At 43.2% G+C, this 144,179-nt stretch overlaps 6 protein-coding genes across 6 annotated transcripts; 1 reads left to right on the top strand and 5 right to left on the bottom strand.

Annotated features, from left to right (window-relative positions):
• Positions 1-5,534: 5,534 nt before the first annotated feature.
• Positions 5,535-7,286, bottom strand: s100a1 (S100 calcium binding protein A1; the record flags this gene model as incomplete). Its single annotated transcript, XM_079276089.1, has 3 exons — positions 7,274-7,286; positions 6,376-6,538; positions 5,535-5,723 (listed from the first exon to the last, which is right to left on the bottom strand). The coding sequence occupies exons 2-3, from the start codon at positions 6,514-6,516 to the stop codon at positions 5,535-5,537; spliced, it is 330 nt and encodes a 109-aa protein (XP_079132215.1). The 5' UTR covers positions 6,517-6,538; positions 7,274-7,286.
• A 2,315-nt stretch (positions 7,287-9,601) lies between these two features.
• On the bottom strand, positions 9,602-12,896 carry tlr18 (toll-like receptor 18; the record flags this gene model as incomplete). The annotated part of the gene is made up of 3 exons (XM_079276090.1): positions 9,602-10,057; positions 10,182-11,364; positions 11,911-12,896. The coding sequence occupies 3 exons, from the start codon at positions 12,894-12,896 to the stop codon at positions 9,602-9,604; spliced, it is 2,625 nt and encodes an 874-aa protein (XP_079132216.1).
• An 11,339-nt stretch (positions 12,897-24,235) lies between these two features.
• LOC306781668 (semaphorin-7A) lies at positions 24,236-57,631 on the bottom strand. The gene is made up of 14 exons (XM_079274614.1): positions 57,408-57,631; positions 51,320-51,459; positions 49,620-49,682; positions 45,785-45,880; positions 45,321-45,426; positions 42,758-42,865; positions 41,709-41,848; positions 40,485-40,663; positions 39,649-39,757; positions 39,210-39,420; positions 29,357-29,472; positions 28,768-28,940; positions 28,258-28,313; positions 24,236-27,707 (listed from the first exon to the last, which is right to left on the bottom strand). Exons 1-14 carry the CDS (start codon positions 57,484-57,486, stop codon positions 27,361-27,363), a joined length of 1,923 nt encoding a protein of 640 aa, XP_079130740.1. The 5' UTR covers positions 57,487-57,631; the 3' UTR covers positions 24,236-27,360.
• Positions 57,632-64,597: 6,966 nt separating this feature from the next.
• On the bottom strand, positions 64,598-66,430 carry lingo4b (leucine rich repeat and Ig domain containing 4b; the record flags this gene model as incomplete). Its single annotated transcript, XM_079274554.1, has 1 exon — positions 64,598-66,430. The coding sequence occupies exon 1, from the start codon at positions 66,407-66,409 to the stop codon at positions 64,598-64,600; it is 1,812 nt and encodes a 603-aa protein (XP_079130680.1). The 5' UTR covers positions 66,410-66,430.
• Positions 66,431-101,056: 34,626 nt separating this feature from the next.
• On the top strand, positions 101,057-125,750 carry LOC306782647 (uncharacterized protein). The gene is made up of 17 exons (XM_079276091.1): positions 101,057-101,166; positions 102,443-102,566; positions 105,072-105,194; positions 106,723-106,875; positions 110,996-111,214; positions 112,210-112,375; positions 113,294-113,402; positions 113,598-113,691; positions 114,310-114,388; positions 115,897-116,058; positions 117,572-117,696; positions 117,830-117,952; positions 118,856-119,008; positions 120,985-121,212; positions 123,833-123,998; positions 124,489-124,591; positions 125,534-125,750. The coding sequence occupies exons 2-17, from the start codon at positions 102,444-102,446 to the stop codon at positions 125,631-125,633; spliced, it is 2,226 nt and encodes a 741-aa protein (XP_079132217.1). The 5' UTR covers positions 101,057-101,166; position 102,443; the 3' UTR covers positions 125,634-125,750.
• Positions 125,751-131,843: 6,093 nt separating this feature from the next.
• Positions 131,844-141,199, bottom strand: onecutl (one cut domain, family member, like; the record flags this gene model as incomplete). The annotated part of the gene is made up of 2 exons (XM_079275039.1): positions 131,844-132,154; positions 140,155-141,199. 2 exons carry the CDS (start codon positions 141,197-141,199, stop codon positions 131,844-131,846), a joined length of 1,356 nt encoding a protein of 451 aa, XP_079131165.1.
• Between the last annotated feature and the right edge of the window lie 2,980 nt (positions 141,200-144,179).

A 144,179-nucleotide genomic window follows, 5' to 3' on the forward strand; every position in this document is an offset into this window, starting at 1 on the left:
CCCAACCCAGGACTTAAAGTCGGGCCAGGTCCAAACTATATCCAGTGTATACTCTGTGCGCTAATACGTCTAATACCTGAGCGGACCAGCCATCAGCTTCATAGTGTCATGACCATGTGAAGTGCAGGTGAGATGACATGTGTTGCTGCTCTTTTCGCTCTCAACTTGTCAGTTCCTGTCCATAACGTTTTCAATCAGGTCTAATTGTCCTCGGGTTTGGATCTCTATTCATATCGAATTACAAGCCTACCAGGACAATACATTTCATCTAAATCTGTGAGATCATCCACTGTTGTCTTGTGGACCCTCTGAGACTTTGACTGGAAAATTGACTGAATAAAAATTGGTCTCTTGTAATAATTCCCATAATAGATTGAGCTGACAGCCTTTTCCAGTGAACAGGGAGCAGCTCCACAGGGCCGACGTGTTGGAGGGAGCTGAGGAACCCAAAAAGGGAGGATGAAGCCGTAAAACCACAGAACAAGGTTTTACTTCAGTTCAAACAAAAGAAGAAAGGTAATACGAGATGACCCGTCTGTCAATGGCTAACTGGATCGGAGACAAACACGCCGCCCTCCGACACGGGCTTCACCTGTGAGCAAACACATGGATGTGCACATAGAGAGGCTTTTGCACACAAATACATTACCAGAAGAGAGAAATGACCACTCCTCAATGCCGTCGTCCAATTAGGTCGGTTTAACAACCTTCCACTCCTTAAAGGAACAGTCTTTCTCTGCACTTTCCCGTGTTTCAATCACATTGGTCCAAAGCATCATATTCAATCGATAAATGTTGTAAACAGCATCTCCTTCACCAAATTGGAAAGACTCGGTGTTATCGTATGTTTGTAGGTAATCGGCCACAAGATTGCTTTCACACATAGGACTCTTTGGATACAGCTTTATTACACCGTGATGTCAGAGTACACACACACTCGTGCATGCCTGTGTAAACACTTTCTAACGAACCGTCGCTCCAAACAGGAAAGTCAGGATATTGAATCTCTCGGTGACTCTCACTGTTAATAAGATCCATACTGCACATTTCCTCTACAACCTCAGTCGTAAAACACACCGCCGGCCTGCTAACGCGCCAACATCACGTTTGGCTGGTACCGCACCTGATGCCAGCTCTGTCCAATTTAAAGACGGGAGAAACAAACAGCGAGTGGATTCAAATCAATTCTCATTGTGGTATAGTTTGCAGAGGTCTGAACTGTATAAAATGTTGACTTGATCTGTTTCATGGAAGGAATTTAACCAAAAACACAAACTCTAATTCCTGCAAGGCTATGAGATACTCAGAAGCAAAATGACTCTTTTGAAGTCAGATTTGCATGCATGCGAAGCTGTGGATACTTTCCTCGTTTCATCCCTGTGCTATCCTCCAGAACCACCAGAGGTCCTTATCCCTGCCTCCCCAGCTGAGCTGAGTCTCTGCAGCTGCCTGCGATCAGGACTCGCACAGCTCCGATCACTCAGCTCGTCAGCATGTGGGAGTATAGCTCACCCGTGGGAGTATAGCTCACCCGTGGGAGTATAGCTCACCCGTGGGAGTATAGCTCACCCGTGGGAGTATAGCTCACCCTTGGCCACAGATTTCCTGCCAGAGTTATTGTTCTTGGCTTCTCTTCAGCTCATGGAGCGGTTTGCTGTATTTCCGGTAGCTGCTGCCCAGTAAAAGTCAAAACTTTGGCGATATACTAATTGTCTCCAGTCTGTTTTAGCAAAATAGGAAATTCAACACGCCATGGAATTACATCCATGTGAATTATGTGTGGGTGCTGCTGCCAAATGTTTTACTTTTCATCTTTTGTTTGATTTGCTGTAAAAACACGAGGGTTAATGTCGTCCACATCCATCCGTCCATGCAAAACTCATCCAAACCACAGAGTGAAGTCACATAATGACAGTGGATCTGTGAGGGCGGATGGTCATTGTGAGGTCTGTGTCTGAGGCTGGTCCAATTGGAGCGCTGCACCTTTAAGGACACCAAGTTGTTTGTTTTTATTTTTTTCAGAGTGAAGATTATGAACACTTCAGTTTGACTATTTATAAGGTGACAAAAATGATTATTTAAAATGTTTTCAAACATCTCTTTGTGATGGGAGCTACAATATCAAGAAGATTGTTGTTGGAAAGTTTGCTGATAATATTGTGGAGGTGACATTAGACTCATGACCTTATTGTTTCCTGACTGCATCAATAATGATTGTTGAATAAACCCAATTCCATGTCCGGGGGCAAAATGCCTTTTTTTCATCACTGGGTACTTTTCAGATCAAAAAGTTGATCCAGATTTAAAATAATGTGAGCCGATAAATTCACGCTGTTCTTGTTTGCGCCGTTACCTTTTTAACTTGTGTGCAGAAGTACGCACATGAACAACATGTCTGTTTAGCAACATTGGTAAACATCAAGATGAAGGATTCCACTGTGTGCAGTGCCAGACACTATTAACGCGTTATGAAGCTGCTGATTGGTTGATTCAACGTTCCACCTTCTGAGGCCTCATCTCTCTTATCTCCATTCCACAAATGCTGCTTTGCATTTCACGGTCTGAGGAGTTTCTGCATAAATGGCTGTCAGACAAGCTGCCGTTACATAATTGAACAAGACTTTGTGAGAGCCCCGTATTGAGTTCCTCCAGACTGCATTGTGTGCGGTCCTTTTTCTTTTTTTTGCGGGCTGCCTTCAACCTTGGATGCTCATTCGCCGTGTGCGCGTGTTAATGAATACAAAGGATGTGAGGCTGTGCAGTACCTCTCTGCCTGCTGGGACTTTATCTTTTTAGATATTTTTAGAGTGAAATTTCAGGATCCTCGGTGTCTCTGAGGAGAGCTTTCAGAAATGTAACATTTCTCTCTCATGTCTCTCTCGATATCTCCGGGAGAAGAAGAAACTCAAACCTTAGAACCTTGTATTTATGGATTTTAATGAAAACTACAATGCATCACCATCTACACTGGCCTTGATGTTTTCTGTCGTAGCAATCCGGTTTGGTTTTCGAGTGTTGGATGAGAAGAGGCTATTATTCTCTTCCACATGATACTACAGTCAGCAGCCCATTACCGTAGCTTAGCATAACGACTGGAAACAAGGAAGCCTTGCTCTGTCCAAAGGCCAACCAACACCTCTACTGATCACCAATTAACAGGTTCTATCCATAGACTGTATATAAGAAGTGGACGTATTATCAACAGACCATGAAGCATCCCCTGCTTTATGGTCTGTGTGACTCTAAATGGACCATAATGTACTAAATGAACATCATGCTGTATTGAAAAAGACTTGAAACTGGAGATTGAGACATAAACTCATGTTTACAATGTTTACTGAGGGAATAAATCAAGAGAGAAGTAGAGTCATTTTCTATAGACTTCTATACAACCAGAGGAGTCGCCCCCTGGTGGACACTAGAGAGAATGCAGGTTTTAACATACTTAAAAGACGCATCGGCTTCATTCGGCAGAACCAGAACTTGACGCCTGGTTACATCTTGTTTGCTTATTTCATACAAAAAAACAAAAGTGTAAAAACTACAAGTTGTGGTTTTAAGAAGGGTTACACACAGGCCCGCCCGTCAAAGTGACCTTATTCTTCCTGTGAGGTGAACGACCGTAATGTGTCTGAGGAATGAGAGCCGACGTCTCGGTGCCTCTGAATGCACAGAAAGCCTTTTCACTCCAGCAGCAAACAGAAGGAGCACAGCTGCTGGGTGAGCAGTCGGACTGAGAGGAGGGTGTGTGAAGCCTCTTCCTCCTGCTCGCTGCTCTTCATTCCCTCTTCGAGTACTTGAAGACGACTCTGCTTCGTGGCATTTAAACCTGCTGAGTGAAGTCTTTTGCAAGCTTCTTTGATTTGTCTGTAAAAATAAGTTTCAAGACATTATTGAGGATCGGCTTGGATCCTAAAGAAGGGGAAACGGGTGAATTGGTTTTGTTTTATCTATTGTACTGTTTGATCAGGGTTTGTTTTGCTTTGTTCAGCGTTCTGTCGTTTCATTGCCTTCCTTTTGCTTTGTCTCGTCGCTCAAAGCACTTTTTGAAGACGCTATATAAATACATAAAGTTATGATTCACACTTTCTCTTGGTGACTGGGCTGCCAAGCTTCTTAAATCCTGAGCAGTGCAGTAAAATGCCTCTCCTGTCAAAGCGCCCTGGCCACTTCAACCCAGATGAAAAACACAAGTCTGGAAGTCTGTCGGGTGAAATAGTCAAAGGAGCTAAAGTGTGTTCATTTAGGAACATCACTCAAAGTGAGAAGATTGTGAAAAGGACTAACATCCGAAGTTGAACTATTTTGGTAAAGATTTAGTATTTAGAACACAACCCTTTGGGACATGCATGTCCCAGCCAAGCTGCTGTTTCATAATTAATTGCACTTTATAACTTTGTATGGGCCCATAGTTTCTCCAGACTGCGTTTAAACTTAAAAGCTTGTGTTGACAGAATGTAGCCTCTGCCAGTCTGTCACATGTCAGGGAAGCAGTTTAAGGTCGACTGGCCGCGCTGTGATGACATGGTTTTTTGGAGAGACAGGTCAACATCCTCAGGCTTAAGCACAGAGCGCTGACGTTTCTCCAATTATCTTCAGATAAACCAAATGTTTGAGAATACTGTTGGAGGGCTTTAACGGGATCTTTTGGTTTGAATACTTTTTGTTCTGGGGAAACTGAAGATATTTTACCAGGATATCTGCTGTAATAGTGTAATAGTCACAGAAACATTTAGTGTTGCTGAAAGTTGAATTTTAACGTGCAAAATTACTACAGCCGTAAAATAACCGTTTGAGTTTTTCCATACAATACAAATTGCATAACTTTCACAGGCAGCTCCATATTTTGCATCTCATTTCACAGGAAATGTGTCATTGAATCCCTCTGTGGGGAGGAAAGGTCAAACCAGGAGTCATTTAGTACCCGCTGGATGAATGTAATGCAACCTTGTCTGTACAAATTTGAATAGTTTTCATAAAAGCCCAGTGTGCTGAGTCAGTGTTTTACCTGCTAGTCAAAGTGCCGTTGCAATATCCTCTCTGAAAGGAACGGCCATATTGTGTCTGAGTGAAGGCGCGTCTGAGCCGCCAGGACAGACGTCATTTATCGTGCCAGCGTTTCCCTTTCAGAATAAAACAGACCAGAGCAGCTGGACGAGCGGCACTCTGTTGGATTGAGGAGGAATGAGATGACGTCAGGCCCTTGACAGCCGGCCGTCATGAAACACCCCCATCAGACACTGGGTGGTGCTCAACGTTGCCAGTGAGCTTATGAACACCGTTCCACATGTGATCTGGTTTTGCATTACTCAGGTTTCACATCAATAATTGTCATAGATGATTACAGAAGTCTGTTCCTGATTGATTAATCAGTCCAGCTTGCATCTTAAAAGACGAGACATTCAAGAACAGGATGACATCTTTATTGAGATGGACCAAAAAAAAGCAGTCATTTGCGCCAATTTATCTTCAGAGTCATTACAAGGTGCTGAGATTAAGCAGAATCCCGAACAAATGACTTAAGTATAGAAATATTAGACTTTCTTAGAACCAGGCTGCTCCTTGTTTTTCACATTGCTCTCGTGGCAGCCTACAAAGAACTCGTTGCAGGAGACGGTCAGCGCAGCGACCAGAACGACAAACTCCTGGAAGTCCACTTGACCGTCCTTGTTCTCATCCAGGTCGGTCAAAATCGCATCAACCACACCGGGGTCCTTGCTGGCCTGAAGCAGAAGTGTTGGGATGAAAATTGTACAAAAGAGAGAATTTGGTTTTTACAAGACCAAATCCTGATGGCACCTCCCACGTCCAAGCCTCAAGCTGAAGTTAGTGATTTTAGGGGGGGGGGGGGGGGGGGGGAGAGATCCCATGGGCCCTTTCCATCCCCGAGCAGAGCTTTTATCTGACCGGGGATTGTCAAAGTTGGAATGACCCGAGGCTGGTTCTGTAACACCAGTAGCCTGACTGTGCCTTGTATCTGTAAATCCATGGCGCTGTCCTTGGTGCTGAAGTAGCAGCAGGCTTTGTCACTGAGACTTTCCCTCCGAGAGTCGCCCTTCTGTCAGTTTCATCTTTGATCTAGAATATTCTCTCCCCCCCCCCCGCTTTAACAAATCTATAGACCTTCCCAAAATGCTACAGACCACGTTCCATTGTTCAGTTCTTAAGCAACACATATGGTAATTGTAGCATTCCATTTTTTCTTCCAAATACAATTCTCCCTCCGGTATAAACTAAATTCTAGACCCGTTCTACAAGTCATGTACAAACACATCAAGCAATATAAAAAAGAAAAATCATCACGGCATCGTATTGAAGTCAGAAGTTCCAGTGTATAGCGAGCAAAACCTTCGTTACAGCCAATAAGATACTCACTGCTATGAAATCGGCGAGTTCCCCGTTTAACAGGTTCTTCAGCTCCACTTTGCTCAGCTTGTACTTGTCCCCTTCTTTTCCCGAGTAGGAGTGGAACACTGAGATGAGGCCCTCCATCGCGCATTGCAGTTGGGAATTCATTTTGTAGTCTTACAATTAATGCCTTGAAGGACAAATACAGAAAGTCACCATTTCACGGTTTTATTACAGATGAGTTGAAGTCATGAGGAAAATGGCATTTTAGCAAATTGTGGATTGTGGGTGGGCGGGGGAGGTCATTTCACCTCCACACACAATGACCCAGTGGAGCACAAAGGGACAGACCTCCTGCATGCAGGGCAGCTTACACATAAACTAGTCAGAGCTTCTTGAGTTACCTTACATGAACTACCTGAATGATTAAGGGTGTGTTATATTTCATCATCTGAATGTCTGCTGATTCGTATCCATACTTCTGATGAGCCTCATGAGAAAAGACGTGCTCTCATAAATAATACAGGGCTGTCTGTCTGCGTGAGAGTGCGTGAATAAACTCCCTCTCTGCGGTTCGAGAAACACAAGTGAGTGCTCCATCTTCTCGCTTAGCCTCCATGATTGCCGTTAATCAGTCACTCCCGCTGCGATCGGGGAGCTCATTAAAAACCTTTGAAACGTCAAATGCAAACGCGGGTGTTAATTAACCGAGACAGAGACTGAAGCACGAGCATTTTGGGGAAATTGTCAACAACCAGACTGCAGATGCCACTCCACAAGAAACTAATAAACGAAATGTAAAAACTAATCATTAAAAAAAATGTTTACCACGTTTTAGTTGGCAGAATTCATTTTGAGCGCTCGTCTCGCAGATCTAACTTTTAGGAGTTGAATCGCAAAGAACCGCCAACAAGCGGGAACTCACCTGAACGCTGACAGCTGCTGGTGGAAGTGGCTTCAGCGCTCATCAGTTATAAGGACTCCTCTCACCTGTGTGCAAATGAGTCCCAATCAGATAAGCCCCTCCCCCCCGGACCGCTGCAGCGGCACCCGGTGAGCCACCGGGCCATGAAAGGCAACCACAGCAGGCGCTTCATCCTATTTTCACCGTGTCATCACCAGAGAAGCACAGCTGTGGATAATAACGCGGATTATGACCATTTAAGGGTACGAAGTCAGCGCCTTAAACTGCTGACACACGGACTGACCCAAATCATACATTACTAAGAAACAACCGCTGGAGTGTTCAATTATTTCTGATTTGAATCAGTTATTTAATTATAGTCACCTGGCAATAACCCCCCACAGACATCGTTATTAGTTTAAGTATTTCTACATTGGGTAAAATAAAAATATCAAATGTTCTCCGATACAAATATCACAATCCACATTGCTAGAACAATATTTGCCATTGTTTGATTTAGTTTTCTGTCATTTCAACTGAACTATACATGTATAATAAACACTGTTACGTCAATGTATACTAATTAGAATAAACCCAATGTCATTCAAACAAAGTGCCACTATGATAGGAATTAGAAGCAGGCATCTGAAGTCCTCTTTTCACAGAAAGCAAAGCGTCGGGGTTGATTTACATCAGTATCTCCAGATCACCAATGTAAAGGCTTTATGGATATTTGCATGCTTCTAGTTAAACATTAGCCCCATGTCTCAAAACCAAAGTGCATTTGACACAGTAATGCAAATAAGAAGAAGGACTCAGTATTACAGTGTGAGATCATCGGAGGCTCAGATGCTTCTCAGCGTTCCTTTAGGGACAGAAACGTAAAACATGTGCACAACGCAATATTGTAATTTAAGGATGGAAGGACTGGCATTATCTTGACCCAATATAATGTTTCCAAATTTCACATTTGGCTACATTATTAATGAAAACCTGAAACTCTTTCAGATCAGAGCCAGATGTTCTGTTCTCTGTTTGAGGAAGAGTAAAGATGAAACCATTTCTTTGACTTGATTAACTGAGAGCGACTGGATGTGTGAGCGTGAACCTCTCATCTCTCTTTTGTGTGGGAAACCAAAGTAACAGTCTCAGTAACAGATTACTGCTTTTAACAACCAACCGCAGAGATCCACAAGGAGCGGACGTGAGACAGTCAACATAACCACACAGCCGTGACTAAAACAGTTTATTCCATTACACCGTGCACGGAAACAGGAAACATGTGTAGCTGGTATTGCACAACAACTTTCCCCCCGACAGATATGTGGCAGATTTAGAGTAGATGTATACAAAGTATATAAAGTATATAAAGTATACAAAATAATGAGTTCAAGGGTGTCGTCTACTGGCCATTTGACTTCACACGTAAACCTGTAAAAGTGCCTTTGTTACATAACACCGACTCAAGTGAAAGTGAAAAGGAGAGTGATAGGAAATAAGTCATTTGGAAAAACTTTGGAGACACATTCATCATCAAGTGTGAGCTCTACTCACCTCATCCACACTACACCAAGTAAAAAAAGACATTTGACAGCAATGGAATTGGCGATAATAAATGTAATAGTTAAATACGGGAGAAGTCAACTTGAAACACGAAGGATCTATAGAGACCTCAAAATGATCATCAGTGTAAACTCTTATACCTGAAATACAATGTGCCATTTACAATTGTTTTAGACTGTCACTTGTATTAACTTTTGCCAAGTGACCAATTATCACTGAGCATTGCCCATCTTCAAGAGCTAGCATGGAGTGTAAATCAAAAGATTTTACAAGTCGCTCAAATTTTAAATACGAGGAAATTGGCGAATGCGACAAGTTCTCCTAAAGAAGTACGAATGAGAAGTACGAATCTGTCCGTCCTTGCACGAGGCCCATTGTGAAGTGTTGTATGTCCTGTGTGGCCTTTGACATGGCCCTGCAGCGCTCATGATCTCATACCTCTGAGGGCCAAGAGTGTAACAGAGCACGGCCCTTTCACATTGTGGCTCCTGTCACCACATCGTCCCGGCACCAGCGCTTGTTACCCTGAGTGCGACATGGGAGATCTCGTCTGTGGCCTTTCAGTGGCTGTCAGCTGGCCACCCGGCGCTGAGACGCTCAGAGGGAGAGCGGAGCGGAGGGCACCCAGCTCGAGCCCTCTGGGATAACATGACAGAATGCCATCGGGCAGACTGGGGATCGTGTTGTTGTCATAATGAGACGTTGGCTGTTGCACACAAAAGGCTGCCTGGGTTCAGGCCTTTACTGAGACAACACTGTATCATTTATATTTGTCTGACCTTTTGGTCAAAATGCAACCACAGGGATTTGTCTCTGAGTCGACAGCTCATTGTTTTTCCATTTAATAATGTCATTCTTGGGTTCTGCATTAGATTCAGCTACTCCTGGTTTCCCATCTTCCATGGGTGTCAAAATCACAGAAACGTTTCCCACAGATGATGTTCTGCTCTCAACACTGTGCGCCCTCCTCCGGGTCAGTGTTGGCTTGCCCAGGATGCCTTTCAGCTGCGCCCAGAAGAACGCCTGCTGGCTGACCTGCTGGGGCCACTCCAGGTACGTCTTAGTGCTCAGCATCTTCTTCAGCTTGCAGTACTTGCTGGGCAAGGAGCTGGGATCCATGGGCTCCTTCAGCACTAGTATGACGTCGCCGAAGGTCTTTCCCACTGCTCTCTGCTGAGTGAAGTACAGCTCGTAGTTGCACCACTCGCTGTTAACAAAGTGTTGGGAGAGAACAAATATGACCTGAGGATGGAGACAAAGAAAAAGAAAGAAAACATGGATTACAATTGCTTCGTAATGTTGCGTTTTATTCTGTATTTTTGTCTTCTGACATGTACAAGTTCCTTACAAAACTACACGTTGGTACCTTACGACTGCTTTCAATGTTGTCTATGATGTTATCGATGATCCACCTTCCTGGCATGAAGTCCCTCTCGTGGATACACAGACGATAGGAGTTCCCATTGCTCTCCAAACAAGGCAAGAGCTGGTTCCTCACCCAGTCTGCATCAGAGTGGCTGTACGATATGAAGGCATGATAAGTAAAAGTCCCACGTTCCCCAGCCGCTGTTTCCTTGTGAGCTCTGTACTTGGCCCTGATGATCTGATAGGTGGCTTTAGTGTACCACGGGAGATCAAACATATAGCATATCAGCATCAATGTCAAGATCACCGCTGCCGTGGTGGCGACACAGATGACGATAACTAGTCTGATATCACACGCCACTTGACCCGGGATGAATTTGGATATGACTGTGTTGCGCAAGGCTTCTGGGTGGTAACACCTGTAGTTCCAAGGCCAGTCCGTGAGGTTAACCTTTCCTCTGGACATTGTGTCCTGGACGAAAGCGTGGAGCTCACAGGTGCAGTGGTAAGGATTGTTCCCTGCCCTCAAGCGAGACAGTTGAGGCATGTGCTGGAAGGATGCCCTGCTCATGAGACCAAAGGAATTCCCGTCTAAAGCTAGGAACTGCAGGGAGGGACTTTCCCACATGGATGGGATGAACTTGATTTTATTCCCACTCAACAGGAGCTCTTTGAGGTTGGTGGCTTTCTCAAAGTACGTAATGTCCAGCAGGTCCAGTTCGCAGTAGGACAGGTCCAAGTAGTGTAATGTAGTGGGCAGACATTGGAGGGCTTCACTCACGAACAGGTTGTGGTGAGCGATAAACCGAGTGATATTCTTTTGCCAAACACAGTCCCGACTGCTGTCGGCAGATCCCAGTTTGTTGTTGCTTAAATCCAACACCTGCAGCTGCTGGAACTCCCTCGTTAGCGATGACACGACTTTCAAACTGGTCAGGGCATTGGTGCTCAGTTTGAAGGTGTGCAGATTTGGCATGGTGCTCCTGTAATCGCACCGCTGGTTGAAGATGAACTCGTTCTCCAGTCGATTGTTGGAGACATCCAGGAACTCCACGCCTTCCATCTCAACCCAGGCATCGCAAGGCACAAAGTTGAAGTACACGTGCTGCATAGACAGTTCCTTGATTTTGTTGAACCAGGTGAAGCGCCAGTCAAATCGCAGCACATCTGGATTGCTGATATACCTGCAAGAAACAGAGATTGATAGTGTTCTGTAAATGCACAACAAAAGCAAACTTCTAATGATCATTTTCAGCTTTTGTGATAATTGAAAATCCGAAAACATATTGCCTTTGCGTACCAAATGTGGTGTTTTGTTTTAACAGTTAATTGTGGAAATATTAGAATTCAGCTATAAATGTAGTGCTGCCAATGTGCTATCAACCAAATGGTTATTTTTAGGAATTAGATTAGAAATGGTTCAGTTCTGGAAGCTTGCTCTGGAGGAGCTTGCAGTTCATGCAATTGGTTAAATTGTCAAAAAGACTTCCAGTTTCACATTTTTTACTTTGTGGTTTTAAAGATCTGACATATTTTGGGTTTCACTTGAATTATAGTTGTCATTTGTGTGATCGCAAGATCATGAATTCCTGGAGGGAATATACACTCAGTAAACACCGTTTACATTTTAACTTTCAAAATGTACACTTATACTAAAAAAATACAAATTCACAGCCAATGAATTATATTCCACGCGGCACATGATGCCCCCCAAATGAGAAGATACTCACCAAAGATCCAACTTATCCAGTGCCAGGTCTGTGATGCTGGAACCGGCTCCGCTGTCAACAAATGTGGGTGAACGGGCAAAGTCGATGTACTGAAGTCTCAGCCTTTTGATCGGCGTGACTTGTAAGTTTATCAAAGCCATCCTGAGGAGATTCTCATTGAATTTACCTCTGTGGAAGATGAGCTGCTGGGCTGTGATGTATTTTAAACCCTGGAAGATGTCCTCCTCTTCCAAGTAGTACATGAACTCAAAGAGGTTGCGGAATTGGATGACACTGAAGGTCTTGTTGGCGAGGTCACGTAGCATGTGAGGGAGAGCATTTGGCCGTTGATCCATGGCCATATCAAAGCCCATCTGCTTTGTTTGGATGACTTCTAAACTTCCAGGCTCGTAGTAACTTAGATTGGCGGAACATTTAATTGCAAAACCTTGTAACCTGATGTTCTTCAGGGGCTGAAAATCTGATTTCTTTAGCCCCATCACCAAAGGGCCACCCATGGACAGAACTTGGAGCTTATCAAATTTGGAGAAGCTTTCTGCTAAAGTTGCATGTTTGTAAAGGTTATTGGACATGTAGAGCTCCTTCAGATTCAAAAGAGGAGTCAGAGCTGTGGCAGGAATGTCCTGCAGGGAGTTATTGAAGATGTCGAGATGCTCCAGTAGTGCGTTGTTTTTAAAGGCATCATTGTCAATGTGTGAAATGTTATTGTACCGCAGCTTAAGGATGCGAAGCTGAGGGAGGCGGAGGAAGTCGTCAGCATGGACAGCTTGAAGTTTGTTGGAGGAGAGATCTACGTCTTCCAGTGTGGATGGAAATTGTCTCCACGGGACGCTGTCCAGCTGTCTTCCCTGACAGTCTGCTGCGCGGCCAAAGATGTCAATGCGACAGGGTCCTCCGTCAGTGTGGGTGGTGCGGGCTGAGGGTGGAGTTGGGTATGCGAGTGCTCCAAGAAGGAGAGCACTAAAATGAAGCAATTCCCAAATCATCAGACAGACTAGTAAAAAACAAGAAAAGGAGAGATGAAATGCTGGCGTTATATTCTTTACTCCACAGAAAAAGTTGCAGAATTTCGACCCAAATAGTTGTTTTGGAAGCAGGGGTTTGCTTGTTGTCACTAAATACCGGTACTGGCCCATTTACTTTGTGTGGGAGTCTCCACCTTTCTCCCAGTATTTCTCAGAATACTACTTTTAACTTTGTGTGCTCTTTTCTATTCTTCTATTCTTTATTTCTGTCAGTTTTCTTTACTTTTATTTCTTCCTCCTCGTCTCTGTGCCTTTATATGCTTGTTTATTTTTCATCCTCTTTTCTTGCTCCTCCTTAGCTGTAATTCAGCTCGACTCATCACAACACTGCTCCTCTTCACAATAACAATTTACATAAATAGCTGCTGGTCAGAGTGCTTCTGTCGAACCATAACCATGTTCCAAAGAAAGTGTGCATGTCATATGCAAAGTTACTTTTTGTTTATATTTGGGAAAGCAAGTGATCAACAGCCGCTTCAGCAGCAAAAGGCATATCCGACAATAGGCCGTGATAAAAACAAGCCTCGCGGTCTGTTGCAGGCCACATGTGTGCCTTTGTCGTGTCTCCATCTAAAGTCGTGGATTTTTTCAAACAATATAGAGGACATTCACACTTTTAAAGAAACCCCCAAAAAGCAGGCCTACAAATAGCATTGAGAGACAGCAGAGACATCAAGATGAAAGATGTATGACGTCACAAGATCATCTACAAGATCTTTGAGCAAATGTTCTGTCATTTCCCATTAAATCATAAATGTGCCATCGCAGAATAAACGGACGTTCAGTTCTTTCTGCAGGGTACGTGAACCTCGCTAGACCCACAACAGACTTCACACATCACTCTCCCTTCAGTCATTATGTGCTCTCAGGCGTCACATCTGCAGTGGAAAAGACAGACTCATCCATATAAAATAGAGCTTTTCATTGCTCCCCCCCTCACACAACAGCACTCGTTGCAGTACGAACTGCACAGTACTTACCCGCTCACCAATAGTTTCCTGCTTCAGGCTGTTAATGCAGATTCCTTCAAATCCGCTCTTCTAAGCCTATTTATAGTGCTGGTCCAAGGCGACGCACTGTGTTGGCCCTCACATGGAGGAGCCGTCAAGCTTTATAGCCCCCGTTAAACAAACAGTGTTAGTTTCATGGAGTCCAGGAGTGACGCGGCTTGAATCAACATTTATATCTGTGCGGATGTGGGTAGTATCAAATTATATTGTTTCCTTATTTATTTGAGGTAATCTTTGTTTTTTTCTGGTGGTTGTCCAAGCTGTCAGAGTGGGCGATCAATAAATATGATTTAATTTTGGTTTGATTCACGATGGGAACGGAATTAAAATGACTTTGCAGAAGCCAAAGATACAATTAAACTGAGTGGAAGATATTGTGTGTAGCTTTTCCAGAGCAATAAATCACAACATAATAAGATGTGTACAGTATTCTGTTACCACATGAAAACCCACATCAGATGTATATTCATTACAGACACGTGAGCAACAAGGAACGGGATGGATTGTGAGGTTGGCGGATCTATTCGTGTCCCAACAGGTGTTCTTTTGATATGCAGCCAATCGTTCCTCGTGGGTCAACACTCACATGAATGAGTCATTGTTAACAGGTTCCTCTGGATGAATACAGGATGGCACATACTAAATAATACGCTTAGAATGAATTACTGTCACCCTGTGTTTACTGTGTGGTCATCGCCTTCCTTCCTCGACATATAAACATTGTCTGGGTGAGAAAAACAGCAGCGGTGATGCTGCTCCAATGAGGAAACAGGAGACACTCCTCGGCTATCTAATCTGGCCAACAGTGGACAGCTGTTCCTGGAAATTGACAGATTTCATGAACATCAATAATATTGACTGAGTGAAACTCAGCTCATGAAATAAACTGTTGTAAAATGATTTTGTAATATCCGGCAACAACAAAGCTTTGGGAATCCATACAATCGTGTCCCAGACTATTTAAAAAACGTTTTTTCAGGTTGAAATGGCAACTTTTAAATGTTACTTGTATCTCCAATCTTTTCCAGTTGGTGAGTAGACACGGGTCGAAGTAGTCCCTGCTGATCATTAAGTATGACATTTGTGAGATTGTCAGAAAGTTGATGCAGTCTCTTGTCTTTGTGATCGAGGTCCACTGTTTTCAGACAGAATGTCTCTCTCACAAATGTCAACTTCTTTTTCACGTGCGGCCCAGAATGTGTTTACCGATCAGACGGAGCATGCTGCAGTTGGTGGCTGCTTTGCCGAGAAGAAGAAGAAGAAGAAGAAGAAGAAGAAGAAGAAGAAGAAGAAGAAGAAGAAGAAGAAGAAGAAGAAGAAGACAAAAACAACAAAGTAGAAGTTTTTTCATGAGGGATTGAGGAAGGAAATCCTTTTACCTACATTTATTTAATTTGTCTTTACAGGAATACAAAAACAGCCAAATGCCGTTGAACTCCTGGAAAACATTATGGTGCAATAATGCATAATAATACCAACTGGAATGGAGTTTGGATCCAGAAATGTGCATGCGTGGCCTCCAGCTGGTTTGACATTAAACCTTTCCGGCAGGAGGTTGTGTCGGGAATGGATGTGGAGGATTCACTGGCTGACTCATGTGTGTGCCGTTTCCTTCTCCGTGCTGTGTGCAGCCTTATCTGTCAAAGGAATGTGCACTATGTAGGCAAAGCTGCAGGCTGTCCTCTGTTTCAACCTCCCCAGCTTCAGAGGTAAGGGCATGTTGCAATCACATCAGCGTCAACACACATTTAGGGTTTTAAGATGTCTGGGGCATACGATCTATGAGACCTACACATGCGGCTTATTGTGTATGCTCACAATACATGTGGCCCTTTTCCCAGTCAACACGTTTCACATGCAGGTTGGCCCGCTGCCGGGTTGATACAGTACGAGGTGGGGAGACAACTGGGAAATCACCCAAGAGCACGAGAAGAGGGAAAATATTGTTTTTCTCTGCATCTGAGAGATATCTCTCTCAGACATCCTGTCATGTCTAAAAGCTATAGACTGACACTGGCTGGCAACAACGACATCATCAATGGACCAGCTGAGTTGGTGTTGCAACACAAGGATGCAAATTGACACTTAATCTCGCTGAGTCACTTGTCTGGAGATAAGTCAAAAGGAAGAGAAAAACAAGAAGTGGCCATGTTTGAGTGTGACAGCAGGTCTCATTGTTTGATACTCCCCGTCCTGCACAATGGAATCAGTGACGGGGAAAACTAAACCGTTGTGAAAGAACAAGCTTAAACCTCTCAACCCAAAATGTTGACTCTAGATTGACAGTTAGATTAAAAAACAAGATCGAAACCTTTTTTATGCCATGCATACTGATGCATACTGAAATCCTGGCACCTACATTACCCACAATGCAACAAATCCACCGACAGTTAAGTGAGAGGGTTGGATGTGTTATGCTGAAGCCCCCAGAAAGAGTGCAGAGGTTTGAAGCTTATTTGTCTAAAAAAAATAATGAAATAATAATAATTCTGAGGTAAATCAACCTCTTAATTAGCCCCTTTGAAAATCAGCATGTCCTCAAAGTTGTAAAATGCATAAACAGTGAAATGTGTCTGTGCTGCTGCTATCCAGCGCCATAGTGCCAAATGTGTACGACTGGAAAAAGAAGTTTTCTTTGATGTAATGGTCCTGACTGAACTGATCGTGATGTCTGGATCTGGACGAATACAAGAAAAGACAAACTCCTCTTCTAACTTCAACATGTGTACTTACTTTACTGTATTCACAGCTCACAGGAGGACTAAGGGATTTCTGCAGGCAGTCATACTCTCATACTGTATTGTGGGGCCATGTGCTTCATTGTGAGCTGGTAGTCCTGCACCAAAGGAACAACCAGGCTATGAAAGAATCAATAAATGGCTCCATTATTGATTAAACTATGATATCTCTCTATTATGCCATGGATGGCGTCATCTGAGTGAGCTCAGAGCTCCATTAGCATGTGTGATATTTACCCAGCAGTCGATAGCCGGTGGCAAACAGCTCTTTCATTGACATTGCCCACTGCCTCTGTCTGACAGCAGCCTTGTTCCTTACTGTGGTTCAATGACGCGCCATGTTTATGTATTACGCACGAACACAGCTGCACTGCAACTCGCGCTGCGCTCCACATGTTTCTGTGTGTGGGTTGTTCATGTGATTTACAGCCGGTGGTATTCAGCCGTACGGATACAGGTGCTGTTGGTGTTTGTTGTACCTGGTTTTGACACCATCTCTGAGATTTCTGCTGCCACGCCCATGTGATGACGCACAGTTACAGTAATTTCTGCTGCTCAAAGCATGGATGTTGAAACAGAGACAGTCTTCCATTAGTCCGGATAAACTGCAGGATAGGATGTCAGCAGTTTTTATTGGAAGTATTATTTTTATAAATTTTTGAATTATCCATAGCAAGCAAACCACAATCTTTTCAACAGGCTATTCGTGGTTATTTTGTCAAATCACACGGTAGCACAGACAGGAAGAATGACAGCACATGAGGTTGCTTTCTTACCAACTTTAACTTTAACGGTGGTTAGAATGTTTGGTACGGTTGCTAAAGTGCTTACTCGCTTGCTTTGCCTGCAAAGCGTTAAGGTATGTGATTCAGCCCTAGCCTGGAGCAATGCTTTCAAATGCGTATTGGGTCATGTTGAGAGAGTTGGTTCATAATTAATGGGAGGCCAGGGTCAAACCAATGGAACAGACTGCAGGGAGGAACATATTGGTGTGTGGCGTGGCCCCCTGTCAGTCTACCAGCTATGTCACTGAAAAGGTCCTTGATAAGTCCTGGTATGAAATGAGTGGGAACCCTGAATGTATTTCACCAGACTCAAAGTACCCACTGTGAGAAAGCTGCATTACACACATGGGGAATCTTGATATTCATTTCAATGTAATGTTTTAATTGTTCATAGTATTTTGTTAAAATCTACTTTGCAGTTTCACAGATAAAAAAGAGAAGAAAATGGTCTTGATGAGTTGTGTATTTACTCAATCACAGGGCTATGGCCTCAAAATCTACAAGAAGGTTGTCTCTGCAAAAACTTAAGTCTTTAATTCACAAAAATCTAAATTGTATCCAGAAAGGCCTCCAAAAGGAAACAATGCTTCGTACAGAACGAAGTGTAGCCTCCTGTGTGTGCGTTGACTCCACCGACATACTACAGTCCTGTGCTTGGTGCTGTGGAACATAATGACTGATACCAGAACAAGTGGAGCCACGGGCATTCATGACTAACTGATAATGTCAAACTATGTCAGACTACAAACCAAACAAACATGCGGATGCTTTCAAACTCAAGGAAATAATTCACGGGTCAAAATGGTAGTCGGGTTTCACAGCTAGCCGCTAGTTGTCTCTCTAGAGACAACAACGTACTGAATGTGACGAGGAAGCTCCCAAGCATGTGCGGTTAAAGCTGCATTGCAATACTCCAAGAAGTGCAAGAATATAAAGACAGATGGAAAGCTGGTTTGCCATTTGAGGGTTCAACATGACCTTTTGAAATGACTGAAGTCACAGCATGAATATAAGTAGCGAAGGACTGAGATAAATGGCACTGAGCAACATTAAATAACTTGAAACAGATGTAAGACGAGAAAACATCAGCGGGGATCCGGTGACTTCAGTAGACAAACCACCGGAGCCTCGGCCTCACTCTCAATAAAACCCAGAGTTTATCACTCAATGGTTTAATGTCACCAAGAGCATGTACAATTTCTATTCCCCACAGTGCTGTTGAGGAAAGGCCACAGACGTGATCAGCCAGGTCCTAACAGCTGCACTAACCTGCTGGAAATCAGCCAATTTACTGCTGGAGATTCACAGGTGCCAAGAATTAAGCCGACTGATTGCCTGAGGAGCCGGTTATCTTAAAAGATAAGACTGGTGGTCGTTTATGTTTCATTTTTTTATCAACAAATCCCATTATAAGACAACCCAACACATTATATATAATATAATTAGTGCTGGGCAACGATTACAATTTGTAATCGCATGGATTTTTTGCGATTAATCGCGATTAATCGCATTGTTATGGCAAAGTTCAATGATGAATAAAAAAGTCGTGTATTGTGCACTTTTATTTTAAAGTACTGCTATATGAACAAAAGGGCAACAACATTTGGTTTGCAAAAACTGCGTTCCCGCGTTCCCGCTAAATGAACGCGTTAACTTGCCCAGCACTAAATATAACGTAAGATTAGAAGAAGCTGATGGGAAAGCGATTCATTTTACGGGTATTTGGGCATTAAAAAATGATCTTGGACTTATTTAAATTCTGATCTGATGATGACGCTGCATCAAGACTCGATAATTATTGCATTCTGTCGGGGAGCATGGATGTCTGTACCAAATGTACTGGCAATCTATCCACTATTTGTCAAGTGATTCATTCTAGAACAATCTGAACTGACAACTGCTGATCAAGCAACCGATGCCCAACGTTGCCAGAGCCACACAGTGCCCTTTAGCAATACATACAAAGGTTCTTATGATATCTTACTGTACGAGCTTCTTTTGTGCATTTTCTTATGAATGTCCAGCAACACAGGTCAAATTCCCTTCATATTATACATACAGTATTTTCAAAATAAAAGTCTGTCTTTTTGGGCAAAAATTGGTTGAGGCAACAAAAGTACTTAGTTAGGTTTAACGACCGTGGTTTGGGTTAAATAACTATGAATGTGGCAATACTTGAGTATGGGAACTTATATGACAAATAAGTTAACGTTTGGGGTGAAATAAATTGACATCGACCTCTGGTTTCCCCAAGCAGAATGCGTCACTCTTTATATTTTCTGGTTCATGATTATTACACACATTTATTTCTGTCAAACCCCATTTACTCCAGTGGAGCTTCTACGTGACAACTGATACGACTGCGGTTGAACTGCAGACTTCAGGTGAGTCTTGTGTGAAAAGGAAACTCATAACTTGCCAAGCCTGAAAATGTTTGGTGAACAAACTAATTCTGGACTTCCACCAACGAGACACAAGGAGTTAAATCTGAAGTTGTTGTGTTTTTCAAAACACAACATTAAGTTTTACAGGTAGAAGCCGTTTCCCCGTCTAAAGCAAGAGAACGGTAGCAATAACAACTGATAACGCTCATTTGATTGGCTGATAACATCTGAGATGGGTGTGTGCTCTGTGACAGATTTCTGGTCAGCGATGACTAATGAGTCTTTCTTTACTCAACATCTGACGTCTCTATTTACCCAATGCCAATGCTTTACCCTCGTTAAATCTAAAAACTTCAGAACTGACGTTTGACTTCACAAATAATGTGAGATGTTTGGGTGTTAATCCACTGAAAATAGTCCTCAATATGAAGAACGCAGCAGATTAAAACTGCAACAACAACCACAAACATTTGTATCTTAAGAGTTAAAACTAAAACTTTGAAACAGACATGACAGAACAAACTTCAACTTCACTCACCTTGAGATGGGCGGTGAGATACAACTGCCAGTTTAACACACAGCACAGGTTGAAATGTCATGTTAGAAAGTCAGACGCTTGGTGAGAAGTGACGGGAAGTTACTCAACACTGGGTGATTTATAGCCTTTTGGCAACTTGGCAGCCTCTCAGTAATCTGTCTGAGTGTGTGTGTGTGTGTGTGTGTGTGTGTACGTGTGTATGTGTGTGTGTGTTGCCCAGGAATGTGTCAGACTTCTGAGAAGGAAGAACACATTCCTGTCACTACATTCATAAGTGTTGATGACATTATCGGGTTAGGGTTAATTGGGAGCGGGGCACTGGCACAAGGGGTTCGGGTTAGACTTGGATAGACTTCTTAGAATATGGATATCTGCATTTAAGCCAATAAAGTAAAAAGGGAATTCATTTTTGGTGCTTGAAATGTAAACAGTCAAACAACATGTCTGACAGGTGAGTGTAAAATGAATTATAGCTGGGGGACAGTGGGGGGAAAAATAGAATAAAGGAAAAGAACATACAAATATATTTGACAATGATCCAGTTATTACATCACACCATAATGTTTGTCAATCCTAACTGTCCCTAACGTCCCTAAATGGGGTTTGAGCATTTCATATCCTAGAAAGGTTGGCAGGTATTCTCCACATGATCTCACTGTAGAAACTATGAACCTTTTGGACTGTCGCTAAACACTGAATGAAGGTATCCACGCTGTGCCGGGTAGGATACACAGGCTTTAGGAGAGCTGGCAGAGACGCGAGTGAACATTATACGTTGATGGTATGGAAGTTGCCTTTGTCTCTGCAAACTTCAGCAATGCGGAAAAATTAAAGAAAAATGCGGAAAAGAACTCACCCAGTTTTTGCTGAAAGTGCTTTTACAATGTCTGCACCCTCATCTTGGTGTGAGCTAGAGAAACATTTTAAACTGGATTATGTAATTGTCCAGGACACCCTTGAGATTCAAAATGTAAATGGGATTATTCTCGCTGAATAAAGGTTAGATAAAATAATAGAAAAATCAATAAATTGCGAGAGAGTCTGTGTTTCGGTTCGATCTGTTTTATGACGAACGTACATTAATGCCAGTTACTGATAACAATCCTACTAACTACACACTTTATTGAACGCGTATTTTTATCATCTAAACTTCATTTTTTTGTGTAAGTTGACATGTATACTATAATCACAAAATGTATTTTGAAAAGACACAATGCATGTTACGAGAGGAACATGTACATTTCCTGCGTTCATGGGCTTTTATTTTGAAAAGCTACTATGCGTAACCTACGGAAACTGACACGCCGCCCTCTTTTACATCCAATACTGCTGCTAGAGGGCAACCTGGAGCATCATAGTTGACGAAGCGGTGGTATTTGACCAGGGAGTGAAAATGTGCTGCTTTATTGATAATATGATCAAGAAGAACCAGAACCAGCCAGAACCTGCTGTCAGCAGTTTTCATACTTTTCTCAGGCAGATTGTTTTGAGACATGACATCTGGAAACAATTATTATGGAATATTGATTGATTTGTTTTTGCCACTGATAAGATTGACATGTCAACTTCTTCATTGTTTGTGTGTGTGTGTGCTCCTGATAACTGCAGAACAATGGATGTGCCAAACCAATTGACAAGAAAGGAGGATTTATATTGAATGGCTTCTGCTTATTTCAGCCAGACCATATGAATAGAGTCGATAGGCAGCAATTTGTTTGGAAACAGTGAGCTAACGGAGTGAGACGGAGACGCCTACTCAGGGTCTTCCTGAAAGCAAGGCTTTGTTCGTGAGTCAGAAGCTCGGGAATTGATTGACTTCTGCAAAAGGCTGCTTTTACTGAAGGAGAGTGCTCTTCTCATCTCAGCAAGAAAATAAACATATTTCCCAAAATGTGAAACCATCTAGCTAGCAAAAGTTGTTAACTCAACACTGAGTTATCTTCAGAACGGTTAGAAATTTACACTGCTAACAAAACACTGTAGAATGTTGTTTTTTGTTATCTTCTTAAAGAAATTCCCATATTTACGACATTCAGACTTTAAAGCAGGCGGCAACCTCCAATCATGAAAACGGAGGCCAATGCCCAAGAGCTGCATTCTCTCTAGTGTCCACCAGGGGGCGACTCCTCTGGTTGTATAGAAGTCTATAGAAAATGACTCTACTTCTCTCTTGATTCATTCCCTCAGTAAACATTGTAAACATGAGTTTATGTCTCAATCTCTAGTTTCAAGTCTTCTTCAATACAGCATGATGTTCATTTAGTACATTATGCTCCATTTAGAGTCACACAGACCATAAAGCAGGGGATGCTTTAGGGCGGGGCTTACTGCGATTGACAGGTCACTCTTATAGCGTTGTCAGGTCTGTGAGTGGACTGTTTGTATTAAAACACTTTCAGAGTGTGTTTCAAGTTCATGAAAGATAATTGTAACAGTTTGGTCGACTAAAAATATTCAGCATTCGGTTGTACTGATCTCCACCCTCTTGTGTCACTTCTGGTTGCAAAAAAACAGGATGGCGACATCAAAATGCCAAAATCAAGGCGGTCCACAAACCAATGGGTGACGTCACAGTGTCCCCTTCTTCTACACAGTCTACAGTTCAAAGTTATTTTTACACTGCTATAGTCAACAAGGTCCTCTTATGGCAAGGATGGCTGGTATTTGCAATTGTGGAGCTAAATTGTGCACTGGTGTAATCTTCACCACATCTCTCTCACGTCATTAACGTATTGTTTTAAAAAGCCGGTGTCGATCATTATGGTAACAATAGAAGGTGAAGTGTTTTTGGACAAAATGCAGTGTAGTATGACATTTCCTCCTCCTTGACAAAGCTAACTAGCATGCATTTATGTAATCAGGTTCCCAAATACTAGGCTTTTGGTGCGTTCAGTTCACTCAATAGTCTCACTAAATACTGTTTAACCAACATAATTGGATAATTGGAAAGCCGGCTTTCTCTCTCGAGTCCTATCACGGAGCCGGCTGGCTGCTGTAACATCATCTCTGAATATTGGAGCAGACAGGTTTGACAACCATGCCCCATTGTTGATGCATGGACAAGATGCTGGTTCTGGACTCATGAAATACCACGGATCAGGGAGAGGGACGCTACAATAACACGACAATCAGCTTAAAGTTTTAAGAATAACTAGACTGGATTAATGACTCATGTCGGTTGATTTTAGATGCTGAATGGGCGGTATTATGTCCCTTTTTACATATTTTGCCAATACACGAAATATTGGCCAGCAGATGGTGATGATGCAACCTGCCTGTCTTGACAGGAACCTCCAACTGCATGTCAACCATTTTGTGATGCAGATTTACACCATATTCTGCTTATTTTATGCTCTTATCTCAACAACTGTAATCTGAAAAGCTGACTGAAGCCCCTTAACAGATTTAAATTTTAAAAGCCCTTTATTCACCAATTCGATAGATTTAAATTTAAATTGATGTATTTCAGATTCTTGTTAATTACTCAAGTATCTAATTGGTTTACCCCATAAAGTATGGGATTAATTAAAGAGTATAATTATGGATTTGACTGCATTCATGGTTCTTGAAAGGGTTTTCTGCATGGATTCATTGCTTTTATAAGGGGGATAATATTTACAGGTGCCATTTAATTTGTAAGAAAAAGAAAGCTCCTAAACTATGTCACTACACCTTTATATCATCCAATCCATGAATTATCATTTAAAAGCCCATTCAAAACCTTGATTGCATCATTGTTGATGTTTAAGGAATTGAAAGCAAAATTCAATGATTCAGTTTCATAGTTCTTTCAAATAAACACAGTAAATAATGTCTTTATACTTATATTTTATTAATTTTCACCGCACATGTTCAGGGAAACACATGTCAATATGGGTTTGTTACATGAATATCTATTGCACGATAGATATGTCTTCTTTAAAAATACACGTCATGAGATGGCATTCGACTGGCATTGCACCAATATAAATCTTTTTTTTTAAACAAGTTTGGCATGTTACTTTTAAAATGAGATATATATCGAGACACAGAATCGCGGGCACACATCATGTACAGTACTTGACACTCAAAAGCCCCAGAGCAAACAGAAACACGGCCCCGCTTCGCTCCACGCTGATTGGCTGACAGCAGATAGCCAATTACATCGGCCTCCTGAAGGCAAATCAAGAGCTTTCTGTGAAGGAGATGAGCCTTTATCGGCCTGGCTGACCCTGACGCATGTGATTGAGTGATAACTGAACATCCACATCAAAGCAAGGGCTTGAACACAGAGGAGATGTGGACAGTTGGTATAAATGTTATAAATCTTAATTCCGACGCAATAGCTTGAAAGATGTTGATTAGTTGAGCATGATGACTGGGAGTGCTGAGTGATGACAGCTTGATTTTACCAACAACTATCTGACCCCATTTAAACTCGAGGTTACTCTTCCGGTGAGAAAACTCCACACTGTAGACATCTGCCAAATAAACACCGTCACGTTAGGCAACGTAAAGTACCCGGTTAATGGAATACTTTGTCCCAAGAAAAGGAACTTTTTAGAGGAATTGTATAAGAACGAAGAATCAAAAAACGGAGCAAAGTCCCGATGATTCATGAAACATAATTTTGGTTCACAAATGTCTGCAGAAACCTAAAATGCCCAAAGAAATTCTGCCGACTGCGTTGGGTCTGTAGTATGGACTTGGGACACAGGAAGCTTATGATACCACGTTAAAGGATTAGCATAGGCTTCTCCTCTCATTGTGGCGATAACAGCTTTCTGAGTCCAATCACACATAAACATACGCAGCAGTTATAGTTCATGTATGAAGGAGGTTATACAGGAAAACACCTTTAGCCCATCGGTGCATGTTGAGATAGTTTCCTGCCAATGGTCTCCGACAGCGTCGTCCGCAGCCTTCACGGAACGCTTACTAGCACGTGGCTGGTGTTGATCTCCAACTGAGACTCAAAGAGGATTAACATGCATGTCGGGGGTTTGTGAGTTTGCTTGTGGGAAAGACCCACGAGCAGATCCCCGAGCAGCAACACAAACCCAGCTGAGTGAAAAACACGCGACCCTTCCTTGAGATTGTCACAGCTGAGAACATGCTCGCTGCTCCTCTCCCCGACGGTGTGAACTGAATTATTGAATACGTTGGATGAGGAGTTGGCTGCTTTGTCTAATTGGCTGTTAATGACATTTCTGCCACAGTGGACGGCTCGGCACGGCCAGGTTCATGTAACACTGCTGAATGATAATTCTCAAAGCTCGGGAGAACATGCTAATTCATCACCGCACAAGCCTGCTTCTTCAGTCAGCTGATCAGCATTCACAAGGTTCAGCATGAGCTTGTTGGGCATTTCAGTGCTCTTCAACTCCAGCTACATTCACAACCCTTCCTGGTCTTAACACAGTGTGCACGTTAAAGCCGCTGCTCTCGTCGCTGGCTGTTGTTGCTGCTGGACATCATTGAAGCGTCTTGTTGGAATCTGTCAAGCCTTTTTGTTTCACAGCATAGAGACACAAAAGTACAGAAACAAACAACCAGTTCCTCGTCTCTTTGCACCGGCGTCTTTGGGGAAAGAGGTACAGCGGTAAATGGTTACATATCACGTTCTAACTATGGCATGAAAACCCAAACAATCAACACAAAATGTTACACAAGTAGGCAGCAATGGTAGAAATCAGCATCTGCAGAGCAATAAAATACAGAACGCACTTCACGCATCTAAGTACAAGACTTTTTTTTTTCCTCCAAGCAAACAATGATGCAAGCCTAATATGCGGTTCCATTTAGCTTCGTCTGCTCTTATGATAATGTAAGTGTGTGTTTATTGAAATTGCGAGAGCGCAACACCTTGTTCACATCTTTACGCATTGCCGGGTTGAATTGGATGCCATTGGCAGCAGACGAGCTCCTCGTTGTTGCTCTCTGCTCTGTTTCCTCAACACTAATGGACGCCTGGGACTCGGAATTAGCAAAAAACAAACGTCCGTGCTGTTTCACGTAACTTGCAACCATCATCTGTCCACAATAAATTACCCAGATTTAACACTTTGCCATTGATTGATAGTTATATTTAATTATTTAACGGTTTTATGTTGACGCTCCTGTTTTTAATCCAACGGAGCTGTGGCGTGTGTAAAAATATTAATAATAAAACGACGGACAAAGCTGTGAACAAGGCGTAATAACGACGTTTGATGCCATCTGATTAAAAAGATGCAAGAAACTGCCGCGTCTGAGGAGGAGGTGCTGAGACACAGTGATGTTCGAAGATGAGCTCTTGCCCACCCGCCTGCTTCCTGTCAAAAAGCTGCCACTTCCTCCCAGCGACTGTTGTTAAGACTCGCGTGCACTAATTACAGCGCCAAGTCCGCCCGAGGCTGCAGTATTCTGCCTCGACTGCAAAATTGTGCTTTGGAGTTTTTGTCCCCCGAAGTGTTAAGGCTTTTTAAATCTCAATACCAGACAATGTTCTAGCACTAATGAGCTATACTAATGAAGTTTAACGAGATGAATGACGAGATGTAAGAGCGGTATTAAAGGTTTATATATTCACAGATAAGCACAGTCAAGTCAATTTGAAAATAAGTAGAGGAATGGTGAAAATAATTGGCCCAACTCATACAATATGTTTTGAGTCAGAGAGGAAAGGTTCGCAAAGCACCTAATTCTGGTTAATCGAACTCGCAAGACGTGTCAATTCATGGACAGTAACTCTGAGTCACTTTAGTCAGATTTTCAAGGTAGCTGCTGATATGTTGCTTTATGCAAGAAAAAAAAATACAGAATTTTATCTCTCAATTACATTTTCTTGACTCTTTCTCTAAAAATCAATGTGGAAAAAGGTGAATTTTCACCGTCCAACCCAACCATGTAATTCGATGCTCTGCGAACCGAACCTGCTGACAGATGCTCCTCGTCTTTCTCGCATCGGGAGCCAGTAAGGATGAGGGGTTAGCATTAGCGGTAGCTGCGGTTAATGGAGCCACAGGGTGGCCATGGCGAGCAGGAGCGACGGCCCCAAGGTGGAGGCCAGGGAGGCGGCCAGGAGCCTGCCGTTGTTCACCAGCCTGAAGGAGATGATCTCCACCTTGAACCCGTCCTCGGTGGCCATGCAGCGGAAGACGCCGTCCCTCAGGGGCGTGTCCACGGCCGGTCCCAGGACGCAGAAGTCCCTGGAGAAGAGGCAGGGATAGTTCTTGATGCAGTTGTCTTTCTCCCAGCGGTAGGTGGCGTGGAAGGAGCGCACGGGGCAAGGGAGAAAGATGGAGGTGTTGGACTGCACCATCACTTCTCTGGGGGAAGTGCGACGCTGCTTCAGAGCTGGAGGGACAAAGACATTTGATTTTTGTTGAATGCCAAAATAATCCTTTCGTATTGGGATCGTGAATATTGATTGTACTTCTGATCGTCATTTGTGTTACGTATTTATTATCCTATAACAGATTAGACTAAATATGATAAAAGCATATTGTGTGAAACTTTGTTGTTTTGTATCATTCCTTTGCTCCAAGATATTAACGAAAGATCAGAACACCGAGCTAGTACTCCTTAATATCAACAGATAGACCTTGTCACAGGACCTGTGGCATCGTGGACACAGCTGGAAATAAGAGCAGTGTTGAAATCAGACAGCCGTCCCTCCAGAGGGGAGTAATTGTCATGATTGGTTGAGGTTATAACTGGGTTTGAGCTTTAAAACAGTGCAGGCCATGATGTAAAAATACAAAAAAAGAAGAATTCTCCCTGTGGGTTTTTGGACTCTGCTCAATTATATGATAATCATCTTTTTACTGAAGCTGCTCAGAAAAGGTTCCTATTTTGGTTGAATTGAGATACACAGAGAGAGTGGGAGGAGCAGATAAGGGCTCACCAGCAGCTTCCCCACAAACCGAGGAGTTTGACTGGTCCAAGTTCTGAATGAGTGTCCTGTAACAATAACAGAGGAGACAAATTAGCAGCATTAAATAGTCCCACAAATGGCTTAAGAGCCGCCACATCAACCCACTGTCACTCGCAAATTAAAACATGCACAGACAAATCATTGAACAATGTCAGGGAGGCAAAAGAGGAAGGAGTCAGCGGCTCATTACGGCTCATTTGCATATTTTCTCCAGAAATTGGAAATGCACAAGATATATTAAATCCAAAGCAATTTACTAACCAAGCCAAACACGAACCGCAATTTCTGAATAGTAAAAGCAAGTTTCATCCCCTCGCAGTCAATAACAAGGCGGTATTTATTTAAATGCAGGTTTTGGCTTTAGATCGGGTGCCACTGTTGCAGCGCATTGTTTTTTTACACGAGCGCCCTCTCTCCTCTCGTCAACTCGTGCAAAAACAGACGACGGCTCTGCAGCAGCGACATCACATCTAATCGTACCCAGTGGTGGTGTTGTATCCGGGCGGGATGGGGATGCACCTCCTCCTGGCCCGGTCCCAGCCGCAGTACGGATCCCGGGAAAGGATGCACTCCCTGCATGTGTCGCCATAGCGACTGCAGTCAGCCAGCGGCAGTCGCTGGACCTCCATCGCTGTGCCGACGTACAGGTGCCCCTGAGGGGGAGGAGATGCAATAGACTGAGTCACCAGTATTACTGGAATAAATCAGCCAGTCTACTGACTTGACAAGGTTTATGACACAATAATTACAAGCACTCAGTCTTCTGAAAATGTGTATTCTCTTTAGGGTAGCAGAGCGTCTGATGCAGCAAGGGACAGTAAGAAACCTACATTTAAACCCCAAATGAGGAATACCGATACAGATGACATGCCTGGATTTGGGCATTGCACGTTTCAGCAAACCACTGATACACTGAATGTGGAATTATTGCATCAAAACATAACCTAGTTTTATTTAAGATAGAATGATATGATAAAAGTGAAAATAAAAATCACAAATCACATGTCATTTAGTTTGTAGTGGAACCAGGAACACAACTGACCCCCCCCCCGAACACTGTTCCTCATACCTTCTGGGAGTCGATGGCCATGTTTAGAACGGGGCCCTCATTGTGAAACAGAGAGTACTGAGATATGACGAAGACGCCCTCGCTGCTGTGAAGAACTTTGAGAACTTTGCCTTGGTCTGTGGAAGGAAGGAGGAGACATTGTAAATGGAGTGTAGGGATGCATCAACCCATCTGCACATACAGAAGAAGACCTCCTCGGTGTTGTAGAACTTCTGTTTTTCTCCCTTTTCTTTGTGGCCCCTGTTGTGCTTTCCAAAGTGTTTTATAAATACAAGCATTTGACTTGGACGGCTTCCACTCCTGAGGTAGGCTGGAGGGCCATCGGCAAAATGGCAGGCTTGAGTTTTTGAGATTTTATTTTGAACTAGAAAATGCATTTCCTGCTGAAAATGCGTTGGAATGCTGAAAGCTGAAATGAATCTCAAAAACATTGCTGAAAATAGATATCCAATTTAAAACAAATTGCAAAAAGCTGAATAATCCAAAAAGATTATAAATATGAAGTTATGTCACACCTCTCCTGAAAGAGCTGAACATTTTGATATTCAAACGGTTTCTGTAGCTTAAAAGAATTCCAGCAGTAGTGATATTTGTTGTAGTAGTAGTAGAAGTATTATTCGCAGTATAAGTATGAGTAGCATTTGAATAAGTACTAGTTGTAGCAGTCGTGATATTTGTAGTAGCAGTAGTAGTAGAAGTTGTCGTCGAAGTATTTGTAATTAGAAGAAGTAGTAGAAGTAGTAGTATCAGCAGTCGTACTAATAGCTGTAGTTGTATTAGTACTGGTTATTAGTACTGGTAGTAGCAGGAATAGCAGTATTAGCAGTTGTGGTATCAGTAATAATAGTAGTGGTAGTGGTAGTAATAGCAGTCGTGGTAGTAATAATATTTATGGTAGCAGTAATAGCAGTAGCAGTAGTAGTAATAGTAGCAACAGCAAAAGTTGTAGTAGTAGTGGTAATACTAGAAATATTAGCAGTAGTAGTAGTTGTCGCAGTATTAGTAAGAGCATTCATTATTTCAACAAAAAAAGCCTAATTTTGAGCGAAACGTTTAAATACAGTTAATCCAAGAGGCTTTTATTTTGAAAGGGTGGGACTGGGTGGGGGAGGGAGGGGGAGAGGAGACATAATCATCATGTTTGACACATAAACAGAGGTTATTAAATGACAGGCTCATCACAAGCAGTTCAGTTAGGATTCATTCTGTGGGGCTTTTATTTTGAAATGGGGTGTGTGTGTGTGTGTGGGGGGGGGTAGAGGAGGGGGGAAAGATCTCTAAAGATCCCTAAGACCTGAATGACTGTATGAGAGACACAGAGAGAGAGAGAGAGGGAGAGGAGTGTATGTGCGCGTGTGTCTGTAAGTCTGTGTGTTTATCAACATCACTAATTGACTCAATCGTGAAGACCTGTGTGCCTGAAGCCATTTCATGGAGATAAAACAGGGAAACACCTCTCAAACAAATCATCAAAACTCCCATAACTGTATATCCTATTGCTCCGATATTAATAATTGAGAGGGAGGATGACTTGAGAAACAGATCTTGTAAAAATTGTGTCTGTAGTGTAAAAAATGTGGCTTAACTGGCGATCTAGAAATGGGGTACCGTGTTCTGTGGAAGATGTTTTTGAAGCAAAATTTAACATTGGTCTCTATTAGTGGTGTCACGGATCGATCCATGATCCGTTCGGATCACCCCTCACAGTTCGGATCACCCCTCACGGTTCGGATCACTCGTGAACCGCGGATCAATCGAGTATTTTTTATTTTTTTTTTACAGTGTAATCATCATAGTGTGTAAAGTTCTACTGTTGCTGTTCCTTTTCAAGTCACAAGTCCCCGAATATCAATGTAGAGTGTCAGTGAACAGATATAAAGCAGTAGTGTGTTCACATGAACGGAGCAGCTTAGAAGCATTTAACGGTGACGTCATGGCGAGCGGAGGAACGTCAGAAGCCGCGGCGTCATTTCAGTCGCAAGTTTGGGAACATTTTGTCTTCCCTGTAACGTATAATGATGGATGAGGGTGGTGGACAAAGCGTTACGGTATGTAGGCGTTATTTAAAGAGAAAGACACGCGACAACGGCAAAACATCGGCATGTCCACACATATGAAGAGCCACCATCCCGTCTGTCAGCGACGGGGACACTCCGGTGTAGAAAACAAAGGATTTCTAAATCTGGTTAAAATGCTTGAGCCACGCTACGAAATCCACTCACGCACCCACTTCAGTGTGAAGCTGTTCCAGACCTCTATGAGAAGGAAAAGACTGCAGAGACTGCTTTCACCACGGCGGAGTGATTCTTAGTCCGGTGCTGTAGACACGCCCCCTCTGAGAGAGTCACACAGACACACACCTGGGGCAGGTGCTGTAGACACGCCCCCTCTGTGAGAGTCACACACACACACACCTGGTTCAGGTGCTGACAGAAGTATCAGAGTGAAGCGAGACAGGCCCAATAATATTCCAGTCACCACAGAAAGGTCGACCCTCTCCCCAGACAATGGAGATATTCTCATCTTTTTGAAAATAATGTCACAGTAATGTAACATTATTGTGTATTTGAATGGCCTGACAGGAAGTAAACATAGACCCAAGTTGTTGCTGAGCAGTTCAGTTCAGTGTAAACAGTGGAAGCTAGCTCACTGGCTGTTTCTTTCTTTCAGTATTGATGAAAGGACGAGGATATCAACATACCTCATGTTGCACTTAAACTTAACAGAATTCTTGAATGTATTATTTTTATTTATTTATTTCATTTTGTTTCAAATTGGACATCTTCAATATTTTTGTTTTCATGTAAGACTGCAGCCCAAAGTTCTTTGCGTTAAGTGTTCTTGAAGTTCTTTCATCAATAAATGGAAAGCAAAGTTATATTTGTTTCCTCCCCTTTTCTTTGTTGATCCGAAAAATGATCCGAACTGTGACTCCTGAACCGTGATCCGAACCGAACCGTGAGGTTTGTGATCCGTGACACCCCTAGTCTCTATGGAGCAGAAAGTTGGTTTTCCTCTCAATTAACGGCTTAACAGCATTCCAACAATTATACGAGCACTAGGAGAATTCAGCATACAGAACTGCAGAGCAGACTATCTAATGGCCTCTGCTAGTTGCTTACAAATAAAGGAATATTATATTTTTGAGTATAGAGCCTAACAGTAAGGTGGATGCAGTTGTATCAGCCTAATGCACACACTACAGGTGTTTAAAGTCCAGATTGTCATCATTTACAGGCCACAATGTTAAATCCAAGATGTTGCCTGGCATTGCAATTATGTTTACCTGGTCTGTGTGTCATTGATACAATGCTCCGATTGTTTTTTGAGAATAACAAAAGGTATGGTTCCCAAAAAGATGACACACTTTTAGGCGAGCCAGGAAGTTGGCATCCACTGGATCCCTCCCTGTACAAGACAATGGATTTTTACCAGGAAGTAAAACGCCTATAACGTTTTTAACAAACTACACCCTTGTTGCATGAGTATACACAAGGAAGCGAACAAGTCGGCGTGATGACATTCTTTTGTTTCATTTAGCTTTTATTTTGAAATGGGGTATGGGGGAGAAGGGGAGAGGAGACAGAATCATAATGTTAGATAAACATAAACCGGTTATTAAATGACAGGTTCATCACAAGCATTTCAGTTAGGATTCATTCTGTGGGGCTTTTATTTTAAAATGGTGTGTGTGTGTGGGGGGGGGGGGGGGTGGAGGAGGAGGGGGAAAGACCTCTAAAGATCCCTAAGACCTGAATGAGTGTATGAGAGACACACAGAGAGAGAGAGGGGGCAAACTTTCTCATTTGGAGATTGTCCGATGTTTTATCTTTTACAGCTTACATGACTGTTGTCCTGCTCTGCCATGTCTTTCCTCGTCTCTCCCTCTTGTGTCGCGGTGTGTGTAAATGTCACTCGAATCAGGAAACTTATCAGAATACTCATGTCTGATTGGCCGAGCTGCAACATGTAACAGCTGCAACAAATCATGTGTGTGCGGCTTTTATTTTGAAATGGTGTGTGTGTGTGTGTGTGTGTGTGTGTGTGGAGGAGGGGGGAAAGACCTCTGAAGATCCCTAAGACCTGAATGACTGTATGAGAGACACAGAGAGAGAGAGAGAGAGAGAGGAGTGTATGTGCGTGTGTGTCTGTGAGTCTGTGTGTTTATCAACATCACTAATTGACTCAATCGCAAACACCTGTGTGCCTGAAGCCATTTGAAAATATTCTCCATAGAGATCCCATTGAAAATAAAAAGATTAATAATTCAAAAAGTTTAAAGGTTAGAAATATAAAAGGTCATAGCACCCCTCTGGTGAAAGAGCTGAACATTTTAATAGTTGAACGGTGTCTGTAGCTTAAAAAATGAAGGAGAAGAGGTGCGACGAAAGAAATAGAAGTTGAATAAAGAAACAGGATAACAATAGTTGGAATGCTTAACAGCATTCCAACAATAAAGAAACAGGATAACAATAGTTGGAATGCTTAACAGCATTCCAACAACAACCACTTGTGAAGGAGAGAGAAATAACCTCAACCTTCATGGAGCCAATACCGAACAGAGTTTGAGCTCTGCTGTAAAAGTCAAGTCTACATCAGTTTAAGTGTAGTATTACAAATACATTTAAGTATATTTGGAATATATTTTGCCAGTTTACCTTGCCATGAGATGAGCTCTACAGTCTGTGCTTCAGATGGGGAACTGAGGTCATTAACATGCTCTTGTGAAAGCCAACAGACTCCATTGAAAAAACTATTTGGTTCTTCTCTTCCACGTTGTACTCTGTGGGTCAGTAGTGCGGTCTTGCTTGCGGCTTGATTTTGAAAATGAATAATTATGGAATCCTAATTGTAGCTTCGAGCCCTCACCGCGTCACATAGTCGGCTGAGTGCAGCGTTACTCTCGCAGCCTGTCTCCAGCCTCGTGCTCTGCTCACTATGGCTTCTATTGCCTACCTTTTCTGGTGCAGTGTGATGATTTATCATCGGACTGAAAGCCAATGAAAATGCTCTTCTGCTCTTACTATTTGCATTCTGTAACTCATCGCCGCTTTCCTCTCCAAATAAAGACTTGACAGATTGAAAGGCTCCCTGCAGAAAGACGTTCTAACCTGATATTCTTGTCACGTCTAAGATGATTCTTTACCTTCCCCGCTGTGAAAATGTGATTACAGTGCTGCCTTTTTATCTCCATTTCCTGCATGCTCCCTCCATGAGGCACTCTCACAATGGTAATTATGCCGGCAGGTTCTGGCTGTCACTTGGACCTCCTTTGTCCTGAAACTGTCTCGTCTCTTTTTCATAAACTTCTAATCTGTTTCTTCTTGTCGTCAAAGATACCGTTCCCCATTTCATCCATTTTATTCTCATGTGATTCTTTTAATCCTGTCCACAGCTATTTCCAGCTCTTTTATCAAAGCTGTGCATCAGTGCAAAGACAGCTGCACGACATTCTGCAGAGGCAAAGCGTGACAATGCTGAACTCGTGCGGCTTTTGCTGAGATAATCAGTTTTTTTGTAGTTTTATTTATCCAGGCAGAGTTTGCTGAGTGCACATATTCTGTTACAGCAAACACACATTCCCTGGTACCTCTTTAACATCTATACAGTCGCACACACTCCTTATCTTAAAGCTTTGACTGCTGGCATAAAGATTCAAACTCGCCGTCTTGTTAAAAAGGTCCGTCTCCCTTCTCTCTAAGTTGCAACGTCTACACATTAACGCTGAGTTACCGTCACTCCCTTTAAAAACAAACCTTTTGATTCGCCTCTCTCTCTTTAAGCTACTGCCACCTCGAGTGTCGCAGTGTGTGAAAACAAAATTGCTTCTGATCTCAAACACTAAGTCAAGTTGAAACAAGTGTATGGCTCTCTGGCCTCACCCCCATCCCCGAGGGGCTCTTCCTGCTGTATCGCCTCCATGTCTGAAAATAAATAGTCTTCACATCTTCTGCTGGTCAATCTGTCATGGAGCTACTGGAGGAAAAGAAATCTTTCACTGCTGCCTGTTCTTTTGTTCCAGGTCCAACATTCGCCAGCCTTCAGGGACTAACTGAGCTCTACTAACCTGTCATACATCCTTCGTCACTCTTTCGGGTCCGGACACAACACAGATGCCTTCTGCTTGTTGGATTTCAGTGGTGCAGTCTAGATTGTGCAATGTGTGCAGCATTGTTTGCTCACGCTTCGAATGAGTGATTTCACCCAAACTTAAGTTCATCGTTCCCTAACCCTCCGTTATTTCATGCAGATATTTTAACAATAATTGTTAGTATCATTATTCATTTCATTTCATTTATATGTATTTATTTATTAATGTATCTATTTATTGATGTATGTAAGTAAACAAAAAAAGGGTTTAAAAAAAAGCCTAAAAAGTCTGAGAATGTTTTTCGGCGTTTCACAGAGATGTCCAATGTCAGTGTGATCTCTGGTTATTGGGTTACTCTGCATCTCTTCTAGATAAAAAGGAATCATTTTCCCTGGCCTTGAATTAGTCTAAACTATCTGAATCATTGCCAGCGTTTTTGAATACAGTGCTGTATTTCCAGCTGTATTTCCAGCTGCAGGTATCACCGGGACACCGTCACTTCTGACCAACAGGGACTCCAATGAAACTGAGAAGACCCGCATGACAATACCTAAACTACCAACCGTTAGCTGAGGCATCAAACCCCATGCAGTCTGTTTGGAGGACATGAATCAGAGAAAGGACATTTCACCAAAAACCAAGATGCTACAAAATCATCTGAGTTCCTCTTGAGTGCTGTTGAAAGAAATCAGGTCATGAAACAGCTTTCTGTCAGTCTGACTGTCCGACGTTGAGTGTTATGAGAATGGGAATGCTGTGTTATTGAAGTAGCTGGTTATTATCTGCATAGATTCTGCTGAATTATTTGCTCTCTGGTGATCAGAAGAAAGAGGAATTAACTGCAGCGTTCTGTCAGCTCGCATCTTACAGGGGAAGTCCCCCGAGACTCGTTAGAAAGGGATTAAAACACAGAGTGTGCAGTTAGATATTGAGCTAATTGGGACTCTGCATGGCACCGTCCTGTCGGTTTGTTCGAGGTCAACATTTTAAAGCGAATTCCTTTAGCCTCCAAACAACATCGTCACTTCGCCAGACAACCGTGACGAGAATAAACACCATGTGTGGGAAATTAGATGAGTAATGTCCTCTGCTTTTATTACGGCCACCAACAAGGCGCCCTACTGCGTGGCACCCACGGTCTCGTCTCTCTACTTGAGTTAAAGCCGAGTGTTCGCTTTGATCAGCCGAATCTGTAGCGGCACCGATAGGAATTTAGAGACTTTCTGCGTGTTTGTCTGCACTGATACCGTGCATGTTTACTCTCACTCTGCACAGGTCTCCCTTGAGAAGAGATTGATCTGAATGAGACTACCTGTTCGTTTAAACGAGGTCCAACTCACCTCGTTTAGATTCTACATGCAGGTTCACCAGAAACTCCTTCAGCTCAGACTCTGGTGCTCGGACACACTACCACTTTAGTGCACAGGGGCCGCCGGAATCAACACCAAATGAAAGTTCCTTTAGCAGCTATAAGGTGGTCTCGATGTGGTTGTTAAGTCTGCATCAGAGAGACATTGAATCACAGTGTTCTCACCAGACCAACTGAACCGGACCCAACAGGAAACATGCACCACAGTTCATTTAAAGTGCACTTCATAGATCTCTGTCTGCAACGAGGGAGCCTCGCTGAGGGTGACCTCATCCCCTTCAAAGATGTTTAGTGTTTGAACTCGACGTTTGCCGCGAGGCTACCTCACTCACATGTTTGTGTCTCTGAGCTCGACTTCGTGAAGGATATTCATTGGAATTTCCATCGCCAGGGAAGACTAAACCTGGTTTAAGCTGCTCCAATGCAACCATCCATCAGGAAGAGCTGTCTGTGTGTCTGTCTGTGTGTGTGTCTGTCTGTCTGTCTGTGTGTCTGTCTGTGTGTGTGTCTGTGTGTCTGTCTGCCCCACTCACCAAAGATTGGATTATTTCGAGGAGGGAGCTTCTCTCCATGGCTGTACAGACACATGGGCATGTTTGGAATTCATTGTGCAGACTGATGAGCGTGACATTTTCACAACCCTGTGAAGATTAATCGTTGGTGGCCTGACCGTGATGCAATGTTGAACAGGAGAAAAAAAGGAATACATCGTGCTTCGTAAGAATTTACACATGACATCCATTGCACTTCCACCCTGAGAGGGATCCCTCCACATAATCTCTCTCTGAGGTTTCTTCCTTTTTTCCATTGTTCACGGACTTTTTTCCTCTCCCGATACGAGGGCCCACGGACAGAGGACGTCGTATGTTGTACAGATTGTAAAGCCCTCCGAGGCAAATTTGGCATTTTTGATGTTGGGCTATACAAATGAAATGGAACTGAATTGAATTGTAAACTATAACATTGTACTCTGTCCCTCCAAAAAGGGAGAAAAAGGATATATATATATATATATATCATCATCATCAGTTTCATATATATATATATATATATATATATCAGTCTGTCTGTGTGTCCTTCACTCGATCTACTTCACACTCGGTGGGTGTTTAGCCGAGGACCCCATGGAGTGCTCTGTCGAACGCGTGGCAATTTAGACATGTAACACGTTTAATATTAATAAACGCTGGATAAAGAAGCGCACAGCGCTCTGTGGAGCAGCAGGGTGCGGCGCTTCACAGCTCTGTGTACCTGAGAACTTTGTCGGCAGCGGAGCTTTACAGCTCTTTTTGTTTCCAATGCAGCTCGTCCGGGACCGGGAGCCGAGCAAGAGGCCCGTTCCTGATGGCTGCGATCGGCCACTGCACGAATATTTAGAATACACTCGACTAGGTTCGTCGAATATGAAACACTGTGACTCTGAGCAGGCTAGATTCACCCCATACACCCTGGTCCTCTGGCGTCAGACCCTGTGAGACTCACTCTGCTCTGGTTTCTGTTCAGGCCACCGCAGAGACCCTCGGCTGCTCACGGCCCTCCATCCTCTCCTCCTTGTTTCTGACTCAGTTAGTGACGTGACAGCGAGAGGCCAATCTCACTTCTTTCACACTACGTTGTTGGTTTTTGTGTGTGTGTGTGGCACACGTCCACTGCAGGAGAAAAGTGTGCTGAGGAAGATGACACTTGCTCATCTTTTTGGGTGAACTTCAGCTCGGTGAGACATTGACGCACGCATGAGCGTATAACTTGTGATGGTTGCCATGGTAATCTCCCCGAGGCACAATGCAATTTTGTGAGCAACTGCTATCGGCAACAGCAGCGGCTCAGCATTGCTGCTCTGATCAAAGAGAAAAGAGTCGTGTGAAGGCGAGGAAGCGTTTGAATGGATTCTCCACACAATACATTTTGACTTTGCGTCATTTTTTATTCTATTCAAATTAAAATAAGAACTCAAACATACCTTTCAGCTCTACGTTTTATTGTTTTTTGCATTAATTAAATGTCTATGTTGTTATTTAGTATTCTTGTTTTTCATTTTGCTCTCCCACAGTGTACCTCGCTGTACAGTTGGACTCACTCGTCCTGATATGAGAGCAAATGTTGCTGTCCAAGTTCTTAAAAAATTTAAAAGAAAATCTATTCATTATTCTTATTGCCAGAAAAACTGACCACCAGAAACCAAGCAGGTCCGGTCACATGAGATAATGAACACAAAACGGTGTCAGGATGTTTTCGCGACATCTTTTCTTTCAGACCCATTACCAGCAGCAGCTGTTTTCAGCTTTGATAAACCAACTGGACGTTACATGCTCAGCACCAAAGAGCAGAATGACAAAGTTACACACACACACACACACACACACACACACACACACACACACACACACACACACCTGTTCCGAGGTACAGCACACTGTAGTGCTCGTCGTTGACCGCCAGGACGATGTCCGCCACAGCGTGGGTGATTTGGTCGTCCGTGGGCAGGTCGAGCGGCGCCACGCCGACGGGCCGGATCACGTCCTCGATTTCCGGGTGGTATCTGATCACCCCAAGGTTTTTGATGTCGTTGTGACCTCCGGACGTTGAGTTTTTTCGGACAACACACTGAGGAGAGAAGTGATGTCATCGTTTCAGACCAGGCTGGGCACTTGAACACACAATCTGCCCTTGAACAAAGAGTTCCAGATTGCTTCTCTTTTGTCAACTCGTGCCTTTCAAAAATAGCACTTCAATCTTTTCACCAGAAATGAATGGCTGACTCATGTAATTGCATGTGTTTTTTCTCAGTGTGTCAAAAAGAAAAGAAGGAGAAATCTGGTCATGTTCTCTTACCATCCCAGGGCGACTGCCGATGAATGTACTGCTGTAACCCTTCAGTTTGGATGTGGAGAAAGCCTGGTCAATGTCTTCGATGGAGTAGGCACAGACCACTGTTTTGCCCCTGAACAAAGGCAGAGCGAAGAGTAATTACGCGAACCACAAAAGCCAGACGAGTGGTTGTGAGGAACACGCAGGAGAGCACAGCTAGACATTCACAGACAACTCAGTCCTCTAGAATAGAACATGTCAATAATCCACGGCTCGCTTTAGGGCAGTGGACACTTGAGAGTAAAACATCATATTCTCTTTGGATATTCTGAATTAGGCTTCATTCCGAATTTTCTGATTAAGACGTGTGATACGCCGGTGTGGGTGTGTATTTTGTGTGTATTTTGTGTGTATTTTGTGTGTCGGTAGGTGCTGCTGGTATGTGCTGTATACTGCTGTGTGGGTGGATGAGTGTCAGTTACTGTGATATTGTGTAGCTTCGTTTTATACATCAGTTTCTTGTCATTCTATTGAAGAATGTTCTGGAAGATTTCTGTATACAAGTAAGATATTACATCTGACTATTAAGTCAATATTGAGGTTATGTTTGCTCTCCTTATATACTGTACACTGGCACTACGGGACGTTACTCCTTTGAATTCCTTAATACTTCAATTATACATCTTGTGTTGCATTATGTTATTGTATTCATGTTATGAATCATGCTTCTACGGACGGTACTTATTCAGAACGTGCATGGGGGTCTTCGGCATGGCCATTCATCTTGTAAACAGCATGTTCATCTTTGTCTTCGGGTAACCTACCCACAATGCTGTTCTCTGTTCTGTGCTCCAGCTCACCATGCGTTGGAGAACAGGCCGTATAGGACCCCGGCCCTCTTGTCCTGCGCGGTCAGCACCACCGCCTGCTTCATGTTGTTGTACTGCTGCTGAGTGTTTCCCGCGCCGCACATCACCCGGGCCTTCATGAAGGTGGTCCATGAGTCCGCCAGCAGGGCTTTGATGCCCCCTTCATCCACCTGGAAACAACACAACAGGTTTCACTATCCGGTTTCACTTTGTGTCTCCTGTCAAGTTGTGACATTGCCACTTTATCCAGGATACCTAGAGTCCCTTCCCCCCCTCATAGACCCTTTTACAGTTGGCAAACAATGTTGAGCTACGACATTGTTGCTCGATAACGCGTCTACATTTTTGGGGCAAAATGCCACCTCTGTTGCCAACATGCGTGAGCATATTTTGATGCCGTCGGCAGTAAAAGGGTCCATAGAAATACATTTTAGGAGGAAAGATGTTGATGTTTTATGTTTATGATCGTTCAATACACTGATTGGTCCAAAATCCAACCTCCTAAAACTGAAGCTAAAGCTAACTAAGGATGTATATGTTTAGTGTTTGACAAAATATTGGCATTTTGTTTCATCTTTTATGTATGTGTGGATTCATTTTCTAGATTGACTCAGATGGTAAGTCGTCACACAGGGCAGCAGGTGTTTCGTATTTGACGGCTGATTGGAAACCAGCTGCTTTGACATCACTGATTGGAGAACAGTTAATAAATGCAGCAACATGCTTGCAATGTTTCCACCCAGAGCAATGCAGCAGCAGCTGCTCTGTATTGTACAGAAGTCTTAGAAATCCAACCGTTTTGCATTCTGTGCAGATTCACTGCTCGGGGTATAAAACCAGAAACATGTTGAGAAAATGTAAAGTGGACAGTAGAAGATAAACTAAATGATCGTAGCACTACACCACCTTGCGTCATGTTGCATGCTCACTCAGCACATTTGGGATTTGTTCGTATTCTGAAGCGTTCTCTCCTTGAGTTCTTTGCAATTCACTCAAACCAGTGGTTTTCTTTTGAAACAGTATTTACACCAAATCTGCTCGTCTCTACCAATTAACCAAATGAAACGATCTGTAAAGGGCAAAGCACTCTTTGATTGCGTGCTCACAATTCAGATATATGTAATGGAGAAGCAGCAAAGGTAGAACAAGATTTTGTGTGTGGACCTGGATTTGTGCACATCTCCCAAAACACGGGCGTGAAAGTGTGATTTTTACCGTGCAGATTCGGCCGATGCGGGCCTTGTAAGGCTCCTCGTCCACTCTGGCTGTCTTGTTGAACTCACTGAAGAAGAAGTAGATCTCCTCCTTGTACTTTATCGTAGACGGGATTATGGCTGCACCCGCAAACTGTGGATCTGGTGATGAAATTTAAACATGTCCGTTGAGATATCTTCACTGCGTTTCTTCTTCGAGTGTCTTATTTCATGATTACGTCAACTTTTCATGCCGGGACAGTTCACCCCAAAAAATCCAAAATGTGTATTTTGCATCTTACTTGTAGGGTTATTTAAACATGAATGGTATCCTCCCCTACTGAGCAGGAACGTTAGCTAGCTCAGTGGTGCTAAGTGAGCTAGCTCAGTGGTGCTAAGTGAGCTAGCTCAGTGGTGCTAAGTGAGCTAGCTCAGTGGTGCTAAGTGAGCTAGCTCAGTGGTGCTAAGTGAGCTAGCTCAGTGGTGCTAAGTGAGCTAGCTCAGTGGTGCTAAGTGAGCTAGCAATATCGTGTATGCATGCTTCCTTTTGTGCTGTGATACAGTTGATGGGTGTAGAAAGAAAATAATTTAGACGTCAAACTGCTCACAACAAGGTTTGTGAATTGTGAAGCAACCAGGTCATGATTTCTGGAGAGAGACACTGATTTTGAGTCTTTCAAAATGTATTTTTCTGCAGTGCCATCTAGTCTCTCTATATTGGAAAGAAAGCCGCCATCTTTACGGCGAATTTCTCCTAAACTAGACAACTCACAGCAAAATATTTTATATTGATAAATAGCACTGCAGGTTGGTGGAAAAAGATGTATTTTCGAATTGGGGGTGAAGTGTCTCTGTGTGATAATCAACAGGCTGCTTTCAGTTTCTGTATCGCATTTTTGTGCCGTATATATTGTGACGCAAACCACAAACACGGTGACAGTGAATACTAATCCATGTTGTTTCTCCCCATGGAATGATAGTGGGTGATTTACAGAGAGTACCGCCCACCATCTCCATATTCATGAATCTAGACCGCCACGGTTTCCGCGTGACTCCCTTCCTCCTACTCACTCAGCAGCCAAATGTTCTCTGTCTTCAGGAGTTTCTGGGAGCCAAACGTACGGCGGATCGAGCCGGCGTGACCTGCCACCGACGACATGGCGGAGTACAGGCTCCCGTCTGAGACGGCGAGGAAGAAAGACGGAGAGAAGGGAGGGTAAAAAAAGAAAAGGGTACAAAGGTTAGACAGGGAGGCAGGGAGATTGGAGTGGCACAGGGGGGGGATTGACTGAAGCTGGAGGAGAGGAAGATACAGAGAGAAGGCATTAAGCACGGAGAGGGAAGAGTAAAGGCAGAAAAAGGAGGCCCAGGAGGACGAAGGCAGAATTAAACAACAGGGGAGGAGAGGCAGAGCAAGAGCAAAGAAGACATCAAGGCGGAATAGCTGACTGCACTGATAAGCAGCCACCAATCACCATGTTCTTCTAACCCCACTTAGAGCGCTGTCTCCATAGCAATGCAGAAGGGGAGCGTTTGAAACGGCGGCAGCAGCAGCAGCAGCAGCATCTTCATTAGGACTGATCGTTATTAAAATGCTGCTCGACTAAAGCACAGGGTCGGCTCGTTGCCTCAAAAAATCGATCCCCATTTTGGAAGAGCGCCGTCCTGCAGCGCCAACTAACCTCTCACTAATCTCTCAGCGTCTCCACAAACAATCCATCTCGATTACATGTTGTCCGTCCCTCATCGTGCGCTGTGTACATCGGAAGATCGTTTTTCATTTAGAAACATCTCTGTTGAGATAATGTGGCTCGGCACTGCTCGATATCACACAATCAGGAGTTATTTTTCCCCATGGAGATGTGCAAGGCACTACATTTCTACCTTGTGTAATTGGTGAATTGCACCCCTAACAATTGCTTTTCGTTTCATTCAATTCAGTTGGATTTGCAAAACACAACTGTGACACCACCCATTGGTTTGTGGACATCGATTTTGAATCCTCGAGTTCTGCATTTTAGCTGCCCCTATCTTGGTTTCCGGCTGTCGCCATCTTGTTTTATTGCAACACAAGAGAGGGAGAGCTAAGTACTACCGAATGCTGAAGAAGACATTTTTAGGTGACCAAAATGGGACAAATCATTTTCATGAAATAAAAACGCACTATGAAAGGGTTAACGTTGTAAGATGGACGCGCGGAGCATAGCCAGATCGGACGCTGTGGTAGTGATCTGTCAATCACCGTGTAGCCCCGCCCTAAAGCATCCCCTGCTTTATGGTCTATTTGACTCTAAATGGAGCATCATTTACTAAATGAACATCCTGCTGTAGTTAAGAAGACTTGAAACTAGAGATTGAGACATAAACTTAGCAACCGGATTTACCGACAGCAGGTAAAATGTGCAGGCAGATGTTAGAGTGGGAATATATGCTGGTTTGTTGTATAAACCAGCATATATTAGTGTCTACCTGTGTCATAATTATGCCCATATAAATGGAAAGTTACACTTTGTTAAGTATGCTTTTCACATTTCAAATGCTTTTTCAAAGCTGGAAGGCACTTCCAAAAAGTGAAAGCATATTTGTTCACAGACTTTAGAGGCCATCAGACTTAAACTGTCTCTGCCAGAAGCGTAATATTTTGGGTGGCCAGTTATGGCTGCATGATCAAGGACCTCGTTGTTGCGGTGAATCACACTTTCTCAAAACACCTTTTTATTGCCTCTTTTATTCTGCCATTGATTGCCTGCTGACTCCTCACTCACTATTCTCAACCGCCCCCAAACCTCTAGTGACTGCAAGTGGTATTGCAGCTAAGTGCATCGGCGCAGAGCAGCTCGGTAGCTTTCTATTAAATGAGGCTCCTTTTGTTGAAAACGTATTAAAAAGCTACTCACGTAGATTTAAAAATGATAAATTATTGTCCGGAGTTTAATTCTTTGGAGAATATTGTGACGTATACGAATTGAAAACCCACCTCAACATTTAATCTTAACACAGGAGAAAGAAAACTAGCAGAATGATGTTTCTCATTGCAGATATTGACCGATTAGCACGGCACACTATAATAAGGCAACACATTAGATCTTGTTAAAGGTAAAATACATATGTGTCAGCCAAGTACGACATGATTTTATAAAATCTACTAACACACCGATCTTGTAGAGGATTGGCTCTTTGAACGAGTGTGAGGTACTTCAGATGAAAGCATCTACTCATGTGCACGTTATGAATAGAGAGCGAGAATAAGAGACGGATCGCTGCCGAGCCCGAGACTCACAAGTGTCGCTTTGCTGCTCCCGACTGAAATGAGCAAAGTTAATACAAAGAGCCGAAGACGGCTTTGTTCCAAAATAAGATATTTGAAAAAGTGACACCTTTTTTTTTATGGTCACACCCACTCTTACAGAGTGGAATAATGGCAAAGTACCGATATGGGTAAAGAGTCATTCGGTGTGCTTTGGTTTTTACTTGGTGAGGTACCAAACCAACTATAGCTCGCTGTCTTCCTTTGTTGATGCTAAACCATGAAGAATCTATAATCACGTGTTTGTAAGATGATATTCTTCTGCGTCACAGAGTGAATCATGAACTCCTGCTGGCAGACGTGTCATTTATTTTCTGCGTTTGTCACCTGCAGGCAAGCTGATGGACTTCTGGGACGGGTAAGGTGGTGAGATGTCAGAGAAGGGCCCAATCTGCCCGTTGCCCTGAACGTCAATCAGCACCGTGTCATTTACCTGGCGGGAGAGAGAGGAGACCTTTGAGCCTGGGGCAAGTCTGACCTTTTAAACCGTGTTTATTCCCAGCATGCATCATTATGCAGTAAACATCTTACACTTTATTATCCCAAGACCCGACACTCAGCGTTATCAGAACATGTTTAGAACATGTTAACTTAACCATGGGGGCACTTATTCATCACTGAAAACATCCTCGGTGGCAATAAACAACTCCCGGCCTTCATCTCACCAGCACAAAGAAATAAGTGAGCAAATCAATAAATGCGAATTACAATTGATCTTGAGACTATTTAGACTTGAAGAGTAATAATATAGAGTAAAGCATTTCAAGAAATGTGTCTGAAGAAACTCTTACCAGCATCCAGCACCTGGGGCTTCCAGCATTGGTTCCACATACTATTATTGTGTCGTTGACTTTCTGAATGACGGTGATGAAATTATCACACTCCAGCTGTGAGAGAAGGAGGCAGCGACGGAGGGGGACAAAGGCAGAAAATGAGGCAGAAGCAAGAGGGGAAGGGGAGAAAAATACAGATTGGGAGAGGGATTAACTATACAGAGAGGCAAAAGAGATTGGAGACAGTGGAGGATGTGTGAAAAAGTGATTCGGCAGAACAAAAGGGAGAGAGAAGACAAGATAAGACCAAGGGACTGAGAAAAACAAACAGAGGAAGAGAGGAAGGTGGAGTAGAGAGATAGAGAAACAAAGAACGAGTCTACAACATCAAACATCAAACAGATTACGAGAGCAGAAAGAGGATTTCTCAGTGAGAGAGAGAGAGAGATTCAAGAAATATTGGAGGTGATCCATGCTCTGAACATTTTTGGCAGCCAGCACACAGGGGGCTTAGCCCTGCAGTACAGCGCCGCTATGCTCCACATGCATCACTTATTCATTAAGTACAGAAAATGGACTTCTATCTCAAAGGCATTACAGGATGGTGGATGGAAATGAATACTGAGTACAACCTTCAGGGGTAAATTCAGATTTTAGGTGGTGCTCATGTTGGGTCACGTATGTTTTCGTGTTTTTTTTCAAGAAAGCAATCAAATAACTAATTCTGATGAAAACAAGTAAAAAGTGGAGATGGAGGAAGTACATCACTAAGTCCAAAAAGCAGGGCCAAGCATGTGTAAGTGTGTGTAGGTGGATGTGTAGGAGTGTGGGTGGGCTGGGTAATCTGTGTGTGAGTGTGCACATTTTCTACATTGTGTGCTTATGTTCTTGAGAGAAATACTTTGAGTTTGGGTAAGTTTGTGAAGTGATTTCAAGAGGCCCACACTAAAATCTAGGACTGAGGTTGTAGACGTAGCAGCTGATGTCAACCTCAAACCAATGTCTTCTTCAGTAGCGTCAGGTTGGATCAGGCTGAAGGTGGTCTCACATTCTTGTGATGCGCCATATTGTTTTACTGCACTGCTTGGCTTGAATACCAACCTAATGCCCCTGAGAATTACATCCATATTTTATCATTCCGCACCTCACGATTTATGTCCAAAGCCAACATTCGGTGCCAGTGCAGGAAGTAGCGTGTCCTTTACGTAGTGTAGCTATACCTACGGAAACGTATGCGCTATAATTAGTATTTTATCCACGTAATCATGGCGACATAGTGTAAAGAGCAAAAAGATCTCCATAGGCAGGGAGTCAGCGTGGATGGGACTTTCACCAAGGAGGCCGATGTTCGTGTCCCATGTCAACCAGAGGTCAATGTTGACTTCGTACATGTGTAACCCAAACCTTTCCTCAACCTAACTGAGTCGTTTTGTTGCCTTAGCACTGCAGGGCCTTGCACTGGCGCACCGATTGCTCGTGTTGCTGGATATTAGTAGTAAAACCACGATGTAGTTAAAAACGTTGGCATGGACGCTTTGTCATTGAAGGTATTTTGGGGTTTTGCCGGTATCTGCGTTCTTCTCCGGCTATCAGGTTGAGACCACACTGGCAAACAGCTTTGCTTTAATAAAAGCATCCAAAGTCCAGTGTTTTTGGACTGAAGTGAACTTGACTACTTCTCTCAGACTTGACAAAGATCATCTAGAGCCAAGGCACCTTCATAGCCGAGGGGTTACACTGAATGCCACCTTACCCCAACGTCCTGCGTTCACTTCCAGCCTTGGGACCTTTGTTGCATGTCACATCCCTCTCTCCCCATTTCAGTCCATCCAGACAAGACAAATATTCTCTCCATCGTGTTGTTAGTCTTCCCCCAGGACTCTTACCAGTAGAAAACATCTAAAGGGAGGCGTCAAGGAGGCGTGTGTGCTCTGGACAAACTGAGGTGGACTTGAGAATACAGTCTGTCCACTGAATTACTGTTAATCTATCGCAATCCAGGGGTTATATTTTCCAGTGTGGCTGTCTATCACTGAAGGATGTTGCTGTCCGTCCTTCATTCCCCTTCCCAGAGCCATTGTCTTCATTGGGATAAGATTTACTGCGTCGCTCATCTCGTTTTCCACCACCTGCCGCTGCCAGACTGTCTGGAAGCGTTGGCTCTGTTTCCGCATGAAGACAGTGCCCTCTTTGCTTTGTGCCATAACTGAAGTAACACTTGTACTTTATTTAAACTCCCAACTTTGATGGATTTCAGCTGACACCAGATATGGTTGGAAATATTGAAACTGGTAGAATTCTTAGCGAATTGAAATGCAAAAGTGCTCTTGTCCTGGTGGTGATAACATGCTCACGGTCGCCGCAGTAGACTCCAGTTGACATGCTGCCTTCGCAGAAAACACATCATGCGTTTTGAAATAGGACTATCACTCCATTGTCGAACCTGAATCAAGTTTACAATCCAGGCAGAGATTGCTGGGCGGGAGACTGAAGGGCTTCGAGGTCTGACGCAGCTGCAGCAAATCAGATATGAACATAATTGGCAACTTTCACAGCACCGAGCAGAACAACAGCGCTCTAGTGCAAGGTGTCACTTCTTTTCTGTTCTCAGCACAGTAAGTCTATTGAAATTCAAATAATCATTTCTCAAGACAAGTCACGGTGATTAATGTTAACCGCCGAGCCAGATTCACAGGAGGCAGAAGCGCCAACACGCGTCTGGAAGCCGGGAGCAAATCTGGCAAGAATACACACTGATTATCTGTTATAAAGGATCTGATTCTGATACATTATAACATCCTTGACCTGCATTATTGACCTCCCAGCTACACCCTGGTCTTTTCCCTGTGGACTTGCCCCTGATATACTCCAACACACATGTGGACAGTGGACACATACACGTGGTTCTGGACATTATTTGGACATGATCCCTTGTGGACATGACCCTCGTGGCTATACAGATGCTGAAACTTTAATTTGCCCTTAAAGGGGACATATTGTGCTAATTTTCAGGTTCATACTTGTAATTTGGGTTTCTACTAGAACAGGTTTACATGCTTTAATCTTCAAAGAACCCATTTGTTACTCATACTGTCAGTTTTTATAGCTGTATTCACCCTCTGTCTGAACGCTTCGTGTTAGCGGCGGCCTCTTTAAGACCTCCTCCTGGAAACGCCCAGTCTGCTCTGATTGGCTTGTCAGAAAAAAAATTGTATGTTCTAATGAGCCTGCATGTGAGAAATTGAATGGGAAATCAGTTTTAGTGATTGAAAATGACTGAATGTCTAAATGAATGTGGAAATTATGAATTGATGTAAAATGGTAAAATGAATTTCTTTATTTTCTTTGACGAGCAGCAATGTTTCCTTCTGCTGAAGATTATTCCGGAGCCTCGGAGCGTTTCACATTAAGTTGACGCTTCCTCACGCCGTTGGATTCATGTCAGGTCGAATGTATTAATCTGTCGGCGTTCGCTCAGTCTCTCCATGGAATCTCATGGAATTATGCAGAAGCAATTATTGGCAGCTCACTCATCTGTGTTTGTTTTGAGGTGAAGTTCTCTCCTGTCACTTTATCCCATCTATATACATTACCATTACTTATGCATTCATTTTTATCCGCCTTAACTGTTTTTATTTGAATTATTTGGTCTCTTAGGTCCTAGAAAAAACATGAACCTGAGTAACTGAATTAGAACTCGAGCATGGCAGCACCAACCTCACAGTGGTGCAACCGCAAATGATCACGAAGAGGGTGATGGGAAACATGATGACATCGATGATAGTACACTAATGGGGGAGGAGAGGGCCTTGTAGATGTGACGCGGGTGCTGACGGTGAGGATGAGTTCCTACCTCGAGGGGTGCAGCCTTTGCCTTGCAGGTATCAATTGCAGTCTGGTCGGATGCCACTGGGATCTGTGGGAGGAAGGGCTGTTTAGTTTGTGCCAACTTCTTTCACACTGCCCTGTTTCAGCAAGAAAAAGCACGACCTCGCCGTAGCTGATGATACACAATCCTCACAGAAAACAGACTTTCTTAGCGGACACCTCGATGTGATGTTCACTGCATTCAATCATTTATTATCGCATTCAATGTGTCCTTTATGTCCTTGTTGTATACCCTGTGTACAACCTGCCTCGTGTACTTGGCATTTCTCAGATGCATTCACATTTCTTTTCAAAATCGCCATAAAGAACGGCCATGAATGAGGCGGACTGAACTTATCCTTCAGAGTAAACTGCTGAAAAGTGATGTGCACCTCAGTCAATCCAGCCTTGTTTCTCCATTGCAAAGTACATAACTGAGTTGAGTGACCCTATAATATTAAACACTGAGCCAGCAATCGTTCCCATTAGAGCATCGTCATATGTGGATGAAACACGGAGCTTACAGTCTCTTCATTTGTCAGGCTGGTCAGTGCTGACACACTGTGTAATCTTCAACCTATATTTGGACGTAATTCGTTTAGTGAATGCTGTTTTCTTCTGATCTCACTCCCTCTGCCCTCAGCTGCTGAAGTGGGTCAGCGGCAGGCCGGCCGCCTCGTCTCTGGCTCTGCCCTCTCTGGCTCCCCGTGTCCCTGTTCACAGCAGGAGGCCGACTATATTTTGCCGTTGTCCAGCAGAGACTGGCAAACAGTGTTTTTTAATAACCCTCGCAAAGTTCAAAAGCACACCTACCCACGCCTCACAAATTCACACATTTGTTTACTCGGTACACAAACGGAGATGCAGAAAGTTCTGTTTTGTTTACACGCTGTAACGATTCTGTTTACCTCTGGGGATGTCAATCAAGCGCACGCTGTACACGCCCACACAGTCCTGTGAGGAGGTTCAACCTTCAGGTCCCTGCTGCTTATTGCACTCCACGGGCGTGACTTGAACAACACAACAATCTGGACTTCTCACCTGCAGACATTTTGCATCAAAACTATTCGAACTGAATTTGGAAAGCTGTTGTGAAGCCTAAACTACTTTTAAGGTTTGCTATTTTCTTTCAGCAAAATTTTAATTTTAGTTCCTTCTGATAAACAATTATGCACTGCATATGTCCAGGGCTTTTATTGTGAATGTAATGAAAAGAAGGAGTAGATCTGGTCTGTGCTGCCTTGTCAAGATTTAAACGAGTAATAAAGTTTGCGTCTTGGTTCGGACTACGGAGCCTCCCGTTGTTGTTGTACAATGTTGTGTACAAATTGAATATGATTGGTTATTTCCTTTGTTAGCTGTGTGAATGCTCAGAAAAATCACAGCAAGTAAAATTGCTTTTTTGCTGCATAATATGTATGTTCTGTATGAAATGACTAACAAAAAGCCCCCCGTGTGGAAAGGCTTTAAGTTGAATGTACGAACAGCACTTCCAAACATTGCTTTGCTGCCAAAGTGGTTTTAAAAGTGGACTGACTCAAAGACAGTGGTTCGTATTTCAGCTGGTGTTGTGACCTCTCTACTTGGCAGCAGAGTGGTTGCCCGTTACAAAAGACTGTCTGGAGCTGAGAGAGTGAATCCCCGTCTGCGCACCAGACAGCAAACACAGCTGAAAGTGCAGCATACCTCCAGGTCGCGGACCCCTCTGTTGGTGAACGTCACCACATAGATCATGGCCTGGCCGCCCACGTACAGCGTGTCGCTCCCTTCCTGGTGGTACATGCTGATGTAGTTCTCAGGTTTGTTGAAGTGGAACCTGGAGGCCTCTGTGGATCACAACAATGTATGTCAGAGAGATGAGCTGGCAGCCGAGGGCTTTGCTTGAGGATGTTGTTGTTTTAATCGTTCAAATGTTTTTGTTTGTGCAATGAAAATGTGCCCTGTGGTAATGAAGTGTGATTAATATCAATGAACTCAGACAAAAAACAACAACAGCAACCATTTTGGATTTCAATAACATCACACTACTTCTGCTGTTACTAACTATTACTACTACTATGTCAATTCATATCGACATTTTCCCAATCCAGTTAAAAATGCACTTTGTTAAATGACAGGAAATCAGTCCAATCAACAGCTGAAGCAAATAAACAACAACGACACGGTGCTGCAATAAAAACAGAAGCATAAAGTACAGGTCAAAAGCAGTCATAACATGTCAATGCATAATAGCAAAATTTAGATGTTGGGAAGTTATTTAAAGTGGTGATCCAGATTTAATCAAAGTCTAGAAGCCCTGGTGGCAAAGAGCCAAACCTCAGGATTTGAATCTACATGTGATCTACCGTCGATATAAAAGAGCCTGCTCGACTGCTCCTGGACGTGAACTGGTTTGATGATTGAACAACAACCCGACGCTGCTGCCCTTTGTGGTTTTAGATTAAACACGGAGCCTTTACAGACACCTGGCTTGGGTGTTAGAGGAAAAGGGCATGTGGTGGGAGCATGAATATCACTACAGTGATCCTGTGGGCAAATGCCATCAGAGACGCTTGGTTGACTCACTCTCGGGACACCTCCAGAAGACTCAGCAGTACAATATGGCATTTCTGATTCATCCATCCAATCAGACTCACACTGCCACTGGGTTAGCTTTTGAAAATAGATGAAATCACGGCTACTATTCAGAAAGATGTTGGTCAGATGCAGAATATGTACTAAAAGTCATCGTGAAGATATCGAACAGTTCTTCAAAAAGATCTGTCATGTCTGATAATGAATGCTAATATTCACAGATGGATTTATAAAACATCAAAGTTTCAATAATAGGCCTGCCTGCCTTCTCCTTTCATTCCGTCTCTGCTCCAGAACTACGTTCCTCCATTTGTTCTGCAGAGAGACATTTCAGTCAATTCCAGCCTGAAGAGCTTAAAAGCTTTGAAGCAAACCAACCGGCTACCTGTTCGAGCTTCTGACCATATAGAACAGAACAGTTCTACAAATGATACGGTGAAGAATCTGAGCGCCAGAAAACAAGCTTTCATTTTCCCCTTTCATCTTCAGCAAAAACACATCATGAGATCAACATGTAATCCACAATTAATGATGCATTTTTCTGTCTGTGTCTCAATGTAAATAGAGACACTAATAATGACAAGAGGTGATTACACGGTCACAGTTATTGTTACATTGTATTTGTCGTGATTTTCTTCTCATCCCTGAAACACAAGAAGACAGTGAAGCCGGGATGAAGCGGCGGTGATCGCTGGTACGGGTTGCTAGCCAACCAACCAAGTTTCTATGGAAACAGTGGCCCCGCGGTGGCCCCTCGAATCGAATTGATGTTTCTTGTACTTCACGAGGAAGTAGAGAATGCACGAGGACGGCTTAGATAAGAACATACATGGTGATGTCACTCTGTGACGGTCTGGAGAGGGACGCTCTGCATGCAGCCCCGTCTCCTGAGATTCATTCACACAAACAAACTGCATCGTGAATTACCTTTCGACGTATGAAAACGTATTTTGTCGTGCGTTCAGCTTTCTTTTGACCGATCACAATTAACTTTCATATCATTCTGCAGGATTCCACATGGGGAGGTGGTGGGGAGGTGGTGGGTCGGACAACAGACACAGAGCGACTGCTGTTTGCATCACATGTGAACCAAGTACTGTTGTTGCCTGAACCTAACAAAGTGCTTCTGTTTCATCGTCATTTCAAGCCAAGCCATGATGTTTTTTGCATGAGTTGCGTTTTTTTGTTTTGTTTTTGTTTCAATTTACAATTTACATATTTCAAACTGTTTAAAACAGCAACTGTAATCCTGGAGAACATATGTTTTGTAACTGAGAGTGCAGTTTAGTTGTATGGAAACTGCTAAATTGTGTTTGCTCGGCTGCTGGAGGACTTGTGCAAAACTTAAATACATGCTCAGTCGTGTTTGGGGTGAAAGAAGAAGCTAGCACAGCAACCTGCTGAAGATACTCTTGTGGTGTTGTTGATGACTACCAGCACAAGGGAGCAATGTTTTGAGTGGGTCATGAGTGGGTCCCCATTTAATTAGTTCTTGTGCACACTTAGGACACACACATACAGTATGCACATGAGTGATGTGATGAACATTCCTGCCAATGACTTGACACTATTACGCTGATCTACAGGTGGCAGTAGATCACTGAGTGAAATATTCCAAAAAGAAAGCTTTGAACATGTTTTGAGGAGGAAGAAAAATACATTAACATTCATGTTAGGCCTCAAGGCACAAACCAAGATGAAGGTAAGCAACATTAAATGTGACACACAAACAAACTCTCATTGTACCACCGAGGTTAAGCTCCTCCTCCATCTAACCCTGAATAAAGAAAGTGTTTGACCATCAGAGAAGCGGTCCCATTTCTTGAAAGAAACAGAAGAACACAGCTGGGACAGAAGGTTCAGTCCATATTCCATGTCTTCCTTAACACCGCGTCAAAAGGTTCACACATACTGTAACGTCAACGTGTTCTCACTCCCAGGAAGAACATGTTGGAAATTTCACATTCTGGATGCAATTTGAACTCCTAGCGTCTCACTTGCACTCCCTATTTGTGAGCATGTTCCCTTTCCTTCTTTCCTTGGACATTTAATCATTGCTGTTGGGTAAACACCTTGAATTTTTAAAAAGGTCAGCGTTTCAGGAAACAAGAAAAACAGCCTTGTTTTTTTAGCTTGTTTTTCAAAAGAGGGCTTCATCAAACTCACGGGTTGTAGAGCTCCCTTCCCCTCAGAGGAGCACGGGATCCTTGAATGAAGTTAAAACATATTCAAATTTGTGAGTCACTTTTACAGAAACGAATTCCTAATTGCACTAAGAAATGTCCTAATTAAAAAAGAGTAAAGCGCAGATGTTAGTTTTGGGAATAGCTTCCACGTTTACGGCATGAATAAAGCATTCTAGATGTTGAATAAAACCAGCAGAGGCAAAGTCAAAGGGGTTTTGATCTCAAAGCTTCTGAAGTTCTTTCTGTTCTGGCATCATATAATGGCTGCTATTGAACTTACATGGAATATTTCACTGCAAAGATGTTGTTTAGATGGACCCCAAGGTCCTCCATTATGAACCTAACAAGAAGATCGTTCAGGCTTCAAGTGTTTCGAGGTGTAGCGAGAGAGAAGGTCGACACAAACGATGCCTGAACTTTGGCAGCCGTTCAGGATGCAGCCGTAGATGTCAAAGCGGTCGTGAGATCAGCTGTTGTCTCCCTTTCAGTCCTTCACTCACCCTCTCTGTCTCTACCTTTGCATACATAGGTCTCCATGTCTCTCCTCTTTCTTCCCTTTTATGTCTCAGATTTAGATTATCTCCTTGTGTTTGTCCTGCTCTGCTTCTCTCTGTCTTTTGATATTCGTGTCGCTCCTAAGCAGACATATTCATAAGAAGGTGTGTGCATATAACGCACAGTGAAGTAAGACGGACTTTCGTTTCCTCTCACCTTATTCACGATGATCGTATCGACCCTTTGAGAAGGAAATATCCCAACTTTGACGACCATTCTCAATGAACCCACAGAGTATTATCACTCAACTCTGCAGTTCCTCTGAGCTTTTTAGCATCTTTCAGCCCATTGTTTTGGTTTCCGGGCCGACAACTTTACTGGTTTGGTCGTGTCTCACCGTCAGCAGATTACAGGGAAAAACGCTCTCATACTTCATGCAACCTGCTCAGCACCAAACAGCACACAGACAAAGGTTGGGGACTAGCTGGTGAACATGGAGGAGCATTTAGCTGCTCAAGAGACACTTTTGCTGAGAAACCAAACAGAGCTAAAAGGCAGTAAAGTAAATGAATCAGGCAGACAAAAACATGCCTCCAAATGAGTGCTAATGGTGCTGTTGGTCCACCTGATGTGTGAATAAGCAATGTTTTCCATTGTTTACAGTATGTCAGCCTACACTCTGTTTCCAGTACACCTGTCTAAAACAAGTGTAATACAACACTTGCAATACAGCCAATATCTATTGAGGTTGTACAGTCAGGATCCCTTTGTGTTGACTGTTTTAGGTGTTGATTCAACTTAATGGTCATTTTGGAGGCTGTTGTTTATGTTGATGCTGAATTGCATTGAATCATACTGAGAGGTGTAATATCCAATTCGTATAAATAAAGGTAGACCAGACTCTGTTTAAAAAGCCCTGAAAATTGCAACTGCCATGAGGGTGTAATTTATTGGACTAGTATGCCCTTAGTTGTTTGTTTGGGAGGAATGCACTTAGGATTTCTGATGACGTCTTGTTCCTACTGAGGTTTAATGCACTTATTGTAATAGCTCCAGGCAAAAGTCTCTGCCAAATGAATGCAATGTAATGCATCCCCCAGCCCCTACTATATATTCAGCAATCACAGCATACCATAAACTAAACCCAATTTTAACCTGAATCTTAAAACCAGGTTTTAGCCCTGAAAAGGTCCCTTGATGGTACAAATGTCCCCATCTGTCACAAACATGCAAAGCGGGGACCCTCTTCCGTCTGAGGACACCGGCGCTGTCCGCGGTGCTGAAACCGCAGCTCTGGAACAGCTCCAGCGTCTTGTTGTTAAGCTTTTGCACTTCAGGCTCAAACTGCGCATTTGATGGATTTTTTTCTGACAGTGTTCTATCTGTGTGCGTGTGTACGCGCCTGTATGCACTAATGACAGACATTCAAGCTCAACCTGGAATTGCATAACAACGAGATTGATTGATATGACTTGCACGTTCGGGGCGTCATCTTGTGCGTTTTGTACTGTGCTTATCAGCGGGGAGGGGAGAGATGGAGATACAGATAACTTGAGACACACAGCCCCCGTCTCTGCTGATTGCTGAATACATTAGAGGAGTGCGTGAGGTGAAACAAGGCGTGAGTGGAATCGATAACTAGGAATCGGCATGGAATTTTCCGTTCTACTCCATGAAGACGCCCCCCCCCCCCCCCTCCTCCTCCCCCATGTCTGTATATGTGTAAACGTGCATCATATATTTATATTTACAACCATCTCTCCCGCGGAGCTGGGCTCCTCTGCTGCAGTGTGAAGCAGCTGCCGTGTCCCGCATTGCAGCTCCGCAAGGACGAAGGAGCTCCAGTGTGTCAACCTCCAAAGAGTCATATTTCACAGTAACGATGCTTTGTGGCGGGGGGCACGCGAAGACGAGCACGCAGTGATCATGCAGTGCGCGGAGATAAACATACAAGTTGTCAAAAAGACGAACAGAGAAGCCACAAGTTGCACAAATCACATCCAAATCATTCAAACGTGCCTGTGTGCGAATGTGCACACAATGCAAACTGGAAATAGAAAGGAAACAAAAGACCGAGCTGGCAAAGAAAACACCCCGGTAACAGTAACATATTGTGTTCATTAGCAGCCGAATTAATTTGTACAGATGTTCATCCTGTTATCGCCGGTGAACATGTGTGCGTGGCCTGAATGCTGGAGTGCGTAATTTACTACTCGGTCAGTGGGGGGAGGGCGGCGTTTTAGGACATTCATCCAGAGGTAACCCCGTCAATATGGCTTCATTGGTGCTGTCTGTGCATCTTTCGCAAAGGACAAAACAACATAGGTTAGGAGGGGAACTGGAAAATATCTGACTTCATCACCTCGAAACTCTCACTGTATTACTCATCCGTCCATCCATTCACCCATTCATTGGTCCATTGCCCACCGTACACATCAATAAAACATGCTTGGTGACATAAAGAAAACAATAAAAGACGGTCAAATGGTAAAATAAAAGGTAAAAATACAGCTCCCTACCGTGCAAAACAAATTTCAGCCGAGGTGACTTTCCGGCGATAGTCGTTGCAAAAAGCGACAGCAGGATGAAATAATTCATCTTTCTTGAAGCGCCTCCGCGTGTAACCTGTTTGTGAAGGAAATATAAGTAAACCGTACGAAGCGCTCCACAAAATCCTTCTTCTTCCTTCAGTCGCCTTCTTGTTTTGGTCCCTTTCCCGATCTGCTGCGTCCCAGATCTGTGCCACCGACTGCTGGTCCAAGTCCTTTCTTGTCCGCCTCCTTCGCCCGGCAGTTCAGTTTGGAGAAGTCGGGGTATCAGGCTCCACCTCGGAACCAAACAGCAGAGATGGTGGGGGGGGGGGGGGGGGGGGGGGGGGGGGAGTGTAGCCTTTTCAGCAGCAGGGACGCAGGAATGAAAGATGGGATTGCAAAAAAAATAAAAGGTTTATGATTACAGGCATGTAGGATTATGCATCACACCTGTTGCTGACGGTCAGAAGATGATTTCCGCAGATTGAAATCATGTCACTCATCTTGTTTTTCATTCCCTTTTTCTATTATACATCCGCTCATACTGAAGATCACATCAGTTTTTATTCCAGTTTTTTGATGAATGTCTTATTTTCTAAATCTACTGAAATATTAACATCAGCAATAACACATCCTTATGCATTTACAGAATGACTACATATTACACGACATTGTGATACAATATTTTATTCCCTGGAATATGTTTTTTTTGCACACAAGCCCTCAGCCAACAATGATAACGCCTCAGCTGCTTCTGTAATGTCTGTCAATATGTGTCAATAGTGTCCGAGAGCCTGACTGGGAATGAATCAGCACTTTGTCTCTGCTGCATTCGTTTGCATTTGTGAAAGTAAATTGACTCAAATTTGATCAATTCAACCACTCTAAGCAGTGAATGCCTGTTACTGGAAGCAACTACACAGATGCTTCCATTTTCAGGACATTTCACCATCCAAAGCCTCACCCGAGTGCACGAGACATTTGGGAGAAACATGAGGCTATTTTGAAAAATGGAGAGACATTCTAGCATTTCCTCAATTCACAGAGCAAAGTATTTGTCACACACAGGTGGGTCCTCGAACCAAACCTGTAAAAAACCACCCACTGGGGGGTGTTGGCAATTTACCTTTCATAAACATACTTTAAATGCTTTAATCGTCTCTTAATGTTGCTTCTTAAATCAACACCTTTGAGTTCAGTGAGGGATGTAAACCCCTCAAACTCTACAGGGATTCAAATTCAGTACGACTCATTCACACTTACTCATTACGTCACACAGTCTTCCTCAATCATGCATGCTATAAAAGCTTCACAGAGAGATGTGGTACCCGTAATAACCTTCATCCTATCAACATATTTAACCAACAAGGACGACCGCTTGGAGTCCTCAAGAGAGAACTACTGTGACAAACAACCATCATGACAAAAATTGAACTTTCTTTGTTGTGGCAAAATGACGAGAAGAGACAGGGAACTGAAGTTGCAACCAGCGGGAAGTGTTTTTAATTTGCACACGCCCAACATACGAGTTCAGCAAATCGAAACAAATCCAAAGTATTACTTTTCACAGATCACTTTTACAGTCAAGATTCACCCCCCTTAATCCTTTCCACCAATCAAACCAGTCCGTTGACCCAAAAACAAAGCACATCATGGTCTCTTCATTCATGCTCTCATGTCCTCGTTTGGGTCAAGACAGCCTTTTGGCAGAACACACGATTCATGTACGGGAAATGTTTTGGTATGAATTGGAGAGATGTATTACAATTTGTCTGGCGAGCGCTGATCACTTCCTGAGAATGTGTTTCACAACAAGTTATATCAACGGTTTACTTGTGAATCCAAATGTCTTCAGTTCAATCCTAAGTTACATGATGATTTTCTTGAACAACTTCTTCTCAAAACATTATTAAATGTCATCTGAGAAAGGGAAAAAAACAGATACAGTTGATTTGCATATTTTGTAAAACTAAAATAGACAAAGCACATCATGAAATCTGTCTTCTGTCTCCTTTAAATGATTGACAGAGTGCCCGATAAGTATTAGTTCGATGTTTTCCTCTCTGTCTACTCCCCTTGTTTACTGGGTTAACATCAGTCGCTTCCTAAATGGTGATGAAACCTTTATTTCAAGTCTGTTGCACATTATGACCTCACTCAACAGTGATGTCATTTTGTATGGAGTCAGTGTAGTGCTGAGGTGGGGGGTATTTTCACCACTAGATGGCAGCAAAAGCAAGGGATTCAATCTGTGTTTCAGCACTCCAAGCTGATGATTTCACCTCCTAAATCATGAGGACAGCAGCGTTCCGTCTCATTCAGCAGCGTAATGCGTCCATCGGCTGTCTGTGGTGGAAGCTTTCATGGGTTTATGGTGAAATCACCTGATGTACTCTTTCCCAGAGGTTACAAGAAGATGACTTCATGCAGTAGTTTGCATCCAGTGCAGCAATCATCATCATTCAATCTTTTTTGTTGTTTGTAATGATTGAAGGTAAAACATCTGTGATCCAAATTCAAACAATCGCCTCCCGACCAACATGAAAAACACTTATTATCTGATGCTGTTACGTGATTCTTTACATCAGCAATGCGCTAAATGATATATTGTAAACATGGTGTCACCTGTGCAGCCAAGCTGAGGCCGGTTACTCACCTCAAAACTAACATAACTAAATAAGTTAATAAAAACTACGAAGGACAAAAACAGAAATGAGCTTGAATGGAAACAATACACCCCCCCCCCCCCCCCCCCCCCCCCAGTGATCCTGGTAATCCGCAGTAAGCTGTTAATAATGGATGGACTGATTATACATCATGATTGAAAAGGGGTGAACAAGCACAGGTGGCAATTATAAAGTGGATAAATGAAGGTGCTCTTCTTTCTAATGAATTTAAGACTTTTCTCTTTTATCCAAAACCCAATCAGGCTGAAGGCATCTTAAGCGTATCACTCCTGACTCTATTTACTCACAAATCACTTAAAGCTAATTGGTGCAAATTGGTAAGTGGTTGTTATATGTAATGGATCCCTTATATTAGGTTTAGCACCACTTGCTGGTACAAACCATAGGACTGCAGGATGATAATGGCAATATACAACAATTTCATGGTTTTAACACGATGAATCTGTAGGTTTGCTTCAGTTATTTCTGATTCACAGTAATGAAGTGAGGTAATATATAACAATACAAACAGATATAAGTCACAGGTTACTTCATAAAGCTGGTGAGACAGAATTCCATCAAGGCTTAAACAAAAGTTACCATGTCGATAACCAAAACCTCCAAAGAGGATGAAACCTGTTTTTGGTGATTCTCTGACCTTTTTTTTAAGTGCGACCAAAAGCTCCACATGTCCGATTGTGTTCGCGGTAACCTATGAAGACCAAGACAGCACAATAGGAATTGTACAGAGTATACCGCAGAGGCGGCGTATTTTTGTAGGTCAATCCAGAAGTTAGCATCGCACTGGTTCCCACTGGGGTTTTCACTGATGATTTCATATCGTAGAACAAATCGTCAAGATCTCTGAAGTGTTTGTTAATCAAAGACCTTATTTCAGTCATCTAACCAAATACCCATCAAAAAAACCCGTTGACTTCGAGAAGAAGTGGAAGTGTGAATACGCTGACTCATTTCTGGCTTTAGGACTCGTCCCTGCAGCACTCTATGTACCGAGCCTGCAGGATCATTTGACAAGCAGAGGCGGGAGTAATGACTGAACTGTAGCCATTTTGTTTTCTGAGTGTTCATATGAAGACATAAACTTCAGACAGGGCGTGGCTAAAATACTCATGACAGCTGTGTCATGTCACTGTCCGCAGGAAAGACAATGAACCACGAATTGTTCCCAATGCGGTTATGGTTGTGGTTTAGGTTAAGTCTCCAGGAAATAAAGGTAAGCCAATGCGATGTCCTCTGAAGTGACGTAAACACAACTGTGTGTGTGTGTGTGTGTGTGTGTGTGTGTGTGTGTGTGAATGAGAGGCAAATTATATATGTACATAAATGCATCCCAAAAAGCCATAACTTACCTGTCAAATAGCATCCAAATGCACACTTGAAATATCTACTTGACCAGCCAAAACCACGACGAAATGACAATGAACAAAAATGGCTACCCACACCCAACTTAGTATATGGAAGTTTGTTTCAACTAATCTACCAAATGGCTTAGAACTTCATCGCAATTAGCATTCAGCTAAACGCACAGCTGAGTTCAGCTCAGACTGAAGGGTGAAGCAGGTCTGCCAGTGTGGATCGAAACCCCTTTACAACATGACCTCTTCTGTGGCACCATGCTGAGGCCTACTTTAACATTGATTTCCCCCACTAGTGGTGGGTATCTTTTCATTATTCATCCATCCAACATTTACATCCCCAAAGTGCTGCTCGTGTTGCTGATCACACTACAAATGAAAAGCTGTTTCTTGTGCAAGCAGCGACGTCCTTGTGCCTGAAGTCCCCCTTGAAGCCCCCATATGAGGATTTTGTTTCAGTTAATATGTAGAGCCATGCACACTTTGTCACGGTAAATCAGCTAGAAAGGCTTTTCCTGCTCTCTCATCTTTTCAAGGACCTCTCGTCACCGCTCATCTCCTCTCGGCAGCGCTGTAGAGACCACCTCCGTCCAGTGCAGGTCAACTCCAGCCGGGTCAGAAGCAGGTATAACGACAGTACAGACCAATTAATTGATCAGAATATTGTAACATGTCTTCAGGATTAATAGAGATCCAGTTCTGCGCTGACCTCCTATTTAAACAAATCAGTGCATTGACATTTTTGGAAAAATATATCATTTTTTTATTTTGAATATTTATGAGTCAATAATAAAAAAAAGTGTATTTTCAAATAATAAATAATATTATTCTATTTCCAGCTTTCCAGCACCTCATCTTTGCCACCCATGCCGTCAGCTGCTTAATTTAGGTCATCTCATCATTCAGTCCTCTTCCCCATCACTCTGGATAACAGTGTCAGCCAAATGCCTCCAACATGAATGTAAAATGCATCTTGTGTTCTGAAGCAATGCTTGGTCTTTACCGTCAATCCAGAGGAGGAGCTTGAAGCTAACGTAACAGCAGATGAGAATAGACCATCATGTTTTCGGTGGCGTGTGCGTGCCTGTCATGGGGGTGGGGGGGGGGGTGGCTTATAAACACCACTTTAATCTGCCCCTTTGGCTTTCTGTCCAATGGGAGCAAATTGTTGTATTAAAATAGATAATATGACCACAGCCAAGCGGGGTCGGGAGGATAGCACCGGCCAGACAGACCTACATAACAGATTGAGACGTGCAGAGGTAATCCAAAAGGGTTTAAATCTCTGCTCACACACGTTAGTTTCAGTTCCTTTCTTTCTTTTTTATTATTGCTATTCTGGGAAACTGCATTAGACGGACAAAGAGATATTCTCTCCAGTGAATCCACTCTGAGCACTGCAGGTCTTTAAACTGCACTAAGATGAAGCCACGGTAATTCATTGGGCAGCGTTTGTTTTGTCACTTTCAAGTGCAATATCCTGTTTTTAACGGAGTCAGCAGTGAAGAATATGCAGCTGGGGAGACAGTGCATGGCTAAAGAGATCCATTCGTATTTCAGCAGCGGTGGCTCTGAGAGAAGACAGACAGCCACAGCGGTATTCCTCTGCACACATAATCCGTCATCTTCACAGAAAGACAAGCGCACATTTGTGTGGCTAGCTGATAGCTGTAGCTTTGTCTTCCAAAGGGGCAACAGGGCCACTTCCTGTCTCAAATTGAAACATAAAGTCCCCACAATGGACTCACAGCGCAGAGATTAAGTTATGCAAGAAAATGTCTCCTACTCTTGCCAATTTCCCAACAATTGAGTCATTCCAGAAGAAGATCCAATGAGAGATTGATTCTGAGGTGATTGGATCAGTCTTTTCCCCGTTTGATAACATTCTCAAATAATCTATATGAAACCATTGAAGGCATTCCACACACACAATGCAGGTTTAAATATCGGCTTTTAATAAAGTCAAATGAAAAACATCTCAATGCTGTATGTGTGCATCCTTTACATCCTGTTACACTGAAGCGTTGCTTTGTGCGTCGTGCATCTACAGTTTATACAAGAGTGCGATATTTGAGTGACACTAATCCCCAGAACTAGATAAAGTGATGGAATAAACCCAGCGCACACAAACGCCCTTGACCTAATATTGACGATATAACAAAGATTAGGTGAGCATTCTCTCTGTCGACGGTGAGAATGTTACTGAGGCACATATTTCTGAATGATTTCTGTGAGTAAAGAATAAAAAAAAACGTGTTTTCTTGAATATAAAAAGGAGAAATCATAGCTGATGGAACAGAGAGTCATCTGTTGTAATAACGTGATACAATAATATGTTAAAAGAGAGACAGTGATACATTCCTATGTACATTATGGTACGCTGTCCGTCCCTTTGCACTGCGACACCATTCTCCAATGCAGCACACCTGAAGCTTCGTGTCAAGCTCCAACATTTAACCGTGAAGTTGAGGATCTGAAATGATTTAGCTAGTCTATTCCGTATATGTATTGCAAGTGCCAGAAGCTTTTTAGTCACATACACGTACAGCCAACGCTGAATTGGCAGTCTTTGACATGATCCTCATGTGGTTTAAGCATCAATAGCAACCCAAGGGTCAAAAAGGGTAAATGTTTACATGGCTTGTATTGGCAAGTGAAGACATACAACACACTTGTATAATATGCGTGTTTAAACAAGAACCTGATATGTTGACGATACAGAAACCTGTGCCAAACTCTCTTCGTGTGTTAATCCCAAAATCTGTGAAAATTCAAACTGTCATACTTACATGCTACATACAAAATTAGACCTGTGCTAAGTAAGTGTTCATTTGCTTATTTAAATTAAAAGTTGCTAAAAACAAATGCAAAAAAAAACAGGAGAGAGCCCTGCCTTCAATCTGTTAACATCTTTCTATTCCAGGATCATGAGATATTCATTCGTTAGCGAAGTAGATGCTGAGACATAACTTTCCACTCTAAAATTAGCAGAGGGCTTGCACATGCCCAACAAACTGGCTGCCTTCAAAGGGGGCCTTTGAATAGAGATCTCTGTCCTTGAGTGTCCCAGCGTGGGTCCATCTGCAGAGGACAACTCACACTCAGTATGGAGGCCCCGTTCACCTCTTCCTTGGCTTTAAATAAGTTTCATGGTGAACCTGCCACCGTCTCCTCCGTCCCCTCCGCCGCTCATTGAAGACCGAGGAACAAAGTCAATGGTTGCTGTGTGCTTGATCTGACCTTTGCTCTGGCTCCAGAAGAACATGAAGACAAAACAGATGACCACTGAGCTGAGGAAAGACAGGAAGCCCATGGTGGTGGCGATTATCAGGGTCTTTGCGTCAAACGGGTATGGTTTAGACATTTGAGCCGAGGAGTTGGCGGCCTGGGAGTTTGACGGCTCTACCCAGCCCTCCTCTGAGAAAAAGGGGATGGTTCGGTTACGAGGGAGCCCCTTCACGTACAAACCGACAGTCAGGCTGTCATTGCCGGCTGCATTGCCCGCCAGGCATTGATATGTGCCACTGTCCTGCACTTGGGCAAAACGCACTTCTAGAGTACCATTGGCCAAAACCCGGATGCGTCCTGTTGGAGTAACCATATTCTTATGGGATGAGATCCAGGTGATGGATGGGAATGGATCCCCCTCGGCTTTACAGGAGAAGTGAACAGTTGTGCCCTCCTCTACTCTCGCCTCCTGCGGCCTGCGGTCCATGACGCGGGCCGGGCGGCATGTAAACAGCCTGGGGAGCTCCTTCTCGGAGAAGTCTCTGAATTCACGCTGTCTCGCTGCACCAGGAGACGAACAAGTGGGCTGATGTCCATCAAAGTTCAAGCGCAATCGGCGACGGACCACCCAGAGGAGTCGGCAGTCACATGCTAGGGGATTCCCATCCAACCGCAGCACCTGAAGGTTCCCCACAGAGTGGAAGACGCTCTCCTCCAAAGTAGTGAGCTGATTGAATGTCACATTAAGTATGCGGAAATAGGCCAGTCCCCTAAAGGCCCCCGGCTCTATTCGTAGCAGGCTCCCCCCTGCTAGGTGTAACTCCTGGAGTCTTAGGAGGTCCCCTAGCAGATTACCCTGGATAATAGAGATGGGGTTGTAGGACAGGTCCAGGTAGCGCAGATACACCAGGTGACGCAGTGCGGAGTAAGGAACAGTACTTAGGTTGCAGCTGTTGATGACAAGCGAGGTCAAATTAAGACCAATCAGGCTGTTGCTAGCCACGGTGTCCAATGCTGGCCAGTTTGCTATCAGGAGGCTACGCAGACGGTGTAGTCGTCGGAAAGCGTTGTTGGGCAGTGTGGAAATGGTGAGGCGTAGCATGCGGAAACGCACAAGGCTCTGGAGCTGGGACAATGCCTCGGTAGGAACGGAGGTCAGGTTGCTGCGGTCTAAGTTGAGCTCCTGCAGATTCTGCAGACCAAAGAAAGCTCGCTGGGAGATGAAGACCAAATCATTCTCCTCGACTTCCAGCGTTTGCAGGTTGACCAGTTCTTTAAAGGTATCGTCCAGAAAGACGAGGATTTCATTCTGGCTCAAATCCAGAAGACGTAGACTGGACAGGCCAGAAAACACCCCAACTGGGATGATCTTGAGTCGGTTAGTCTTAATCCGAAGCGTCCTGAGATTCTGTAGGCCCTGGAAAGCCTCGACCTCAATCATTGAGATTATGTTATCACTGAGATCCAACTCCTGAAGTTGCAGGAGGCCAGAGAACTGGCGGCGCCCAACAGTCTTAATCTTATTGTGAGATAAATCCAAACGCCTGGCATCACCGGAAAAGCCCTCCGGCACAGAGTTCAAATGTTTGCCAGAGCAGATCACTTCTTTAACCTCTGGTCGACAAACACAGCGTGGAGGACAGCCTCCTGCAGATACACCCGGTCCAAACTGGAACAGGATGCTCCAAGCCCCCCATCGGACGACTGACTCCACAAACATCTTAGCCCCAGCCTAAGACGAGACACACAGTTAATGCAGAAATGTTAAACTTAATCTCATGTTTTAAAAGAGATACATTATTAAAACCCCAAGCAAGACATGTTTGTATTTCATTTATTTTCTTCATGTAGTTTATAAATTGTACCGTTTCAGTCTCGGAGTGCAGATTCTCATAACCAGTGGCAGTCAAGTTGGAATCAGAGTTGAGTCAAGTCCTCTGTAGAGACGCGGTTCCGTCGATAACATGCCCTTTAGAGTGGCCTGGACAGAAGACGGAGGAAGAAAGAAGTCTGAACAAAATGAATGAAACAATGGCTTTTTGTGTTCAACTTAATGAGCAAATAATCAAGTCCAGCTTTTAAAAAGAGTGACGAGCATCACAACATGTAAACAGATCCGGGTAAAGATGGTAACCTCGTCTGCACTTTATGTTTGTTTGTCCCGGAGGAGTCATCGCTACTCTGTTGCTCTTCCAGAGGTTTTGTTATGTTATAATATATTTCTTACTTTTCATTTTGAAATAAGAGTGTGTGGGTAAAGTATGGTGTTAAGCCCTTAGAGAGCAATGTGTGAGATGGGCTGATTACTTGACCTCACAGCGTAATGTATGTCGCAACTATTTTTGTGTTATTTCATTATTATTTGAGTACCGTTTTAGAATAATGATTCTGTACAAACAAACAACTCCATAAGTTCAACCTGACCTATAAAGGTTTCTTGGGAGGGGTTCTAAAGATTCTAAATTGTCACTTTTGTATATTTATTACATGAATATAAAGTATGCCTATTGAAACTGACAGCTTCGTTTCACTACTACTTCCAGCTTTGAACGCTATTTACTGAATTTCATCGACTGTTCCAAAATATAGTTTTTTTTTACTGAAGAACTTTGTTTTTAAAGTGAGAAACTCATGTCAAACATATCTCAAAATGATGCTGAATCAGTTCTATTTACTGAGGTAAATGGAAAGTACAATCACTCATCTGAAGGTAGGTATTTAACACACTTAAATAATACAATAGGTTTGAATTATTACAAAGAAATCTCAATTAAGTTGAGAAGACATGAAAACGAGTTCCATCTTCAGCAGAATAAATGTGCTCCAAACCAGATCAAATCCTGAATCATGAACGTCCAGCGACAGATCCAAACAGACGTTTAGAAATGAACAATAATGTTACTGATGATGGATAACACCGTGTAAAGAATGCATTCAAGGCATCCAAGAAGAACCCCACTATGTGAAGTGCTGCACTGTGAAATATTACATCATTACATTATTCTGCCAGTGTCTGCCCTTCCATTTGAATAAACAGGTGCTGGGAAAGTGTGTGATGTAAATGATGTATTTCCCTCTCCAACAAACACCACTGAGACCTGCTACAGTACGTGCAAAAATAACGCAACTAACCTTAAAATCAACTCTAATTCTTCACACAGCACCTACAATGCCCCACAACTGCACCAGATTGCAGCCCAAACTATAAGCTGCACTCAAAAATAGCAAAAAAGAAATAGCAAAACAAGCAGGGATATTACATATCGTACTGTCAAAATACCGCAAAGACAATCCAAATGCCAGACTGAGTCTAACCTGCAGCACCAGACAGCTTCCAGCGCGTGGGCTCGCCCTCGCTGCAGCCTCTCCTCTGAGTGGCAGAGCTGTCGACAGTCCCAGAGCTGCGCCGCCTTCATCTCATCTCTGCTCTTCTTGCAAACAGTTCTTCTACTGGCTGGCTGCACCGACTCACAACCCAACACTCGCGCTCCGAGTCTCCCAGGTCTCCTGTTAGACCGATGTATCAGAGCGCCGACACACCGATAGTGGCTTTTTATTAAACTTCAGTCAGTGATATTTGATCGGGGGAGGTTTTCTTGACCACAGCCGAAGCAAAACATTCTGTAAAAAACGTATATTAAATTTAAACTTTCATTTATCTATTTATTTGTTGTTTTTGTGGAGTAATTCTGATGCATTTTGCCCTAAAACAATGATAAGACGCTGTTGCCTGAAGTAAATATGTGATTTATCGATCTTATTTGTGTGAGTTCTATTGTCCCATGATGGTCTTTGAGCCACTTTTGCAACCTCTCTCTTTCCTGGATGCAATTCAAGGTATTCTGACACAACAGTTTGTGTGATGATGATCTATTTTTGGGTCGTTCTCCTATGAAAGTCCAAGGGTGGGAGGGTGACGAGTGCACTTGCGTAACAAAATCTACTTCGTTTTAGGAAAGGATTCTGGTTTGGGTTAAAATAAATCTTTGTTATAATAACTACCTGATACAGAAACATAGGATTTCCTCCCAAGAGACTCTTCGCGCTTGTTACGTAACGTTGAAACACTTTTCATGTGACGATATGTAAAAGTAGTGTCGTAACGTAAAGCTCAAACAAACAAGACCTTCACCCAGGAGATCGCTGTTCACGGCCAGTTTGAAACCACAAGTAAACATCGACTGTACGCTTGTTACGTAAGAGTCTGCTGAAGGTGGTTATTCTTTATTTATGGTGGTTACAGTGTCATGGAAGTTATGTTTTGTTGTTAAGCATTTTTAGTAAAACCATGATCCCTTTTCAAACCTCAACCAAGTAGTTTGACGAAACCTAACCGATCATTTCACAACGTTAACCTCGTGGCATTGTGAGTTTCTGCAGGTGTGATATGAGGCTACGGTAAAAGGTATTTTTGAAATACCTTTTGTTTTTGGTTCAAAACGTCAAAATCCAACGTATCGCTTGGTTTTCAGCAATGTTCACTGGGTTGCCTCCTTTAAACTGCCAGTTTTTTATTTTTATTTGCCTGCCTTAAGTTCGTTGCACTGCCTGTGACAAATAGTGACAGTGTTTGTCATTATGTTGGTTTGAGGATTGTTTCTCTTTAATATATACGAATTTCATACTTAATTACTGCAACTTACTGTCAACCTCGTCCCTGCTTTTCTTCCAATATCCAAGCCAATCGTATGTTTCCTCTCTTCAGACGGTCCTTTGGCAGAGCCCGGCTGGCTTTTGGGTGAACTCCCGCGATTGCTTAATTCCCTTAACGTCTCTGACTGTGCCCCGTTTGCCGTCCCTCCTCTGTCATCGGACAAAAACCCATCAAGTCTCTCCGCGCCGGCCCCCATCGCCTCATATCAATCTGTGCACAGTTGCCAGCCCGCCTTTAAATCAGGACCTTCCTCACACAGCTGCACATTGAGTCATCACTTGGCTCTCCAACAGTTGTTCCCTCGATCGTTAGGATTATGAAAGGATTATACAGATCAAACAACTAATGAAATTTAAAAAATAAAAAGGAGAGAGAAGGAGCTCTCTCTCTCTCTCTCTCAAGTATTACTTTATCTCCTCTATCTCTGCCTGTTACTTGGGGGCCTGCGACAAACTGTGAGAGAAAGTGAGACAGACAGCGAGCATGATTTTTAGGGGAAAACCTGCTTTGCACAACAGGTGCATGAAACAGGGACAAGACCTCACAAGGTCTTTGTTTCCCTCTGAGTGTGGAAGCCCTGAGCACGGATCCCTGTGCCAAGCGGCCCATCTGACAGAGAATGCAAGAGTCTGAGCCCGGCTGGGTTCTCTCACACTTGTCAAATCGCTATTTTTAGCTCGTCACAGTGAGAAAGACAAGAGCCCGGCTCAAATCCCCAATTAAAGCGGCTGGAACAGAACAACAGTGCGGGGATCACAGAGCCCGAGCGTGTGTCTTTGCACTTTTGTGTGTGTTTTTCTTTTCTGTGCGAGTGTGTGTGTGTGTGTGCTTGAATTGTTGAAAGTGTGTGATGGAGTCTCTGTGTGTGTGTGTGTGTGTGTGTGTGTGTTTTTATGGGCTTCTGGCACCTGCTGCAGTGTGACGGCCCCTGAGACCTCCTGCATGCAAGCAGCAAATATTAAAAGGTTTGCTGGCAGAACAGCTGTCGGTAGCATAGCAAGGAAACAGAAAGTCCCCGGGTCCTTCCCCTTTGGGTTTGTAGGGGAAAGGACTCGTAAACAAGACCATGTCTGGAGCCGCATGTTAAATAAACAAATAAATGTCTGACACGCAAGGTGAAAGAACAACGTTTGTTTCCCACTCCAAGGGGAGGGAAGGATGCTACAGTAGCTGCCGAAAAGTCAGCAGACGTTGACATATCGTGAGCATAAAGGAACGTCTCGTGGGAATAAGTGCTGATGTTCAGCCTGCCCTGAAGTGTTGCATGTTGTAAGTGGGCAGATGACTTTGATTGGTTGGTAACTGACGCGATGTGGACTTGTTTCAGAAGTGGCATCTTATGTCAAAGTGTGTAGGACACGCGGTGTGACGTTCTCCAGTTATTAGCGCCCATGTGTCATTTAACCGCTGCCAACTGATATTCCTAGGTTGTCTTTTACAACACATGTATCTGCTGCTCCTGGACTTCACCTGAAGCCTATATCACTTCCTTCAAAGCCACCGGACTCCATTGACAAAAAACTGTGGTTTTACCTCGCAGAACACAGGAGTATACATTACACCCCACTTAACAATATCCGAGCTAACCCTGTCAGTTATTCCCAAACATCTAATGTTTACTATACGGTGAGAGTTCCTGTTATTCAGACTGATGAGCTCACATTGCTTTTTATAAACGACTGAGTTGGCGTTTCCATTTGAAAAACCTGGAAAAGAAACCAGGTAGAGTCAGGTAGAAATAATCGACTTAATCTTAATATATAAATATGTTTATCTAGTTTATTAACAGAAAAGTTGGACCAAGATCACGCTGGCCAACATTCATTACATTTTCAATTCAAATAAATTTGTCTCTTATATTTATTATTTGCTAAATTTGGTGAATAGCACAATGGTGGACAAAAGTGAGCATTTGTGGTTATCACATAATCCCGTTTGAGGTGGAGGAATAAAATCTTTCATAAATTCATGTCTACATGACATAATATCTGCACCCATTGCAGAGCATTTTGCGGACCGTGTGGAAGCCGTTTTGTAATTCTCAAAGGCTGTGAGGAAAAAGCAGAGTTATAAATACGAACGTCACAGAGGAAGGGCGGGTTTGCCTGATGGCGTCGTTGAAATTGGCATGTGTGGAGTGATATAGAGAGGTGTGTGGCAGTGTGGCAGCCAGCTTGTATCTGTGACAAATAGCATTACATTCATTATTTGCCTCTGTGGCAACACATTGAAACACATTTATTACTTTCGTGTTTGAATTGTTTTTACGTAGCTTATTTTGAAGTATTTACATTTTTTATTTTGAGTATTTACACCCATGTAACATGTGGTGGAAGTGGGTCACGGTGACGGATCCGCTCACGTCGGTCTTGTTCCAGACTGCGTGTTGGGTAAAGCACTCTGCTGTAATTCCTCATTCTGACGAGGAGAGAGTTAAGACTGTGCAAAGTGCGGCGTCTGCAATATTAATAATGGCACAAATAAATGAGGGAAGGGAATTAGTCTCAGTGCAGCGTCGATGCGATGTGACAAATTAGGTCGTCTCAGCTAACAGCGATGATGAGTCCCATCCATCGACGTGCATCAGAGGGATGAGGGGAGGTCACGCGTTACAGTGGAGCTGACTGATGGAACACGGAGCGCTCCTAACCTGGAACAGGTCAAACACTGGTCGAACTCAATCAGGGCGGCATGCACACTGACAAATGCAACAAACTCCTCGTAAAATGTAGGGCAGCAGACTTGTTGGTGTTCCTTGTCAGATGTCAAATACGTCACCATGTTTCTATTATAGAAGGACTCTGAAGAACTCTAAGGAAACTAAAAAGTCTCTCAGTCCAGTGGGAGAAGAAGTACTCACATCTGAGTGAAGAATTCTAGTAGAAAATGGCAAATTTCTCACACAGCAAAACACAATGAGGTGAAAAAGAAGGGAAACAAGGAGGGAAAGTACCAATGACGAGAAATGGGGGGGAAGCAATACAGAAAAAAGGAGTCGGCAAAAGATGAAAAATGACATTCAAAAAAGCAAAAATGGAAGAGAAAAGGGCAAGAAGGTGGAAAAAGGAGAAAAAGAAAGCAAGAACAAGAAATTGGCGTTCAATGACTCACAACATGACAGATTGGTACCAAAAGGAGCACTATGGCAGGCTTACAGGACTGACCGGAACACGACTACTGTTCCTGTCTGTATCTGCAGCTTTGCAGACCTTGGTATTCCCAACCTTTCCACCAGATGCCCCCAGAGTTTCCTGCTCCTGGCCATTCAGCCTACCCAGTACCTCCCTGCCACACCTGTTCCTAGTCCCTCATGAAGCACCAGTGTATATCCAGGCCACTTCCCCACTCTTAATTTGCCAGATCTCCAAGGAAGATCGAGGTAGATGTTGCTTCCTTTTGTTGAAGAAAACCATCATATAACTTGTGAATCCAACTGTTGTTACAATCTTAACTTCCATGATTGCAGTAAACACGAGTGTTCCTCTTATATCAAAATATCCAGAATCATTTGAGACGTAAAACCTCATATCACAAATAAACAGTTAATATGTAACACATATTCTGGTACCAAATAACATTCTTAAGAGATTAGGAGCAGACACAGGGTCACCAATCAAACAACATTCTTAAGAAGAGATTAGGAGCAGACACGGGGGCACCAACCAAACAACATTCTTGAGAGGTCAGCACAGCAAAAGAGGCGTGAATTTTGACCATAAGAGTGATCTGTGAAAAGCAGTACAGGGGAGTCGTTTCAATATACTGAACTGGTTGATGTTGGCTTGATCTTATTAAAACACTACCCGCTGGTTGCAAACTCCAGTTCGCCGTCTCTTCTCGTCATTTTGCCACAACACTTTCCATCGCGTCCAACCATTCCAGCATGTCAGTATTGTGTCCCTGTCCTGAACCTTAACTGTCTTTTTGGAATGCCAAATTGCCAATTCTGTTCATTAACCTTTGATTGTACCCTTGTACAGTTCCTAATTAAACCTGCTCTGCCTCCCTGCACAACAACGTGACAATAAGCATACATGATTTGAATGGTGGATAGTTTAGCAAATACTAATACCTTACTTAATTGAATCTACTGAGAACAAAAAGACAATCAAGACAAGCTGCTTTGTGGTTTATTCCTACTTAATTCTTCAAAGAAAAATTATGCTTTAGATTAAAAAACAAAAATGCCTGAGACAAAGAATTATTAGGAGAAGCCCATACAATGAAAACGATATAATCAAACTGGAAAGGACACAAGCGTCTTGGTGAAGGAAAAACGGCATGAAAGAAAAAGACATGGAGCATAAAAGAAACCCTCAAATATAAAGATGCTTTTTCACGGCCAAACAGCACCAGGCTGCTGCTGACACAAGCCCAGGGGCAATGCCATTCAACTCGTTATTCATGCCCTGGCTACATTTCTCCAGAGGCAGCTCATCTTTCTATTCATCTTCAAAAAGTCTTCAAATGACTGTGTGGCCTGAATAGTGCGTCTGTGCACTTTGGTGGGTTCAAAAGGGCTGCGCACCACAGATTCTGCCCTGAATAGATGTTTTCATGTGCAAACCCTCCAAAAGCAAGTCTGGTTGAGACTCAGATGAAAAGACAACCAACTCAACTTCGGAATTAATTTGTATGAAAATCAAGACTTGTATCCTTTGCAGAAACAAGAGAAGTACTGAACACAGTTGTGGTGTTAATCGTATTGCCGTTAAGACTGACAATGTGGTGGGTAGATGTGCGGATTCATTGTTCCAGGCTCAGATAGATCTTCTCCCAGACAGCTGTCTGGTATTAAGGTGCTGCCTTTTGGATAGAAGTCAAAGCTGCAGTGAATTACTCTGTCACACACTTTTTCATTTCTTCGAATGAGACAATGGGTGTGCAAACAGCATATGGCTTTTTGAAGACGTTCATTTTTTTTGAAAACTCCTTCAAATACTTTTACTGATCTGGAAACTTTCATCCACATACCTGGGCCTCCACTGTGGAGGTCAATGCGATGCGACGGAAAGTTTCAGAGACACCAAACTGTAAATGGACCTTGTGATTAGAATCTTTAGTCAAAAAACTACAAAATGTGTGAAACTGAAATATTGATCTGGAGCTGTAGGATATGAATAAAATATTTTGGATCTTTCGGACTCAACCAGGAGATCAAAATTAAGTGAAACAATGACCAAAGCTTTTCAAATTATTTTGCCTAACTTAACCCACAAACCTTTAGGATTTACGTACATCTTGAGTTTGTTCCTCAAATCTCATTCATTTCTTCTGAGCTCACCGTTAAAGAGATGGTTAGGACTTATCCATCAGTGTATTATCTACAGTAAACACTTTAAAACAACTAAGTTACACAACAACACTAACTAACTAACTAACTAATCGAGGCAGCGGTAGACAAACAACTCCCACTTTCTCTGTGGTTAAATTACTGTTTTTGTCAATTGAGTCATATGGCTTTGAATAGAGCATAGATTGATGAAACAGCTTCAGTTTCCCGTCGTAAAAGGTTATCTGACAGATGCCTTAACCTCCGGTTCTGCAGAGTGAAGCGGATGCAGAAGTATCTTAAAGCTGCATTCTCTCTAGTGTCCACCAGGGGGCGACTCCTCTGGTTGTATAGAAGTCTATAGAAAATGACTCTACTTCTCTCTTGATTTATTCCCTCAGTAAACATTGTAAACATGAGTTTATGTCTCAATCTCCAGTTTCAATCTTCTTCAATACAGCATGATGTTCATTTAGTACATTATGGTCCATTTAGAGTCAAACAGACTATAAAGCAGGGGATGCTTTAGGGCGGGGCTACTGTGATTGACAGGTCGCTGCTCCAACCAGAGCCATATACGGCAGCTCTGTCACTCGTACGCATTGCAAATATGGTCACTTCCATTGTTTGCGAAAATACTGTTACGGTAGTATTTTTACCTCATAACAAAGGGGAGGCCGGAGCCAGCCATGTGACTGCCATGTGGCCGGCTTTGTGCCGTCGACACACACGCTGCGGTAATAACGCTACCCAAACTGGTTTACAATTATAAGGAATTTAATTCCACTGATGTAAGCACGATTACAGTTATACATTGGAGTGTACACTCCTATGACATATTAAAACAATAAAACCCCATTTGCAAAAAACCTCAACTCAGCTTCTCAGGTGAAAAACACGTCCGTCCTCCGAGAGCCATGACACGAGAGAGGAAAAAGGCTTAAATTAAACCTCCCACATCTGTTCGATAACACCTCCTCTCCATTTATCTCGATTCCTATTGGCTATCCTCCAGGAGTGTATTCTACTGTCTGGCTCTGAGTTCATCATCACATTCAATGACTGTCAGTTACGTTTTAAACCCTTCTATAATAATCCTTCAAAATAAAAGTTATACTTCTGCACTTGGCAGAAGTTTCATGCTTATGTTTATCTTAATTATGCATTCTCAAAACCCTTATGATTATGACTAACTATGAATTATTAATTATGAATTATTAAACACTTTTATTATATCTACTAACTACAGTTTTTTACTCAAATTTCTTACAATTCCCCCCTAACTCACAGTTCACTGTGAGTTAGCTACTCGAATGTAGTTAGTTTTTCAAATGTCCCTGGAGACCTCCCCCCTACTCAATCCAGGGAGAGGCTTCCTATCTATCTAAACAGAGGCAAACAATTCATGCACACAGATATCATTTCAAGTATTTCTGTTCAGTTCGTTTCAAAATTGAGTCCGTAGAAGGAAGACGAAAAAGGAAAATTTAATCCGTAAAAAAGGGAAAAATTGAGTCCGTAAAAGGAAGACAAAAAGGAAAATTTAAAAAGGGAAAGATAGAATCCGTAACAAAGGAAAAGATCGACTGCGTTGAAAATCACTGCCTTCCATGTCTTGGGGCTGGCAGGATCAGGATACAGCCTGTAGGCTAGAGAACACATACTGAGAAGCCTTGACTGTTCTTTTACATCTGTCAAAATTACATTTCTTAATCTTTACACCCTAAAATCCCATTATAACCCATTAATTAAAATAAAATCTCAAATTACTCATCCAGAACAATCAGTCTATTTCCCAAATTTCCAATATCTCACCGGATGTGTTAGAAGTCCATCTGGGCCTTTATCAGGTCCTTCAGGATCTCCGAGAGGATGGTCAGGAACCGCTTGTGAAGTTCCGCTATGGCACCGCTGGTGGCCTCATCTAGACTGTGGCCATCAGAAGCTCCAATTCTCCCTCATCCCCGACACATAATTGGTTGCCCTGGACTGGTGTCTGGCTCATCGGTGAAACAATAAACCCCTGTAGAGGTCCACGGATGCACGGGAACCCCCATCCACAGACAACTCGGAGGCTTATGATGACAGCACACAGAATAATTACGATTGCCAAAAATGTATGTTTTCACTGGCTAAGCATACTTCCCAACCAGTCGGTGAACGGATCAGTGACACCAGAGTTGTCTGCTAGCTCTTGGCTGAGTGCTGTCAGTCCCTCCAGCTCCCTGGTCACCGATCCATCAGGAGCTGTGTTATTCGGAATGAAAGTGCAGCACGCAGACCCAAACATCTGGCACACGCCACTTTTCTCTGCTAAATCATCTCTAATGCCATTCTGTTCTGCAAGGTCATTAAACTAGTCTTCGCCAGCTGTGCATGCAGTCCTGATATGGCGTCACTGGTGAAGTTTACTAAACGCTGTTGGTTATAGTAAATGTAGTTGATCCAATCGACATTTTTATTAATCATCACCTTCTGAGAGAAAACAGATTCTAAATCTGCTGCTATTTGATTTCTGGCTTGAAAGTCATTAGACACCCCCCTTGGCAGTCTTATGACATCTTATGTACACTTGGTCATCAAAGGCCCCCTTCGGGCCGCCGGCATCTCTTTTGGATCTTCTGTTAGCATGTGGGCGTGGAGAGATGAGTTCTCCATAAGTTGCATCAGTGACAGGCAAGATATAGGTGACTGTTGCTACAATTTGCTTTAATTTGCAATAATACTACCTACATTGGGCCCTTAGCGGTATCTGAGACTATACAATCAAATGGACCCTCTGTAACTTTGAACAGAGGTGGGGTATTATATTCTACAGGTGGGTAATGCCAGTGCAGCCTCTGACAAGTGTGTTGGAGGGGCAAAGTGTCATCAGTAAACAGAGTTAAAATACAACTAATTCAGGACTTAGGAGTCTGAATCTTGAAGGAACTGGTGTTGCTAGGGGTCTAGATCCTAAACACACAATACAATCTGTACTACTGGCTTGAAGCCGTATATTGTACCCACCATAAATTCCCATCTGCCATTCCGGTTTCCACCCCTTACCTCATTCTCTGCGTCAGTCGTATGTCGAACCTGGTCTTTTTACAGGCTTAACAATAATCCTAATGAGCCCTTGTGGGGCAGGACTATCAGTAGCCTTTCCCTGTACTACGTAAAGTCCTCCGTCAGTCAATTTTGGGTCTGTTAAGGTAAGTCTTAAAGGATTACATCTACCCACCCCTTTTCTACACGTGATAAGAAGCTGGGGCATTTAACATCTTTAGTCGGTCTTTAAGACCTGGGTTGGGGTCTTTTCCTAAACCCTCGCCACCTGTATTCATCGTTGCCCATCCCCAATCTTCACAATCACAGTTATGATACGATAACAGCTTACCATACTTATTTGTGGCGGGCCCACACTCGTCAGTTATGATGCACAAGGTTTTGGACATCCACCCGTAGATGTGTTCATACCTGGGACCGGAAACGACTTCACAGAAGTCGACCTGGACCGTTGATGTTGTACCTTCTTTGAACGTAAGAGTGAGTTACATTTTCATAGGTGAGTGTCGTCAGATAAGCCTCTCTACGTGGTCTAAGATCGGTTTGATTAGCTACTGAGGCTAAATGTCGAATCCTGATGTAGTCATGCATGTGATCTGGTTCCTGTCTGTGGTTAATTCCACATACTAAGAGGGAAGCTACTGAAATCAGGAAGAAAGTAATTAGAGACTTCCATAACCCACTGACCCTAGAGTCTCCTAATGGACGCCCTCGCTTAAACTGTGGGGAAAACGTCATCTTCAGTACTGTCTAAACCCCTCTTTTGAGGTGTCTTTGGCTTCAAATTTTCCTGTCTGATGTTCAATCCTGTCTCTGCGAGTGTCTTACTCGTTACCTTCGCTGCTGCACAGTGAGTGAGGTGGTGTCATGTGAGGTTGCCAATACTACCTCCCATGGACCGGTCCACCTTGGTTCACTCCACTTGCGTTTGTGGACTTTTATCCACACCAGACTGCCTGGTGACACATCAGCCTGCTTCCTTTCGTCAGCTGCTGCTTCTGCGTTTGTCACCTGAGAAAACAACACTCGGCTCATGTTAGTTAGAGCTCCCGTATATTTCTCAATTTCTAGAGTTAGCAAGTCTAGTTGTGGTTTATCATGACGTTATTAAATCTCAAAATTTATGAGTAGCACCTTTACTGAAAACGATTCTAAATGTGGATCTACAAAAAATGTTTGACACCTTACCATAAATGTTTGACACCTTACCATATCCCCCCTTCACCTCGATATCTCTGCTGTAAGGGATCACATGGCAACCATCTATGTATCTTGCCTATACAGTGAACCCCCCCCATGGTCCTGGTGACAGCATGGGCATCTGTTGATGTCTCACGGGAGGAGGTCCAGCTGGACCTGGTCGTAGGTACTGCTGATGTTGTGGTGGGAACGGAGCATGTTGTGGTGCTGCACTGATCTGTCTTCCTCTTCCCATTTGCCTTGGGCAGTCTCGGGCCCAATGGCCCCATCTCCCACATACGTAGCACTCACCAAACCTGTCAGGGTTTTCTCTGTTTCCTGGTTGGCCATATCCGCCTGCTTGGTAAGCTCTGCCTCTTCCATATTCTCTGCCTCTGTTGGATGCCCGTGCACGTCCTCTGCCTCTATAATGTGGTGGAGGTTGGTAGTACACCACTGTGTGGGCTGGTACTGCTGGATTTTGTTGCTGCTGGGCTTCTGCTGCTATCATCTGTTTCTTGGCCTGAACTTTTCTATTTACTTCTCTGTCGACCTCTGCTACTTGCAGTTTCAGCAGTCGCCGCTGCATTCTCTTTATATCCTCGTCTTCTTTACTTTCTGCTCGTCTTTCCTCTATCTGCTGTTGCAAATCTTTTCTAATGCGTTCTACTTCTGTTACTTCACATTTTAGTCTTCTTACCAGTGCTCCTACTTCCTTACTCTGCTTCTTTAATGTAAACATTATGCAGCCTAGGAGTATTCAAATGTGTGTATTAAATGTGCATGCTTGTCATCACCTGAATCAAAGTCAACTCACCCTCTGTGCTGTATGGCGTGTGGCCGCTGACTCCAAAACTGGGATCCGCTCAACCACGCACCTTGACTGAAACAAACACAGAACTGCCAAAAGTTCAGCAGTAAATGTTAGCATACGTCTGTAGTGTAAGAGAGGTCAACGATCTCTCAAATATGTTGCGCCGTCCGTGTCAAAATTGATTCTTAGGAACTGTGTAAATTAGTAAATGTACCAAAATTAGTCAATACTGGATATGTGAAGGAATCTCGAATCCAAAATTGAAGCTGGAATTCCGAAATCAAACTCAACATCTAAATCAGAATCACAATCACAATCCAGTTCCAAATCAGAATTCGAAAGGTTTAAAATTGGAAGTAAAATGAAATTAAAAAACAATGAATAATTAATCAATTAAATATTAAATTCAACTTTAAAATCAATAACTGTGTTCAAGATATTCAATCAGAAATACCAAGGCAAGTCAAACTGTTGAACTGCACTTACACTCTGGTCTGCACAAGAATGAATCACAATTAAGTTCAAGAATTGAAGAACAACTGAAACCATTAATCTTTGTTAAAATGCTGAATTAAAACCAAAGTCAACAACTAAAGTTATAATGCTTAATTAAAACTAAAGTCAGGATGTAAGCACAAAGGTCATAGACAATGAATTTCTAAGACTGTTTTGTGTAATTTATCTAGGAAGCCACTGGGTGGCATAAAACTATGCTGTGATTGTCTCTCTAAGTCACCAGATGTCAGTCTCTTTTAGTACTAATGTAATGACAGATTCAAAACACTAGGTTTAATATTATTATTATCATTAACTAGCAGTTACTCCTTCTGTTTAATTGTTTTTAAATCTCCTTTTCTTTTGCCCTATGTTTTGATGCTCCTAATGGTTCTATGCGAAGCACCCTGAAATGTGCTATATAAATAAACCTGCCCTGCCGTCTGCGCCGGACCGGAAGTTGTTCTGCGCCAAACCGGAAGTTGTCATGAAACCGGCTTTTTTACAGATATGCTATCCGCAATGCTAACGAAAAAACGGAGCTTCTGATAAAGCGTACGCACACACAAGTATCACCAAAATCCCACACTTTAATTCCACTCATACGCCTTCTGTCTCCTCTCTCAATCCAGCCGTTATTTTATTTTATAAGCACTTATTTTACATACAGGGTCCCGCAACGCCGGAGCTACACGTAGCTAGCGTTAGCTCCTCACAGCGCGGTCATGCAATATCAATCATTTTAAACGTATTTCCACGCTGCTAAAACACAGACTAGTCACACGTATTATCGGACTTATCGTCCGGTTTTTTCCTTAAACCCTCTGGTTTAACCAGACCCTACGATCGTCGTATATAACCCTTCACCCAGTGTGTTCTCACAATCGTATCGCCACACGGCAACCACGCACATGACAAGACACAATTGTTACCGGACTTATTTATCTTTTACCCACCCGAACGTCCTTTAATATCTTGCATTCAAAAGCCTCCCAGCACCCCGCGGCAATCTTACCTTTTGCAGACTCGATTCCCGGCAGCAGTGCCTGGTTGCTTCCAAAGCTACCGAAGCTGTCCTGGCTCACCAGCTCCTTCTTGTCAGTGTATTTATTCCATTTTGAACCACACCATCCAAAACTCAAACTCTAGGTAAGGCCGGCGAGGTAATCCGCGGACATCGGGCCCTTACCTATACCGAGCAGTGTTGGTCCGCCACTCCCAAAGAACACGCAGTTCGGCCTATCAGGGCTGCCGCCCATCAACGCTTATCGATTCAGCGCTCCCAGTCCTCGCAGCTTACCAAACGCTCTGAATCTCAGTATTCACTGAACTAGTCCCCTCTGCTCACCATGCTAGTATACTTCAGACTGCAAATCATAGCCTCCGCAAATCATAGCCTCCTCCTCCGGGGAACGTCCTCACCGCACCTCAGAGCTAGCTGTTAGCAACGCTAGCCAAAGACACTTCCTCTAAATTTCCTACAAAACTAACTCACAGATTTCATGAAACGGCTCTGCCTACCGATATGATGGGCCCAGGAAGTGTGTTTGACCAGTGCAGCCTTCAGCTCAAGCAGCGAGGCCGGTAAGGAAGTCCCATCTGCGGTGCCAAATTTGTTACGGTAGTATTTTTACCTCATAACAAAGGGGAGGCCGGAGCCAGCCATGTGACTGCCATGTGGCCGGCTTTGTGCCGTCGACACACACGCTGCGGTAATAACGCTACCCAAACTGGTTTACAATTATAAGGAATTTAATTCCACTGATGTAAGCACGATTACAGTTATACATTGGAGTGTACACTCCTATGACATATTAAAACAATAAAACCCCATTTGCAAAAAACCTCAACTCAGCTTCTCAGGTGAAAAACACGTCCGTCCTCCGAGAGCCATGACACGAGAGAGGAAAAAGGCTTAAATTAAACCTCCCACATCTGTTCGATAACACCTCCTCTCCATTTATCTCGATTCCTATTGGCTATCCTCCAGGAGTGTATTCTACTGTCTGGCTCTGAGTTCATCATCACATTCAATGACTGTCAGTTACGTTTTAAACCCTTCTATAATAATCCTTCAAAATAAAAGTTATACTTCTGCACTTGGCAGAAGTTTCATGCTTATGTTTATCTTAATTATGCATTCTCAAAACCCTTATGATTATGACTAACTATGAATTATTAATTATGAATTATTAAACACTTTTATTATATCTACTAACTACAGTTTTTTACTCAAATTTCTTACAATACTAACACGGCACAGGCCGTAATCCAAGATGGCGATGGGCAAAATCGCCGAACTCGATGCTTCAAAACGGCAGTCCATCAACCAATGGGTGACGTCACAATGACGACGTTCCACTACTTATATACAGTCTATGATCTGACAGCAAGGTAAAGCTGAGAAAACGTTTTAAATATAGCTTACACACAATACAACTGATGCTGTTTTTTCTTCGGGTGGCTAAAACGTGTTTCTGCTGCCCCAGTCCACAATTGCTTCACTGAGCCACTGAGGCTGTGAAGGCAAAGCAAAGAAACTAGTTCAGGACTTGACATATACTTCTTTGCCTGAAGCTAAAATCAATTAAAGTCTGGAGCCGCAGCCCAATATAACAGTCCAGATAAATCATCCCCGAACAAGGAGACTGACATACTTCCTCTGCATAAAATGCCCTCTGATTAAATTGCCCATTTGGCAGAATCCCAAGTGTCAAATCCTTGGTTCTCCCTTGATGGTGATCTGCTCCTCCAGAGCCACACTGCAACTGACGTGATGTGTGTCCTCATTATGACAGGAGAGGAGAGGACAACGTGTTTGGTGCTGATTCACCTCTGCGCCCTCACTGAAATGCTGATCCTGGCTTAAGTCAGACCGCAGGTGAGCTGGAAATCAAATCAAATGGGAGGAGCCAAGTTTGGAAACGATACAGTTCTTTGGGTGACCAAAGTATGGGGAGTATACAACTCCCCTGTATGTTCAGTACATTGTGGAATTGACAATAAAGCAAACTTTGAACTTTGAACAAACGGAGGTTTGAGGAAACATCTTGATTTAAACGAGCCTCACACCGTCCCAGAGGCTGTAATCCTGCTGTGTTAAAACACAGTCTGCTGTGGCCCCAGTTTTATGGAACAAAGTATCCTGAGGATTACTGCTCACATGGACGGCCAGAGTGCAAATCAACAAAAACAACAACGAAAAGACGGATTTACACAAACAACAAAGCAACAAGGCTGGTAAGTAAAAGTAGTAATGGTGCATTATTCTAGTTTTCTATGATTGGGTGGTTTCAAGAGATCTAATAAAAGCACAGGGAATAAAAAATGTTAATATAGGCCAGTGTTTAAACTCACCATGGTACCACACACAACACAAGCTACAGTATTCTAGCAGTGTTTTAGACATTTTTATATCTTTCTCAATGTGAAACACAAACAAGTCCCCCAAACACAGAATTAATAAAATTAGAGACCACCTTGCGATGGGATCACACCAGCAGTGATGCCAAGTCGGACCAGGATGTCCCATTTTCAAGTTTTTGCTTGCTAGTGCCACAACAAATCAGATTTGAGTTAATCTTGAGGAAAATAATCAAGTCTTGTTTAATCCCTATTGGATAGTAACCCTAAAATGGACCAAAAACACACACAAATACGATCATAAAACTATAACTACACTTAAATCATCTCCACATCTGAGGATTATTAAAGTGATTCCATTGTGATGAATAAGGGAACAGATAACATCAGTTATTGCCATAGACACACACCAGACCAACAAAGGAATGAATAACAATGGATTCATATGTAAATAGTGCAAGAATACCATCTTATTTCATGTCCAACAAGTAAAACTAGAAAATGCATTTCCTGCTGAAAATGCGTTGGAATGCTGAAAGCTGAAATTAATTGTGAAAAAATTGCTGAAAATTAAGAAATGGGAGACTATCTGTCTGAAAAATGTTGAAGCCCGAAAGCATTTAAACTGCACTGCTGAAAAACCTTCTCGTTGAAATGTCTAACGATGGTGTCTGTAGCTGAAAGTATGAGGAAGAAGAAGGCTTTGAAAGTTGAAGAAGTATAACAGGATTTGAAGATTTTCTCCACAGAGATCCCATTCAAAAGAAAATTGCAAAATGCTTAATTCAAAAAGTTTAAAGATTACAAATATGAAAAGTCAAAGTCAAAGCAGCAGGGGGAGGGAGGGGGAGAGGAGACATAATCATAATGTTTGACACACATAAACAGAGGTTATTAAATGACAGGCTTCATCACAAGCAGTTCAGTTAGAATTCACTCTCTGGGGCTTTTATTTTGAAATGGGGTGTGTGTGTGAGGGGGGGTGGGTGGAGGAGGGGGGAAAGACCTCTAAAGATCCCTAAGACCGAATGACTGTATGAGAGACACAGAGAGAGAGAGAGAGAGAGGAGTGTATGTGCGCGTGTGTCTGTGAGTCTGTGTGTTCATCAACATCACTAATTGGCTCAATCGCAAACACCTGTGTGCCTATAGCAGAGATGAGCTGAAGGAGCTGAACATTTTGATAGTTGAACGGTTTCTGTAGCTTAAAAGAAGAAGAAGAGTTTCAAAAAAAGGGGGACGGAAGAAATAGTGGAATAAAGAAACAGGATAACAGCATTCCAACAATAAAGAAACAGGATAACAATAGTTGGAATGCTTAACAGCATTCCAACAACTAATAAAGTATTTTGAGTTTTTTTGTTGGGAAGAAGCATCAAAATGAACTCACCAGCTTTTCAGTGAAGGAGACATCACAACAAAGCTTCCACCTCTTTAATGCCCATCGTCCGCCTCCAACAGAAAAACGCGTTCATCTCCGTTCAGGACACTTTCCCCTCTTCCTCTTCCTCTTCCTCTTCCTCTGCCTACATTCAACTAGACTTTTCCAACATCTGTCGCATCAGAGAGTCGCGCAATCCACTTTCGCCCTCCTACTTCATTAATGTCCTTTTTTAGTTCTCTCCCCCGGGCTGCAGAAACACCTCGGGGGAGTTTTCGGATAATTGCGCCGCTAGAATAATTGAGGTCGACTCCTGTCCGTGTCTGCCGTGTTGTGCGCGGTGATGCTGGGGAGCCTTAAATCCCCATGTAACGATAGTGTAACGTACGGATGACTATTACAGTTGTAACAAACCCGAAACAAGTCTTTACGTTTTGTTAACAAAACAATATTTTCGCTTAAATATAAAAAAAGAAGCTCAATCCCATCGTCATGCTCATTTTTACCATCCAGTCATTATATTTTCACTGCTTTTATGAATCAATGACAGTGCATCCAGACTTCCTAATAGAAGTAAAACAGAACCAAGTAAAATATGACCACTTTAATTTGTTTGTTTATCATATTTTATTGTACATTTTAACATGTTCTCTTTTTAAATGATGTCTATTACTATTGCACTTTGTCTAAGCACAAATCACCGAGCCATATTCCTTGTGTAACTTGACAATAAACCATTTCTGATTTAGATACTGATTCTGTCTGTTCATGAAGTACAAGATCATTCAATACTTACATTTTGTAGTTTGCATGATTTCTTTCACTTTACTCATTCTATAACTGCTCTTCTCTGACAACTAAAGTTTACTTTGCTAAGTATCAGTGTTTGCTTATAACATATGGCCTATAAGGATCCGTTCATTGCATTTAATGCGTAATCAAAGTCAGAACTGGCAGCACTTTGACTGGAAACCTGCACACTTCACAGCTTTAGTTAACCCTTTGTATATTAATGAAGAAGTTAGAAATATGTAATATTCCTGTAATTTACCCATTTTTTTCAAATTATTTCTGGCAAATTTCAAAGAACAGCACAGAAATGTTAGAGTTTAGTTTAACGGTTCCAATATTGCACCTTTAGCCTCGGAACAGACATTAGAGCTTTCGTCTGTTTGTGAATCACAAATAAGTTTGTAATTAAAGTTCATGCAGATCTTTTTGAGGAGGAGGTCAGGGTGGACGGACGTGTCAAACACACGTTCACCCTTCATTCTTTTTTACAGGTTTTCTTTGCAACGCTGAGATTGTTTTTCTCAGACCATAAGTAGATGTTCAGGCTGCTTTGAGTTACGTCTGTAACTTAAAGAACATAAGAAACACATTTATTGTTTTACAAAACCAACGTGTTTTTTGCATTTTTGTTTCGTTTCAATTTACAAAGTCAATCGCTTTTAAAGCTGCCGTTGTCTTCCCAGATCTTAGCTTTTGATTTGCTGACCACATTGTTATACCAACAGACATGACGACCTAAGCTGTGAAAATAACACACGATGTCTGAGTTCTTCTTCCATCAATGTCAGTAAAGGTAAATGAAGTAGTGCTTCACGCTGAACGTTAAGCTGTTTCACACTGCAGCAGCTTTTCTTCGTCAACAAGGTAACAGTGAGAACACATCCAAGGTGTCGGAGACGTGCACATAATCATAACATGGGTGCCAAAATCCCCAAGCTGTCAGCTCTGAGGGGATTTGTGAAATTTTTATTATTTTTTTTCCTTTTTCTTGTTATCCGCCACACTGAGTGAGTGCTGGCATGTTTCCAGGACAGAACATTACTATCACAGCTTTGGAGGGGGAGATAGGCAGAAATGTGTGGGTAAGCCAAATCTCTGGCTTGAACAGCAGCTGGGTACAATAAAGATGAGTAGGCCCCCGACTCTAGAGGCGAGGAACACCCCTTCCTCCCCTTACACATGCATACAGATGCACAAATAAACACTTATGTACAAACACACTCATGCACACACTGCTTGTGCTTAATGATGCTTCCAAACAGATCAACTGAGTTCAGATCTGACATCCCGGGAATTATCCTTTAAAACCGGGTTCACCCCGGTCAGATGGACGTATATCCCTTTGTGAAGTGAGCTGGCTGACCAGCTGTTCTTTCATTAAAGCAGTTGTGATCGGCGATGCTGGGAAATGGGAATGTGACTCCATCTCATCATCGACCTTTTCCTCTGCGGTCGGAACAACAGAGACGCTGCAGGCTGAAAACTCACCTGCTTAACATGGACCTCACGTTGCACACACACACACACACACACACACACTCTCATTTTCACTACTTATGAGGACCATCTGGTACACAGTGTGCTTGAACCGGTTCTAACGGGGAAAAGTCTTTATAGCTGTCCTCAATTTATTTTATTAATTAAATTAATGTCCGTGCAAATCTGTACATGGAGGTCGGGCTGGATCTATGTGTTAAACACAGGACTTTCACCCAAGAGATTGCTGTTCGGATCCGAAACAAAAGTCATGTTCACATGTACAACATATATATATACAAATATATAAAATACAAATAAAACATATTGTGTTTTAGTTACCTCCGTAACTTAAATAAGGTAAGAAACATATATTAAGCCAAACCATTACGTTTTACTGAACTGTTTTTGTTGTGTTTCAATTGACAATGTTAACTTCATGTTTAAAACTGATGTTGTTGGGGGCAGGACCGAACCATTACATGGTCCGCATGCGTGTTCTGACTGGCTCCTTGTTGACAATTGGGTCCTGATCGGCTCTGTGGTACTCTTGAGCCAAAGACTTCCACCTCCTTCAAAAGGACGCCAACCAACCAAGCAAAGCAGCCTTCTCGTGTGCTTGCAGTAGATCTGTCCTCCACGGCTGCTTCCACGCAGGCGAGAGCACCACTTGTGTGAGTATACGTACTTGAGGACAGTGCACAAGAACATTTGTGAGCCCTTAAAGTAGGAGGTCAGAGTGGTGTTTGACTTTGGCACCAGAGATTTTCTAGACGTTCCAATGAAATGTCTAATATGCACTCCGACAAGAAAGTATCTTCATGCTGTAGAGCTCATTCTTCATGCAGAGCCTGATCCATTTTTGACACCTCCCTCTGGACAACTTTTACATTTTTGATATTTTACTGGTAAGACTGAAAATAGCAAAGTCTATCAAATATTGTTGTTCCTTTCAATACTTTCATATCGTGGAGTTTGACGCAGTCTCGTGGGGCCACTTGCAAGGTTGTGGGATTTTATACAGATTGACTGAGCCATATTGAAGTTTTAAACTCCATTTTGGGATTGAGCCAAACACCTGCCAGAATGCAATCTGGGATCCCTTTCACAACAGATTCTCACATTGTCAACGACGTCGATGGAGTATCGGTGTAAAGGTGTAAAGGTGTAAAGGTGCATGCAGTCAGGGAATTTCTTCGCAATGCTGAGATTGTTTTTGCTTTGAGTTCTGCATTTTGGCTCCACGGTAGGCGACGCTGGATTGGGGCTCAACCTCACTTTCCATTTGAATTAATCCTGATTCGCCTGTGGTTCTGATTAGAGCGGGGCAGCCTTGCGCTTCCTCTTTTCCCCGAAGCGGAACACGGAGCATCTGCCAGGCAGGAAGCTGCTCTTGACGGACGAGAGGATGGAGGCGACGGTTGATGCACAGGAAGGTGCAGGAGGTTATTGGGTTTTACAGCAGTCAGCACACAGCGATGTTGAATTAGGTCTTGTTATAATATATTTGAAGGTTCTGCCCGAATTCTGCCCGAATGTGAACAAACAATCTGCACATGAAACTGTATCAGACTGCGTTTTGAGAGGACAGCAGTGCATTCGGTAAATTCCGGATGGGTTTAATTAGATCTGGCCCCTATGGACCAGAGGCAATTAGGAAGGAGGTCTCATGAAGCCTGACCTTTGGCCCCCAGGTGCACCTCCTGTGAAAATCCTAAAACTATAGCAGCACTGGCAGAGACAAAACTATTTGTTCAACAGAGAGCTTTTTTGCTTCTATATATATATATATATATATATATATATAGATATTCACACCGCAGCCGCTTGGGGAAATCATAGTTTAAAGATCAGCTGTAAAGTTGTGTCGGTTCCTTCGCATTACAATGTACCTATGAACCTAATTTGCTTCCATCCTCAACCCTTTGAATCAGTGTAGTTTGTAGAGAGCAGTTTCTGCATGATTAGGCAGAAACGTGATCGGATTCTCAACAGCATGCGCTCGCTTTGCGAACCAAAATCAACAGCTGACGTCCATCGTGTCCACATGAATGTGAGGAGAATAATTAACGGGTTGGTTGCGTCCGAGTGCCCATCTTCTGTTTTCCTTCCTCTCTGCGAGTGTTTCTGTGTGTGTGTGTGTGTGTGGAAAACATACGGTAGTGATGTCATACGGAGTTTGATCAGAAGAACAGGATCATCAATGAAAGGTCTTATTGGTCTTGGACTCACTAGAAATCACTGTTGAAAAGCGAACAAGGGCCAAGTTAAAAACAATTGTCTTGTATGAAGGCCGTCCACTACACGGTGTCTTCAATGGACTCCGAAGCTCATTGAGCGAGAGACTCAGGACTCCTCAGTGTTCTACTGAACGAATAAGAAGCTCTTTCCTTCCAGCAGCAGTCCGATTTTTTAATGCACACCTTTAGAGGTTTTTATCTTTCTCATGTCGATCATGTTTTATATGGCATTGTCTGGTGTTATTTATCCTTTGTCATATGTTTTTGTCTGCTGCGTACTGTTTTGTTGTGTACTGTGTTGTGTACTGTGTCGTCTGTATGAGTTGTTGGGTGGCAAAAGAGTTTCCCCACTGGGGATTAATAAAGTTTTCTAATCTAATCTAAAGATAATCACTGAGATAATTGTTTCGCTGCGAATGCATTTTAAAGATTTTGGAACTTCTTGTATTGCTGCTCGAGAAAGACTATTTATTTATATACAAGAATAATAAAGCAATGTCGATTATTTTCATAATTAATTGCTCTTTTTTCTCAAAAAATAATCAAAAACAACTGAGGAAAAAGAAAGCCGATAAGCAGCATCGATATCCTAGTCCTATCCACGCCGTTGACTGGCTGATGCAACAGTTTGAATCAGCAAAGCAACACTGGCTTCTGTCCAGCATGCACCTCAGCACGGAGAACCAACAGGACGTGTTTCGGTGGGTGGAGGAGGAGATCTCATCCTTTTGTAATGGCTGCCAGTGACATCTGGTCATCCTGCTGTCAAACACGGGCCGGGCCTGTTCCTATAGCCACCGATATTATGCAGGATTATTTCTTTTCTATCAGATCCGGTCCGTGCTGTATCCCTCTGTAATGAGACAGAGGAAACAAACAACAGACCGCCTCTTCCCTCAAACCAAGATGGGATATGGAAGAAATGGGGGCACATTGGTGACACATGCGCTATTTGTTTACTCGTACAATCTGCATTCAAAACCCGTTCTTGCAGAGTTTGTGTCGTAAAGGTTGGCAGATATTTTTTTAATCCCCCTCTTGTTGTTTTTCTATTAAACATTTTCCAACATGGCTCTTCTCCAAAGCCTTGAAGCGCCTGATAATTAAACCTCCGTGAGCCCATCGATGTGAATCTCCGTCTTTATGAATGGAAGCTGTGATGGACTCTCATCTGCTTTCAAAGGTCGCACTAATGCTGTTCCACAGACCAAAGCGTACAAGAACAAATAGACCTTTTATCTTTTAAATGCATGTTGAGGTCTCAGCTGTTGCCTCCTCGAATGAGAGTCCAGCTGACGCAGAGCGCTCAAATATTTTTTTGGGGTTAAAAATGATTGACACGACTACAAAGAGGGTGTCACCTATAAGATACGAGCGTTGCTTGTACGCGTGTCAGCAACTTCTGCGTCACGCTCGTCTCAAAATATGAATTAGGGGACAGAAGTGTGTGGCACTTTAAAATCTCATGTGGACGGCTAATCCCTGAAGAGTGAACCTGACGGAGCAGCACGTGACGGATCAACCGTCAGAGAAATTATGAATGTGTGCCGGCAGCTTGTGTTTGTGAATTGGGCTTTAATCTCAGTGTGCTGGATACGGGGGGGGGGGGGGGGGGTATTCCTCTCTCTGCTTAGAATAATCCACAGCCATGGTAGCACACGTGTGCGTTATTAACCGACCGGGCCATTGAAAGAGATTAGAAGGCAGGAATCATGAATGACTTTGTTTTGCTGCCAGTTGCTGATGATTTTGTTGATGATTTTCTCAACGGGGAGTGACACAGATAGAAAAAGGGGAGGCCCAGAATGAGCTGATGGTCCAAAGCCCCACCACACACACACACACACACACACACACACACACACACACACACACACACACACACACACACACACACACGCTTCATTTTTTGAGGGCAACTGATTCATTATTTCTCTTTACTCTTCCTCTGCAGTGATCCCCTGCCTACATGTGTTATGCACCCACCTGACCGATGACAGCAGTTTCTTTTGAATGGTGACTGCGATTAGAGTGCTAATTTCACATTTATTTTCCATATTTATTCATATAGTTACTTATCAACAGATGGACTCTGCTCATTATGAGTCAATTACATAAAAATGCAATGTATTCAAATCTGTCAATTCTTTGTTTGTTTGTATTTCCAATGAACGTTTGGTCTAAAATTAAATTCAGCCGTTTACTTTTTTCAAAGAGGTGCGGATGACAGAGCTCCTGATGTATTTGTCAAAAACTAAATTCAAGTCTAAATAAACGTGAAGCCAACTCTTTTTTCATCTTGAAAGTAGATGTGTGTGGATATAATTCTATAAAAGATGAAAGATGACGTACACACATACACAAACTAATAACTCATGTCCCCATGCGTTTCCCTTCCCCTCCTCCCTGCAAAGAAAAGTCTGATGTCAATGCAGGAGTTTCTAAAATTGCATCTTCAAATGAACCTCAACATGATAAAAAAAAAAAAATCACACAAATATACCAGATGATTAATATTAAACCGGTTAGAAACCAGCGGTCGATTAGAGAATATTTGTGCAATAAAATATGCACCAATTGTAGAATTGAAAAAGAGCTAAAAGCCTGAGTTCAGATACGAAACTAGCATCACTAATCACTAATCACGAATCACTAATCACTAATCACGAATCACTAATCACTTGCCAAAGTCCAGAAACATTACTCGAAGAAAGACTTGGTCCTTTTCGGCACAGACCCGGCAGCAGGCTCTGTGTTACATGAACACCCACACTGACAGAGTGGACGTGAACAGAAAGATTATTCCACCCATTTACCTGGAAACTACAAATGAAACGAAGTGGCAATATTCCATATTCATGAAACACGTTTCCATGCTTGATCAGACTGCTTTATTGAAAAGCAATCAACAACTTGTGCAGGTTAGCAGGTTATTTTAGAGTTGTAAACAACACCACACCCTCTCTAAGATGAGGAACCACTCTGGTTTGTGACCGTTTTTCATTTTGGCACCAAGCAAGCCCAGAGGGGAAGGGGACTCTGATTAATGGCGTAGATTCAGGGAAACATATTGTGCAGCTCAGATGCATTGACCCCCGGAGGTGTGAAGGCTGAAGAGGATGTGGAAGTTTGAGTCTGTTCCACAGCGAGGAGGCCAGAGCGCGTGTCCGGCTGCTTTGTACAGTCGACACGCTGCAACAATAAATCTACCAAAACTGGTTACAATTAACAGGAATTGAATCCACTGATGCAAGTGCAGTCTTTACAGTGAAGTACACTATTTCATGAAATATTAAATCAATAAAACCCCGTTTGCAAAAAACTCAACTCAGCTCCTCAGGTATAAAACCCGTCCGTCCTCTGAGAGCATCACGCGAGAGAGAAAAAGACTTGAAATTAAACCACCCACATCCGCTCGAAACTCCTCCCCTTCCGTTTATCCCGATTCCTATTGGCTAACTCCAGGAGTGTATTCGCCTGTCTGCCTTTCTGTCCCTGCGTTTACTAACACATTCAATGACCGTCAGTTATTGTTTAATCCCAGTGAATTGTTTTGTAACATGTCCTATACAACCTCCAATCACGCATGTCCAACACCTATTTCTCACAATAGGCCGGCCATCGAAATAATCGATGCTCATTCAGCCTGCATACAACAATGCTGATCTCTGCAGCCTCGCTGATAAACATTAGAATGTATTTGAAATGGAGTCCAGTCGTCACTCTCCTCTGACTTCCAGTGTGGTCTCCACAAATTCCTGCGAAAAATATTTGACTCCGTGGAGATGTTCTACTTGCTGTTGACCAGCTAGTCACCAGCTGTCTGCCATGTGGTGCTGGAGGGGTACAGTAATGCACAGTAGGTTAGTCGGAGCCTTTCTTGCTGGATATTGGGTTGACGGCAGCTAAACTGAACCATAAAGTAAATGTATAAAAGCTCTGTAGAGCTGCAGAGTTGTGCGGTGATTCTCCATGAGAGGGAAAAGTAATCTCTATAAACAGATTCTGCATTCATATTTATATTCGTGCCTCGATGCCTCTTCTCTCTCCTGGCTGCACCGGTAACGGTTTTTCAAATATAGCCTTTTGGAATCGGTCTCCAAATGCATCAAGTTCACGAGCAGGAACAATGTGCTGCAGCATGACTTGTTTTCCACCAGAACAGATATTAAATGATCTTTTCGGTACAGTCTCCATTTGGAATCAAAAGCTTTGAAGTTGATCTAATCTGCTCGGATGAATGCAAGAGTTTAAAATGCGTTCTGTCGTCTGGCGCTCTCTTATGAACTGATCACAGGACAGGACAAACCGTTCTGTTCAGGAATAATCTGATTCATGGATTGAAGGCATAGTTGAAGTGGGGGTCAAAGAGATTTTTCTTGTTGTTCTTGTTGTTCTTTTTGTTAATCCAAGCCGCTGCCTGCCGACCATCTCCTCCTCTGGAGCTGCTGGGTCTCTTGGTGGAGGAACCTGATTTCTCCAAAGAGTCTATCCTCATCACAAACCATCCATCGCTGGAAGATAGCAAACAGAAACGGTCTTAACTTTCAGTACTTTGACAAATCACAGTACCAATAAGATGGTCGGTAAGTGATCTTTTCAAAGAGAATGGGAGCATTCGCTTCATCTCTGACATTATTATTGAACAAAAGAAAATAATTGTAGTTTACCCAATTGTTTTTAAGAATTAGCATTTTGGGAAAGAGCTTTATTTGCCTTCTTGGTAAGAGTTACATGAGACGACCGGTACCCCTCTCATAGTTGTATGTTAAATACAAAGCTGCAGCCAGCAGCCAATCACCGCAGCATAAGGACTGGAAGCAGGGGGAAATAGCTAGCCTGCCCATAATTAAACTCTATATATATATATATATATATATATAGCTGTTAAACAATGCACAAAGACAACTCAACAGCACTGTGGGACACTAACACTGGTCTCGAACTCTTGTCTGCTGGTTGAAAGTCCTACGTTTGTTCAATCATTTGTGGTTCTGTCGAACGTTTGCTGTCTGTGCCGGACTGTGTGTCGGTGCCACCAGCAGCTGTAGCCTGATATGCAACGGACAGACAGGTATCAATATTTTGATCTAAATCCCAGCAAGAAAGCGAAAAGCATTTTTCCTAAATTGTTGAACTTTACCAGTAAGTTTGACTTTATATTTCAATCCTCAGTAAAGAAAAACAAATGTATTCGTTAAAATTTGCAGAAAATACACACGTCCACATCAGCCTGCCTTTAAAGTGGACGATAGTGGCAGCATAGCGATTACTTTGATGACTTATGGATTCATTTAAACAGTTTAGGTTCCCTTTCCTCCAGGAGTGGGCAGTATTGATCAATTCAATTCATTCAACACAAAAAATGACAAGTAGTCTGCAAAAATAAGAAAATACATAATTTATAAAAGACATGGATTTTTGTATCACACATTTTCATGCACACTATTATATTTACTACATACGTCTTTATTTTTAGAAATATAGAAGAAGATATATATATATATATATATATATATACAGTGACAGTTGATGACAACTTCAGTGCACGGCTGACTTTTTTCTGTGCTCCTTTTTCAATGTACACTAAAACATTCACATGCATTCAGAAAGAGGAGAAATCTGTGTTTTAACGACAACAACTTACAGCGAATACACTTCGCTATTTTTCCCTCGACAAACGATCCGAGCTCGGAATGAAAAAAGACGACAGTCTGATCTGTTGGAATCAAAACAAGCTCTAATCTCTGAACCGGTCAGTGAAAAGTGCGATGTTTTCTCGTGCTTAAACAAGTCATTTCAACGGGGAACGGCATTCGTGTTACGTAATCTGTCCCAGAGGGACTACAATGCATGTAGAAAATGGGTTTTTTTCTGCAGTGATGTAAGATTACTTTTCTCTATTACAGGAACGACTCAGTTCTGCAATAGCAAGACATCCCATGATGCGCTGAGTCAGCGGGCCGATCACATGACGGGAGCAGAGGATCCTGGGAGCTGAGGTCTGTGGTTGGGCTGCGTCAACATGGGAAACAGATGTGGCCTCACAGAGGCAGGAATTTACCGTCAAACTGGGCCTCAGATTCCTCAGTGTACACACGGACAAAGACAATCGTCCTACTCAGCAGTTTACATGGCCAATGAAAAGCACCTTTCCACTTATATTCCTGTGCATTATCCGATTCACCTAAAACCCCCTCGTGATGTACCTCCTATGGCTACGTCCTTTAAATAAATTAAATGTCCCTCCTTTTCCAACTGCAGTCATGGTGCTCCCGTGTTGCACCCCTGTTGTCGTCATTCTGCAAGTTTTGTAAAACTGTGTTCTTAAGTTATTCTTTATTCGGCTTTGTACCAACACGCACAAAGCGGATCGTAAACAGCTAAGAGGCGTCGCAAACTGCTGTAAAAACCCCAATTGAAACGTATATACTGAACGCGCTATATATCCAAAGAATGCTCCTAAAACCGGAATAATACCGGCATATCCCACATGTCTTCATTTAAAAATGCTACACATAGACTAAGGGCTAGTTTGGAATATTCAAATGTTGTTCACATGACCCGTATCAAATTCAGAATGTTGTTATATTCTGAATAATACAGGAATATTAGTGTCTATGTAAACGCAGTCAGTGAAGAGTCTGAGTAGAAAATCAATCATTGCATTAAGGTAATGGCTGCCGCTGCACACATGAGAGCGTTTGCATTATAGAAATGCATTCTCTATGTCGCGATATTAAAAGATTTTCCAACACTGCAGATAAAAATAGAGCGATCGACCGCTTGGTAACCACCTTAGTAAGGAGTATTTGATTATAAATCTATCTCCGCCTGTAGCCGTTCCCCACACACACACACACACATTTACACCTGCTGCCTGTTTGCTGGTGCTGAGAGAGAGGGGGGGGGGGGGGGGTTGGGTCCTGGATGATGGATCAATCGAGACACTATCGTCCATGAGTCTCATTATCTAAAGTGGCCATGGAGGAACCTGGAGGAAGAGCCTTGAAGGAGCTCAAACTGCACTCTGCTGCCTGGTGGTCCAGCGAGCAGCTCTCCAGGAAAATAAATACATTTAAAAAAACATCGATCGATCAGATAGATAGGGAGCTGCCAGTGATGAGAGGCCTGCAGCCGCTCGCCTGTGCTGCACTTAACACACCAGAGATCTTAACCCGACAGAGATCTTAACCCGACAGAGATCTTAACCCGACAGAGATCTTAACCCACCAGAGATCTTAACCCACCAGAGATCTTAACCCACCAGAGATCTTAACCCGACAGAGATCTTAACCCACCAGAGATCTTAACCCGACAGAGATCTTAACCCACCAGAGATCTTAACCCGACAGAGATCTTAACCCGACAGAGATCTTAACCCACCAGAGATCTTAACCCACCAGAGATCTTAACCCGACAGAGATCTTAACCCACCAGAGATCTTAACCCGACAGAGATCTTAACCCACCAGAGATCTTAACCCGACAGAGATCTTAACCCACCAGAGATCTTAACCCGACAGAGATCTTAACCCACCAGAGATCTTAACCCACCAGAGATCTTAACCCACCAGAGATCTTAACCCACCAGAGATCTTAACCCACCAGAGATCTTAACCCACCAGAGATCTTAACCCACCAGAGATCTTAACCCGACAGAGATCTTAACCCACCAGAGATCTTAACCCGACAGAGATCTTAACCCGACAGAGATCTTAACCCACCAGAGATCTTAACCCGACAGAGATCTTAACACACCAGAGATCTTAACCCGACAGAGATCTTAACCCACCAGAGATCTTAACCCGACAGAGATCTTAACCCACCAGAGATCTTAACCCGACAGAGATCTTAACCCACCAGAGATCTTAACCCACCAGAGATCTTAACCCACCAGAGATCTTAACCCACCAGAGATCTTAACCCACCAGAGATCTTAACCCACCAGAGATCTTAACCCACCAGAGATCTTAACCCGACAGAGATCTTAACCCACCAGAGATCTTAACCCGACAGAGATCTTAACCCACCAGAGATCTTAACCCACCAGAGATCTTAACCCGACAGAGATCTTAACCCGCCAGAGATCTTAACCCGCCAGAGATCTTAACCCGCCAGAGATCTTAACCCGCCAGAGATCTTAACCCACCAGAGATCTTAACCCACCAGAGATCTTAACCCACCAGAGATCTTAACCCGACAGAGATCTTAACCCACCAGAGATCTTAACCCGACAGAGCTCTTAACCCGACAGAGATCTTAACCCGACAGAGCTCTTAACCCACCAGAGATCTTAACCCACCAGAGATCTTAACCCACCAGAGATCTTAACCCACCAGAGATCTTAACCCACCAGAGATCTTAACCCACCAGAGATCTTAACCCACCAGAGATCTTAACCCGACAGAGATCTTAACCCACCAGAGATCTTAACCCGACAGAGATCTTAACCCACCAGAGATCTTAACCCACCAGAGATCTTAACCCGACAGAGATCTTAACCCGCCAGAGATCTTAACCCGCCAGAGATCTTAACCCGCCAGAGATCTTAACCCGCCAGAGATCTTAACCCACCAGAGATCTTAACCCACCAGAGATCTTAACCCACCAGAGATCTTAACCCGACAGAGATCTTAACCCACCAGAGATCTTAACCCGACAGAGCTCTTAACCCGACAGAGATCTTAACCCGACAGAGCTCTTAACCCGACAGAGATCTTAACCCGCCAGAGATCTTAACCCACCAGAGATCTTAACCCACCAGAGATCTTAACCCACCAGAGCTCTTAACCCGACAGAGATCTTAACCCGACAGAGATCTTAACCCACCAGAGATCTCAACCCGAGTAGTATTTGGTTTCCCCCACGGAGTAGCGGCTGCGCTGGCGGTGATGCACTCAGTTGCGTTATCCCTCGTGGCCCCTACGAGCCGGGGGCCGGTTGAGAGTGGTGATTGAGGAGTCAGCAGGCAGTCAATGGCAGCATGAACCAGAGAATAAAAGGTGTTTTGAGAAAGTGTGATTCAACAACACCCAGAGAGGTGTTTGAGCATAACTGGCCACCCAAAATATTATGCCGTTTGCTGCAGCGGCGATGCAGTCAGCAGAGGTTGTAGTTCCGTTAGCTGTTAGCTGTTAGCCAAACACACCCTCCAAAACAATGAAAGTGGGTAAACTTATTTTCTTCATTGACATACAGTCTATGGTTTCACCCCACTCTTTCTCTGGCTGCAGAATAGCGGCTGTGAGACACTCTGTGTCATCACCCTACAGACCAGGAGGCAGAGCAGAGTACTGAGCGAGTGATTGAGTCAACAGGCAGTCGATGGCCTTATCAAATAGGTATTGAAAGGCGCCACCTAACATATGATGCAGTTCCTTGCAGCAGAATGTGAGATTAGCCGAGGAAAGACAAGTGCACTCTCACTCACTCACGGATTTACCCACACGGGATTATCCTGTGACTCCTGGCGGAGATAATAAAAGTCGGACTAAAAGATTGAAACAATGCCCCCAATGCCCATCACTCCCGTGGAGATGATGATTGCCCCACAAAGACAGATGTTGTTGTTCAATAATAACTGTAAAAATAGAATGTTAATCTGACTTCACACAGGTTTAAATTCTGCCACAGAGCCAACGTAATGAGGTCAGCCAAACAAAAAAAACGCATGGTATTGTTAATGAGCACTAAAAAGCACTTGAGGGCTCCTCGTTATTGAATTATGAGCAGCTTAGTAGCAGTAGTAGCTTTTGTAAAAGTATAATCAGTACGAGAACTGAATCCTCTGCATTCACACAGACCTCATTACACGAATGAGTAAGCTGCTGCAGCGCTGTATCACTGGACATATGAGGTGCACGGGACCTTCTTATATTTAGATAAGTGACTACATGTGCTAGACAGCTGTGTGACTGTAGGAGTCACACGACATGTTCATATATACACACAGACCGGACACATAGGACCGCTGACTAACGCATGAGGAAGTAGATATCCACCAGAAACCAGACGACGCAGCAGAAAGAAATAATATTGTAAAGATCTATTTTGGCTCCGTCGTGGGAAGTTTATTTGAATAAGTCAGCGCACGGGATCGGGTCTGATATGTCGTGTTCGTGCATTATTAATGTTAAAACATCTTCTCTGCTCTTCTTTTGAAATATGCAACATGTGAGTGTCATTGCTAATAACGGGCAAAGTCACAATTGGTATGAATGTGTTGGTGTCAGCTGAGACAGGCAGAATGAGAGGGATTCTTCTTCAAAATAAAATGACTCATTCAAAAAGAATCCCTCTCAATTATCACTGATGACACCGATAGAAGTGTGTCTGTCTGTATTCTCTTATTTCACTCTGTTCAGGACGTTTCTGAGCGTCAATGTCCTTTAAATAAAACGCAGCGACGAGGTGCCTTTGAATAAAAAGGCTGTGTAATCTTACCTTTTCTCAAAAAGCAACAGAAATGTGTATAATCAGGTAACAGATTGAATCTGTAGTATCTCGTTTATAGCTTGTTTACCAACAGTGTCTGTAATGGAAAGGACAGAAAAGACAGATGTCTTTCCACTCCGACTGTCAGAATCCACAATCTATTAAAATGTCCATGTGTCCATGGAATGCATTGTAATAAAATAAAACATTTACTGTGGTTTCAGATCATATTTCCAATGTTTTTCCTCTATTTGGTTGTCAATTCCTGCAGATAATGAAGCTGGTGTTTTAAATAAATAACATAAATTGCACCCGTTAACACGTCATCCAGGAATTATGAAGGTGTGCAATGTAAATGATGGAATGGCTTACTGTAAAAATATGACCTGTAGATATGTGTGCAGATTTATGGAGATCAGATTGTTACAAAATGTAAATATCATAAGTCAGGGCTGAACAAATAGTTAGTACGTCGACAGAATGTCTTGGAGACATGGTTGGAAAAAGCTGAGAGGTAAATGCAGTGGAATTAACTGGACAATATCTCCCTGTGAGATGTAGAAGAGTAGAAGTATATAGAAGTATATCGTACCATCAAATGGAAATATGGAAGGGAGTAAATGTGCTTAGTTTCTGTCCACCACTGTCGAACATAAAGCCTGCAGTGTCATACTTTACACGGCAGGAAGTAGAGCGAATAAACTGCAGCCTTTAAAACAACCTCGCACCTCTCAGTGCGGTTACATCTGGTTGAATAATATTTCAATTTCCTCCTGTAAAGGAACAGTCTTGCAGCTTGTTTCTACCTCCCAGCTGTCGGAAAAATGCTTGAGTGTTAAAAAGAAAGTGTCTTTGTATCGAGGTCCATGCATTCATCCTCTTTATGTCCATGTTGATTCTTAAGCACTAAGCACTTGTTCATCTCCACAGTGGTCTGATGAATAATAGCGAGGTTAATGGGGTTGTGGGATGAGGATGAGAATGTGGTTCAGGACACCATCTTTATTCAACATCCAGCAGTCTTATTCAACTTTTCAAGCAGTGTCCCAGAATGCAGCTGGGCTCAGAGTTCACTGCCAGTCCTCTGTGAAGTTTTCAGACACCACAGTGCAATCCGACACCTGACGTCATCCGCTGAAGGGATCTTTGCTGTTTGAGTGAGACCAGATGGAAAACAAAGAACCTCCTCCCCAGACCTGGAACTGCCTTTTGTATTTCCTCAAACTCCAACCGGTATATAACACACACACTGACCTACTTTGACAGCAGAGGAACACGGTGTCGCACTCAGAAAACTTCACCAAACCCTTTGACTGTCGGACTCGAGGTGAAGTTTATTGTTTTACTTTCAGTTCTGTGCATTCCTTCTCTGGAACAGGGTTCGTTTTCAGCTCGCTGAACTTCGTCCAGCGGGACTCAGGTTGAGTAAACCTGATGTGCTGCTCCTCAATGAAACTGACTGATTCTCTTCATTACAGGCACTGTTCTCTTTAAGTTTGACTCTCAGGGTTCATTTCCTTTGAATTAAGGCTCAGACAGATTTATGAGTGTTTGTGTCAGCTATGAAAGTGATCATGTGAATATGATTAGGATTGTGTTGACCCGTAACAGAAAGAGGTTTGGAAGTCAGAGGTGTAGACTTAACTGGGAGCTGTTTCGACCTCTGCAGAGTTAGTGTGGCTTACTCCTGGAACAACATATCGTTCAAAATATTGACCAATGCTGTAAAATATACTTCTGAAGAACAAAGAAATGTCCATAGGGAGAATTCCTATGAGTCATACAGCGACGCACAGTGTGCTTCTTTCACATTAACTGTAGATGATTTGCATAGATCATGAAACCCTGCTATTTAAATCATTCTTCACACTTCCTTCACACCGCCCGAGAGTGAAGACGAGAAGGAATCAATATGTGTGTGGGACGCAGCTCAGTTCACGCACGGCCTCAAAGATAAGCTTCAGTTTAGTTAAACTCAACAGGTCGATCTTGCTCTTCCAGGTACTGGAAGATCAGGGTGTCATGAAACAAGAGAGGAAGCGGGAGACGCTGACGAATGACAGATGGCACGAAAGCAGAGAGAAGCAAAGGAGGAGGACAAAAGTCCAGTCTGCTGTGATTTCTCTCAGTCTGGAGTTGAACATGCACCGAGGAAGTGTTTGAATCCCTGATGAGAGAGCGACGGGAACATGCATATTCTTTATCTGCTTCCTGGTCCTTTGGTGTCTGGTATGAAGCTGCTGACAGACGACATTCAATATCTTCAAGTTTGATCGCGCTTGTGGCCGAAAAAACTAAAGTATTGTGTTGTTTGCCACCGCGCTCTGGACAGGATGTAGTTATCTCCACTGCAGCTGTTGGAGGGTTTCCTGGGAAATCTAAACCAGCTTCTTGTCTTTGGTGGCACACGAGTGAAACCATCACGTGACAGTAAAACCAGCATGAAGCCATTAAAAAGTGATGTGTCAATTTATATCCTTCCATTTTTTCATAGCAGCTTTGACTCTCACGCCACTCCGGGACAGAATTCCAGCCAATGCTGAACTCTGACTTTTGATGTGCTGACTATGAAACGTGAGGTTTTTCTGCTGTCGTTCTTCCAGAATGTTGCAGTGTGTGTGCTTGTTGCTGCTGGCGGCCTCGGCCCTGAGCCACCTGGATGAGGCCTCTCTGGACGCCCAGTGGGAGGATTGGAAAATCACACACCGGAGAGAATACAACGGCCTGGTACGTCTCTGCCATTGACTGTGTGTGTACGCTTTTTTACAAATCCAAGAAAAAAGCTATTCCCAACCATATGTAACGACAGTGCTGTTGGTTCGCTCGTGACTTGCTTTGCCACAACTGAAGAAAACATGATTACACAATTTGATAGTGAAAAGGAAAGTTTACAGACTTACAGACAGGGATTCGCGATGCAAATTCCTCAAGGATTGCACCAAGCTGTTCGAGAGAGACCGAGGGACGGGTCAGACAGACGTTAACGGGAGAGGATGTCAGACTTTCCTTATCACCGGAGTTGCTCTAAGTTGCGCAGCTGAGTTTACTGAACAATGTCCTTCTCAATGGTGACTTTCATCAGAGCGTTTTACTGTAAGTGTCACTGACATTACAGGCCGAGCTGTGTCTGTACGCACCGATGAACACGTGTGCATGCATTTAGCCCTTTCTTCCGTCTTCAGGCTTCTTGTGTTCGCTCTCATCTCTTCTTGCTCTCTTTGTGCTTCGGTAAATTGCTCAACAAGTGGATGTCTTTGTGTTGAAAGCGGACTCAATTTAACGGCCAGTCAGTTCACTGCTCGTCTCCCCTCGCTCTCTATCGGCCGGCCTGTTTCTGCTGTCGGCAGTCTGCTGGGCATCTGTCTGGACATCGCAGCTCTGTTGAGAGAGCATTACACAGGGCAGATGTTTTGTTTTCCCAACATTCACTGTTGTATGTCAGTCACATGTATGTGGTCTTATTTTGTCATGAACAATGATTCAAACAGCTCGTCGTTCCGTCATAGTTTCAAAGATTAAATGGAGGGTTTGTTGTTGACTGTAAAGTCCAAAAAGGAGAGTCAGATTTTAACCAAATAATGAACTTAACGATTTGCTGCCTTTTGTTTTTAGAATAATCATATAATAATAATATGTAGGATTGCTTAAGTTACACTGCCAGGAAGTATTCTAAAATATCTGGTGCTGCCAGTCCACCAACATGTTAAGATTGTTGAAGTGTAGATGTTTTCATTTGGTGTTTCAGTGGATAGTATCATGTCATCAGCATATAAACAGAGTTTTGTGATTATTAGCACCAACTGGGACATCTGAAATGTTTGCGTGATGGTGTACTACCGAGGCAATAGCTTGAAACTTAGCAAAGAGTGTGCGGAATCACATATCACACGAAACAAGATGTGTTCACTCTTCTCCTGACTGGCTTCGGCGTGAGAGTCTTTGAAAGTGCCTTTAACAGTTTCCAAAGACTTCTGGCGTCTTCTATGGTGTCACAAAGCGTGTCAGGTTAAACGTGTGCTAATAAACAGGTGAATTAGAGTTGATGAAGTCTGTCTCTAATAAACTCAACTCATGAACTGGAGGTACACTACTAATTAGTTTCCCCAATTACCTTTTTGCAAAGAAGCATAATTGCTGGCGGTGTTATTTCCCCCGGCGTCTCATGGAGGTGATTCAGATGACAGGAGGAATCCTGAGTGTCCCTCTCTCTCGCCTGTCCCTCTCTCTCTCGCCCCCTCTCTCTCTCGTTCTCCCCCCTCTCTCTCGTTCTCCCCCCCTCTCTCTCTCTCTCGCCCCCTCTCTCTCGTTCTCCCCCCCTCTCTCTCTCTCTCCCCCTCTCTCCCTCTCTCTCTCTGTCCCTCTCTCTCTCTCTGTCCCTCTCTCTCTCTCTCTCTCTCTCTGTCCCTCTCTCTCGCCCCCCCCCTCTCTCTCTCGCCCCCTCTCTCTCTCCCTCCCTCTCTCTCTCGTAGTGATTTCAGTCAGTATTCCTCCAACAGTGCCTCTAATTCAACGCCTCCTTGAGCTGACATTACTTGAATAGAACCAAAGTCTCCGCGCATCATTTGCATTTTCCATTACTGGAATGGATAGTTCATTATAGTTATGCTAATGAGTGTTAAGACCACGAATACTAAGCAGAGCGTGGATGTTTTTTAAGGAACCAACCAAACACTCGTCTCTGTCTCATTCCCTAATTGAGACGGCCGAAATGCAAATCAGTCTCCTTGGCTTTTATCGACACGTACAGAGGTGATGAGGTGGCAATATTCTAAAAATAAGGGATGCAGCAACATTTTATTAAGGCAACTTCCAGTTGCATTGGACAGTTGTGTTGCTGTCTGAGCTGTAGGGGAGATTGCTATGTGAACGTGCACGGGTTTAATTGGCCTAATTAATGAAATGAGGCTGTAACACAGGCAAGCTTCCTTTCTTCGCTAATTAAAATGCAGAGTTGCCCTATTTGCCCAGATTCATGTATCTGAGCTGTCAGGTGTTAACGCAGGAAGAGAGGAAGGCTCTGCATATCGTAAGACCTCAGGTGCAAAGACTTGATGCTCCAAAGTTCATATTTCTAGACCTAATACATCATCATTCATGCTAAAGCCTTCTCTATAAGAGGGCAGACTTCTATTGTCTGCATTTGGAGGACACTAGCGGCCGCCAGTATCCCATAACCCTCGTGTCAAGCTCCTGTCTTGACCCAAAGTGACGCGTTGCACTTGTTTGTCTCAGGATGAAGAGGGGATTCGCAGGGCCATCTGGGAGAAGAACATGCGGCTGATTGAAGCCCACAACCAGGAGGCAGCGCTGGGCATCCACTCCTACGAGCTGGGCATGAACCACCTGGGCGACATGGTGAGTCTGAGCCGGTCCTGCATGCTTGAGGCCACATTTATGTTATTTGCTTCATCCCATGTAAGAGGAAGACAACCGACTCTGTGTGGAGGACGCTTCACGACTCCTGGACAGAAAGATGGTTTCATTCTTTTCCGTTCTTCATTCTGTTTTTGACATTTCCGCTCTCAGAAGTCTATTTCTGGCCTCTCCTACCGGATCGCAAGCTAATTTGCCAGAGTGAGTGTCTTTAAAGACGTAAATGTCATTGAGTTCATGGCACACAAGTATCAAGTGACAGCTAAATGCAGCCAATGACAGAAATCTGACATTTTCCAGCTTGTTTCCGCAACATTTCATCACCAGAAACCAATCAAGTTGCTATTTTATCATTATTTATATTACAACAGTATCACTGGCTCAGCCAACACCAGACCTCCGTCTCAGGTTAATGAAGTAAAGAAATACCAACCGGCATGCCGAGGAACTGCCCCACTTGTTTGCCGTTCACAGGCCTCAGCTTCTGATCTTGTATCACACGTTCAAGTTTTCCCAGATAAAAAAAAAAACGAGCTAACTCACAATTCTTTTCATTCTGGATTAATATGCTGACTTCCATTTTTTAATATCTTGTTTTGTACCCAAAGAGATTCAGTTTACTGTCACATAGGAGGAAAGAAAGCATAAAATTCCCACTTTTGAGATGCTGGACTGATGGTTGTTTTTGTCATCAAGTTGCCGGCTGTAACAAGCCGTACATCAGAAAATGGGTGCGAATTAATATGGGTAAAAAACACCGGCTAATTTATTCGTGACAGGTAGAAGTTTACACATTCAAGACTTCTGGATAAATGGCCAATTTCATGTGTTGATGTAGAAACAGGTGGCCGGGAAATGAAGGATGTCTTTCCATTTTCATCTTGCACTTAAGTGAAATGAAAGGAAGGACCAGATGGTCTGTACTTCTTCTGTTGGTGATCTACCGAGCTGTGATGAAAGCACTGGGGAATTCTGAGAATAATAAAAGGCAGGACATTATTTTAAATGATTGCTTAATACCGATAATACAGGAGTTCCCTTATTTCACCTCTTTTGCTCTCATCCTCCTCGTCTGCTTCCTGCTTTACGTCGTTGTTTTGTGAATCTTGCCCTTTTGTGCCCGTCACGGCGCTCTGGTGTCACTGTTTGACATTAGTACAGTGCAGAAAAATTCCATTTCCTTTCTGAGTAAACTCAACCCATCCCTTCATGAAAGACTTTTCATCCTCCGTCACCCTGCTCAATCAAATCCTCCCCCTCCCGTATCTTCTTCACTTGTTCTTGTCTTAAGCCTAAAAATAAATCCTCTCCACCTCTCTTCTCTTGTTCCCGGCCCAACACATTTTCTATGTCACAAGATTATTCCAGGAACCAAGGGAAGTCTCATATCATCTGTTGTCAGAGGGGTGCAACCTGTCATCCTTAACTTCTGCTCTTCAAAGACATCTTTTCTTTGAATATATCTTGTTTTGATCGAGGAACTCAACCTCCTTCTGCACTCATCTTTCAGACGTCAGAGGAAGTGTCCGAGAAGATGACCGGTCTGCAGGTCCCGATGGACAGCGAGCGCAGCTTCACCGCGGCTCTGGACGACGCGGTGTTCAAGTTACCCAAATCCATTGACTACCGCAAGAAGGGCATGGTGACGCCAGTGAAGAACCAGGTCAGAGGTCGCCTAGCACACATCTGAGTCGTTGTATTGTAGTAAAGAAACACACAAACTGTGGTAACACATTCATGATCCTTCTTCTTGGATATCTGCTTCACCAGAGCGTCTATGTTTGTTTGTTTTTGGCGGTTTCTTCGGGTGAAGCGTAGTCATTCATTTTACAGTTATTGTACTCATCTTTAAAGCACTCTCTTCAAAATAAAAGCATTTGTTTTGCTTTTACAAGAGGAAAGGTTGGTTTGGTGAAGGTTCATCTGCTTAACGCCTTCACCTCCGATACAGATGAGTGCAGAGCAGCTTCCATAAGCTTCCACTGTGCTGCCTAAGATGTGTGACCTAATGAATTCCCAGCAAAGCTCCAGCTACCTATAGAGGTCTCATCAGCCAGAGTAACTGGAAAAACCTTGAGACCATGTTGTGATGGCATCACACAGCTCGTCCTTATTCCCAGGGTGCTGATTACGGCCGCTCTGTCTCGCACACAATGCACCCTTTAGCATCTGTACCAATCTGTATCAATTACCTTCTGTGATACCCCGTCCATGTCATCAGCAGACGCTTAGAGTACACGATGCGGGCAATGACAATCAGAAGAGCACAATGAGGACAGAGAACGTGATCAACAGCTGATATCACATGATTAAAGACTTTCACTTCAGTAAGCACAGCGATCAAAGCAGACCTGGGACATGAGACGACATCGGGCTGTGGAACAAGTTGTTAAGTCATATTCCTCAGTCAGTCGTTTTCTCATGGACTGAAACACAAGATATGAATCTACAGATAGAAGTGTCTTCGGTTCATGCCTTTGACGGTGTTTGTTTGGGGGCTTGGGGGGAAAGCTGCTGAGAAAGATGTCCCGCAGCTGTTTCCAGGCAAAACGCAGAGAATGAAACTCACTGATTTCTGTGGGGAAATGTTGCCGTCGGAGGCAGAAGCAAAAAGAATCAGACGGGAACAAATAAAGACAGCAAACGGTCGCCAGAAAAATAAAACAGTTGGCAGTGTACGTTGCTGCACGCTGCGGGATACGTTGAACGTTAACGTTTCTGAATAAAAAATCCGTTTCATGAACAAGTTTTATTTAAAATGTGATCGGTGAGGTTTAGGCAACAAAACGACTTTGTAAAGGTCAGAAAAAAGACACAAACAGCAGTCTCCAGGGTGAAAGTCCTGTGTTTGTTATGTTAGAAGTTTCTTGTGCAAATATTGAAAGAAGTATGGACAATTATGAAAACATTATAAGTAGGCACTTTTTTTTACTCGAAACCCTTAAAAATGAGATGAGTTCAGGAACACAAGGTTCACACTCAAAAGCCGTTTTACGAAGCGCTAATTCAAATGAAAATATTCAAAAGCTCCTCCAACACGAGTGAGCGCGAGAGAGCAGCAGCATGTGATCTCAGAGAGGCTGAGTGAGGGTTTTGATTATGTGGTGAGAATCCTCCACTTTCAACCTTCATTCACGCTGCAGGAAAGTCACCACGGCCCCAGTTAGTGCACGAGGCGGTGACCTGCCGGAGGAAGCAGCCGGTTCTCACTGCTAAGGGACTTTGAAAACACAAGAATGGGTTTAGTTCTTACATGTAATCAGTCATTATGAGTGGATCGGACAGCCGGGCCGTGTGTAAACAAGGGTTGAGCAGAACAGGAAGGGATGGGATGTTATCTGATGAACATCGGAGCTGAAGCTGACGCACTGAAGGCTCAGCACGGTCAATAATTCATGACACATTTTACTGTTATAGTTCATCTATTTTCATTTTGGTTCATTAACTTTGAGTTTTTAATGTTTTTCTACAAACACATGCATATTTTTGTACATTTATTCATTCCAAATTAGGCTTCATCGGTCCAGAAATGTTTAGTTTAAGCATGCTTTTTATTTATACTTACACTAGATTTAGCTTAAAGATTTGATAGATAGATATATATATATACATATATATATATATATAGATATATACATATATATATATATATACGTATATATATATATACGTATATATATATATACGTATATATATATATACGTATATATATATATATAGATATATACATATATATATATATATATACGTATATATATATATACGTATATATATATACGTATATATATATATATACGTATATATATATATACGTATATATATATACGTATATATATATATATACGTATATATATATATACGTATATATATATATATATATACGTATATATATATATATATGTATATATCTATATATATATATGTATATATATATATATATATATATATATATATATATATATATACGTATATATATATATACGTATATATATATATATATATATATATATATACATATATATATATATATATATATATACATATATATATATATATATATATATACGTATATATATATACGTATATATATATATACATATATATATATATATATATATATATATATACATATATATATATATATATATATACATATATATATATATATATATATATACGTATATATATATACATATATATATATATATATATATACGTATATATATATATATATATATATATATATATATACGTATATATATATATATATATATATATATACGTATATATATATATATATATATGTATATATATATACGTATATATATATATATATATATGTATATATATATATATATATATATATATATATATACATATATATATATATATATATATATATACATATATATATATATATATATATATATATATATATATATATATATATATATGTATGATATATATATATCTACATATATATGATATATAATAGTGTACACAAAAACAAAAACATGATAACTGCAAATATTTGAAACATGTCAGATGGATGATTTTCCATTTCTATTGTAAATGTGGGTCTATGTGGAGGACGCTGTCGCCCTCTGGTGGACGGAAGTCAAACTGCAGCTATGAGCAGGATGTGTTGAGCTGCTTCCAGTGGTGCATGAATCATGCAGCAGTCTGACTTCACTCTCTGCATACTAACAAGTCTGCCGCTTCCTCCCCGGCGGAAGCACGATGACTGAATCCTGTTTTGATGTTTTGTTTGTTTTGAGGCACATTTCACTTTTACTCGGCGCATTCAGAACATCCTCCGGTGAGATGATGTGATAAACCCACATGTAGACTCCTGGAGCAGCAGAGGTGTTTCTAACCCAAAGCCAGAGGATCATTTACAGTCACACAGCGACTCTGCTGCTGTTTTACTCCTTCATGACTGAGAGAGCGTCTCCAGCACCACAGACATCCTGTTCGTTAACGGAACCCTGGTTTGACATTTGGATTTCATAATTCTATTTGTCACTCGTGAAATCAGATGATATATATTTTTAATGCAACTGTAGGTGCATTCACATGGGTGGATTTAGTGACAATGGTCCCCACCACCTCCCCTACATAAGAGCAAGACACACAGACTTTATATTAAAACTAAGAGGAGGCAGCCTTCATGTCTATATCAGCCTTCAAATCACTGGAGTTCATCGAACATTCGTATGGGCATTCCATGTCATCAGTAGTGTCCTGCTCAGGTGACCATGGCACATGTTTCTCATCTTAAAACACATGTCAGTGACTGTGGCAGAGTATTGTGAATAAAACATCACATTTCTCACTGTGTGACATGTTCTCACACAGAAACATCTGCCTCCCAGTGGACAGACGGGAGAAGACACACCTCATCTATCACTTTGATTTCCCTTTAGGCTGATGAGATATTCATGCAGTTTTCATGACTGACTCATCTGCCAATTATCTTTTTAATGTGGAGTGTAAAATATGCAAAACAAAGTCTGTCCGTTTCCTAAAGGCCAGGGTGCCGCCTTTAGATTCCTTCTTTTCACTGACTAACAATTCAGAACCCAAAGATATTCAGTTTATTCTCACACAGCAAATCTTCCCAGCTGAGAAGCAGGAACTTGTACATTTGTACATTTGTTTGGCTTTTTTGCTGCAGAATTAGCTCGCATCATTTTCTGTTTGGTCGTATTCATCGTCCTGTAACGGGGCCTACGTGCATATCGTATCATCAAACTGAAACCAGCTCCTCTCTTTCCTGTCAGGGTTCCTGTGGCTCCTGTTGGGCCTTCAGTTCGGCCGGGGCCCTCGAGGGCCAGTTGGCCAAGACGACGGGGAAGCTGCTGGACCTGAGTCCCCAGAACCTGGTGGACTGCGTCAAGGAGAACAGCGGCTGCGGAGGAGGATACATGACCAACGCCTTCAAGTACGTGGAGGACAACGGAGGCATCGACTCGGAGGAGGCCTACCCGTACGTCGGAGAGGTAAGGAAGCCGCAACGCTGCACACGTGAAGGAAATAAATCAGTTGAGTCCTTAACTTCCCCTTCAGTGGGTCAACATGTGACCCGAACGTTCACGTGTCCTGAGACTGAGGTCAACCACATCTTTAAATGCTTCGTTTCTCTTTGCTGTCATGTGCTGTTGGTGTGACATCCTGTTCTGTGGTCATAACCCACAACTGGAAGCAGACTCACTGCCCAGCCAGGTGTTTTGTTAAAGTCTGACGGAGGCCTCCCCTCAGACTGAATGCAACACTATTAATGATGTGCAACGTGGAATATAGGACTTAATATGATTTGTCTTACTTTTCCTTGAAAGATAATCACGCTGTGAGTTTTGGAACTACAGTTCCCATGATGCTTTGACAGATTTGACAGCAAACACACTTTCCTCTTCAGTTAACTGTTGGTGCAACGAGGAAGTGCGACTTAAAGGCTGCATTCTCCCCATTGTTTGGATACTAACGTACCGAGGCTGTGATCAGTCACACGAGGAGTGCACGTGACAGGAAGATCAGCAGGTCTGCTGCACAGGCCTGCAACTAACAATTATTTTTATTATCGATTCATCCGATGTTTTGTTTGTTCATCAGTTATTTGTTTTTTGATAAAACATCAGAAAACGACTCCCAATGTGACATCATCAAAAGTCTTGTTTTGTCAGAACAAAAGTCCAAAACCCCAAAATATTCACTTTACTAGAGTGGAAAAGCAGCACATCTGGAACCTTAAACATGTGTCATTCTTGTTAAAAAAGTGAGCTGAAGAATGAAGTTTCTGTTGATTCGTTTCTGGTTTGTTGCAGCTTCCTTTTGTATGAAGATTACGACCATAACTGACGTAGTTCTTAAATTTGAAGCATCGCATTTTCCAGCTGCAATTTCTTCGTCAGTTTTTTTTGTTTTTTTTGCCAGAAGAGAACACAGAGATCTGAACCAGGTTTATTCAGGATTGTTTCCTCCTCCTTTTGTCTTGAAGGACCAGCCGTGCCGCTACAATTCATCGGGCATGGCAGCCCAGTGCAAAGGCTTCAATGAGATCACAGCGGGCGACGAGCAAGCGCTGGCTCGAGCTCTGTGCAAAGTGGGTCCCATCTCCGTGGGCATCGACGCCTCGCTCGGCACCTTCCAGTTCTACCAGAAAGGTCAGTGAGACGCTCACATGTCTGATATCTGACACTGAATTATCTGATTCCTGTTACGACATGTTTGTACTGTTCTATAGAAATAATATGAAAGTAGAGACGGAGTCACAACACTGCATTTTGTTGTCACGGAAAGACACGACAGGTGCAGCGGGTAAAGAAAAGGAAGTAGATATCACCATGGAACTTCCCCGTTATTACGACATGAAGACAATTATTTCTCCATTAAAGTCTGTGATTAAATATGCAAATGAGGCGTTATCTATGAGAAATAGACAGCGTAGTAAAATCAACAGCTAAATGTGTTTTTGGGATGTTCTCTGAAAGAAGACATGTTATGGAAGAACATCTCTTTTTGTACAGAAGCCCAGAACGAACAAACCAAACACGTGCTTCTACACGGCCGCACACGGGAGAAGTTTCAGTTGGTTGCAATCTGCATCCTCACCACTAGAGGTCGCCAGATCCTACACACTGGCCCTTTAAGAAGTGTGATAAAAAACAATTGCTAACACATTTTCTATCTTGTCAGCGGTTTAGTATGTTTTAGCCCTTTAGCTCTTAATAGTTAGGAAGGACCTTCCAGGCAGTGGTAACAGGAAGTGCGTTTTCACACTACAGGTCCCAGAATTCCAAAGGCCTGTTGTTCTAATTCAGGAGTCAGTCATTAATAACTGCTCAGGTTTCATGCTGCTCACAGCTTGAGTAGTCGTCCACACAGCAGCAGCAAAGTGAGAGAAGAAATAAAACCTTCGTCAACGAGCTGGATAATTAAAACGACCTCATAGAAACCGTGAAACTGTGAGAAGGCAGTTTCTGATTTTACAACCTGAACAAGTGTGTGTGTTGGTTCACTGGTGCACTTCCAGCTCTGAATGTCTCCTCGCTCACTCTTCCTCTCCGCCGCCGTGTTCCCAGGTATTTACTACGACCGCAACTGCAACAAAGACGACATCAATCACGCCGTGCTGGCTGTCGGCTTCGGAGTGAACACCAAGGGGAAGAAATTCTGGATCGTCAAGAACAGGTGGGGGGGGGGGGGGACATCATCACCTGTCGAGAGCGGCAGCAGGCGGCTCATAAGGCCGGCGAAAGTGAAACGACACGGCGGCGTTGATTTGACGCCGTCTGTCGGGCGTGTTGGTGACAAATGCTCAACGACTCTCATGTGTCTTTCTCTCCATCTCCATCTCATCTTTCCTTTTTCTTGTGTCCCTGACAGCTGGGGCGAAGAGTGGGGCAAGCAGGGCTACATCATGATGGCACGTAACCGCGGTAACCTCTGCGGCATCGCCAACCTCGCCAGCTACCCCGTCGTGTGAAGGAGGACGGAAAGGGGCTTTGCTTCGACTACGACACACAGAAATGCACTTGACTGTGTATGCAGAGCTCATTCCTACCATGGACGTATTATTAAACTGGTGGTCCAGTTGCAAATAAATCCCCTGGAGCCCAAAAACAACATTTTAAAAGAGACATCTCAGGTCAATTATCACTCTTATTACTGTACATGTTTAAGCCATAGGTGTGTCATCTCTTTAAAACACTTCCAAAGCCCCAGAAAAGTATTTTTGATTATTCTGAATGACATCACTGCTGAACCTTTTTTGGTGAATGTGCCGCAGGCGATCAGTTCTCATTGAACTGAACAGATGCCATTTATGGGGACCCAGTTCTATAATACATCCATGAGTCCAACATACAAACCCACCGCAAACAACAGAGGATTTGATTCTGTCTTGCTGCAAACATATATTCTCGAATCACCAAACATTGAAATAAGAAACCAGACTCTTTTGGAATGAACCTCTTCCAGCGATGAATTTGTGTGAAGTCTTAGATTCCAAGTGTCTGATGGGGACGTTTGGTTTATCTTGAGTTATTTGAAGCACTTTGAACCCCTTTAAGACTCTTCAGTTGTATCTTCTCACCAGCAGACCTCCCCGGTGGTCTTTGTGACCTCCCCGGTGGTCTTTGTGACCTCCCCGGTGGTCTGCTGCATGAACAGATTTCGTACCTCCAGGTCCTGCTGCTGACCCTAAACCTGAACACTGTACCAAGTCAACTCTCAACAGCACGCTGGGAGCCGGAGACAGTTCCACGGCCCCTTCAGCTTTAACTACAGCTCGAGAACCAACAGAGTTTAAATCCACTGTGACAGGAAGCATTGCCGGCCAATGGGAGCTCCTCCTCTTTCTTTCGACGGTTCTTTTAAAATTTTAAGTTTTTTCTCTCGATCGTGTCGACTTTTGTTTTCCTGTTCAGCACTTTGTCTGATGATCAAACTGTAAACTGGTGTTTTCTATGAATAAAGGTTTCATTGTGAAGTTAAATGCATCGTTTAAATTCCTCATTCTAATTTTGAACAAGCGGGAAGAGAACACAACTGTTTTAGATGTATGTAGCTAAGCAGAAAAGCTACAATCACATCCTCAACGAGCTGCATTGTGTTCAGTATATGTGTGACGTCTGGCCGTACACTCTGAACACGCCGTCTTTGTGATCGAGGAGTTGCCTCCACGTGGCTCTCAGCGAGGCGACGGCTGAGCCAGCGGCTAGCAGCTAACGTTGCTAACAGAGGCAGCTGCATTTCATTCATTCCTTTCACCCTGAGAGACTAAATGTGTTGTTTTCCCAACGTGAAGTGGTTCAGTTTATCCAGTTAAGAATTAAAAGTGACACTTCAAGAAGAAAAGTTGGGTTTCTATTTTTGCAAACTTGCTCGATCTGATACGTGAAGCGAGGCCTGCTGTTTGAACCCCGCATGAGCCGAAGTCTAAGAACAGATTCTTAATATAATATCTCAGGGATCTCGTTAGAATACACACAGAACATAATGTTCTAGAAATAAACACATTGAGAACGTGTGGGAATGCAATGAATCAATGAATTGATTAACAGGAAATGAGAAGAGTTCGCCGCACATAAGAGCTGATAAACAGCTGAGCTGTTGGCAGAAACTTAATAATATTGAACAGCAAATAAAATATCCGCCATGAGGTCCGAGAAAACGAAAACACAATAATCCAAAATGAATGAACAATGCAACATGTATGTGCAAGCTGGTCGGATTCTGTTTGTTACATCAAACGGTGTAAAGTGTAACTGAGTGCTTTCATTTCCATTTGTTCAGCCCTGAGGACGATATGTTAAACTTACACACTAAATATTTACGACTCTCAATCTGAACGTTTATTCAGCTCTTTAAGCACAAATTACTTTTTATTGAACATTTGATCCTGTTAAATCTCAATCATTTGTTTCATATAACATATTTGTGTTGTGAGTTGTAGTTCACATCGTGCTGCTGCGCCGTTAGACTTTTTAACAAATATATAAAAGTTATTATTTGAATGTGTTTAGACGCTAGATAAGACCAGGAACCCTCTCCTCGAGTCTCAGGGGAGTCGGTGTGATTCTCAGGTTCCGTTTTAAAGCTTTAAAAGTGTGTCGTCGTAACTTTTGCTCCTTTACTCCCTCGTGCACGCACTTCCTCCTCTCTCGCGCTGTTTTCACCGCAGCTCGGCTTCAGGTGACCGGACTTCAGGGCGACGCTGCTTTCTGTTTCTCGAGGGGAAGAACAGCGACAGGCCACGTGACACGTTTCCTCATAAATAGCGAGCAGGAACACACAGAGCGGTTCAAACGCGACGGAGAAGCAGCGATGGCGCGCACTGTTCAAGGCAAGTTAAACACTTAATACCCACACACACACACAACACAGACGTTCTGACTCTTCCATTGAAGGGAATCCGCGGATCAACAGCTTTAACGCGGATGCTTTTACTTTCGTTTCTTTGCTTTAGACATGAGTTTGTTTTGTCGTCAGGCTGCAGGTGTGTTTATCAAAGTGGAGGAAAATATTAATAACAATGCTATATAACATTGTTATACTGTGGTTTAGTGTGACTGGTGGTTTATAATGACTTTCAATATCTTTTAATATTTCATCTGGAGGGAATGTGTTGCACATTTATCCTACAGTTTACAATGTTTATTAGAGGCCAGATATGTCTTTTTATTATTGGTAAGTCTGTGAGATGAACAGAAGTGACAAATAAACAACACTTTCTTCAGATAAAGTCACTCGACTATAATCTACTTGATAATGTATGAAAAGTCAACAGAGTGTCAGATTCTGGTGATTGTTTTGAATATTAAAGGTTCAGATTTGGGTTCATCTCGTGTTCATGTATCTGTGAACTGTGACAGTGAGTCAGTCGGGTCAGGTGACTTCAGAGTCATCTTGATCCGGTGAAACTGGCAGATCAACATTCTGAACACTGAATATTCATCAGCAGTAACTTCTCTACTTCCTTCATAAAATCGCTGATTCTCTCGCCCAGTCGTCTGAAGCTGTTGCGTCCTGTCCGATCATTGGATCACACGATCGCTGATGATGCATTCGGTCAGATTTCTTGCTTGTTCACACGGTTTCAGTTCTGGTCTTGTGATGATTGCCTCACTCTGATGATGTGCTGCTCATAGATTGTAAGTTTGAAGGAAGTGATACTTGGCCTGCTGCTGAGCAGCAGACGCAGATCTCGAACACTCACACAAGTCTTTGAGAGGTATCAGGTGCATCTGAATGTTTAAACCACTGACTACAACATACAACAGCTATATATATATATATATATATATATATATATATATTTTAGGGGTGTAACGGTTCACAAAACTCACGGTTGGGTTCGGTACGATACAGTGGAGCCACGGTTCGGTACGTTTCGGTACAGTAGAAAACTATAAATGCAGAGAAATGTACTCGATTTTAAAATATATTTATTCATTACAACTAACATCATGAAGTTATTCTTTGTGTGTCTGTGCCTGTGTGTGTTTGTTTGTGTTCCTGTGTGTGTGTCTGTGCCTGTGTGTGTGTGTTTGTGTTCCTGTGTGTGTGTGTGTGTTTGTGTTCCTGTGTGTGTGGGTGTGTTTGTGTTCCTGTGTGTGTGTCTGTGCCTGTGTGTGTGTGTGTGTGTGTGTGTGTGTGTGTGTGTGTTTGTGTTCCTGTGTGTGGGTGTGTTTGTGTTCCTGTGTGTGTGTGTGTGTTTGTGTTCCTGTGTGTGTGTGTGTTTGTGTTCCTGTGTGTGTGTGTGTGTGTGTGTGTGTGTGTCTGTGCCTGTGTGTGTGTGTTTGTGTTCCTGTGTGCCTGTGTGTGTGTGTGTGTGTGTGTGTGTGTGTGTGTAACAGGCCTGATGTTGGGGAGCCTGCTGCTCGTCTCCCTGTGTGTCGGGGCAGCGGCCATGTTTGACAGCCGGCTGGACGTCCACTGGGGACTGTGGAAGAAGACACACGAGAAAAACTACGGAAACGAGGTACGCGATTAGAAAAAGAAAAAGAAAGAGGTGGATGGAATATACTTGTGGGCGCAAATCCATATGTGAGATGTATCATTAAGTCAAACGATATTTGACCCGATGCACTCTCACTGTGTGTTTTTGTGTTGAGGTGGAGGATGTGCGCCGCAGGGAATTGTGGGAGAGTAACCTGATGCTCATTACCATGCACAACCTGGAGGCCTCGATGGGGCTCCACACCTACGAGCTCAGCATGAACCACATGGGAGACCTGGTGAGACACGTTCACGCGCTCTACTGTTTTAAACTGCAGTGGAAAAAAAGTTTTATGATTTTTATTGGTTCATGATCATCAGCATGTGTTCATTAATGATGCAGTATTAATGTTGGTGGAAGGTCAGAAGGGGATACAGCGTGACTAGTTTGAACTTTGAAGCGCAAAAGCTAGCCGTTATAATAAAGTGTAGTTATGTATGTCCATATATATTTGTAAAAAACATAAATCTTGGATATGCTGCTGCTCTATTTGCTGTAATACTGACGAGGTAGCAGACAGCTGGACCCCCAAGAGGCCCCAAAGGCTCCACGTTCGCCTTCTGTCAGCGCGTTTATGGTGAATAAATCAACAAAAGTGTGTCTGAGGTAAATACGACAACGACGTAGCTTAAAAAATAAATACGTAAATACAGAGCCGGGGAAAAGGGGATTATTCAACGAAAAGAAAGATAATTGACTTTACTTTTCCATATGTAAAATCATAAATATATGAGAAAAAAAAAACTTGAATGCAAAGTCATAAATATAAACCCAGAGAACATATAAAGGTTTTAGCTTTAGCTGCTCAAAATGTGATCATAATTACAATAATACCACTCATAATTATTCTTGTTATCATTGTTCATATTATTATCATTAGTAGTAGTAGTAGTAGTAGTAGTATTAGTATATAATAATAAGACTATTTATGTATTATTATAACAACAAACAGAGATTTAAAGAGTCCCTAATCATGCTGTTGCAGCTGAACCTCACATATTTGTGACATTAGATGATACATTTAAAAACGGACTTTCTCACGACTTCTGTCCTTTTTAAAATCTATTTTTTCCTCTCCTGCCAAATGAATAAAGGCCTCTTAAAACTGATCTCAGCGCTGCTCTTATCTACCTCCTCACAGACGCCAGAGGAGATCCTGCAGTCTTACGCCACACTCAGTGCCCCCACTGGCATCCAGAGGGCACCATCTGCCTCCGTGGGCACATCGGGCGCCGACGCACCGGACACCATGGACTGGAGAGCGAAGGGCTGCGTCACCAGCGTCAAGAATCAGGTAAATAAAACCACACTCCGTGTTTCCATCGGTGGCCGAGCTTAACACCCCTGTCAGCAGGCTTAATCAGCAGCGTTGGTGAAAACACAAAGGACTGATTGTGTCTCTCAGTGATGCAATCAACTGTCATCATCCCACACATTCCTCCTGTTACTTATTCGTCGAAGCGGTTGTTGTTCACACAGGAAGTCTTGGTTTTGCAAAACAGGTGCAGAAGACGGCCACCGCACTGCCAGACATGCATTCTCACCTCGAGTCTAGTTCACCATCCAACCGCTGAGTTATCTGTTCAATATCTCAGCTTTGAAAAAACAGCCAGTTGCTGTTACTGCATTAGAAAAATCACTCGTGGAAATAAAAGTGTATGCAGCCTTTATTTGGCCTCTTCATCCCTAAAAATACACCCGTTTTAATATTTATATAATTTTATACATCATAATTATTTTTATTACACCCTCACATAGGAGCGAGGCACACAGACCTATAGTTGTTTGCACTGTTTACACAGTTCTTTAACTTCTTTTGTGGTCATTTTGCGTCTCTTTGTATTTGTTGTGTGTCTCTTTGTAGTTGTTTTGTGTCTCTTTGTAGTCGTTTTGTGTCTCTTTGTAGTCGATCTGTGTCTCTTTGTAGTCGTTCTGTGTCTCTTTGTAGTCGTTTTGTGTCTCTTTGTAGTTGCTTTGTGTCTCTTTGTAGTTGTTTTGTGTCTCTTTGTAGTCGTTCTGTGTCTCTTTGTAGTTGTTTTGTGTCTCTTTGTAGTTGTTTTGTGTGTCTTTGTAGTTGTTTTGTGTCTCTTTGTAGTTGTTTTGCGTCTCTTTGTAGTTGTTTTGTGTCTCTTTGTAGTTGTTTTGTGTCTCTTTGTAGTTGTTTTGCGTCTCTTTGTAGTTGTTTTGCGTCTCTTTGTAGTTGTTTTGCATCTCTTCGTAGGTGTTTGGTGTCTCTGTAGTTGTTTTGTGTGTCTTTGTAGTCGTTCTGTGTCTCTTTGTAGTTGTTTTGTGTCTCTTTGTAGTTGTTTTGTGTCTCTTTGTAGTTGTTTTGTGTGTCTTTGTAGTTGTTTTGTGTCTCTTTGTAGTTGTTTTGCGTCTCTTTGTAGTTGTTTTGCGTCTCTTCGTAGTTGTTTTGCATCTCTTCGTAGGTGTTTGGTGTCTCTGTAGTTGTTTTGTGTGTCTTTGTAGTTGTTTTGCGTCTCTTTGTAGTTGTTTTGCGTCTCTTTGTAGTTGTTTTGCATCCCTTTGTAGTTGTTTTGCGTCTCTTTGTGTTTCTGCACCTGTTTTGCGTCTCTTTGTGGTCATTGCGCGTCCGTTTGTCACTGTGATGTTTTTGGCCAGAACTCAAGAATTTATAAATGTCACCTGGTTGTCTAATAGGATATAAAAAAGGGGGAATGACATTTGAAGGTTGGCACAGACAGTTCTCACAACTTGATATTTGATTTTAAATGTAGTTTATTGTTGAAAAGAACAATAAAAGTACAATATTTGGGGAACAACATTATGAACTAAAGTATGTGAATAACATTTACATGATTGTTTCACAAAGCTTCATTTCTTGAAGTTGCACAGACAATTTGTTGACGACACAATGACAAAAGGCATTAAACCAAAAAGACTCCAATATAAATCACTTCCCTAAATAATCATCAAATAGTGACTTTTTTCTTGCGAGTCTTAAGATCTTGTGAAAAGTCACTAATAAGAAAAGTGTGTTACTTAAAAAAAAGTTGCATTACAATGTGAAGAAGTATTGATTTTGCCGTTGATATTCTTGTGTGCAACATGTTATAATAGACCAACACGGTCAGTAGAGTTCTTTAACCTCTTACACTCCGCTGGCTTCGTCTTTTACAAGCGCGCGTTGTGCTGCCAAACATGGAAATGTGACTTTGTGATCAGCTGACTTTGAAGATAATAAAGAAGGAAAAATAAAAGGTGCAGTGTGTGTACAACATCACAGTAACACCACTCATTTAAATCCAGGGTTCCTGTGGCGCCTGCTGGGCCTTCAGTTCCGTAGGGGCCTTGGAGGGCCAGTTAGCCAAGACGACCGGGAAGCTGGTGGACCTCAGCCCCCAAAACCTGGTGGACTGTTCGAGCAAATACGGCAACCGCGGCTGCAACGGTGGCTTTATGCACCACGCCTTCCAGTACATCATCGACAACCAGGGCATCGACTCGGACGCTTCGTACCCGTACAGAGGACAACAGGTGAGTAACTGCTTTAATCCTGCTGCTCAAAGAGGCATCGAGGGGATTTGGGAAGACCCGTTAAATGTTGGGAAGAAAAAGAAACGTGGAAAGGAATTTAAAAAAAACTGAAACAAAAGGTCAGATCAAATATACGCACGCGTAAGCACCTACAAACCCAAGTTAATAACCTCAGCCATGATGTTTATGACCTCCGTGGCAGTTGACTGTTAAATCACATTTTCCTCAAGCAAAGTCGCACAACAGCATCGAAAGTGAGCGGGAAGAACATGAACAGTACAGAGAGGAATTCTCTGGCATCAGTTTCCCATCTGTATTTCTCACATTTGCGACACCCGTCCCTAGAAGGACTTCTGAGGAACTAAGGAGATTAGAAGAATCTGGTGAAGAACGTGAGAGCGAATGCTGCATGATCCAACAAAGCAGGCGGTAAAAGACGTTACATTCATGAGCTGGAAGTGAGGTTGCGCTCTTAAAAGCGATGAAGTTTGCAGCAACTTTCAAGCGATCAGGAAGCGAGTTTCAGGAACGTGTTCCTTTCACAGAAAAACAACACGAAAGCAAAGCGACGTCATTTCTAGATGAGGTCTTTTTAAACAAAGGGCCAAAATATTCAGAATCTCTTATTGAAAAAACACTTGCAAAAGCTTTTGTTTTGAGGAGTTGAGCGATGTGTATCGTATTTTAGTATGTCTTAGTGTATCTTAGTGCAGTACGCCGTGTTTAAAAATGTGTAATGCGCATGAGAACTACTTCTGCATGTCATGACTTACAGCTGATGTTGTAAAGTAGCAGAGGTTGTTGTTCGCTTTGTGTTTCTATGTATATAATAAGTAGCTGTTCTGGAGCTTTCAATCATATCACAAGATCTTGAATTTTAAACGTTTAAATTATATTTTCTTCTGATAACATAAGCTAGTAAATGGAACTTGTCGTCAGTTTGTTTCCGAGGGCAATAATTATACTTTAGGCAGAACATCTTGTTTGTGTTACACACTGATAACTTGTCTTTGTGTCTGCGTGTTTAACGTGTCGATTTCTGAAAGCAGAAATGGTACATTTTAATGTTTTAAGCTTCTTACATGTGAATATGATCTCGTTTTCTTCTATGACAGTAAAGTTGATGTATTCGATTTTTTTGGTTCGTCGGTTGGACGAAAGACATTTGAGGACTTTTCTTCACACCTCAGGAACTTCTCATACATTCGTCACTATTTGCTTATCGAACAAACAAAATCAAGAAAACGGAGTAGATGGAATCAAGTAGATGGAATATGGAAAAAATGAAAGGTGACAATTGTGCATATTTTGAATATACTTAGTTTGTTCACCTTTATTTTTCCAGGAATAATAATTTTGAATCTCAATGGGAACATTGAGATTCAAAATCTCTGGCCAAGAAGGAAGCATTAAAAGTTTCACACAACGAACAAACGACAGACTTAAAACTTAACATTTCACACATAAAAGAGACGAGTAACAAATTAGCAAATTACATCAACCAATCAATGAACAGTGTTCAGCAACAGCACATTTTTATAAAATCTTATCAAATAATCTAGTTTAAAGTGACTCTGAAGCTCAGAAGATGACGGTGCAACAGCTGTTAAAAGCACTTCCACCAAACACGGTGCAGCTGCTGGGAATGACTTACATAATTAGTCCACATGACGAAGGTTGCAACTTCTGTTTTTGGTGTCAGTGGAGAAAATAAAACAGGAAGCGGTGTGTGTAATATGAGCCAATGACAAACTGCAATGATGTGTGGGGGAACCCCCAATTAGAGACACAGCATAACGCAGCATGATGGTCTGAATCTTTCATTTTCAAAGAAGACGAACTTGCACACATATAAAACAATCATTGATTAATAATAGCCAGTCGCTGATAAAAGCATTGCTTTAATTCCCTTTTTCCAAAAAAACAGCATTTGTATCTATAATAGAAAGCGTTTATTGCAATAGTTCATGGTGCTTCCCTGATTGTCTCTTACGAAGGCCCAAGAATGAATCAGGAAATTGAGGACAGAGTTGAGACCGGCATGGTGTTCCTCTTTTAGTGGAAACGTATAGGAAACCCAGCACAAACTCAGGTTTACAGTTAACGAATCCCCGTGCGAGACAACAACGTGGGTGTACAAGAAGTTAAGTCCGACCCTCCAGGCTGTGGACTGCAACACTCTCCTCACTTGTCTGTGGTCCGCCGTTAATGTCTCTTTGGAGCAACAATAAATGAATCGGAGCGGACAGCGTGTTCGTCCTCCGGGCTTCATCTGGTTTCGCTGTTGTTGGCGTTTGTGTGGAGGAGGAGGAGGAGGAGGAGGAGGAGGAGGAGGAGGGCAGTTGTGAGCCGATCCGGCAGACTGCTGCAGTCTCGCGGAGGTGTTGTGGCTCCAATTCACCCAAAACAAACATCAAATGTCTCCGTGATGTGAAATATTCTCTTAATTTCCTGCCTCGCCTTCTGGAGCTTAATTGCTGAGAAAAAAGTTACATGTTACACACATGGACGTCATCAGTTGGTCAGTTCATTTCATGCCATTGCTTCCTTTCAGGCCATCGGGTATATCTCACACAGTGCGGCTCCTCAGTTTTAACCCCGGTGCGTCCTCTCCCTTCAGTCACAGCAGTGCCTCTACAAGGCCGCGTCCCGCGCCGCCAACTGCTCCAGTTACAGCTTCCTGCCTCAAGGAGACGAGGGGGCTCTGAAGGAGGCGATCGCCACCATTGGACCCATTTCAGTGGCCATTGACGCCACACGGCCCACATTCGCCTTCTACAGGAGCGGTACGTTACACATCATCACTCTCATCTTTACTCATGTGACTTGGATGCAGAAAGATCCAGACATGTTCGGAACCGGGTGGGGGGTTTGTCCTTTATTTATGTGGAAATTCCGAGCTAAACACTCCCTGAACATCGTGTTTATGCTGGTGGAAAGTGGTTTAACTTTTGCATTGATGTACAGATGTGCTCCAGGAATCACTGTTGAGTAGTTAAAGGTGCGGAACAGCTCAATGTTATCCAGTTGGGGCAGTAAAACACTGCATGACAGCCTTATATTAAACTACTCATTAAAGACACCAGAATCAATAATAAGACAATTTATTCTTCATTTGTCTTTTTAAATATACTTCTGTCAATTTTCAAAACATTAGAATATGGGCACATTTTTTTGAAAGTATACTAGAAATTCCCGTCTTAAATGTTTCTAAAACATAACAGATGTGATTATAATTGATGGATTTGTTTTTGATTTTGAAACCTGCCATTTCAGGAGTGTACAATGACGCGAGCTGCTCCCAGACAGTGAACCACGGCATGTTAGCGGTGGGCTACGGCACACTGAAGGAAGGGGACTACTGGCTGGTAAAGAACAGGTGGGACATTTTATACTTCCCCATACATGCAAACATACATATACCAACAAATATACATGCATTCTGAGCTCATGTGTAGCTTCTATAGGGAAACAGGAAATGACTTTGGGTATTTTGCTGACATGAGTTTGGTGGTTGACTTAAAAACTCCACAAAAACCTGCCTCTCGCGTAAGCCTCAGCTCAGACTACAAGGCTGGTCTCAATCGAAATCATGTGTGTAAACTGAGAAGAAGGGAGTTTCATTCTCCTCTTTTATTGCATGATGAACATCCCAACCTGCTGCCTGTCCGCTTCCTCTCACCACACACTGTTCCTTCATCTGTTTCTCCTCTTAGTGTTTCTGCAGATGTACAAACAGGGAGATTGGGCCTTTAATGAAGAGGTTCAGTGGTGACAACATTATTTTATTATTTTTAAGTGGATTATTTTTCATAGATTCACTGGGTTTTATATTATAAGTTTCTATCGTATCTTATGACACAAATTAGCAGCATTAGCCTTTTAAAATAATGTTTAAATGACTTTGCATCTTACCCTGGATGTTGATTACGACACCTGTTCTCTCTAATGACTGAGGACATGCAGCTGTGAAACGGCGGGCGGGGTCGACCATATAAATGTGGCGTTTAGGACGTCGCAGCACACTGGAGAAGACCTGAAGCCTGAACATCTGTGGCACGTTGTGTTCCACTGAACTGATAAAACAATCGTTTAATTAAAATGATGAAAACATTCAAGATCATTTCTCAGAATATTCCCCCCTATCCATATTAACACTTTAGCTGATGCTAATCATAACACTGAGAATAGTGCATGCTAAGCTATATATATATATCTTCTCATCACTTAACAAGGATCTTTACGAATGAGTCAGTATCAGCGTAACACTTGTGTTAGTCCCTTTATTTACATCTGATTTTTCTCTGCTCTTTGCGTCCAGTTGGGGCACTACATTTGGAGACCAGGGCTACATCCGGATGGCTCGCAACAAGAGGAACCAGTGTGGCATCGCTGAGTATGGCTGCTACCCCACCATGTAGCTGCAGAGGGAACTGAAGTGAATCTGTTGCAGATTCACTTCCCTTCTCTTTTATGTAGAGGCTACAGTATTCACACTTTAGTTCCACGTTGATTAAACCATTTTTCTTCATGTTGTTTTTAAAACTCCTTTTTAATGCACCTTTTTTATGACAAAAGCCAAGGATGGCAAATCTTTAAACATTATAGTTGTTGTAGTTCTCTTAACTGTGTGTTTGTTTGCATCCAACTCGATGTATGTGTGGGTTTTGAATCTGTAATAAAGATACATTTGTACTCTGTAATCTCGAGCTTTCAGTAAATTTCATGTTTCCTGACCAGGAGGCAAATTTAAGGAACTGCCTTAAACTTTCATTCTCTGTACTGACCACCAGGGGGCGACTCCTCTGGTTGTATAGAAGTCTATGACAAAATGACTCTACTTCTCTCTTGATTTATTACCTCAGTAAACATTGTAAACATGAGTTTATGTCTCAATCTCTAGTTTCAAGTCTTCTTCAATACAGCATGATGTTCATTTAGTACATTATGGTCCATTTAGAGTCACACAGACCATAAAAGCTGAAATGTAAAAACGCCAAGTCGTGGTTTTACAAATAGACAGCCAGGTTTCCCTTCTGTATGCTAAGCTAACTGGCTGCTGCCTTTAACTTTAATACCTAGTGACTTTTAGAAAAGTTAATCAGAATGTGTTGAACTATTTCTGTAAAAACTGCTAATAAAATAACATCAGTAATATGTGTGTATATATATCAATATAGGCCTGTTGACTGACAGATTTACTGTCTAAACTCTGAAAGGCCTCTTCACCCTGGAAGACATCGACTCCTTTTAATCTCTTCAATGCTGCTGTTTCCACCCTGGTTATGTTTAAGCATTGTTTAAACTCACAGAACTTCTGAATCCTTCCAAAACTACCAAATATGTGACAAAAATCCGAAAGAAATTCAAACACAGGACCAGAATATTTACGCTACACTGCAGCGAATATAAACAGTTTTCATAAAGCATCATAGAGCTGAAAGAAGCCGATATTAAACACTGTACATTTGCCATGCAACAGGGTCAACTTCAACGGCAATATCTGGGTTGATTAGGGTGATTTCCTGCAACTTTATTGGATGATCATAATGTGATTTAAAAGTACAGTTGAAGACTGTACACTGGAGAGCAACATTTTCAAACTATTTTTGTCAGCCTCGGCCTTTAGAAACCCAGAGATGCGAACAACTCAAGTAAGGTCAGAATAAAGTCAAGAAGAGCAGTGTTGGGTTACAAATGAGTCATTTTTATTTTTTTAGTGCAACATCACAACAAACAATTTTCACATGAGGTATTCAAAGGGATTTTCTTTAGTTGTTGATACAAAATGTCCCACCATGATTGACGTTTAAAGTGTTGTGTATCTTTTTTTTTCAAAGCCTTTGGTTGGTTAGCCACATTCATTAGTAAGTCTAACACATGGACAAGAATGGCACGATAAAGCATGGTGGGTCGAGTCCGAGCTGAGGAAACTCAGACTCAGTCAAATATAATATTTCCCTCAACTCGTCCCCGTTTAAAGCTTTTTGTATGGATTTAATTAATTCCTACTTACAACAGTGGGATCGAACAGTATTTCAACTACACTAAACATTTTGGAAAAAACAGGGGTTTGAAGGGGTGGCTTACAAATGTGGAAAAATAGCTTCTGTCTCCTCCGACCTTTTTTATTTTTTGGATGAGAGCTTGATTTTTGGGCTTTTCTGTTACAGCAAGTCACATGATTCTAGTTTTCGGAGAAAAAAAAACAAGGAATAGGCAACGTTGATTACAGCAAGATCCTCCTTGCTTGGATTGTCACCTCCCTTCTTTTTTTTGGTCTTGAGAATGATTTTATTTATATACAGAACATGTATCGATGGGACACTCTAGCATACTGGACTTAAGCTTCGGCTGGACGGGGGCCTTGTTCGGCTCCTGTTACGGATTGATTCCAGCACATTTGGTTTGGAGTAAAAGGCATGAAGAAGAGACGGATGGACAGACACGATAGATAGATAGATAGATAGACAGACACCCTGACAGGATGGATTCTTTGGTTAAGGAATATCTTTGCCACACAACATCTCACACAGTTGAGGTAGATGGGTAAAGTCTTCATGTACACATGGGGGGGGGGGTGGTAACACTGGGGTTTACAGAGTCAAAAGACTTCCATCTGAAGACACTGCCTCATGTCAGTTTCTCAGTTCCAGCTCAACATAATACTGTTTTATGCAACATAAATAATCAGCACGCGGAACCCCACTGGTGCTTTTTTGAATCCTCTGAGTGCTACGATAGCTCTGATAGGGAACTGCTAACCCATGATACATCACCATTCAGCAGTCACCCATCAATCTTTGGTTGTTGTTGTTTGTTTTTGGTTTAAACATTTTCAAAAAAAAGAGATTTTTTTTGTTTTTTTGGTCTTTTTTTGTCTTTTTTATTCTGAAAGTAAACATTAGCTTTCAGTTCTGCTATTTCATCATTTAACGCTCCCCTCAGAATTGCTCTTCCAATGGCCTCTGCTGCCAGACTTGTTTTTTTAGGGTCCAGTTCCTACAAGAGCCACCAGGGGGCGATGCTGATTCACTCCTCCCTCTCTCCCGCCTCCCGTCTGTACAGAGAGGGAAGAGCTTCCCCGCTTGACACGGAGCAGAAGGTGGCTCAATACAAAAAGCTCTGTCTCCATTTTAGGCTCCCAGTCAGAGAGACAAAGAGAAACCTGAAAGGTGTCACCTCCGCTTTGATACGATGACAGTGGCGTGCAGGGGGTCGGCAGAGGAGCCTCAAAGCTCTTTTATTTTTTTCATTTCCCCCCCTGTACAGACTCCACCGCACACCCCCACCATCGCCCCCCTTTGCTCTCAGCATGCTTACAATTGTTGCTCATTAAAGTTTAATTCAGCTCTATGCCCGACTACTCTAACACCTCCTTTTCCTCGAACAGCACCCCCTCTCCCACCTCTCCTACACACACACACAAACACACACACCACCATCCTCATTCTGGATGATTCAGCCTCCTCTCTGAACCCCCCCCCCCCCCCCCCCCCCGCTCCCTTTGAATGCCCCCTAAAGCCCACAGGTCTGGCCAAGAGCGGACCCCAGACCAGATACCCAGCGAGGAGACGGGATGAAAAAAGCCTCCTCTTTGAAGTCCGCGGAAAAGTCGATGGCCTCTTTCATGACCGCCCGTCTTTCAAGTGCACGCTGTGAAGGGGGCCCCGGCAATCCGCCCCCTTCCAACGTTAAAGACAGAGAAAGAGAGCGAGAGGGTGGAAAACGGCCAAGCTAACCTCCCCAGTCTTTGGCAGCATTTACACAGCGATCAGAGAGTCCGTTTGTCTCCTAATTTAGGTGTCTCCAACACAAAATGCTGGAAATTCGAATCACTTGTGCCTGTGGAAGCTAAGTTGAACCCAAACAACCCTAACGGACCAGGAGTGAACTCCAAGAACCCCAGATGATCAGGAAATTAATCCTAACGCTCTTGTAGGGCCCCAGAAGCCTTGCAACATAATCACAGAGCCCTGCAAGATGAGGAACAGACTCTTAGACCCTTAGAAGTTCAGACAGACAAAACCAAGAAACAAAAGAGGCCTCACAACCAAATCAGAGTCCATAAAAGATGAGGAACGATGCAAAAGAAGGCCAGGGACAAGATCTAAGACCTTTAGAACCCAGGGAACTAACACCCAAGATCCCCAGAAGATGAGGAACACACTTTAAGAACCCCAAAGGTCCAGGGACAAACCCTAAAACCATTAGAACCTAGGAACCAAAAATCCAAGATCCCCACAAGATGAGGAACACACTTTAAGAACCTCGAATGTCCAGCTACAAATCCTAAAAGCTTTAGAACCTACAACCAAAAATCCAAGACCCCCAGAAGATGAGGAGCACACTTTCCAAACTTCAAAGGTCCAGGTACAAATCCTAACACCTTAAGAAGCCAGGAACCAAACATCCAAGATCAGAAGATGAGGCGCACACCGCAAGAACCCCAAAAGGTCCAGGAACGAACCCTAAGAACCCTGTTGGAACTGAGACAACTGGCAGAAGGGCTGGGCATGTGGACGGTGAGATCACACTGAGTTGGACATAGACAGGCGTGTCTGCACTGCATTGGGGAGGGGGGGCAGGTGAGGGGGATGGGGGGGTGGCACTCAATGGTGGCTTCAGACGGCTTTAAGTGGGTCCTCAGACACTTTACACTCTCCGCCAGATGGCATTGCTCTGAACACAACTTTACGAGCAACCTGTGAACCTATGGGATGCCACATCATCATCGTTATTATTGTTATTATTCATAGCATTAATTATAAATATTATCACAACATTCAAACAAGCTTTGGCCTTGGCGTTAAGAGCTGACCGCAGAGACATTTGCAAGAGTAAAGAAATCCCCATTATTCTACAAAAAAGAAAGCAAAAAAAAAAACAGAAAACAAAGGCCAGGCCTTAAAGATAGAGAGAGATACGCAACATCACTGGGTGGGTCGGGCTGAATCGGGGTGGGATCAGGTCGGGATCGGGTCCTGGGTTCAGGGATTCAGGGCGTACATTCAGGGAGGCAATGTTAATCTTTGGTATTACGATGGGATTCTACAGCTAAAAGTGCCCATCAGAAAAAGTCTTCAGTTTCACACAGACATACAGAGCATTGTTAAATAAATACTTACAGTATATAGATAGCGTAAATAAATAACCAAATAAATAGAGGAAAGAAAGAAAGGGAAAACAATAAATACACAAATTCAGTAATAAATACATTGATCAGATCAGCAATTGCATTTGAGACGTTCTTGGTTTGATTTAACTATCGGCTATAAGGAGGCATGTTAAAGCCGTTCCTTTGTGGACCAAAAAGATGACCTTGTACGTCAGCAGGGCTGAAAGAAACTGCCCCGCACCTCCATCGTGTTTCTATAAATAGAGCGATGTGCTTGAAATCTGTACAAAAAGGGCTGAAAGAATCACATTCCTCCATTTTCTAGACATCTGTAAAAAAAAAAAAAAAAAAAGGAGAAGAGGTTTCGTGATGGAGCAGAGGTGTGTACAGTTATTTTGAAATGAGTGGAAAAACAAATACTACAATGTCACCATACATTGTGTCAGCTGTAGCTCTTCCCCACGGAGCCTTTGTGTTCAAAGGTTGTGTTTCTTCTTCTTCTTTTTTTTTTTTTTGGCTTGATTTTTGAGTCAAAAAAATGGCTGTGGAGCTTTCGATTGGAAGCTCAGTCAGAGTCTTAAAGCTAGACAGTTGCACCGACAAGTCCGTTTCTGCATCCCTCCTTTGTGTTTATTGATCCGGTCCTGGTTCCCCCCCCCCCTCGAGAACTCTGATTCATTCGAGGCGGGACCATCTTCGCCAAACACAGGGGGACGGGCTCTCCCGTTTGAGGGGTATAATGATTGACGGCTGGGAGTCACGGGTGCTACATAACCCCTCCTGATAATTCCAGGCTCCCAAAAACGTGGAACAACGGCGTACAGTCCTGGGAACCATCTCCATGGTAACACATGCTAAGAAAGGAGAATTAGGTACTTCGGGAAAAACAGAAAAAACAGAAAACTGGGTTAAAAAGAATAAAAGGCCTTTTTCTTCCTCTTTCACCTTGATTCTTGAGGAAAAAACAGGACCATAAGGACATCGGGGGAGGATTAACGTCTTTGGATGATGGTGAACACTTTTGATTAAGAAGATACACGATGGAGCTCGCCACGCGTGAGCAAACGCCACCTCTTGATTCTTCACGTTTGGAGAGACGGCTATAGATTAGAAGGTACACCAAAATATGCTTCCTCCTGATTTGTAATACCCTCATTATCTCTAATCTAGATCATCAAAATAATGCAATGAGATGGCGTCTATGTGAGGGTGTGACTCTTTCTTTGAGTCAAATCATCGTTGCACCCTCGACTATACAAGCAGGACCTCGCATCCTGCGGTCGCATCACTCTGGGTATCGCCCCCCTTCTATTTCAAGGGAGCGATCAACTTTGGTTTGGGAAAAACAAAAAGCTTCATCTTCATAAAATCATCTATAACAGCTCGGCTCCGTCGCTCCTTCTGATAACGAGGAGGACATTTATGACGGCTGATCTCTGCCTAGACCAGTCTACGTGCCCCCCTTGCTCCCTTTCGGCGCCCCTCCCCACCGCACCTCCTCGGCGGTCCGTCATCATGCCGTGCTGCAGGACACGGCGGAGGAGGAGACGCTGGAGCCCGAGGAGCCCGTGGAGGAGGGACGGCCCTCGTCCGCCCACTTGTTGACGTTGCGTCGGCGGGCGTTCATGAAGAAGTTGCTGACGGTGGAGAGCTCCAGGCCCAGCTGCTGGGAGATGGTGATCTGCAGCTCTTTGGTCGGGCGGTGGTTCTCCCTGAAGATGGCCAAGAGGGTGCGGCGCTGCAGGTCCGTGAACACCAGCCGGGTGCGCTTCGGGCCCTGGTTCCGCTCCAGCTTGCTCTGCTCCTGCTCCTTCCGCTTGCAGGCTGCAACCAGATGGATAAGAGATGAATTTAAAAAAGGAAAAAGGTTGGCTAACACAGCGGCTGGCTAACTAGGACAAATGGATTAAGCGGAGGGAAAGTGGATTTGTTGAAAGAAAACTGATTAGCTCAGCAACTTTGATGAGTTAAAAGAGATGAATCAGCAACTTGTTTCATTGTGCAGTAAAGGAATCAAGATGTTCAACCTATCACATCCTATTAACAGTGAGCTGCTGGAGGCTGCTGGGAAAAAATCACTTCATTCAGGCCAAAGCGCTTCATGGTTTTCATTACACTCTTCCTCTTGGAGAACAGTTTCTTTACATGTCTGGTCTGAAGACAAAGTGCAAAATCTGGTTGTTGTCATCCACCGACAATGTCCAAAAACAATAATCACATCCAAACACACAAACAGATGCACAACAACGCTCTCATCTTGCAAAAGTACTGACGAACCCGATGGAAATTACTTTCAGACAAAAAGCGTTTTTATTTTGCTGCGATGTCATTTCTGCAGCTTATTTGTCGTTAAATCTATTACAAAATGATGGATTCTGGCTTTCACTCGTCCATATCTGTTTTACATTTGAAACTGCAATCTACACCAAAGAAAAACAGCAGATACATGAATTTACAGATTAGTCCGGCACTCAAAACGATGACTTTAAATTCAACTGATCAGTGAAGTTGTCGGACTCTGCCTTACTTAAGATCCTGTATTTCTGTATCTGTTCCACACCACAGAGGATATGTTATCCGAGTGTCGACGTTGGCCGTATTCAAACGTTTTAAGTGGTGATAGAGGTGATGAAGTCTCGCTTACACCAACCGCAACACAAGGTCTGGGTTAAACACCGCGGCAGCAACCCGTCCAATTATACAATCAATATTTCCTCACGAAAAAGTCTGAAATTTAAGAAGCAAAAAAAAACAAGAAAAGAGAGAAAAGAGTTCAAGTGAGGAAGGAGAAAATAGCCTGATGTGTGTGGGTTGAGCTCAGATTCCATTTTGAGAATCAGACGAGCATTTTGAATTCAGGCTGCATGTTCCTCTCTGCATGCCCATCGCTGAACCTTTCACCTCCAACACGCTGTAATTCTGTATTTACAGGAAACACGACACCAGCCTCTGCCTTTGTGTACCGAGCCAACTTCCCCTTCCTCCCCTCCTCTTCCTCCCCTCCTCTCTTTCTCTGTCCATCTCCTACCTCTACCTCTCTTCCCTTTCCCTTAGTGGACACTTCAACATCATTAGTTTCTCATAAAAGTCATTTACATGTGGCGGGAGCGAGTGAGTAATCATCACTTTAGGGGGGGAACTAATTTATTTTCTATTAAAGGCGGGTTACGTCAGGGGTGAGTGAAACAAGCAGAGTCGGCATTGCCCAGGGTGTTTAGAAGCCTTAAGTGGGCTAAAACATATTTGGGGGGGGGGAGTCGTGCAATTACCTAAATGCACACTTTTAAGAGGTCTCAATCAGCACTGTGCGGTTGAGCGACTGTTTTGCTGATGGTATCAAATGCGTTTCTAAGTGTAAGCACTGGTGTATGTGCAGACAACACACCGGAGCATGCACATTCACACCAACGCACAAACACACAAACACACACACACACACACAGACACGCGCAAAGGGGGGACCGGTGGACTGGTGCTGGACCTTTGTTGAGTGCCTGGAAGTCTGGAATCTGAACAAAAAGTCTATTTTCTTTCTGTTTTGCTGCATATAAATAATGTTTTCAATATTAAAAATAGAGCTTAATCTAGTAATCGATTTGTCCTTGATTAATTAAGCTATATTTTCATGCAAAAGTGTCAGAAAATGCTTTTTTCAGCCTCTCAAATATGGAGATTTCCTGCTTTTTTTATTTCATGTGTTTTATATCATATTAAAAATGAATATGTTTTGGTTTTGGACTGACATTTGAAGACATCCCCCTGGACTTTGAGAAACTGGGAAGGTCATTTTCCACTTTTTCCTGACATGCTATTTTATCAATTCAGCGAGAAAATAATTGCTAATTGCCGCCCTAATTTAAACTATTTTTCTGTTTAGTGTCCATGATATCTGACATGCCAAAAAAAGTAATTTTTGTTTTGGAAAAGAGTCTTGAATGTTATATTTTCTCAGGAGAGATTATTCAAACCTGTTTCCGACACAAATACATGTTTCTTTACAGAAAGTTTCCAGAAATCAACGTCTGTATTTTGGAACAAGACATGAAAAAGGCAGAACGCAGCAAAGGAACCACGAAGAACGACACCTTATTTGATAGAAAATGTCTGCAACAAGCTGCTTTCTGGAGGAATCTTGCTGCACAGGTTCATGCTTCTCTTATTATTGAACAAAATGATCTGATTAGATGAAAAAATCAGTGCGAAGCAATAACCTTGAAATCCCATATTTCCAACCCACACACACACACACAGTGGCAATCAAACTCCCTCATGCTACAGACATACATTATATAAACCAGAGCCGCTGCCTTTTTTTCCCCTTAAAAGCAGCGCTGAGTCGATCGATTGATCGGCTTACATCTTCCCATTGAGAAACATCTCACGCGGCGAGGGATGATGTTTACTGTATGACCGGCTCTTCACTCCTCAAACTCACAGCGGCAAATTTCTCTCATTAGCAGAAGCGCTTGAGAAATAAGTGTGACCTTACTGCCGTCTTTTCCAGACCAGTGCCATCACAACAGCAGCATCAGTCGCCGGGTGGGGAGCCGTGTGTGTGTGTGTGTGTGTGTGTGTGTGTGTGTGTGTGTGTGTGTGTGTGTGTGTGTGTGTGTGTGTGTGTGTGTGTGTGTGTGTGTGTGTGTGTGTGTGTGTGTGTGTGTGTGTGTGTGTGTGTGTGTGTGTGTGTGTGTGTGTGTGTGTGTGTGTGTGTGTGTGTGTGTGTGTGTGTGTGTGTGTGTGTGTGTGCGCGCCGCGTTGGACTTTGATTGCTCTGACATCCAGCTGAGTTTCTGAAACTTAAGTACTCAACTGGACATGAATAAATCTGTGGGTGATGTCGCCGTCCTCTCCCTCTGAAATCATTATCTGAAGGAGATGTTTTGACTCGGGGATGCACCGTTGTCGGCTCCAGATTACAGGTGCCTGTTAGCTTTTGGGCCCCCAGAGCTCGTTTGCATTTCTGAGAGTTATCGAGCCACGTCTCATTAAAATCTGAACAGGCCAAGATGTCAGCGGCATGTCAATATGAACTAGAAAAAGCATTTCCTGCTGAAAATGCGTTGGAATGCTGAAAACTGAAATTAATCGCAAAAACATTGCTGAAAATAGATATCCAATTCAAAAACAAATTGCAAAAAGCTTAATAATTCAAAAAGTTTAAAGATTACAAATATGAAAAGTCATATCACACCTCTCCTGAAAGAGCTGAACATTTTGATATTTGAACAGTTTCTGTGGCTTAAAAAATTCATCAGTGGTGATATTTGTAGTCGTATAAGTTGTAGTAGAAGTATTATCAGTAGAAGTATTAGTAGCATTAGAATAAGTACTAGTAGTAGTAGTAGTAGTGATATTTGTAGTAGTAGTAGAAGTTGTAGTTGTAGTAGAAGTATTGTTAGTAGTGGAAGTATTAGTAATTAGAAGAAGTAGTAGAAGACGTAGTATCAGTAGTCATAGTAATAGCTGTAGTATTGGTCGTAGTATTTAATATCACAGTAGTAGTAGTAGTAGTAATAGTAATGGCAGTAGAAGATGTAGCAGTAGGAGTAGTACTAGTAGCAGTCGTACTAATAGCTGTAGTAGTATTACTACTTTTAGTAGCATGAATAGCAGTAGTAGCAGTTGTTGTAGAAGTAATAGTAGTCGTGGTAGTAATAGCAGTACTGGTAGTAATAATATTGATGGTAGCAGTAATAGCAGTAGCAGTAGTAGTAATAGTAGCAACAGCAAAAGTTATATTAGAAGTAGTAGTAGCAGTAGTAGTAATACTATATTAGCAGCAGCAGTAGTAGTTGTCGCAGTATTAGTAAGAGCATTCATTTTTTTAACAGAAAAGCCTAATTTTGAGCTTGTTTAAATACAGTTAATCCGTGGGGCTTTTATTTTGAAAGGGTGGTGCTGGGTGGGGGGGGGAGAGGGGGAGAGGAGACATAATCATAATATCTGACACACATAAACAGAGGTAATTAAATGCCTGGCTTCATCACAAGAATTCCAATTAGAATTCACTCTTTGGGGCTTTTATTTTGAAATGGGGTGTGTGTGTGGGGGGGGGGGTCCTCTAAAAGTCTCTAAAACCTGAATGACTGTATGAGAGAGAGACACAGACAGAGAGAGAGAGAGGAAAGAATTAGTGAGAGAGAGACAGAGAGAGAGAGAGGCTCTGATATCTTAACAGCATTCCAACAACAAGTGAAATTTTTTTTTTTTTTTCGCCAAATGCTACATTTTTCACGGGCGTTACACCATTCCACCACGTCAATATTTCTGGGGTTGGGTGTTGGGCTGCAGCTGTGGACGGTGTGTACAGCGGTGCACTCTCAGCTCATGTAGTAATGAAAGGGATGACATGATGGTGCTGGCTGGCTCGCTTGTATCGTGGATTTATGGCTTGTTGGGAGTCGGGGTGTGCTGCCGCTCTCCTCCTCCAGCCTCAGCCTCAGCCTCCCTTTCTGACCATCATAACGCCGACCATTAAGTAAATGCTTCCTTATGCTGTAATCATGTGTAAAAGGCGTACAATTACCATGCTATAAATCCCCGGCGCTGGGGCTTCTCCTGGAGACATAAATATTCCCCTATAGGCTTCTTATGATCGTGGGAACGGCCCCTAATCATGATGTATGCTCCTGTCTCGTGTTGCTGAAACGTGATCGAAAGCCCTTTCCCTACCCCCCGGCGTCTCAACCTACACCCCCCCCCCCTTCCAGCCAGAACAGCCCCCACCCTCCACCCTCAACACCCCCCACCCTGCAGCCCCCAGCCCACCCCCTGCTGATTTCTTGGGCCAGGGGCTGATAGAAATTATTGATTAAATCTGTGCAGCTCAGACTCCTCGACCCACAGAGGCTGGTTAACCCCTCCAGCGCCGGAGTGGGGGGAGCTGCAAGAGCTAGATGTAAAAAAAAGAGAAAACTAAAAAAAAACCAACAACCCTGTTTGTTAGGTGTACGCCACGTCGGCCTGTTTGCAAATTCCTGCTATGCAAATAGGATCTGCTTTGACCTTTGAGCCTCGCGAGCAGAATGTGAACTGTACGCAGCGAGAGGTGGACGAGGCTCTGTGGCTTTCATCACTGTGGGGGTGGTGCAGGCGCTGGAGCCGACACGTAAACCGCATTGACCTTTCTTATTCATTTAGACCTTTAGTCAAGGGCTTCGGCCATCATCTTTAAAGTTATAGTCTCTGATCCCCACCCCCACCCCACCCCACCCCTCCTTGACTTTAAGTGTCCGAGCATGGCTGTGTGGTCTTTCTCCTTCTTCTGCGACTAAGTCCTGATTGCCTCCTCCACAGCCTGAGGTTGGGCGAGAGATGCATCTCATATACGGCGCAGTAATCCATCGAGTACACACACACACAAACGAGATACTGCGGATAAATCCGAGGGACCACCTCCTCCGTGTTTAGCAAAACGTCTTATTTGGAAGGAAAAAAAAGACAAAATGGCAGCAGCTACATTTCCAAAATTACTGAGCACCCGGACACGGAGAGCTCCGCAGCCCCTCCGTACATCACAGGCATGGTTATGGAAATAACACAGCACCGCTGGCTGACACTGAGGGGCCTTCTATGTATTTAAGCGAGTGCTGCATTAAGGAGGATCATCTTAGAACTTGAGGCGTGAAGCAGAGAGCACTTGAGCTATCTTCAGACTGAGCGCAGGGCACCACGCATTCTAATTCCAGTCTCGATTCGCCGATGCGGCCGAGGTGTGTGTGGGCAAGGCGTGCTGCTCTTTCCCATGGAAATCAATAGAGGCTTGTAATTAAACAAAAGGGGGTTGGCCAGAAGGGGGATGGAGAGGTGGGGGGGAAACAACAACCCCCTTCGGAAAGTAGGTTATGTAGAAAAAGTGCCGAGCTGTCCAAATTGTGGCTTTGCCAAGAACTAAATATGCAATTTCAGAGTGTGGGAGCAGCGTTGTCACACATTAGCACACTTCCCTGTGTACGGGACTTTAATGTTTCATGAGCCCGATTGATCTGCTGCTCGGACTCCGGAGCGCCGACTGGTTAAAAAAAATAATGTTTGTGTTTGTGAAAGACGAGGAAACAAAAGATGCTGCAAAACGAAGACAGAATGATTTGGTGATTGGAGAAAAATAAAATCTGCTCAAATGGGAACAAAGAGCTGTTTTCCATCACGAGGAAGATTACGTTGTTTTTATTCTGTGTGACAGTCAGAGGCCCTTTGCATACAAAGCATTCACACACGTCGCGGGATTAGATTCATCAAAAGCAAACATTTCTGTCAAATTGCAGAGCAAAAAACAAACAAACAGATAACTCGTCTTTAGATAAGAGGTTTGGGTGCGACGTACACATGTGCTCTCAGAGCCGAACAATCAAAGATCAATAATTGTGAAGGGATTGCAAGAGTGCACAATCATTACCCATGAACTCCATTGTGTTGTTGGCTTAATCAGCGGAGCTGCTGACAGAGAGCAAAGGCTCACACACACGTCCTGCTCACAGACCCCCGCAGTGAGCACACCACTTGCAGACACACACACACACACACACACACACACACACACACACACACTGGTCTGTGCTCGTCTCACATTACTGTGTTCACTTGGATCTCTTTCTGTGCTCCGTGTATCAGATGGGCCCTCGGTCCCTGTGGAGGGACAACACTGTACAGCGCGTGCTGTCGTGTCTTCCATCCACATCCCCAAAGAATATTAAATGTCAGGCAGCAGATTACAATGTGCCTTTCAAAAAAGAAAAATCTTTACCCTGTGAAATCTGAATAAATCTACTACTCGGCTCACAACCAAAGCTTTTTTCCTTCATTTCTTCAGTATTATTTTCCAAATATTCCTACAACCAAAGTTTATAAAATGTCAGAAAATTTTGAAAAATTCAAAGTGAAATCTTCAAATTGTTTTTGTCTGACCAACAGGCCGAAAACTCCAAAACGTATTTAATTTGCAAATAATATAAAACAAAAAGGCAGTAAATTCTCACATTTCAGAAGCATTAAGTGACTTTTTTTGACCATCGAAAACGTCACTTAATTTCCTCTCCCTGCACTGATCGATCTCCAGTTGAGCAGTAAGCGCTTGTTTTTCCAGATATGAAGACTCTCACGACGCTGCGAGCAGGACCACGTTCGTATTTAGCCTCGCGGTAATTGCCCCCGGTGACGACGTTGATAAAAGACGTCTGGCAGAAGCTCAAGCCTCATTTGCATCAGCTGCCTTGCCAAACTCAACTTCAGCCGCACACCGGGCCGACACAAATCACTGCTCGGAGTAATCAATCGCTCCAGAGTGGCATATCTGCACAAATTATTTTGTGGGCTTCAAAAGCGATTAAATTGCCAACCGCTGCTCGCGCTGATCTTCATGGTTCATTTAAGAGGAGGGCAAATGTCTGTGGCTTTCTCTCTCTTTTTTTATTGTAGCTACTGTACAAATCAATAAGAGCTGTTTGGGAGCAAAGTAAACAAAGGAATGGCACATATGGCCCTCTCTGGCTCAAACTGTCCTCAATGTGCTGCTAAGTTCTCATTGTCCATGCTGTTTGAGACAATCGACAAACCAGTGGTGCATTCACAGTGGCGTGAAGAGGAGGAAACATCAGTATGATGCTTTAGCTTTTCCTCATGTCGCGACCTGAGCTGCATCCTGATTGGTGGAGATTTGTTTGTGTGTGTGTATGTGTTTGGAAGACATGGAGAAGGAAGGTGTTTGGGGAAAACAAGGCGAGAAAGAGTGTGTCTGTTTGTTGTTGTGGTTTCTGTATACGTGTGTGTGTGTGTGTGTGTGTGTGTGTGTGTGTGTGAGGCAGATAGAGAGCAAAGCCAGATCTTACCCTCCAGCCGGAGCGAGGCCATTCTTTGAAACTCGGGCTCCTGCAGCCAGCGGGACATCCTCTTAAAGGTCTCGCGGCCGGACTTGAGCTTGCCCCAGGGCTTGGGGTTCCTCAGGAGGTCAGACAGCGTGCCCTGTGACCTGCAGAGAACCCTCTCGGCGAAGATGGCCTGGGGGATGCTGTACCTCTTCAGCTCGGTGATGATCCTCTGGGCCACGTCTCTGGTGTTGATCTCCTCCCCGCCGCCGCCGCCACCCTGCGAGCCCGGCAGCATGCCGTCGCCGGGCGAGGACATGGCGGACGACGAGGAGTGCAGGTGCTCGCCCATCTTGGAGGCCTGCTGGCTTGGGTGATGGTGGGGCTGGTAGTGCTGGCTGTAGATGTGAGGGTGGTGGCCCGGGGCGTGCTGGTGAGCCTCCATCTTGTTCAGCTGATGCCCCACAGACACGTCCCCTCCGCCCAGGCCCGGTGGCGACATCTCGCGGCCAAAATCTGACGTCCGGCAGAAGAGGCTTCCCCCGTGGACGTCGTAGCCGGCGTGGAGCATCTGGCCGCCGTTGCCGTTGGGGCTGTTCCCCAAGCTGCCGTAGCCGTGCATGGAGGAGGCCAGGCCCGAACCCGTGGACGGGGGCGACAGGCTCTGGGACATGGCCAGGTCCTTGCCGTATGGGTTGTAGAAGTTGGTGCCGAGGCCCCGGTCCTCGCGCATGAGGGTGAAGCTGCCGATGACGTTGCTGACGGGGAGGCAGGGGTGGTGGTGGTGGTGGTGGTGATGGAACTTGTCGTCGAAGGGCTGCAAGGGGGTCAGGGTGGTGTAGGTGCTGCCGGAGCTGGACGGGGAGTCGCCGCTGTAGCCCAGTGCCGACATGGAGTGGTCGAAGCCCGACGGACGGGGCTCGGGCTCCAGGGACATGGAGGGGCCCCCGAGGGAGGGCCTCGGGAAGGCAGCCGAGAGGTCCCGCGAGTGCAGCATGGCCCTGCCGTCCTGGCTGTGGGCCAGATCGGGGTGACCGTGGAGGGACATCTCCCCTAGACTCCCATCCATCTTCAAAAGCTCGACAAATAAACGTGTATTTATTGCACCCCCCCTCCCCCCTTGTGTCGTTGCTCTCCTCTTCTTGTTGTTGTTGTTCAGCAGCCGGGCTAACAGTCTGGAAGGTCTCTCGTTACACCAGACTATGGATTTATTGATTTGTGAATTAATTGATTTCCGGGCTTATGGGGTGTCTAATTAATTATCTGATAATGTTAAGTACTGTCTTCGAACTCCCTCAAACTCCCAGAAAACGAGTTTGCGAATTGCATCAGGAGCTTAAACTGTGATTTTATTCTCACTTGTGCACCAGCGCTGGGCTTTCTCTCTCTCTTGTGTCTCTTTGGTGCTCAGCTGCGTTCCTCCCTCGGCAGAAGCCTCGCTTGTTGTGCCTGCTGTTGAGACAAGAAAGGCGCTGTTACTCCGGCTGCATTTTAAACTTTAACCGTCACAGAGAAGGGGGAAAAAACACCCGAATAACGTTTCGTGTCATCGGCCTCAAGCGCCAATTAACACTGGTGCATCCCAGACAACAACAATAATAGAAGAATGGAGATATTCCACCACACGCGAGGAAACACGGACCGTTAATCACTTCGACCTAATCTCATCTCATTTTAAAAATGGGATTTTCTTTCCTTCTTATGCAAAGTTATGAACACAGAAGTAGCGCGCATGCGAAGCGCCGGACATTAAGGTGCGTATTAGGGTGCGTATTTACGCCACATGCAATGAATCTGAACGATGCGTTAACTGACTAGCAAACACGATGGCGATCCAGAGACACACGCACACAAAATCCTCGACACGTGCAGATGTAGAGCTTCTCAATCCTACCTTTTTATGATCCACTTCTCAGAGCGCGTCCGTGGCCGTTGTCCGTCCTGTGCATGTCTCCGATTGTGTCGCCGAGCAGCCCTGCAGATTCACACAATTGGTCCGCCGCGCGCCCCGGGGTGCTACATTCACCGAAACCAGAGTGCAAAAAAAAAACATCTGCGGTTACAGGCGAAAATCTATGTTTCTCTCGCGCGCGCTCTTCGGTCCCGATTCTCGGGTCTTTGTTTTCCACTCCAAAAAATCTCCGGGTCTAGCCTCGTGTGTGTGTGTGTGTGTTTTTTTCTTGCTCTACACTAGCAGCTCTCCTCTTTTTCTTTCATTATCTCGTGAGATTTTCCTCCTCCCTCCCTCCCTCTGCCTGCCACTTCATCGATCTCACCACCAACTCTTTCTCCTTCTCCTCCTCCTCCCCCTTGCTCACATTGACTCTCCGCTTTCAGTGCGTCACGGCCTTAAAAACCTGACAGATGTGCGATGAAATTCCTACTCCAATTAACCCTTTCTCTCCCGGGGGGAGGGGGGAGGAGGAAGGAGGGGTGACGGATGGGGGGGGGGGTGGAGGTGGAGATGCTCCCTTTCTCATAACCCCACAGGTTAAGCCTCCTTCAGCTGATTGCATGCACAATTTATGAATTATGTGCGCACATCCTGGTCATTGTGCTGCGCTCGGCTGTTTATTGGATCTGATCAATGGAGGTTTCACGAGCTGCGGCTAATGTCGTTTTGTTATTTTTTTTATGTAACAAGCGAAGCTGTTGCAAATTATTGTCACTGTGAAGAACGTGGAGCTGGAATGATAATATAAACATTCGGGGTGTTTCTTCTATTATTATGATTTTTATTATTAGTAGAATTCTGCACTATTTTTATTTCTGTTTTTTAATATCAGTGCAGGACTAGACTGGAAGGCCCTGAGGTGATTAATACATGAATTAAGGGTGAATATTATGTAAATCGCCTCACTGACTTATTGACTCGGGAAAAAAAAATCTATCCATTAGCACTCTGCTGTGCGCCATCTCCACACCAGACCACGTCCCGTGTTCAGACATTCTATTTTGTATTTATTTGAGTGTTTTTGACTCTGCTTGTGCAACCTTTCAGGAATAAATGCTGTCATTTGAGAGCGTGCATGCCTGCGTGCATGCAGGCCTGCACTTCTGTACACGTTTGCTTGTTGTATGCGCGCATTCACGTGATAGTAGTGTCCATGTTTGTGTGTGTGCGTGCTGGCGCCCGTGTGTGTATGTAAGAAGCATAAATATACATCTAGTCAGTGTTGGTCAGGCCCGCGCGTGCATGTTTGAGCGCGCACGCTGGAGCCAGAGAAAAACACACAGACAAGACAGAAGCAGGGAGGCAGAGCGCATACTAATCATATCTGTCTGTCAGTTTAATTTTCAGAGATGAGCAGTTCTGGCGTTTGGAAAACAGCGGAGCGGGTTGCGCGGTGTGGGACCGCGGGCTTCCCGGAGCAGATGCTGCCCTATCGATCCGCCCCGCGCGCATGCAGCCGGCACGGAGGGATGGCGAGTATAGCTGGAGGTAAAATGGTCAACGGCTACAGAGAGAAAATAAAAAGGTCCTTTTCGAGGTCGGGGTGAAAGTTCACCTTCTGTGGCTCGAAAATCCGAGGAGGAAGGCTGACACCAGAGCTGCAAGGGCCCCCCAACTTTCTGCGGGCCTGAAGAGAAACCGAAGCCCAGAGGGGCGTTCAGGGTCTGGGTTTGTCAACAGCCAAGATACACTTATAGGTCTAATCTAATACTGGAAGAAGAAAACAAATCCTACATCCCCTGCGTAGTGCGGAGTTATGATTAAAATACATATTCCCAAAACTGGTGATTTTTGACTCCAGTCCCAGCTCGCCCAGACCATTTCCATTTGAAGCCCTCTCATCCGGAGCCACTGTCCGCACACTGAGAGCAGCGCGATCAGCAACATTACAGCCAACACATTTACATTTCAGCCATTTAGCTGATGCTCTCAGAGGGACTTCCAGATCCTAAAAGACAGCCTCCATCACCAACACGGGCAACAAATAAACCCAGGGACACTTAGCCGCAGCTCTCATTGCAAAGAGACTTTCAATGTGTGTCCAATAAGGTTTTAATCTAAAGCCAATATCGAGCGTGTTTTAGATTTTAACCAT

This window comes from Melanostigma gelatinosum (genome assembly GCF_949748355.1).
Source record: "Melanostigma gelatinosum genome assembly, chromosome: 9".
In the NCBI taxonomy this organism is placed as follows: domain Eukaryota; kingdom Metazoa; phylum Chordata; class Actinopteri; order Perciformes; family Zoarcidae; genus Melanostigma; species Melanostigma gelatinosum.

Bases quoted from the DNA above. Each gene is read 5' to 3' on its own strand.
- LOC306781668 (XM_079274614.1), bottom strand. From the start codon at position 57,486: ATGAATTATTTCATCCTGCTGTCGCTTTTTGCAACGACTATCGCCGGA. The intron at 29,473-39,209 runs GTGTGTGTGTGT...TTCCTTCCACAG, and splicing joins TGTGCTGTACCTCGGAACAG to ACCAAGGCAAAGTTCTCAAA. The intron at 28,941-29,356 runs GTATGAGGAACA...CCTCCCCCTCAG, and splicing joins TGGCCATCGACTCCCAGAAG to GGGCACCTGTACGTCGGCAC.
- LOC306782647 (XM_079276091.1), top strand. From the start codon at position 102,444: ATGTTGCAGTGTGTGTGCTTGTTGCTGCTGGCGGCCTCGGCCCTGAGC. The intron at 111,215-112,209 runs GTAAGGAAGCCG...TTTGTCTTGAAG, and splicing joins CCTACCCGTACGTCGGAGAG to GACCAGCCGTGCCGCTACAA. The intron at 113,403-113,597 runs GTGGGGGGGGGG...TGTCCCTGACAG, and splicing joins TTCTGGATCGTCAAGAACAG to CTGGGGCGAAGAGTGGGGCA.